A 144,179-nucleotide genomic window follows, 5' to 3' on the forward strand; every position below is an offset into this window, starting at 1 on the left:
CATACTCTAAAGAATGTTCCATCGTCAGTAGAAAAATTATATAGGATTACCTCTGACTCTTACTGAAAAGAACTGCTGTAGGCTCTGCTGAGTCACGGCCAAATTTCAGGTTAGTTCTCAGTTGTGCTAATGCTTCACCAAATTTTGAGGATTAATCACCAGTGGAGGAAAACAAGTAATTTGGCAAGAGTTTCTCCTCATCACCCACACACAAATATGAATAAACAATGACTTTATTGTTTCTTGGGAGTTTGTAATTAACAGTAAACATTTGGATTCAGTGTATGTATGGGTGGGGCACTTCTTACTATAAATCCCGAGGTACACTCCCACCCCCCACCCCCAGTCACTCCCAATGACCTCACTGCTCAATCCTCAACCATTGCCCTTAGAGGAACGCAGGTTTGCCTTGCCCAGCATACAAAGCCCGAGGTCAGAATTACTTCTATCATCAAAAACTGTGAGTAATCGAAGCTAGCTTAAGCACATCCTGACCACGTACAGCACAACTTCCTATTAGACAAAATACACTTAAAGGTTCAAGGTCTTACAAGGCAAGAAGAAAGTATAAGTAACTCCTCAAAAATAACAGTCAGTTGCTCAGATTATTGTAAAATTTACAAATATATTTTATCATTCTCCCACCACTTTGGCAATTAGCATTATTCCTCATGGAATGGTAGTTTGAAGCAAGTGCATATTTCAATTTTAAAAATTCTAATTGGAACTATGTTAAGAGTACAAGGCCCCTAGATTTATCTCCCCCTGCGATCTATCCTGAATTACACATCAAGAAGGTGCTGAAAAGAAAGAATTTTCAAAAAATGGCTTTGTTTTAATTTAGCTAAAATAAATGTGGCACACTCTCCCATCAGCAATGACAGGCTTTATTACATGGAAATCTTTCATCCTGGGCAATGCATTCTGCATGCAGAGTTTCTGGCTTTCTGTGAATCTCCCGTGGCCTAAAAGTCAAACCAAGAATAATAATGTTAACATTTGCTCTCTGTCTGAAAATGTTGTATAAACAAGTCAATATGTCACATTCTGTTTTGAAAGAATAAAGAGCTCCCAATGTCATCCAGGAAATATATTTCAGTAAGACTTAGGAACAATGAGAAAAATGAAAGTTCTTTAATATAATAAAACTAAAGCCAAAACTACTCAATAGTCTATTCGTAGTTTATTCTCGTGTTGGCGCATGACCAAGTGGTTAAGGCGTTGGTCTAGGGATCTGAAGGTCGCAAGTTCGAGCCTCAGCTGAGGCAGTGTGTTGTGTCCTTGAACAAGGCACTAAACCACACATTGCTCTGCGACGACACCGGTGCCAAGCTGTATCGGTCCTAGTGCCCTTCCCTTGGACAACATCGGTAGCGTGGAGAGGGGAGACTTGCAGCATGGGCAACTGCTGGTCTTCCATACAATCTTGCCCAGGCCTGCGCCCTGGAAACCTTCCAAGGTGCAAATCCATGATCTCATGAGACTAACTGATGCCTATATAATAAGTTTATTCTCAAAACACTAACATTAGAAATGTAAATCACCTCTTTTTCATGATATATTAGCAACAGCAGACATATATTAATTTTCATGAGTCTTATGAGCAATTGGTGGATTTTTCAAATCTGCTTCATCCTGACTCAGTTGTGTGATATGTAAAGGAACAATTGAACAAGGCCCTCAAGCCACTATAACAGGGTAAAAGTACCGAAGTGTGTTTGATATGGCGGAAACAACAGGAATTCTGCAGATGCTGGAAATTCAAGCATCGTCAGCTCCTGGGTACTCAGAGGCTCCATCTTCCTCTCACCCCAACCCTCCCCTCTCCACTGACACCCCCATGCTCTCCCCTCCCCCCTCTGATCCCAGCTCTCATCCGTGCCGAGTCTTTACCATCCTCTCCGACCTTCAACTGTCGGAGGCAGAACGCTCTGTCCTCAGTAAGGGCCTCACCTTTGTCCCCCTTCACCCACACCTCAACGAGTTCCGCGTTCGCCATGATGCGGAACTCTTCTTCCTCCGTCTCCAACTCCGAGCCTACTTCTTCGGCAAGGACTCTTCCACCCCCACCGATGACCCCTTCTCCCGTCTTCAACCCTCCTCTTCTTCATGGACACCCCGCTCTGGTCTTCTGTCTGCTCTGGATCTCTTTACTTTCTCTCTCTCCTTTTTCTCCCTCTGTCCCTCTGACTATACCCCTTACCCATCCTCTGGGTTCCCCCCCATCTTGTCTTTCTCCCTGGGCCGCCTGTCCCATGAATCTCTCATATCCCTTTTGCCAATCACCTGTCCAGCTCTTGGCTCCATCCCTCCCCCTCCTGTCTTCTCCTATCATTTTGGATCTCCCGCTTCCCCTCCCACTTTCAAATCTCTTACTAACTCTTCCTTCAGTTAGTCCTGACGAAGGGTCTCGGCCTGAAACGTCGACTGCACCTCTTCCTACAGATGCTGCCTGGCCTGCTGCGTTCATCAGCAACTTTGATGTGTGTTGCTTGATATGGCGGAGTCTATTTTAAAACCAACTAAAGGCCACATTGCCTGAGCATAAACTAGTCAAAGGCAAATGGCAATTTGTTTTATATTTTACTTTACATGGAAAGATGTAAAATAGGCTCTTCATTTGTTATCGCCCAATGGATACCAAGTTAAAACCTACCTGAAACAAAGGAAAAGTCATTTATCTGAAGACTTTGTCATTTTCCTCACAGTGGGCCTGTTTACAGTTCACACTGTGAAACTCTAAACTCAATGTACAACACCTTCTCATTGAGCATATTGCATCCTTTTGGGTTCAACGTCAATGTAACATGGACCAGTATTCATATATCATCAGTATTTCTAGCTTTTGTGTTCATATTTGCAGATTTCCTGCAATTTTTTCCTCCTTCAGTAGTTCTGGATAAATGTTCTGTTTCTTTCATTTACAACTCCCACTGACTGACATTTGTTAAGCACTAATTATCTGACTACCATATTTCAAATTATACTAGTTATGACACAGCAGTTGAATTGGACTCATGATCCACAGATCTAAGTTAAAATTCCACTACAGCCGCCATGGTCTTTGAAATAGGTTAATAATCTAGAATTGTACACCAAAACTAGCCATTACTAAAGGGATACCAGACTGTTGTAGACACCCATCAGCTTCACTAATAACATTAAAGAATATCATTAAGGAAGAAAACTGTATGATAATGACTCTTAAATTACTAAGTAAGCCATTATAACCTCTACATCAAAGGGAATAAAACTAAACAGACCACCCTGCATTAATTGATGTGCTGAATTCAAACACAACAAAGATGTCCATGCAACTTTGCAAAGATCTCCTCACAAACATCTGGTGTCTAATTGGGAGGGATAGTCCAAAGACAGATCATGCAACAGGCTGATATGGTTGTCTTTATAGAGGTCTAAAAGTTTTATTGAGATACAGCCCAGTGTAGGCCCTTCTGGCCCTTCAAGCCATGATGGCCAGCAATCCCCCAATTTAATGCTAGCCCAATCACAGGACAATTTACAATGACCAATTAACCCACCAATCTGTAGGTTTTTGGACTGTGGGAAGAAACCGGAGTACCCAAAGGAAACCCATGCGATCTGGGGGAGAATGTGCAAACTTCTTACAGACAGTAGGAGGAATTGAAACCAGGTCACCTGTACTGTAGAGCATTGTGCTCATTTAATGACTACGCTACCATGCTGGTAAGCAGTAACTCTGTAAATCCTCAACATTGACTCCAGACCACGTAAAGTCTGATGGGTAAGCAACGTCTGTCAGTTGGATGTATCAGTGATCCTCCACATGAAAGGAACACTTGGTAGCACCATCGCTGACTGAATCCTGTAGAATATAGTCACCGAATTGGGTCTGCAGCAGACAGTGAGTGAACCAACATGAAGGATAAATACATTTGTCCTCACCCTCACTAATGTACCTGTGGCACACACATTTGTCTATTGGTAAAACTGACCACCCCTCAGTCCTTGAGGAGACAAAGTCCCGTTTTCACCCTGAGAACAATCTCCATATTGTCATGTATACCATTAAGCAAAGTGAGAAAGACTCACAACAAATCTGGCAGCTTAAAGCTCGTCATTCACGAGGCGCCGTGGAGCAACAGCAGCAAAAGTGTATATCATTACAATCTGTAACCTCCTGGCATGGTATGTCTCTCACTCAACTGTAACAGAGAAGCTGGGGTGGGAGGGGGTGTGGAGGAAACGGGAGGCTACCCCGGTGAAATAAACACCATGGAAAGGCATGTTAGGAGCAAAGCCAAGCATGTAGAAAACAAGGTGCCAACGATGTGAAGCTTCAGCAGATGGTGGCATACTCGTCAGGCAGCTGAAACAGCATGCAACAAGTGATTCTACAACGCAAAGCTCTGCACACATCTAGTCGTTAAAGGGGGAGGACAATTAGACAGCTGAGGAGGAGGAGACTCCAAGAAAATCCCCGTCTTCATCAGTGTTGAAATCCAGTAAATGAGTGCGAAAGACAAGGCTGAAATATCCAGAAATCTATTCAGCAGACCTGCCGAATACACGATCCATCACGGATCGTTCTGAGGGCCCATCCATCATGGAAGCTACTCATTAGCCAATTAGATTCATTTTGCATGATACCAAGGGCATCATGGGATACAACTCAGCTATGGGAGCAGCAACATCTTGGCTGTAATACCAGCAGACAAGCTGTTCTAGTGCAGATACAACACTGGCATCCTTCTGACAATATGGAAATTTGCCCAGCTACATTTGGCTCACACAAAGTAGGACAAATTCAATTCAGTTGATTACTAATCAGTCTACTCTCAATCATCAGCAAAGTGATGCTGACAGTGCTATCAGCACCATCAAGCAACACTCGCTCACCAGCCTGCCCACTTTGGATTTTGCCAGACCCAGTTAGTTCCAGGGCTCATTGCAGCATTGGTATAAAGATTGAATTCTGGATGTGATGTGAGTGAGATTATTCTGAACATTATGCCAACTTTTAACAGGAGTCCTGTTAATACTGAAAACCCTCAACATCTGCAAGTCTGAGCTCCTCTAAAGATCTGCTGCATCATCTTGCCCTCTTTCATGCCAAGATTTAGGAAGAGTTGAACCACTTCTCAGAGAAGGCAGACATTGTGTCAGCACAACCTTTGGTCAATTGAGCAAGTGAGCTTTCCAAAATCCAGACCTCAGACAAAACTCATGAGCTATTGGAGAGCAGTGATACCTGTCCTCCTATACAACTCTAAGACCTGGACTACCTAGAACAGACATCTCAAGTTGCAACAAAATGTTCTATCATTGTCACCTCCACAAAATCCTCCAAGTTCAAAGGAAGGATAATCAAATCTATGTCATTGTTGTTGGATTAGGGTGTAGAATTGTTATTTTTCTAGTATTTTTCAAAGTAGTTTAACTTTCCTACGTTCCCTTATAATTTTTATATAATCACTTATATACGTTCAGTAAATTTTTTAGTAATTGTAGTATAACCGATTCAGTATTTTCCAGAAGCTTCTCATTCCTTTTGCAGCAGTTGTCTCACCATTTAAATTTGGCTAAGTTATAGGTTCATTGTTATCACCAGAATAATGTTACCTCTAGTCTGAGTATGAGATGACCAAAATTTCTTTTTCTTTTCTTTTAATTTTGTCCTTTCTCTGTTCTTGTAACAGTTAATAGAACAGCCATAATCGCCCAGGTTTATTCCACATTCTTGACTTTAGAAGAACCTCTGGGTCAATATCACCAGATCCAAAATTGTCCTCTCAATGTCCTCAGTAATGAAGACCTGGTTCCTTTGAAGTTGGTGATTCTGGGACAGGCCATGCTATTTGCATAGACCACACAATGGCCATCAGTAGACACTGCATTATGAGCTCTGCTATGGGACCAGATTGTCAGGTGGACAGAGCAAATGATTGAAGGATATGTTCAAAGCTTTCTTGAGGTAGTGCAATATCCCCACTGACACCTGGGAAGCTCTGGTCCACGACTGCTTAAAGTAGAGAAGGAACATTCAGGATTGTGTCGAGAACATCAAGGCCATGCATCAAGAGCACAAAGAAACCCCTGCACAAGCTACAGAAGAAATGTAGTACCCACAAACTACCCACTCTCTCACTCTATTACCAACCTCACAACCCAACTTTGGAATCATGTGCAATTCCCACATCTGCACCATCAGCTACCTCAGAACCCACAAAACTGGGATAGAAGCAAGAATAGTGAGAATCTAAACAACTAAATGATCATCATCACCTAATTGTGACAATGAATCTATCAGATAGAAAATCTAATTAAATGGAAGTCCATTCACATTCTGAAGCCATTGCCCTGTGAAGTCAATGGTACAGAGAGAATCTGGGAAAATGGGATTTGTCACAGGAGCCCCCTGCATATTAAGTTTTCATTAACAGCTGATTTGGATTGGCCACCTATTAGCCAAGTTCCCAGATTTTATTTTTCAGTCAAGACCCAAAAAGCTAGATTCTGGAAATCTGAAGTAAAAATAGAAAACCAACCAACAATGTTCCCATAAAACACTATTGCTCCAAATATCTGCAATAGGGGTTTGGGTTTGATAGGAAAATTGAAAAGTTGTGACCAAACCGCTATTGCAGATATTTGAGAGCAGTGTTTTATGGGGACATTGTGAAGGTGTGGAGATCAAATTGAAAATAAAACAGTGTAGATGTGGAAACACAAAACACATGCAGAAAATGCTGGGAAAAGCTCCGGGATCAGGTTTCCAAGTTAGTTGGCCAAGACTGCTGCTTGGCAAGCAGAAGCAAAAATAAATTGTATGAATATTAATTCAACATAAGTGTCAAGTATAATTAGCATCATTTTACCTGGTGGAAAGTGTTCCTAGTTTGATCCTGGTCAGAAATCACCAACAAAGGGATTCTCAACTCTTTTCTCAGCAGCTTGCATTTTCCTGGAATTAGAACATTGGTTTACATAGCAATATTTGTTGATCCATTAAGTGTAAAGTCATACGGCTGAGTTTGCATTTGTGTTGTGATATTAAAGTGTCCTGCATTATTCCTTGTATTCCTGCAATCTCCCCCAATCCATGCCATTTAGTTACCAATGTGGTAATTATTTCACAGAAGCTGCTTTTCGAACAGTTTTTATTGAAGGTGACAATAACCATTTCAAAGAAAGTGCACTCTTTTTTGGATGGATTATGATATGAACAATTACAGGATTGATGCAAATTCAAACTGATTACAATAAAATCTGAGATTGTTCATCGTAACCAACTTTCTGCCAAAGGAAACTTGCCGAGGATAATGGTATTCTTACCTACAGAGCAGCTAGGATCACAGAAACTGGGCGATAGATGTGACACATAAAAGACTGGGTGTGGATGAAATGAAAATTACAAACACGAGAAAGTCTGCACGGGCTGGAAATCCAAAGCAACACATATAAAATGCTGGAAGAACTCAGCAGGTCAGTCAGCATCTATGAAAAAAAGTAAGCAGTCAAAATTTCAGGCCGAGACCCTTTATCAGGATGGAGATAAAGCGTCTCAGCCTGAAACATCGACTGTTTAGTCTTTTCCATTTATGCTGACTGACCTGCTGAGTACCTCCAGCATTTTATGTGCGTTGCTTTAGATGAAAATTGTTTCCAAGGAACAGATGCTGATAATATAACAGGAGTTAGTCCTGGACTGCCTGCGGTTGTTTCCAAGGTGGTGACGTGAAATCCAGAGAACCAAATGGCTACTGTCACCAGTGCACTGGGGTCTTGGATGTGTATCCCAAGAAAGGAGAGGAATGCCAGCTATCATTAAAGACAGCAGTAGTATCACATGTTGAAACATGAATTGTAAGGGTAGTTCTGTCCTCTCCCCTATCACAACCAAAGCTCCAATCTGTGAAGGCAAGTATCAGCAGTAGTTCCCAACAAAGCTGTTTATGCTCAGCAGGTGCCTCACAAGAAGTAAAAGGCTTTCCTGATGTTGATGTAAATGAGATTTATATATTCCAGGATGTATATTGTATACATTTCTCAGACATTAAATGCACCTTTTGGATCAATTACAGGAAATGGCCTGAAACTGACTTCAAAATCTTACATGGCGTATTTCTCAGGGAGTAGGAATCCTTGGAATTGTCTGCCCAAGGTGGTAGTGGAAACTCAGCTACTGAGTTATTCAGGACAGAGATCAATAGATTTGTAGATATTAAAAGAAACACGTGGTGTTAGTGCAGGAAAGTGATGCTGAGGGAATAAGATCAGACATGATATTGAAAGGTGGAGCAGGCAGGAGAGATAGAATGGTATGTTTCTGATTCTCCTTCCCTACGACACTTCAAGTCAAGTCAAGTCACTTTTTATTGTCATTTCGACCATGACTGCTGGTACAGTACACAGTAAAAATGAGACAACGTTTTTCAGGACTACATGAACAATACAAAAACTACACTGAACTACGTGAAAAACAACACAAAACTACACTAGACTACAGACCTACCTGGGACCGCATAAAGTGCACAAACAGTGCAGGCATTACAATAAATAATAAACAAGACAATAGACACAGTAGAGGGCAGTAGGTTGGTGTCGGTCCAGGCTCTGGATATTGAGGAGTCTGATGGCTTGGGGGAAGAAACTGTTACATAGTCCGGTCACGAGAGCCCGAATACTTCGGTGCCTTTTGCCAGATGGCAGGAGGGAGAAGAGTTTATATGAGGGGTGCGTGGGGTCCTTCATAATGTTGTTTGCTTTACGGCTGCAGTGTGTGGTGTAAATGTCTCTAATGGCGGGAAGAGAGACCCCGATGATCTTCTCAGTTGACCTTACTATCCGCTGCAGGGTCTTGTGATCCGAGATGGTGCAATTTCTGAGCCGGGCAGTGATGCAGCTGCTCAGGATGCTCTCAATACAACATCTGTAGAATGTGGTGAGGATGGGTGCTGGGAGATGGACTTCCCTCAGCCTTCGCAGAAAGTAGAGACGCTGCTGGGCTTTCTTTGCTATGGAGCTGGTGTTGAGGGACCAGGTGTTCATGTGTTCAGTTACAAATCTTGTCACCCCATAGCGGTCGGGTCAATGGGCTCCAGAGCCTTCTCCTCATTCAATACTAACTTAGTTATTATGATTTAGGAAACCATTTGGCCTACAGATTCTGTCTGTACTTCTCGCTGCCTCAGTAAAGCAGCCAGCACAATCAAAGACCCCACCCAGCCCGGACATTTTCTCTTCTCCATTCTCCCATCAAGCAGAAGATTTTTAAAAAGCCTGAAAGTACATACTAGCAGGCTTCAGGAAAGCTTCCACCCCACTGTTGAATGGTTCCTTAGTACAATAACATGGACTCTTCAAGATTTAAGTTGATTTATCACATGTACATCAAAACATAGAGAAAAATGCATTGTTTGTACTAACGAACAACACACCCGAGAGAGCGCCGGAGGCAGCCTGCATGTGTTGCCACGCGTTCCAGTGCCACCTCAGCGTGCCCATTGGCAGAACACAACAAACATCAAAACAACAACTGACCTCACAACCTATCTCATGATCTTGCACCTCACTGTCTTCCTGCAATGCACTTTCTCTGGAGCTGTTACACTTTTTTCTGCATTCTGTTATTGCTTTACCTTGTACTGTACTTCCCCAACACACTGTGTAATGGTTTGATCTGTACGAACAGAAGGCAAAACGAGCTTTTCACTGTATCTCGGTACATGTGACAGTAATAAACCAATTTCAGTTCCACTGGATCCATGCTGAACTCAAACAGCATCTGTCCCTTTCACCTCTCTTTATTTCCCTGTACTACCACTGTGTAAATTCTTTCCTATATGTCAATCAACACCTCCTTGATTCCGCAAACACGAGGAATTCTGCAGATGCTGGAAATTCAAGCAACACACATCAAAGTTGCTGGTGAACGCAGCAAACCAGGCAGCATCTCTAGGAAGAGGTACAGTCGACGTTTCGGGCCAAGACCCTTCAGTTAGTCCTGACGAAGGGTTTTGGCCTGAAACGTCGACTGTACCTCTTCCTAGAGATGCTGCCTGGCCTCCTTGATTCCTTTGCATTTACCTACACCACAGGGTAGATGACAGTAGTTAATTACCTTAACAACATATATTTGGATTTGGGACAGTCTTCCTATTCCTGTGATTTTAAATGGTGAAACAATGAACTCCTTGAGCCAATTATCATTTCAGCTTCCTGCTGCTCCAGCTGAAGGCATAACAACAACAGAAAAGGCAGTAAACATTCTCCTACATATCATTCCATAATAAATTTGCATACAAGGGTCAATGACCTGAAAGGTTAATTCTGTTTTTCTTTCCATAAATACAGCCTAGCCGGTTGACTACTTTATTTCTGTCTCTGTTTCAGATTTCCAGCATCTGTAGTTTATTTCATTTTTCACCTGAAGGCAAACTACTCTTATCCAAATACACAGGTAATTACCAATTGCAATTTTCTGTATATTTCTAATAATTAAAAATGCAGTAGTTCAAGTAAATCTCTTTCCTTTCTAAACTAACCCATCCATGACTTATGCAAGATTATTGCATATATACAGTATTAAGAAGACACAATGCGTTGTGTAGTTAACATTAGACACACGCTATTTATAAATCTAAATGTTAATATCTTTAAGCTCTTAACGTTCATTAAAATGGTTGGCATATAGAAACTTCTGTTTAAAATAAGAAATATCAGCTGTCAGTTACTGATGCCTGCAATTAGCTCTCAATGTGCTAAAGAATTTAGTTACCATTATGAAGTTTTTATTTGGACCAGTTGACATTTGTTTACAGATCAACTAACAATGCATGGCTGAGGTGCTGAGTAATTGCAGTTTAGAATTCAACTCTGCAGTTCTTTATGTAATGAAAACCCTCTTCTTTCAGTCACAGACCATGTGACCATTTTCTATTGTCAAAAGCGGAGCACATAGTGCATAATATTCCTGGATTCAGAAATCACGACCCAAGTTTATCTGTTGCTACTGAGTGTGAATGAGAAATCAGACGTATTTTCCCACTAGCCCAATCTCCTATTATCGATGTTGCCACACTTATCTTTGCTCTTGAATATAAAAGGAAATAGACAGGAAGGAAGCAGGGTCCTACTTTAAATATGCAGATAGTATCCAATGCAGTAATTAAGGTGCAGAATGCAATTTCCAATGGATGCCTGAGAGGACTGCTATCTTACAAAAAAGGGGATGATTTCAGCTCTTTCCCCAGTAGACAAAATCTCTCGTAAGGTGGATCATAGGTCAGAAGCCCAAGGAATTAAATTTAAACGTATTTTTTTCTAGTCTCTATATGGAACAACAAAGGGACTGGTCTACTGTTTCTTATTGGGAAGTCTTAGACTTCCATTCTACCAACTTACCACCCCCCGCCCTAACACAAATGATGCAAGATAGGTCCCTGACCTCCTGCAGCCCCATAATAACCACATTTTCACCATTTCTGTCATGGTTGCCACCTTTAATTTATTTACATGTTCCCACTAGTCAGAGCAACTGCCAAACAGGAGTATACAGCAAGTTCTTTAAGAGGGCTAATGAGAGCTTTTATGACTTGGTTTTGAGTACTAAATAAGAAAGTCTTATTGTAGTTCTATATGGCTGGTGAGACCAAATCAGTACTGCTGTGCGCGATTTTGGTCTCCTCACTTGAGAAGGAATATGCTTGCAACTAAGGAAATACTGCAAAACCTCACAAGACTGATTTGGTAGGAATAGTGGTTTTGTTGCATGAAGATAAATTGATTAGGCCTGTATTATGTAGAGTTTAAAACTTACAAAATTCTTCCTTCTTCTACCAACCCTGGTTATTGCCTCTTTAATATATATTTTCAGGCATGTGCACAATTCAAATTCAGCGTTTTGTTATAAGATATGTTTCTCTATTGAAGAAATAATATTTTTAAAATGATTTTTCTCACGGTTAATTGCATCTACTAGGTGAAGTGAAGGCAGTGGAATATCCTTAACCCTGTTGACTGGGCACCTCAAAGCATACGTTGAAGCATATCTTCTTCATATCCTAGAATGTAACTTCACCTCTAGAAATATTTTGTAATTTCCAGTGAGTGCACAAGCCAAATCAAAAATTATTAGTCATCAATTTTAACTTAATGGTTATCTAAATATTCCCCCACATGCTTTCCTCAGGATGACATCTCAATAGATTTGAGCTAAAGGCAGGTAAACACGTTTATTAGACAGTAAATGGATAATGAACACCACAGAGTTACATCAAATTAAGCCTTAACCATAGCTCCTGAGAAGTTTCTAAAATATTAATATTGGCTGTGCAAATTACAAGTTGCACATTCATTAATCTTTACATGGAACCTAGCTGTTGACCCTAGTCCTTCTGAACTATGTCCATGATGGATTCAATTAGAACAAAAATATGTATTAATATTCATTTCTGTGGCCCCCTGATGACTAGCTGAGATTTGCTGTTTAGTACTACTCCTTGAAATGAATATAATTATAAACCAACCATTTTTATTTATTTTACTTTCTATCCTGTACCTGTCAATGATCATTAGGACAAGATTCTTGCATAGGCAGAGTATTTGGACTAATCTTCCAGAATACTGGGCAGGCAGTTTAAATTCCGCTGGTTTTTATCAGTTGCTAACATTAACAGCAAAATAAGAATGCTGATGTCTGTCAGCGTGAAACATAAATGATTGGCAGGTAATTCAGTTTAATCTGCAGGTAATCTGCTACATGCCTCTGGTGAAGAGTAAACCTGCAATGTCGAGGACAGCGAGGAAATGGACGGAAGAGGCTTATGAGGCACTCCAGGCAACACACATAAAAGTTGCTGGTGAACGCAGCAGGCCAGGCAGCATCTCCAGGAAGAGTGAACGTTTCGGGCCGAGACCCTTCGTCAGGACTAATTGAAGGAAGAGCTAGTAAGAGATTTGAAAGTGGGAGGGGGAGGGGGAGATCCAAAATGATAGGAAAAGACAGGAGGGGGAGGGATGGAGCCAAGAGTTGGACAGGTGATTGGCAAAAGGGATATGAGAGGGTCATGAGACAGGATGCCCAGGGAGAAGGAAAAGGGGGAGGGGGGAAAAAACCCAGAGGATGGGCAAGGGGTATAGTCAGAGGGGAGAAAAAGGAGAGAGAGAGAAAGAATGTGTGTATATAAATAAATAACGGATGGGGTACGAGGGGAAGGTGGGGCATTAGCGGAAGTTAGAGAAGTCAATGTTCATACCATCAGGTTGGAGGCTACCCAGATGGAATATAAGGTGTTGTTCCTCCAGCCTGAGTGTGGCTTCATCTTTACAGTAGAGGAGGCCGTGGATAGACATGTCAAAATGGGAATGGGATGTGGAATTAAAATATGTGGCCACTGGGAGATCCTGCTTTCTCTGGCGGACAGAGCGTAGGTGTTCAGCAAAACGATCTCCCAATCTGCGTCGGGTCTCGTCAATATATAGAAGGCCACATCGGGAGCACCGGACGCAGTATATCACCTCAGGGGACCCACAGGTTCAGGGCCCCAGACAAGCTCTGGAGGCACTCCAGGGTTGTTTTGAGGTGACAGACTGGCAGGCACTCTGTGAGCCACATGGAGAGGATACTAATGGGCTCACAGAGTGCATCACTGGTTACATCAACTTCTGTGTGGACTGCAATGTTCCAACAAGAACTGTCCTTTGTTATTCAAATAACAAGCCATGGGTAACAAAGGACATTAAGGAGGGCGTTTAGAGATGGAAATAGGGAGGAGCTGAGGGCAGTACAGAGGGACCTGAAAGCCAGGATCAGAGAGGCTAAAGACAGGTATAGGAGGAAGCTTGAGTGGAAACTCCTTTCTTTCTTTTTAAATCTTTTTATTAAATTAGCACACAAAAAGTAAACCATGTAGACACTGTTGCAATATAAATTTGCAAGAGATATTAATACACAAAAAAAAGTTAGTACAAACAGTGCAGTTTAGATATAAAATAATAAGGTAATATAATAGTATACTAATTTTCCATACATATCAGTAAAGAGAAGAAAAAACCCCCCAAAAAACCCACCGTGCAACTAATCTAAAAAGCAAAGCAAAGCAATGGGCTAACTAGGTAACAAGTAGACTTAAACAACTTAAAACAATCACGTCCTCAAACCCGACCTCCATTAAAAACAGTTAAAAAAGCAAGAAGGGAATGTAAATATGGGCAAAGAGGAAAAAAATTACATTAAATGAAAATGTTGAATAAAAGGTCTCCAGGTCTGTTCAAATTTAACTGAAGTATCATAAAGATGACTTCTAATTTTCTCTAAATTTAAACATAGTATCGTCTGAGAAAACCAAAAGAACGTAGTTGGGGTATTAATCTCCTTCCAATGTTGTAAAATACATCTTTTCGCTATTAAAGTAAGAAATGCAATCATTCTACGGGCTGAAGGGGAAAGATTACTGGAAATTTTAGGTAATCCAAAGATAGCGGTAATAGGATGGGGAGAAATATCTATATTCAATACCTTTGAAATAATATTAAAAATGTCTTTCCAAAAGGTTTCCAAAGTAGGACAGGACCAAAACATATGAGTTAAGGAGGCTATCTCCCCATGACATCTGTCACAAAGAGGGTTAATATGAGAATAAAAAGGAGCTAATTTATCTTTAGACATATGTGCTCTATGAAAAACTTTAAATTGAATTAGGGAATGTTTGGAACAGATAGAGGAAGTATTGACTAGTTGTAAAATATGTGCCCAGTCGTCCGCTGAAATAATAAAGCCCAATTCCTTTTCCCAATCTGACCTAATCTTATCGAATGGAGCTTTCCTAAGTTTCATGATAGTATTAGAGTGGAAACTCCAGCAGAACAACATGAGAGAGGTCTGGAGTGGGATGAGGACCATCACTGGGTTCCGGCAAACTAGCAACAGAGGAGCTGAAGGCAGTGTAGACAGGGCCAACGAACTTAACCTGTTCTTTAACAGATTTCACATTGTGGCCCCTGCCCATCCCCCACATGATTCATCTGTCATCGACCCCCAACCAACACATATTCCACTCTCCCCTCCTCACAGTCCCCCACCCTGCTCTCATGACTATACCCCTTCCCCACACAAAACCACCACAGTGGGTTTCACAGCTGAACAGGTGAGAAGACAGCTGAAACGTCTCAACCCAAGCAAGGCCACAGGACCGGATGGTGTCAGTACCAAGGTGCTCAAAGCCTGTGCCCCTCAGCTATGTGGAGTACTTTGCCATGTCTTCAACCTGAGCCTGAGCCTCCAGAAGGTTCCTGTACTGTAGAAGACGTCCTGCCTCGACCCTGTGCCGAAGACGCCGCGCCCCAGCGGCCTCAATGACTACAGACCAGTGGCATTGACCTCCCACATCATGAAGACCCTGGAGAGACTTGTTCTGGAGCTGCTCCGGCCTATGGTTAGGCTACACTTAGATCCCCTCCAGTTCGCCTACCAGCCCCGACTAGGAGTTGAGGATGCCATCGTCTACCTGCTGAACCGTGTCTACGCCCACCTGGACAAGCCAGCAAGCACTGTGAGGGTCATGTTTTTTGACTTCTCCAGTGCGTTCAACACCATCCGCCCTGCTCTGCTGGGGGAGAAGCTGACAGCGATGCAGGTGGATGCTTTCCTGGTGTCATGGATTCTTGATTACCTGACTGGCAGACCACAGTACGTGTGCTTGCAACCCTGTGTGTCCGACAGAGTGATCAGCAGCACTGGGGCTCCAAAGGGGACTGTCTTGTCTCCCTTTCTCTTCACCATTTACACCTCGGACTTCAACTACTGTACAGAGTCTTGTCATCTTCAGAAGTTTTAGGATGACTCTGCCATAGTTGGATGCATCAGCAAGGGAGATGAGGCTGAGTACAGGGCTACGGTAGGAAACTTTGTCACATGGTGTGAGCAGAATTATCTGCAGCTTAATGTGAAAAGACTAAGGAGCTGGTGGTGGACCTGAGGAGAGCTAAGGTAGCGGTGACCCCTGTTTCCATCCAGGGAGTCAGTGTGGACATGGTGGAGGATTACAAATACCTGGGGATACGAATTGACAATAAACTGGACTGGTCAAAGAACACTGAGGCTGCCTACAAGAAGGGTCAGAGCCGCCTCTATTTCCTGGGGAGACTGAGGTCCTTTAACATCTGCCAGACGATGCTGAGGATGTTCTACAAGTCTGTGGTGGCCAGTGCTATCATGTTTGCTGTTGTGTGCTGGGGCAGCAGGCTGAGGGTAGCAGACACCAACAGAATCAACAAACTCATTCGTAAGGCCAGTGATGTTGTGGGGATGGAACTGGACTCTCTCACGGTGGTGTCTGAAAAGAGGATGCTGTCCAAGTTGCATGCCATCTTGGACAATGTCTCCCATCCACTACATAATGTACTGGCTGGGCACAGGAGTACATTCAGCCAGAGACTCATTCCACCGAGATGCAACACTGAGCGTCATAGGAAGTCATTCCTGCCTGTGGCCTTCAAATTTTACAACTCCTCCCTTGGAGGGTCAGACAACCTGAGCCAATAGGCTGGTCCTGGACTTATTTCCATCCGGCATAATTTACATATTACTATTTAATTATTTATGGTTTCATATTGCTATATTTATACCCTATTCTTGGTTGGGGCAACTGTAACAGAAATCATTTTCCCTCGGGATCAATAAAGTATGACTATGACTATGACTATGACTATTCCTCAAGCCTACACATTTTGCTTTTAAATGAAAATTTCGACCTTTTTCTACTCTATGCACCTTCAGTTGCGTCATTGCCACACTTCATGGCCTAGTGAAAAGCCACCCTCCTCAGCATTTCCTATGAACCTCACCCAGGCAGTTCCCACTGAAAAGCAACATTCCCTTCAGCAGTCAGATAGGCATTTGGAGCAAGAAAGGGTGATTAAAGTGTCTGGTGCTCTTTGGAAGTTAAAGGAGGAAGAGTTAAATAAGGAGGAGCTGGAGGAGTGATTAATGTAGAATTGCTCTGTGGTTAATCATCTTAAACAAGTCCTGAGAATGCTTGTTACTTGTGTGGAATTCTAATGTCTGCAATTTCCTCATAGAAATATATTGTCATCTTATTGAACACATAAAAGGTGAACTATTAATCACCACCTCTTTATAAGAGTTTCTGCAGGTTTCAATCTGAGATATAAGTAAGAACAAGTCATGGGTGAGAAAAGAACACTTGCTTTGCCTGTCTAAAGTACTTAATTTCAGGCCAATTTCACTTCTAGCTGATTGGTCTCTGACGTGAATTACCAATAAACAAAATCACAGGAAAAGAGTCTGATTATTTTTTCTGTAAAGCTTCCTGTGAATGATTTCTCCCAGAAGTACAAAGTTTTGAATTATGTTCTTCTTTTATATTAGGGATTATTCTTGTTGCTCTCAAAGAACAGCCTCCAATTCATGGATATTCAATCTGAAAGCTGGGAACCAAAACTGAGCATGACTTGTCATCTGAGATGCACTTTAAAATGTCATTGTAATCTCTGTAGGTTTGGAGCATTTCATTATGCAATCTTGTCATGGTACTAATAATACCTGGTGAGCAAGTGCCGCAGAGATGACTCACTGCAATAAACATGCATAGTTCCTACGCAGACTGGGCGAGGCACTGTGTACGTACAGCGGGTATAGAAAATCCAGAAGACAGGTCGTTGATTGCAAGAAGCGCTGAAGTTTTTACCCAAACGCAGTTGTTAAATCTGCCATTTTCAGCCTCACATGGCTGAAGATTGACAACCTAGAGTGAAATGTGAGGACCATTGCCAAATCGTTTTGCATCACTCCAAAAATTCAAATTGGCAATTCCCAGAATGAGTCACCCTTGAGCATCTGACGTGGTTTTTGATTTAGCAGCATACACAATGACATAGTTTAAACCAGAATGCTGCAAATACTTAGCAGATCAGGCAGCATCTGTGGGAAAAGAAAGGTAGTTCACGTTTCAGATCAAAGAACCTTTATCAAAACTGGGAGGTAAACGAAAGAAGCTTCTTAAGCAGCAGGGGTAGTTGGAGAAGGGGATGTCTCTGATAGGATAAACTGACTGACAATAGGGGATATGCAGTAAGCAAGGTTGCCTGGCCAGTGAGTGAATAGGAACAGAAAAGAGAAAAAATAACAGACCAAAGAAGATAGACAAAAGAATGTGTTTATGAAATGCAGAGGAAGAAGACATGCCCCAACAAATCAGACTGAGATTGTCCTCCACTCCCAGAGGCAAAAAAAGAGTCAAAACCAGATACAACAGGCCAATATCACAGATGGAGAACAGATACAGATACAAATTAAGTTAACTTAAGTTGTAGTATTCAATATGAAGTTCAGAAGGCTGCAATGTGCCCAGGATTTGGATGAGGTTTTTTTTTCCCTCAGGCTCAAGTTGGACCTCTTTTCCCAAAGATCTGACCTGACTCTCTGAGCTTCTCCAGCACTTTCTGTTTTTTATTCTGGATCATTAGAAAGATGTAACATGGGATCAGAAGATGTTGAATCCATGTGGGTTGAGTTAAGAAACTGCAAGGGTAAAAGGACCCTGATGGCAGTTATATACAGGCCTTCCAACAGTAGCTGGGTTGAGGACAACAGATTGCAACAGGAAATAGAAAAGCCATGTCAAAAGAGCAATGTTATGATAGTCATGGGAGATTTTAACATGTAGGTAGATTGGGAAAATCAGGATGGAAATGAATTCCAAAAGAGTGAATTTGTTGAATGCCTATGAGATGTCTTTTTAGGGCAGTTTGTCATTGGGCCTACTAGGGGATCAGCTATACTGGATTGGGTGTTATGTAATGAACTAGGGCCAATTAGGGAGCTGAAGGTAAGGAAACACTTAAGAGGCAGTGATCACCATATGACTGAGTTCAGCTTGAAATTTGATAGGGAGAAAGTAAAGCCTTTGACAAGGTGCCACACATGAGGCTGCTTACCAGGTTAAGAGTCTGTGGTATTACAGGAAGTTACAAGCATGGTTAGAGCATTGGCTGATTGGTAGGAGGCAGCGAGTGGGAATAAAAGGATCCTTTTCTGGTTGGCTGCAAGTGACTAGTGGTGTTCTCCAGGGGTCAGTGTTGGGACTGCTTCTATTTATGCTGTATATCAGTGATTTAGATGATGCAATAGATGGCTTTGTTGCCAAGTTTGCAGACGATATGAAGATTGGTGGAGGGGCAGGTAGTGTTGTGGAAGCTAAAAGGCTGCAGAAAGATGTAGACAGATTAGGAGAATGGGCTAGAAAGTGGGAAATGAAATACAATGCTGTAAAATGTATGGTCTTGCACTTTGGTAGAAGAAATAAATGTGCAAACTATTTTTGAAATGGGGAGAAAATCCAAAAATCTGAGATGCAAAGAGACTTGGGAGTCCTTGTGCAGAACACCCTAAAGATTAAATTGTAGGTTGAGTTGGTGATGAGGAAGCATTCATTTCTAGAAATCTGGAATAAAAGAGCAGATGTGATGCTGAGGCTTTATAAGGCACTGGTGAGGAGTGTGTAGTGTGACCAGTTTTGGGCTCCTTATCTAAGAAAAAACGTGCTGGCATTGGAGAGGGTTCAGAGGAGTTTCACAAGCAGGATTCTGGGAATGAATGATTATGAGTCTGTACTCACTGGAATTTAGAAGGATGAGGGGGGAACTCATTGAATCCTTTTGAATATCGAAAGGCCTAAACAGAGTAGATGTGGAAAGGATGTTTCCCATGGCAGGGGAGTCTAGGACAATAGGGCACAGCCTCAGTATAGAGGGGTGTCCATTTAAAATAGAGATGCAGTGAAATTTCTTGAGCCAGTGGGTGGTAAATTTGTGGAATTTGTTACCACATGCAGCTGTGGAGGCCAGTATGCTGGATGTATTTAAGGCAGAGATTGATAGGTTCTTGATTGGCCACAGCATCAAAGGTTACAGGGAGAAGGCCAGGCAGTGGGGTTGAGGAGGTGGGTAAAGAAAGAATCAGCCATGATTGAATGGTGGAGCAGATGATGTGCCAAATGGCCTAGTTCTTGCTCCTATGTCGTATGGTCATATTTCCAACGTTTGCAGTTATTTTTGATTTTAATATGGAAATGAATGGTCCACATGAATGCTCTTTTATAGCTGTATTTATATCCTGGGATAAGTTATGATGCCTTTATTCTCAAATGCCTTTATTTTCTATCCCACCATTACATTTCTGAATGGATGATGTCCCATGTACACGAACTCACTATATATTTTTTCTCTTTTTTGTTCTTTTTGTGCACTATTTATTAATATAATTATATCTAGTATTGTAATTTATATTTAATATTATGTATTGCATTATACCTCTGCTGCAAAACAACACATTTCGTGACATATGCCAGTGATACTAAACCTGATTCTGATTCTGAAATATAATGTATAAAATGAACCAATCAGTAAACAGTATTTTTTTTTGAATTATTCATTTCCTTAACTTGAAAATGATGCAACTTTCACCATCTTTCTGAGGGGAAAAAAAAACAAATGCTTGAGATTTTCAGCAAGAATAGGATCTTCTCTGGAGAGAGAGAGAAACATTTGTCAATTCAGCTTGATGACTTTTCACTGGAACTGTCCAGCTCTTCTATAATCTGGAAAGGGTATTTATCTGAAATTGTTGAATTTATTGTTAAATCCTGAGGACTGTGATATGCCAAGTTAAAAGATGAGATGCTATCTCTCAAGCGTATCCCAAAGGCTTTGTTGGAATTGTGTATGAAGTAAAGGCAGAGAGATTAGAATGGAAGTAGAATGAGGAATTTTACTTGTAAAAGCTGGAAGCTGTGATCAAAGGGCATCAATCTAAAACATTAACCCTGTTTTTTTTTACAGTTGCAGTTAGATCAGTTAAATATTTCCAGCATTTACTGTTATTTCAGATCTCCAACATTCTGCTTCTTCAGCTTGTATCTCATACTTCATCTTTATTTTTACGTTCTCCTTTCTCTGTCCTGTCTCATTTGTCACCTATTTACAAATTCTTTCAGGTAGTTTCACAGCATTTAACAAGCCTTTGCCACTCTCGCTCAGTCAGCTCCTACACCATTATGTCATTCAGTATCTCTTGGTCTCCATCTTAACACAGATATTTTCTTTGTTCCCTTCAACTTTCCTCCTTCTCTGTAACTTAAAACACATTTAAGTTGTATTAAATATTTAACTGATCTGACTGCAACTGTAAAAAAGAGTTAATGTTTTAGTTTAATGCCTTTTGATCAGAGCCTCCAGTTGTTTATAACTATAATTCTTCATCCTACTTCCAGTCTGACCTTTCCTCCTTTTACTTCATACACATTTCCAATATAGCCCTCAGTAAGTTTGAGATATAGCATCTCATTTTTCTACTTGGCATATTACGTCTGGCAATTCTATGCTGATGTCCACTGAGTTTAGAATATCTATAGCTTGTCCTATTTGGTGTGCCTTCTCTGATTCCCCGTTCACCAAAACACTCTTATAGAAAGGGATTGACATCAGAAATTCAGTTATGGAATTTATGATAAGATTGTCAGCTGTAGCCCAAGATTCTGAAAGGCTACTGAAAATTAAATGACAACAGAGAAAAATAAATCCAGGAAAATCTTGCTTTTTAACATTATTTTTGATGGGATTTGTGCATTTCTGGCAAGACCAGTATCTATAGTTCATCCCTAGTTTCCCTTGAGAAAGTGCTGATAGTCCACTTTCTTGAACTGCTACGGTCCTTCTGATAAGGGTACAGTCAGGGAGGGAATTCCAGTATTTAGACCCTCTGATAATGAAGAAACAGTAAGATATTTCTAAGTCAGAATTGCATGAGACTTGGAGGGGAACCTGTTGGTGATGGTGTTCCCTTGCACCTGTTGTCCTTGCCCTTCTTGATGAATTTTAGCTAACACATACTGCAGTCAAAGCGTATGAATTGTATGTAACATTCTTCCCTGAACCTTGTAAGTTTTAACTGAACTACAACATAGCGGTGTCTCTAGAAATTGTAGATATTACAGTGATTAGAATTATAATAAAAATACATTGACCAAAATTATGTTTTTCTCTCTCCATAGGTGCTGCCTGACCTGTTGAGTATTTTCAATACTTTCAGTAGTTAAAATAAATTTCATCCTTAATATACAAACACCATTATGGAGCCCAAAATAACCTCACCACTCTCTGATTCCAGTTTTCCAAAGAAGTTTTTATGTTTATCTTAAGATCCATTACACCAAGTGTGTGAGGTACTCATTTATCAGGTATAAATTGGTTTAATAATACATAATGCTCATTTGATATCCAGCCTCTGAAAGTGGAAAAAATTGCACATTGTGAATTCTCTACTGCAGTCCAGCATTCAGTTGTTACCATGAACACAAAATAATCTGCAGATGCTGGGGTCAAAGCAACACTCACAACACGCTGGAGGAACTCAGCAGGTCGGGCAGCATCCGTGGAAAAGATTGGTTGACGTTTCGGGCCGGAACCCTTCGTCAGGACTGAAGGGGGAAGGGGCAGAGGCCCTATAAAGAAGGTGGGCGGAAGGTGGGAAGGAGAAGGCTGGTAGGTTCCAGGTGAAAAACCAGTAAGGGGAAAGATAAAGGGGTGGGGGAAGGGAGGCAGGGAGGTGATAGGCAGGAAAGGTGAGGAAAGAATAGGGGAAAACACAATGGGTAGTAGAAGGAGGCGGAACCAAGAGGGAGGAGGTAGGCAGATGGGGGAGGGGCAGAGTGAAATAGGGATAGGGGAAGGGAGGGGGAGGGAATTACCGGAAGTTGGAGAATTCTATGTTTATACCAAGGGGGTTGTTACCATGCATTGGGCATCCAACTTGGTCAAAAAAAATCCCAGTCTTCCAAAATCAGTGTTCCAAACATCTCCTGACCATTTAGGAGAGAGAAATGAAAGTACTTCTTACATGCACAGGAGATTCTGCAGATGCTGGAAATGCGGGCAACACACGCTAAATGCTGGAAGAGCTCAGCAGGTCAGACAATATCCGCGGAAGTGAATAAACAGTCGATGTTTCAGGCCTAGACCCTGGCTCAAAATATTGACTGTTTATTCATTTCCATGGATGCTGCCTGACCTGCTGAGTTCCTCCAGCATCTTGTGTGTGAAATTCCTATTATCTGTTTTTATTCCAACTAGCTTTTCCTCTTGGTCTAATTTCAAATGTTATTAATATTTCAGTCATGTTTCTTTACACTTCCTCCAGGAGAGTATGTTCCAGTGGACACTCTGGAGATTTGTTTGCTTTCCAGATTTAAGGTTCAGCCAGACCTTAATTACACTTCTGCCCCAAAGAGGGAGAAAACAAACTGAAAATAGCATTTGTAAGACCTTGGTTACAGTTTTAATGTACAAAGGGATAGAACTGTTCATTCTGGTCCACAAATGAACTTTGTACAGTCCAAAAGAAGATAATTTTTTTGCCTTTTAACAAAAAAAAGTGGTTATAAGAGTCTTCTGCACAACTGCTGTACGTGTTTTTTTTTCTCCCTCTCCCCTTTTGATCCACCTCTGGTCCCCCCATTTTGGTTCCTTTTTTATCCCTTTCCGTTCTTGGTTTAATCCACCTATTACCTGAACATTTTACCCACTACCCCCTTCCCCATCTGCCCTTATCACTCCTTTAGTGGTTCCCATTATTATCTCCAAAGTTCAAAGTAAATTTATTGTCGAAGTATGTATATGTCACTATATGTAGTACTTCGAGATTCATTTTCTGACAGATATTCACAGTAGAACGGATAGATACAACAGAATCAATGAAAAACTAAAGAGAAACAACGACTGGCAAACAACCAATATGCAAAAGTAGACAAACTGTGCAAATAAAAATATTAACAAGAGCATGAACTTTATCCAGACATCCCACCTCTCCGGGAAGTTCCGGGAGTCTCCCACATATTGATAGTGGCTCCCTGATGCCCGCAAATTATATACAATATCTTGGAAATCGATTTTTTTTTAGAGCGAGCGAGTGAGAGAGCGCAAGAGCACGAGAGAGAGAGAGAGAGCGCGCGCCATAGCAGAGTGTTCCAAAAAAAGAAAATATAAAACGTACCTCACCCCAGACTACACTAAAGTGTACCCCAACTTAATAGGGGTCAAAAATAATGACAGTGTTGCTCGCTGCACTGTTTGCAACAGTGACTTTTCTATTCCCCATGGTGGGTTAGGACTGTAAAAGACATGTTGAGGTGAGTTTAACAGGTGTCATTCGTTCATTAGCATAACTAACATTATTTAAACTAGCTGGCTAGCTGCTAAGGAGCTACTCTATTGCAGACATCCCACCTCTCCCGGAAGTTCTGGGAGTCTCCCGCAAATTGATGGTGCTACCTCCCTGAAGTGAGTTTTTGCAGGGTGGGATGTCTGTTTTAGAGCCTTTGAAGGTGAATCCATTGAAAATGATCTACCTGACTATTCAAACACCGGCACTGATAACCTTTGTATCCTTAATTATTACCCTCAGGTAGCTGGCTCTACCTATACATTCCCTTCCCTCACACCTGGTTGCATCTGTCCATCTTCCTTTACCACTACTTAGTCCACCTCTCACCTACTAGACCCTGTTTCACCTCCCCACTTTATAACAATTACTTTCCATCTCCACTCTCAATCCCAATACACAGTCTCAGCTTAAAACATTGACAATTCCTGCGACCGGGAGGGAGGAGAAGATGGCGGCGCGACGCAGCGCACGCGGCCACTTCGGTGATGATGTCTGTTATCTGTCAAGTAGGGGACCATGCACAATTCTGATTTGATGGGGACAGATGTGAGAGCACGGAGGAACATCTGGAAAACTTCTGAAATGCCCACTTCGCTGCCACTGCTAATGTGTGGTAACCGGAATCTCTGGAGCTGAAGGCCCCGAAATCCTCGGCTTTGCGTGTTTCAGCTGCTGGGGAGAGGTCGAAGGCACTCAGCAGAGGATGGCGCTCGGGAGGCTGTATCGGAGGGGCTGGTTGGAAGCTTGGAGTTTTCAGACGGATGGACTCAGTGTCGGCTGTAGTCGGCTGCTTCCAAGGCATCGGCAAGTTGACGGTGCCTGGAGGTTTATGTCAGGGAGTTTCTCCCTTTTGCTGCCTGCTATCAGGGACTTGGGAGTCGATCGACTCGGGGACTTTGAGACTTTTTTTTTACCGTGCCCATGATTTGTACTTCATCAAATTATGGTATTGTTTTGCACTGCTGTAACTATATGTTATAATTATGTGGTTCTGCCAGTGTTAGTCTTTGGTTTGTCCTGTTTTCTGTGATACCACTCCGGAGAAACATTGTATCATTTCTTAATGCATGTATGCATTTCTAAATGACAATAAAAAGAGGACTGAGTGTTCTCATAATCTAATCTAAACCATTCTCCTCAGATGCTGCTTGACATGCTGAGTTCCTCCAGCAGTTTGTTTTTTGTTGGATATTGTTTGTGTCTTTCACTCAGGATTTACTCCCACTTCCCAAATCAATTATCCTACCAGCCAATTCTGTGCAGAAGCTGAAGAACGTCCCATCATACAGAAGCAGTGAACCTTTCTCACTATCTAATTTCTGCATTGAGGAAAAATATACTGGAGAGAAATTCAGTGGCAGTGAAAAACACAGTGAATTATTAGGATGAAAAAAAGTGCTGTTCACCCCTTACAGAATAGTCAGTACCAAATCATGCTAATTTCACTATAAGTGCATTGAGAATGTTATTCTACCATTCTAAGAACAATTATAATTTGTTTCTTCCAATGTGGAAAATGCTTGGTTTTTAATTGAATGTACTAGTGGTTCCATTCTCCAAATCAAGTTGCAAATGATCTTGAAGTAGTTTAAAAGTTTGGGATAACATTGTGGGCCGAAGGGCCTATACTGTTTTGTATTGTTATATGTACTAACTACATTGTTTTCCTCAAATCATCTTCCAGGCTGACACTGTATATTTGACTAAGTCCCACTGTTTGTTGGCTCTATGCTGTAGATTGTTTCAGAGCAATCACTGAAAGGAAAAAAATACCGTAGACATCAGATTTTCTCGGGTCCACATGGAGTAAAACACCGACCCCCCCCCCCACCCCGTGGAAGTGATAATCATACTAGAAAGAAAATAATTCAGGGAGAAATAACTAGGAAGATTCTCAGAATATCCCGTGATGTCTTTCCCATATTTCTAATTAGCAAAACATTTAAATTTTCTATGCTTGAAATGAAGTTAATCTATAAAATCTCAGGGAGTTTATTTTCCATGTGGTCAGAAGCATTTTGAAAATCCCTTTAAAACTCCGAATCCCTCCGATGGTAAAAATGAAGTATGTAAATCACCATTATGCTATACGTTAAAGTGTTGATGAACAGTGCCATTATAATCCAGTTCACCAGAGGAAAATCCATTTACACCAAGTCCACTGTTACTCACCACTGATATAATGGAATGGAAAATTCTGATACATTGAGCTAAAGTCAGTGCATAGTCTGCTTTTCAATGAGTGCATTAGTTTAAAATGTCCTTAAGAGTTCCAAATGATGCACTGGATTACTTCCCGGAAATCTTTTATTTCTGGACATGATTTCAGATTTAGTGCAGATCGTCACTCTACGGTATGGATCTTGTAGAGTTTTGTAGCTACAGGCTGCAATATTAAAGAAGAATTTGCCAAGAGGTGAAATCCATCTCCCACCTTAAACTTGCACCAGCTTAGTATCATTAGTTGATATAATTTAACTAGGTAATTACATTGATATTATAAGCATGTATATTTATTTGTACCTTCCAACCCCTTCCCTTCCACTGGATAGCCAGTTGACGGGAGCTCAGGAAAATGGAGATCTCTCTTCCCTGTCTTTGTGGATTTTGGCTTTTTTTTTGTTCCATTAAGCTCTTGATCTGTTTGTACAGGTTGCTCACCGAGATCAGTGTCCTCATCCTGAGTCGGAAACAAGAAAAAGGCATGTTGTTTGTGGCGAGATCCACTATGAATTACAAATAACAAAAAACCCGATAATCTTTCACTATGCAGAAAAAAAACCTTACATTTAAAGTGTGATACAACTTAATGAAGATTTTTTTTAAGAAGGTGCAGATGCCAGGAATCTAAAACAAGAACAGAAAATGCCAGAAATAATTAGCAGGTCAGCCTCATCTGTGGGAACAGAATGTTCTCTTATAACTACAGATGACCCAATACTTGCCCTTTCATCTTTTACCTTCCCACCATCCAGAGATATAGTAGTCTTCCAGGTGAAGTCATGATTCACTTGCACTTCTTCCTATTGTATTCAGGATTCCCGATGTAACTGTCATGATCGAGGTGCAGTTCAGAGAGGAGTGTGAGTTGCTTTCTCGATGGAAGAGGACATGGAGAGATTGAAGCTACTTTTAAACATAATAGGGTAGCAATGGCGGGAGATCTTAACTTCTCTAATCTTGCCTGGGCCAACTATACCGTGAAAAACTTGGGCAGAGCGGAATTCGGGGCAACGCGTCCAAGAAAGCTTCTTTGATCAATGCACAGAGGACCCTGCTGGAAGAGTGTGCAACACTGGACCTCCTCATGGAAAATGAGGTCAGGCGTGTGGAAGAAGTGTCTGTTGGTAAGTACTTGGGATCCAGTGGCCATAATTCCATTAGCTTTAGTTTTTAAATAGTTTTGGAGAAGGATACGTTCAGTTCACAGTTTAGGGTCCTGAACGAGACAGAGCAAAATTTGGAGCAATTAGATAATTAGGTGAGATGTTGTTGTGGTTGATTGGGCAAGATTGTTTACAGCGAGAGAATTGCCTGCCAAGTGGAAGGCCTGTTAAAAACGTGATGTCAAAAGTTCAGGGCCTGCATGATCCTATTAAGATGGAGGTTAAGGCTAGCAGATTTAGGAACCTATGTTGATGAAAGATATTGAGGCTCTAGTTGAGAAAAGGAGGGAAGCATACACTCAGTAGCCACTTGATTAGGCACACCTGGTTGTTGATGCAAATATCTGATCAGTCAATTAGGTGCAGCAACTCAATAAAAGCATGCAGATATGGTCAAAGAGACTCAGTTGCAATGGGTGCAGAAAGCCAGACAAGTCAAAGCATTGATATGTTCAGATTCATCCTCAGTTCTAGCAAGTTTAAGGTCTTTCACACAAACAGTCGGCAAGATGTACTTTATGAAGTCCTTCAGTTACTTGCAAGAACTGCAAATCAGGGGGGGTCAGGTAAAATTTCTATGGGTTCCAGCGCATGTAGGGGTGAAGGGGACTGAAAGGTGGATGAGTTGGCAAAGAGGGCATTAAAGAAAGAAAATATAGAAATGCACATTAGTATCAGTAAAGCAGAGGGTAAGTGTGTAATCTGGGAAAAAGTCAACCAAATGTAGCAAGAAAGATGGGACAGGGAGGGGAAAAGGAGGCATTTATATCAAATACAAAAGAGTGTTGCAGTTACTAGGGTAGGTAATGGAAACAGAAGAGAGGAAATTGTGTGGACTAGGTTAAGGCTGGGACACTGTGCATTAAACAAAACATTGAAAATGATAGGGAAACACCAGACAGGATTGTGTGAGGAATGTCAGGAAGAGGAGTCAGTAGAACATGTAGTTCTGAGTTGCAGCAAGTATGGGATACAGAGAGAGATGATGAGAATTAAACTAAGGGAATTGGGGGTGCAGGAATTCACATTTAAAGGGTTGCTGGGCATGGGTGAGAGAGAGCACAGGTTAGGGTATTTTTAGCTTTCTTAAGGGGTACAGGGGTTTTTCATAGGATATGACGGATAAACAGGAATAGGGTACTAGGATGGCCAAAGATGGGAGGATAAAGTGTAGGTTAGGGTATGTGTGTGTGTGTGTCTGTGTCTGTGTGTGTGTGATTGGGTGAAGGGATTTAGAATGTACGTCTATTGCACACTCCGGAGCAGAAGGTGGCGGTAATGCACCACTAAGCTGGGTGCCAACTACCGTAAAACAAGACAGAGACAGACAGACAGACAAAGAGGCTCAGTTGTTCTTCATCAGAATGGGGGAAGAAATGTGGTCTTGCACTTCATTGTTTACCTGCAGTACACTCCCTCCATAGTTGTTAACTTGCTGCATTCTGGTATTCGTTACCCCAATGCTCTATGTAATGATCTGATCTGTATGAACAGTATGGGGTGTATGGGGTGTCAGGGAGGGGTAGCACCTCTGGTGGGGGGACATGTCGCATCCTTTTCAAGGCGGTTAGTCCACCTTTGGTCCCCACCTGGCACTCAGCTCTCACCTGTGGCTCCTCATAGCTGTTTGCATGCGACAGCGGCCACACCCCGGGCAACGGCTTCGACAAGCCGGCTAAACCAGGTGAGGGTAGCCGACGGGTCTCAAACCCTCGGTGAGATAGGAAGTTGTCTATCCCAGCATGTGAAGACAGACTCCGGCGGATTGAGCGGACGAGACCAATGGAAGTTCCAACAGTCAAGAAGGCGGTCTCTGCAAGCATCGTGGAACATGTAGAGCAGGACAAGACACAGAAGACGTCCTGGTCATCCACTGCGCCTAGTCCCATCTCCAGCTGTCTCGACTCTGTCTTGCCACTGGATCCAGATGGGAATTGGGAAGAGAGAGTGAGGCTGACGCTGCGCAACTCTCCCTCACTTAAACCCAAATCACGCGCTAGTCCCAACACCATCATTATGGTGTCGAGGTCCTCATCGACGTCAACGATGGACGAACAACCATGAATAGTATTCAAGATTAGTTTTTCCACAAGTGACAATAATAAACCTATTCCAATTATAATTCCAATTGATATAAATGATTCCATGCAAGAAATGGTTAGTAAGTTTGCAGGTGACACTAAAATAAGTGGCATTGTAGATAGCGCAGAAGGTAATGAAAAAATTGCAGAGGAGTGTCTTGATCAGCTAGGTGTGTGGGCTGAGGATTAACAATTGGATTTCAATCCAGGTATTGCATTTTGGGAGGTCAAACTTTTACAGTGAGTGGTAGGGCCTTGGGGAGTTTTATGGAACACTGGGACATAAGACTAAGTGGGCCTGAGTTACAAGAAGAGGTTGCATAGACATTATTCCCTGGAATGTAGGAGATTGAGCAGCGACCTGATAAAGTTTCCAAGATCATTAGGGGTATAGACAGGGTGAAATACATAATTTTTATCCCAGGGAAGGGATGCTAATGACAAGAGGGCTTGGGTTTCAGAAGCTGAGAGATTTGAAAGGAACGTCACGGGCAGCTTCTTCGTGCAGAGGGTGGTATGTACTTGGAATGAGCTGCCGGAAATAGTGTTTGAGACAGACTCATGAGCAACATTTAAAAGTCATCTAGATAAGTACATGGACATGTGGTTGAGAGCATCAGGCCAAATGCAGGCAGATGGGAGATCAGCTTGCTAGGCATCACAGTCGGCGTGGACAAGTTGGGTTGAAGGGCCATTTTCTATGCTGCATTGCTCTATAGGGCTGCCCCTGTATTGGAGATACCAGATACAGATTGTGTTCAGTTATCAGGGCTGATTCATTTACTTCAGTTCCCCATCCTATGTCACTCTGGTTTATGGTTTCCCTCACTGGCAAAGTGAGACCCAGCACAAAACCTGTGGAGCAGCACCTCATCTTTTGTCTGAACACATTGCACCCTTCTGGACTCAGCACTGAATAACACAACTTTGGGTAACATTGATTTTCCAGTCTGTATCAGTCATCCGTCAGTGTTATTAACTCAAATTCTTTTACCTGCCCTCCTTTTTTAAAAACCTCTGTAGGGTATGCCCGGCTGCCCCGCTGGACCCATCCTCCTGCTCTGCATTTTGCAATTCCAACATTCTTTAGTCTATGTTCTCACTGTTCACTCATTGACCAGATAACCTTGTCTACAGCTTGGCTTTAATCCATCAGAGATATGCCCTCCACCAGACTCCTTGCTGTTTTGCAAGCTTCCTTTTGTCTCCTATTTACATCTCTTTCTCTTCCCACAGCCGTGGCCTAAATGAAAGGAGTATTTCCAGTATTCTCTCTTATGGTTGTAATATGATAAAAGTTCCTTCCCCACCCCACCTCCAACGATAAGCCCCTTCTTCCACCTTCTTCCTGTTCCATGATTTTCATGACCAAAGCAGATGGTTCTTGACGAAGTCTCAGACCTGAAACATCAACTTTGTTTTCTCTTTCCACATATGCTAACCTGCTCAGTTTTTAGACCATAAGACATAGGAGCAGAATTAGGCCATCTGGCCCATCGAGTCTGCCCCACCATTCAATCACGGCTGATCCTTTTTTTCCTCCTCCTCAGCCCGAGTTCCTGGCCTTCTCCTCATAACCTTTGATGCCACGTCCAATCAAGAACCTATCAGTCTCTGCCTTAAATACACCCAACGACCTGGCCTCCACAGCTGCATGTGGCAACAAATCCCACAAATTCACCACCCTTTGGCTAAAGAAATTTCTCCGCATCTCTGTTTTGAAAGGGCACCCTTCTATCCTGAGGCTCTGCCCTTGTGTCCTAGACTCTCCCACCATGGGAAACATCCTTTCCACATCTACTCTGTCTAGGCCTTACAACATTCAAAAGGTTTCAATGAGATCCCCCCTCATCCTTCTAAATTCCAGCGAGTACAGACCCAGAGCCATTACATGTTCCTTGTATGATAACCCTTTCATTCCTGGAATCACCCTTTGGACCCTCTCCATTTCCAACATTTTCAGTTTATATGATAAAAGTTTTCCACAACCTGTGTTCGCTGACTAATACTATGCAGAAAATAACCACTAGAGGTAGATATTTTCTCATCCTCCCTCTAGGAGAACAGTGATCAGTTGAAGTTCAGTCACTTAGCAAGATGATTTTTAAGGGCATTGAGTGATGGAGTTATTGTTTGTGTAATATACCATGTGAGAGTGAGGGTGGGACAGAACCTGCTTCAATCTGAACACCTATTCAGTTTAAAATATGCTCACTTCCTGAAATAAGCAAGGTTGCCTTATGAGGAATGGGTTGACAGGTTAAGCTTGCAACCTCTGTAAATGGGAAGACTGAAATGGGACTTGATTGAAGTATATAAGATCCTGAGAGGTCTTAACAGGATTGATGTACTGAGAATGTTTCTTCCTGCAGTAAAATCTAGAACTAGGAGTCACTGATTACGTATTTAAGAAGTGAGGTGAAACTTCTTCTCTCATTTGTGAATTTTCGAAACTCACTTCTTCAAAGGGTAACAAAGAGGCCTTAGAGTATTTTTTGAAGGCAGAGGTGATAGGTTCCTGATAAGCAAGAGGGATAAAGGTAAGACTGGAATGCAGTGCTGAAGTTAGAATCAAATCAACCATGACCTTAGCGAATGGTGTAGCAGGCCTGTACGTATTAGCAGACTTGTCAATGATTGACTTGAACATAGAACATAGAATAGTACAGCACATTACAGGCCCTTCGGCCCACAATGTTGTGCCAACCCTCAAACCCTGCCTCCCATATAACCCCCCCACCTTAAATTCCTCCATATACCTGTCTAGTAGTCTCTTAAACTTCACTAGTGTATCTGCCTCGTGGAGAAAAGGTCAATGCGTTCTACAGGGCTGGACTTTGCTGCCAGGTCACCAGTCTGGCTCCAGTTTACAGAAGTGAAGGTTGCAGCATTTTTAGTTAAAGGGTGCTTTAAAATACTTCTGCCAGGGTTTCAGCACAAGTAGGGGAGGGCCCCAAGACAAGGCCTAGTTTAAAGAGGCTGAAAGAGAAGGACTTCAGTCAGGTGAATCCAGTTTTACAAGAACAATGTATCTTGAGGCAAAGATGATGAGAGCAAGTGGCCAAAAGTTCAAATTCCAAAGAAAGTTTATTATCAAAGTACGTATAAGTGGCGATATACAACCCAGAGACTCAGGTTCTTCTGGTCAATCACAGTAAACACAAAAAACACAATAGAATCAATGAAAGGACACACCCAACAGAATAGACAACAAGCAATGTGCAAATAAATACAACAGACTGTGCAAATACAAAAAGAAAGAGAAGAAAGTAATAATAATGCTAAGAGATTAGTCACCAGCTCAATACAGAGCTCCAGCCAGCCTGGAGTTTAATGTCACAGTGGTCATTGATATTTTCTCAATCTAAGTAGTAGATGATATTGTATATTTCGCAGCCCAAAGCTTCATTTGAGATGTAACAGGACTGTCTACTCAAAGAGAGGGGAATCTTGAGCAGAGAAATCCTAATAAATCAGCCCTCCATGTGTACCTCGATTACAAATTTCCTCAAGGTACAGGGAGAGATAGACTGTACATCCTGTGATGCTCTGAGCTATGACACTTTGCTGTTCAACTATTAACACAATCATCACCATGAACGTGCAGAAAGATTGTAACATGACCAGAAGTTGAGAATCTTGGATGATTCATTCATTTAGGACCGAGCTTAGCCCATTTTAACCACTACGTCAACTGAATAGCCTCTTGGAGCACAAGGGCTATTTACTTTATCTCTGTTTCTTAATTCCTGTTCAGTCCTCTGGACGTGTTGGAGAGCACAATTATAGTGTTCATAGTCACTGTTAATGTCCTGGAGACTGCAATTGGGGTTGTCAAAATGAGATTTCAATTGCTATACTCATGAGTGGTGGCCCAGAAAGTCTTTGCATACCATCCTTAAGGAGAAGCAGAAGAACAAAGGCCTTACTGAAGTCCATATAGACAACATCCACCGTTTTATCCTCGTCAACTTTCTTAGTAACCTCATCAAAAAATTCGATAAGATTTGTCAAACATGACCTTCCACGCACAAATCCATGTTGACTGTTCCTAATCAGACCCTGTCTATCCAGAAAATTATATATAACATCTCTAAGAATACTTTCCATCAATTTACCCACCACTGACGTCAAACTCCCAGGCCGATAATTGCCAGGTTTACTCTTAGAACCCTTTTTAAACAATGGAACCACATGATAAGGAACAGTCAACATGGATTTGTGCGTGGAAGGTCATGTTTGACAATCTTATTGAATTTTTTGATGAGGTCACTAAGAAAGTTGGCAAGGGTAAAATGGTGGATATTGTCTATATGGACTTCAGTAAGGCCTTTGACAAGGTTCCACACGGAAGGTTAATTAGGAAGGTTCAATCGTTAGGCATTAATATCGAAGTAGTAAAATGGATTCAGCAGTGGCTAGATGGGCGACGCCAGAGAGTAGTGGTGGATAACTGTGTGTCAGATTGGAGGATGGTGTGTAGCGGTGTGCCTCAGGGATCTGTACTGGGTCCAATGTTGTTTGTAATATATATTAATGATCTAGATGATGGGGTGGTAAATTGGATTAGTAAGTATGCAGATGATACTAAGATAGGTGGTGTTGTGGATGATGAGGTAGGTTTTCAAAACTTGCAGAGAGATTTAGGACAGTTAGAAGAGTGGGCTGAAAGATGGCAGATGGAGTTTAATGCTGAAAAATGTGAGGTGCTACATTTTGGTAGAACTAATCAAAATAGGACATACATGGTAAATGGTAGGGCATTAAAGAATGCTTTAGAACAGAGGGATCGAGGAATAATGGTGCATAGTTCCCTGAAGATGGAATCTCATGTGGATAGGGTGGTGAAGAAAGCTTTTGGTTTGCTGGCCTTTATTAATCAGAGCATTGAGTATAGGATGTAATGTTGAATTTGTATAAGGCATTGGTAAGGCCAAATCTGAAGTATTGTGTACAGTTCTGGTCACCGAATTATAGGAAGGATGTCAATAAAATTGAGAGAGTACAGAGGAGGTTCACTAAAATGTTGCCTGGGTTTCATCTCCTAAGTTACAGAGAAAGGTTGAACAAGTTAGGTCTTTATTCTTTGGAGCATAGAAGGTTGAGGGGTGACTTGATAGAAGTGTTTAAAATTATGAGGGGGATAGATAGAGTTGACATGGATAGGCTTTTTCCATTAAGAGTGGGGGAGATTCAAACAAGAGGACATGATTTAAGAGTTAAAGGGCAAAAGTTTAGGGGTATCATGAGGGGGAACTTCTTTACTCAGACAGTGGTAGCTGTGTGGAATGAGCTTCCAGCAGAAGTGGTTGAAGCAGGTTCTACGTTGTCATTTAAAGTTAAATTGGATAGATATATGGACAGGAAAGGAATGGAGGGTTATGGGCTGAGTGCAGGTCGTTGGGAATAGGATAGGATAAGAGTTCGGCACGGAATAGAAGGGCCGAGATGGCCTGTTTCTGTGCTGTAATTGTTATATTGTTATATGGTTAACAAAGAATAAGGCAGTCAAGAAGAAAAGAAGATGTCTCTGACATCCTGCCAAGGTATGCTTAATTGATTTGCAGTTCACATGGGAAGCCCCACTTCAGAGAATAAGGTCTCAGAAAAAAAGGAAATCCATGCTTCAAAGTATCAAGAGATTAGGAACATTATATTGTGCGAATGACCACCTCCAGTAAAAGAATACCCGATCATTTCTCCTTAGCATTCGGCAGCATTACTGCTGCCGACATCTCTAGCAAACTCCTAGGGATCATCACTAACCAGAATTAGACCTGCAACCCGTACGTAACTATCTGGCTGCAAGAAAACATCAGAGAGACATATTCTGTAGCAGGGAGTTCGAATTATAACTTTGCAATGAGTTACAACTATTTACAAGACATATCGGCATATCTGAAAAATGTACAGCATTCATTTTGAAGAGCACAGCTCTTAACTGATTCCACACGAAGCGTCCTGTTGTACAGTCATCCCCGTTAATCACTCTGAACATTCACTGTAGACTAGAACAATATTGATTCGATGCCTGTGGCATGAACTGTGCACAAATTAGAATTTGTCAACACATCCCGCACAGCATAAGTAATACCTCTTGATCTCTATCACATAGACAGACAAGGAAAACAATCTTTCGGAAATCTATTAGTCACCTCCAAGTCTGTGCAACTCTTGAAATAATTCTCCTTTATTGTGTGCTAATTCAAATAAACAGTGTGATTGGTACGAGTTATATTCACAAATCATTGCGTTAAATAGATGGCCAAAATACTTTTGGGACTGGCACATGTCCTCCGTGCAACATTCTAGCGCACAGTTCCCACTATGACAGATGTTTCTCCTAGGCTGCAGCTTAGCATACCTGTGTAATAAAACAGCTGGAAACAGAAACTCTGCCATGCTGAGATTCTTGATGCTAACGTGTCCAAGTAGCCTGCCATGTTCAGTCAATATAATCATGCTATCAACGTTTTGTGTTACACAAATAATGGATTGTGCATTTAAAATTAATTAGGTATTGAAGGTTGAGAGCCATAAATACCTCAGTGAGTAAATATAGCAAATGATGTGATATTGAAATACACAGCAAAAAGGTCCTAAGTTTGACCATGAAGTGATTTCACTGCACATTTGTAGGTTTACTTGTGAAATATAACTTGTCAGGGATGAATAATATTGATATTAAGGTACAGTCAGGAGACTATACCTGTAGTTTCCATTTATCTTCAGACTTCATCAGTAAAAATTCAGGTATCTTCTTTAGTTGTCAAATAAACTCTGAAATAAGAGCTGCACACACAAAATGCTGGAGCAACTCAGCAGATCAGGCAGCATCTATGGAACCGAATAAACAGTTGATGTTGCGGGCCACGACCCTTCTTCTCAAAAATTGAGTTTATTCATTTCCAGAGATGCTGCCTGACCTGCTGAGTTCTTCCAGCATTTTGTGTGTGTTGTTTTGGATTCCCAGCATCTGCAGAATCGCTTAAGGTTTTAAACTCTGAAATAATCTGGTTTATTGTATATGCTCATTGTAATTGCTTAAGCCAGTAACTAAAAATTAAATACAAATTTCTCTATTATTGGTAAATAATTAAAGTTGATTAATCATTGTATACATTCACATTTATGCTTTACTTGTTAGTCAACATTTATTGCTTCTGAGAAGGTGGCAGTACGTTATCTTAATCTGCCTTCTTGAACAACTGAAGTCCTTCTCATGAAGGACTTCTTCTATAATGTTCTTGGGCAGGGGGTTCCAGGAATTAGATCCTGCAATAAGGAAGAACCAGCAATACGTATCCACTTCGAAGTGAATCAACAGGTGGTTTTGTTTTCATACAGCTGTTGCCCTTGCTTATCTTGCTTGCTGAGATTTCAGGATTTGGCAAAGCTTAGGAGAGTAACTGCAGAATGTTTTGTATTATCCAAACAGCTACAAGGCTCCAATGGTGGAGTGACAATGTTCAAGATGATGGGTTGGGTACCAATCTAGCTGGATGTTGTGACTTGGGTTAACGGGACTTCCTTGAGAACTGGTGGAGCTCTATTTAGCCAAGGAACTGGCAATCATTCTATCATGCTCCTGATCTATCTTGACAATGTTGGCAAGGCTATTGGATGACAGGAGGTGAGCCACATGTTGCAGGATAACACTCTGTTCTTTTAGTCATACTTCCATGACTTGTCTATTTGAACCTCTGGTCTTTGGTGACTTCCAAGATGTTAATGTATTAACCATCCTACTTCAGGTGCACTGAAGTTCAACATTATAACCTCAAACATATTCATGTCAGAGGAGAGATGAAAATATTGCTATAGCGGCAACATTTAACTAACAGCAGAACAAGGGTCAATGAAAAAATCTTCGCAGTCAGTGCTGTGCACCATTCATATTTGCATTTTTTTTGCTGAAGCAGCTTGCTCTGACCATATTTTATTCAACATGCCAGATGGAAAAATAGTTCTTCGTGGTCATTCCATTCTACTTAATAAAAGCTCAGTCAAAGAAACTCCTTTTATTTAAAAGCAGTAGAGCTTGGAATAATAACTGGCAAGTTATTGCTGGGCTACACTAGTGCTTGGCAATAACTACCCTCCACCAACACAATTTCATCATTGCCTAATTACCAAAACACTCATTTAATTCCATATTTACTATAGTGACTCCACTTACAGTGGTGTAATGAATAATTAAAAGTTACAATATTAAGCGAATTTAACTGTAAATCTAAATTAAGCCAATAAATCTAAAAATGAATTTATCTATGACCCCCTTAATCACCTAAGTAGCAATTTGTGGCCATTGCCCTCGAATGCTATTTTAAGTCTTAACTGAACAAAATATGGCAATAACATCAAAGAGAGGAGACAAGCAGCCTACCCAGACTTTTTGCACAAAATAATGCAATGAGAGTCAGAACAAACAAAAACAAATGCAGTACGTTATTACTAATTATATACAGCAAAATATTTGGAAGCCTCTGGGGTTTATAGACTTCACTTTGAGTCATTGTCCCAAGTGAAAATTAAAGGTTGTTTTCCTGCTGCCAGTTTTAGCAAAATAAAGGTACATCTACATGTCACATTCAAATACTGTTCTATTTATTATTTGTATTATATTAGCTAAAGTGAAATATAGTTTATCTTCTTAAAAATGATTCCTTATGTTAAACAAAAACTACAGTTAAATGATGAATATACACAACATCTAATAACTTACTGGTGCTGGAAGTATTTCAGTCATCTGGTTGCCACAGGGGCTTGATTTTATCTTCACTTTCTCTTGCATCCTACAAAAGTTAAAAATTTATCTTCTCAACAAAAAAGCAATGTAACAATAGTCCCTGCATTAATGATCATCATGCACAGTACCTGGGAACCCATGGTAAAATGAATTAATGATATTTGATCAACTCTGAGAACTAAGTGTCTTTTGACCAGTCATTCAGATTCTCAGGAAGAACTAATTGAAGGCATCAACCCAGTTACAAAAGATACCGGATACTTCACACAAAACTGTTTATTATTTGTAAGATTGCCTGAATGTTTGCAAATGTCCTTACACAGTCATTTACAGCATTATAGGAAACAGAAACATGATGCTGATAGAAAAATTACTTCTCCCTGGTTGAAATAAATGTTATATATTTGGAGCAGAATAGACAGCACATTCATCTGGATCTAAATCTCTTTTGTACTATTGCTGATGCCTCAGATTAAAGTGATCGATCACTTCAGGGTAAAGGTGATCCATCTTCCTAAAATGACATTCCTCATTTAAGAATCTGATATTCAAACACGAGGAATTCTGCAGATGCTGGAAATTCAAGCAACACACATGAAAAATGCTGGTGAACGCAGCAGGCCAGGCAGCATCTACAGGAAGAGGTACAGTCGACGTTTCGGTCGACAGTCGACGGACAAGGAGTTATAGTGAGAAGGACAGAGGGAGAAAAAAAGAGAGAAAAATTTTTAAAATAATAAATAAATAAATAAATAAATAAATAAATAAATAAACAAACAAATAAATAAATAAATAAGGGATGGGGTACAAAGGGGAGGTGAGGCATTAACAGAAGTTAGAGAAGTCAATGTTCATGCCATCAGGTTGGAGGCTACCCAGACAGAATATAAGGTGCTGTTCCTCCAATCTGAGTGTGGCTTCATCTTTACCATAGAGGAGGTCAGTTGAAGCCACACTCGGGTTGGAGGAACAACACCTTATATTCTGTCTGGGTAGCCTCCAACCTGATGGCATGAACATTGACTTCTCTAACTTCTGTTAATGCCCCACCTCCCCTTCGTACCCCATCCCTTATTTATTTATATATTATTATTAATTTTATTTTTTTCTTTTCCCCTTTTTTCCCTCTCTTTTTTCTCCCTCTGTCCCTCTCACTATAACTCCTTGCCCATCCTCTGGGCTTCTGCCCCCACTTTCTTTCTCCCTAGGCCTCCCGTCCCATGATCCTCTCCCTTCTCCAGCCTTGTATCCCTATTGCCAATCACCTGTCCAGCTCTTGGCTCCATCCCTCCCCCTCCTGTCTTCTATCATTTTGAATCTCCCCCTCCCTCTCTCACTTTCAAATCTCTTACTAACTCTTCTTTCGGTTAGTCCTGACAAAGGGTTTCGGCCCAAAACGTCGACTGTACCTCTTTCTATAGATGCTGCCTGCCCTGCTGCATTCACCAGCATTTTTTGTGTGAAATTCAAATACTTGCTTTTTTTTTCCAAAGTCTGTTTTTAAAACAGGCACAATCAACAGACCAGCCTACACAAGAAGTAAATTTGATATATACCAAAACACTACGAACAGCTTTTTGCCAAAAGTGATGAGCAAGAGTGCGCAATATTTTAGTGTTAAATTGTTTTCAGAATCTGGAAACTGGAAGAATGACAAAGAAGCCAAGTGTGGTGTACTCCATCTGATCCTGTAAGTTAACATTTTATACGGTGTCTATAAAAGGTATTCATCCCCCCTTGCAAGATTTCATGTTTTGTTGTTTTACAACATTGAATCACAGTGGATTCAATTTGGCTTTTTTGACACTGATCATCAGAAAAGACTCTTTTGTGTCAAAGTGAAAACAAAGTTTTACAAATTGGTCTAAATTTATTACAATTATTAAACACAAAATGATTGATTGCATAATTACTCACCCCCTTCAAGTCAGTGTTTATTCGATACACCTTTCGCGGCAATTACAGCCTTGTGTCTGTGTGGATCAGTCTTTTCAGTGCTGCACATCTGGACACTACCATTTTTCCCCATTCTTCTTTACTAAACTGCCCAAGGTCTGTCAGATTGCATGGGGATCGAGAATGGACAGCCCTTTTCAAGTCCGGCCACAAATTCTCAACTGATTTGAGGTCTAGACTCTGACTTGGCCACTCCAGGACATTAACTTTGTTGTTTCTAAGCCATTCTTGTGTAGCTTTGGCTTTATGCTTGGAGTTATTGTCTTGATAGAAAACAAATCTTCTCCCAAGTCGCAGTTCTCTTGCAGACTGCATCAGGTTTTCCTCCAGGATTTCCCTGTATTTTGCTGCATTCATTTTACCCTCTATCATCACAAGCCTTCAGCCTTCCAGCCTGCTGCAGTGAATCATCCCCACAGTATGATGCAGCCACCACCATGCTTCACGGTAGGGATGGTGCATTTTTGATGATGTATGGTGTTTGGCTTACACCAAACATAGCATTTAGTCTGATGGCCAAAAAGCTCAATTTAGGTTTCATCAGACCATAGAACCTTCTTCCAGCTGACTTCAGAGTCTCCCACATGCCTTCTGGCAAATTCTAGCTGAGATTTCATGAGAGTTTTTTTTCAACAGTGGCTTTCTCTTTGCCACTCTCTCATAACGTTGCAACTGGTGAAGCACCTGGGCAACAGTTGTATGTGCAATCTCTCCCATCTCAGCCATGGAAGCTTGTAACTCATCTTGAGTTGTCATAGGTCTCTTGGTGGCCTCCCTCACCCGTCGCCTTCTTGCAAGGTGACTCACTTTTTGAGAACGGCCTGCTCTAGGCAGATTTACAGCTGTGCCATATTCTTTCCATTTCTTGATGATTGACTTAACTGTATGCCAAGCAATATTTAGTGACTTGGAAATGTTCTTATATCGGTATCCTGACTTGTGCTTTACAATAACCTTTTCACGGAGTTGCTTGGAGTGTTCTTTTGTCTTCGTGGTGTAGTTTTTGCCAGGATACTGACTCACCAGCCATTGGACCTTCCAGATACAGGTGTATTTTTACTACAAGCAATTGAAACACCTTGACTGCACACAGGTCTCCAAATCAGATCTCCATTTAACTAATTATGTGACTTCTAAAACCAATTGACTGCACCAGTGATAATTTGATGTGTTATATCAAAAGGTGGTGAATACTTATGCAATCAATTATTTTGTGTTTTATATTTGTAATTAATTTAGATCACTTTGTAGAGATCTGTTTTCACTTTGACACAATAGACTTTTTCTGTTGATCAGTGTCAAAAAAGCCAAATTAAATCCATTGTGATTCAATGTTGTAAAACAATAAAACATGAAAACTTCTGGGGGAGGGTGGGATTGAATATTTTTTATACGCATGGTACATGCTTTATAAGCCTTCAAATAAAAAGTAGTGAGAAAAGAATCTTTTGTAAGTTTTCAAATACACGAGATCTATGATATACTGAAATGATAGGATGACTTTTTCCCTTGTGTTCCACTTGCACAGTTCCTTCTCTTCCTGGATCCTCCGCCAGGACCATTGACAAAGAAAAGCAATTACACTGGATACATTGTAATTTTGGTTCTGCTCAGATGCTTCCCACCATGCACATATCAAGCAACAAATTAAACTACTGTAACCTGTAGATAAAGCCTGCAAATTAACAGCTAGATGCATTTTCAACAGAGCATTCATAAAATGTTTCTTAGTGGCAAAGCACAGGCTGACAAGAAAGTCTATTTATGGATTACTCACAATTATACTACAGAGTTTTGTGACATACTTTCCCGATAGCTACCTTGAGTTCAAAATTGATGTTTCATTGGTGTCATTATTGAGATTTTTGTTCGGAGACACAGAAGTGGTTATTCTGGCATGCGTGCCAATGGGAGGGATAGTTGTCACTGGTGTGTTGTTCACACCTTCCCCACCATTGTTCAGATCCTTCAGGGAAGTAACTGCTGGACTTGTGTTACTGCCATTAGTATACCTTCCGTCAGTTCCAGCCATGAGGCTTCCTTCTATTTCTTCAGTTCCTGCAGAAGGATTTCCCAGAGCGTCTTCCTGCGGCTTTGGAGAAGGTTTCCAAACAGCTGGATGATCTACTTGATCAGCCTTTGTTGCTTCTCCTTTCGAGCTAATACGTTTGTACTTCCTGCTTTTAGGCTCCTTATCCTTTATTGTGTCCTATATAAAGAGAAAAGTGTGTTTTGAATGATTAGCATGTGAAAAGTAAGTTAATTTTTTTTTAGATTATGAGGACACGCAGTCCTCTTTTATTGTCATTTAGTAATGCATGCATTAAGAAATGATACAATGTTTTTCCAGAATGATATCACAGAAACACATGACAAACCGACTTAAAAACTAACAAAAACCACGTAATTATAACATATAGTTACAACAGTGCAAAGCAATACCGTAATTTAGTAAGAACAGACCATGGCACAGTAAAAATCTCAAAGCCTCTCAGAAGTCCCATCATCTCATGCAGACAGTGAACCTCCAGCGCCGCCAACTTGCCAATGCAGCATACTGGAAGCATCTGACCACAGTCTGACTTACTTACTTTGTAAATAAGTTAATTTTTAAATTATTGTTACAGATAATTGTCCTTTTGGAACAATCTTGGTTTAATTTTGATCAAGCTCCCAAATAAGTCCACATCTATTTTTAACATTGGCCATCGTGTGTATATGTTTTAAGTTCATCCTAGTGCAACAAAAAAATAAAGTGAAACAGGTAAAAACAAGTTGTCAGTCAAATGTGGCAACTGATTTATCAAAGCGGTATATCATGGTAAATCATCCACCCCAGCATCAGAATCATAATGTAAACTATTTGATCCTGCCACCACTGCCACATTCGTGGTCTGAGTTCTGAAGTTGGAAAAGCTATTTTCCAACTTCACTCCTAAGTGATTTAGCATTGATTTTAAGTTATTTTAAGTTATGTTTTCAAAAAAAGATACGGGACAGGAACAGACGCTTTAGCCTACGCCAACCATTGCCATCCAATTACAGTAATTCTGTATCAATCCCTGTTTTCAATTTTCCCTACATTATCATAAATTGCACTCTCACTCGCCTAGATAAAGTAGATAAAAGAGCAAAAAAATTAGTCATTTATATTGTTAATATTGTATGCTAAGTGTGCATAACTGGTACTGCACACTGCAGTTTAAAGCCAGATCTATATCTCACTTCCAATAATTATCGCAATTCATCATGTAAGTTATATTTTAAACAAATTAAATGGAGTAAAATTAATAGCCTAACATATAACTTTGGTCAGTTACTGTATTGGATCTTGCTAATTCAGTCTGTCTAATAAACTTGAACGGAATATATTTGAATATCTTTAATATTAAATAACTCCAAATGTTCTACATTGGAAATTGGGACATATTATGAAGGAAAAATAATCACTTGTTAATTATTTAAATATCAATCTATTATTTAGAAAATGTGGCATTTTCCTTCAAAATTTCATGAGGTAATTTAATTTTGTCTATTAAGGAAACAAATAGCTGACACAACTGATGTGTTTCCAGATTAAATCATTAGGTTTGAAATATCACAGTTTTAGATAAATATATATAAAAATAATTTCTCATAAACATCAAAATAATGTTCCACCAACAAAACTACAAAAAAATACATATCGTGTGTGTTTCAAGTGAAGAAAACTTTAATCTCCAATTCAGTCATGATATCAAGGTTTCATTATTTATACCATCAGCAGAAAGTCACTGAACCATGCTGTTGCCATTGCCAGTTAGGCTGCTGTAGCTAATTCTCTGGATAATACTACCCTAACTGGGGGTAGAACTGTCAAAGGTGAAACAATGAGAACAAATTATTAACAGCTTTTAGTAGAATAAGCCTTGTAATATTGTGAAGATATGATATAGAAGATTCAAATTTTAGTTATCCCAGCCATCGGGTTATCCCAGTAACTGAATTCCTGAATTAGACAGACTGTTTTATTAACTAGATCAAGAGATCTCATAGTGGAGCTTTTAATGTTTCTCATTCTGCTTTTGCACATTGATACCTTTCAGACTAGGGAAGTCCAATCTAAATTGCTTTTAACAGGACAGCATGGCAGCGTACCACTTTACGGCATCAATGATCAGGGTTCAATTCCCAATGCTGTCTGTGAGAAGCTTGTACGTTCTCCCCATAACCATATGGTTTCTTCTGGGTGCTCTGATTTCCTTGCACATTCTAAAGGCGTACGAGTTAGTAAGTTGTGTGCACACCACATTGGTGTCGGAAGCGTGGCAATACCGCAGGCTGCCTCCAGCACATTCTTGGACTGTGTTGGTCAATGATGTAAACAACTCATTTCTCTGTACGTTTCAATGTATATGTGACAAATAATGCTAATCTTCTTATCCTCTTGTGTAGCCAGGGTGTGTGAATCTAGTTGTATAAACTTCAGAGCTACCTATTTCTCACTTCTTACATCGGATGTGTGCAAACAGAATGCAGACCTGTAGACAGAGAATCAATCTGTATCAGACAAGGCAAACTTAAGACAACTTTCTGGGCTTGATTTGGAGACGCTTAAGTACGGGGTGTGAAACTTCCAGGCGACAGGAAAAATATTACCACAACAGGCTGGCCAGTTTGGCAGATGTTGCATTTGTAAATCTTTTATTTTAACTGGAAGTAACATTAACACTATAAGGTTCTATGCACATTTTCCTAACCTTATTTCCCTTCTTATCGGTTGGTACTTGAAGCTGTTTCTTGTTAACACAACAGTTTCACAGCCTCATCTTACCCATGACCCACAATCCACTTCACCCCAGCTCAAGTACCCATGCAACATCTGCCAAACAAGTCATCCTATGCAACAGGAATTCTGCAGATGCTGGAAATTCAAGCAACACACACCAAAGTTGCTGGTGAACGCAGCAGGCCAGGCAGCATCTCTAGGAAGAGGTACAGTCGACGTTTCAGGCCGAGACTCTTCGTCAGGACTAACTGAGGGAAGCGTTAGTAAGAGATTTGAAAGTGGGAGGGGGAGGGGGAGATACAAAATGATAGGAGAAGACAGGAGGGGGAGGGATGGAGCCAAGAGCTGGACAGGTGATAGGCAAAAGGGGATATGAGTGGATCATGGGATAGGAGGTCCGGGGAGAAAGACAAGGGGGGGGGGAACCCAGAGGACGAACAAGGGGTATAGTGAGAGGGACAGACGGAGAAAAAGGAGAGTGAGAGAAAGAATGTGTGTATATAAATAACGGATGGAGTACGAGGGGGAGGTGGGGCATTAGTGGAAGTTAGAGAAGTCAATGTTCATGCCATCAGGTTGGAGGCTACCCAGACGGAATATAAGGTGTTGTTCCTCCAACCTGAGTGTGGCTTCATCTTTACAGTAGAGGAGGCCGTGGATAGACATGTCAGAATGGGAATGGGATGTGGAATTAAAATGTGTGGCCACTGGGAGATCCTGCTTTCTCTGGTGGACAGAGCGTAGGTGTTCAGCAAAGCGGTCTCCCAGTCTGCATTGGGTCTCGCCAATATATAGAAGGCCACATCGGGAACACCGGACGCAGTATATCACCCCAGCCGACTCACAGGTGAAGTGTCGCCTCACCTGGAAGGATTGTCTGGGACCCTGAATGGTGGTAAGGGAGGAAGTGTAAGGGCATGTGTAGCACTTGTTCCACTTACAAGGATAAGTGGCAGGAGGGAGATCAGTGGGGAGGGATGGGGGTGATGAATGGACAAGGGAGTCGCGTAGGGAGCGATCCCTGCGGAAAGCGGGGGGGGGGGGAAGGAAAGATGTGCTTAGTGGTGGGATCCCGTTGGAGGTGGTGGAAGTTACGGAGGATAATATGTTGGACCCGGAGGCTGGTGGGGTGGTAGGTGAGGACCAGGGGAACCCTATTCCTAGTGGGGTGGCGGGAGGATGGAGTGAGAGCAGATGTGCGTGAAATGGGGGAGATGCGTTTGAGAGCAGAGTTGATGGTGGAGGAAGGGAAGCCCCTTTCTTTAGAAAAGGAGGACATCTCCCTCGTGCTGGAATGAAAAGCCTCATCCTGAGAGCAGATGTGGCGGAGACGGAGGAATTGCGAGAAGGGGATGACATTTTTGCAAGAGACAGGGTGAGAAAAGGAATAGTCCAGATAGCTGTGAGAGTCAGTAGGCTTATAGTAGACATCAGTGGATAAGCTGTCTCCAGAGATAGAGACAGAAAGATCTAGAAAGGGGAGGGAGGTGTCGGTAATGGACCAGGTAAACTTGAGGGCAGGGTGAAAGTTGGAGGCAAAGTTAATAAAGCCAACGAGCTCAGCATGTGTGCAGGAAGCAGCACCAATGCAGTCGTCGATGTAGCGAAGGAAAAGTGGGGGACAGATACCAGAATAGGTACGGAAAATAGATTGTTCCACAAAGCCAACAAAAAGGCAGGCATAGCTAGGACCCATACGGGTGCCCATAGCTACACCTTCAGTGTGGAGGAAGTGGGAGGAGCCAAAGGAGAAATTATTAAGAGTGAGGACTAATTCCGCTAGACGGAGCAGAGTGATGGTAGAGGGGAACTGGTTAGGTCTGGAATCCAAAAAGAAGCGTAGAGCTTTGAGACCTTCCTGATGGGGGATGGAAGTATATAGGGACTGGACATCCATGGTGAAAATAAAGCGGTGGGGCCAGGGAACTTAAAATCATTGAAAAGTTTAAGAGCGTGAGAAGTGTAACGAACATAGGTCGGAAGGGATTGAACAAGGGGGGATAAAACCGTGTCGAGGTATGCAGAAATGAGTTCGGTGGGGCAGGAGCAAGCTGAGACAATAGGTCTGCCAGGACAGGCAGGTTTGTGGATCTTAGGTAGGAGGTAGAGACGGGAAGTGCGAGGTGTGGGAACTATAAGGTTGGTAGCAGTGGATGGGAGATCCCCTGAGCGGATAAAGTCGGTGATGGTGTGGGAGACAATGGCCTGGTGCTCTTTAGTGGGGTCACGATCGAGGGGTAAATAAGAGGAGGTATCCGCGAGTTGTCACTGTGCCTCGGCAAGGTAGAGGTCAGTACGCCAGACTACAACAGCACCCCCCTTATCGGAACGACACCTTATATTCCGTCTGGGTAGCCTCCAACCTGATGGCATGAACATTGACTTCTCTAACTTCCGCTAATGCCCCACCTCCCCCTCGTACCCCATCCATTATTTATTTATATACACAATTCTTTCTCTCTCTCTCTCCTTTTTCTCCCTCTGTCCTTCTCACTATGCCCCTTGCCCATCTTCTGGGTCCCCCTCCCCCCCGCCCGTCTTTCTTCCCGGACCTCCTGTCCCATGATCCTCTCATATTCTCTTTGCCTATCACCTGCCCAGCTCTTGGCTCCATCCCTCCCTCTCCTGTCTTCTCCTGTCATTTTGGATCTCCCCCTCCCCCTCCCACTTTCAAATCTTTTACTAACTCTTCCTTCAGTTAGTCCTGACGAAGGGTCTCGGCCCGAAACGTCGACTGTACCTCTTCCTAGAGATGCTGCCTGGCCTGCTGCGTTCACCAGCAACTTTGATGTGTGTTGCAAGTCATCCTATGAACTGGCTTGAATGTGAATTAAAGTTTAATTCTACTAACAGCAGTTTGGAGCTATTCTCTAGTTCATGTTGATCAGCAGAGGTCATCCAAAAATGTTTCAAGTTAGGTCCTTACAGCTAGTGGTAAAAAGGATTCCCCCACCCCCCACAGTAATGCAGGTTTGATTCTAACTCACATTCTAGCAACAAAATGTCATTCTCTAACTCCTGTCGCAGTCAGCAACTCTCTTTCGAAGATCACTGTCAATAAATGTTTACTCAAACAAGAGGTTTAGGATTGTAATGGAACAAAAGTAACTCACCTTTCCATGCTTTTTAGTGCTTTGTTTTACAGCTAGCAGTGCCTTTTCATATTCTGAAATTTCTTTGCTGATGTTTTTACGTTTTCTAATTAACAGCAGATTATCTTTCATATCCTTGAGGACTTGAGCTTGAATCTCTGGGATAAATCTGGAAATACAAGGATATCCTTTCTCAAGATACTGCCTTACATGTTGAGTGCTTCCAGTGTTTTCTGGTATCATTCGAAAATTCCAGCATTTTTAATATTAATTAATGAAAAAATCTAAGTTAACTTCTGCAAATAACATTTTCACTCTTCATTTTTAGTTTCATCACTAGCCTGGTTCATTGAAGCAACATTTCCCAACTAGTATGCCCTGTTATTCAAGTCTCCATTGGTTAGTCTGCTGGCTTTCTAAACATTTTCCAGTGCATTCCAGGACAATGTAAGATGTATCTTCATGGTAAAATATAATTATTATATGACAAGCATCTCAATTAACCTTTTCACAAAAATGTTCTTACTTTCAAATATCAAAGATTTGCAAGTTTCAACAGCTCATGGATATAATCCATCATTCCCTGTGTCATTATTTCCCATCTCTAGCTGCTAACTTTCTTTATTCTACAAGTTTCACACATTATCTGGAAATCATTGTCTCTTCTGATTCCGTCTGCAAACCCAATATTCAGTTCTCAAAAGAGATCTCAAGCTTCATTCCCTTCCACATGAATATCAACAAGTTTTGACCTCAACATGAGTTCTACCTATTCTCCAGCTGTGTCCACCTCTAGAGACATTTCTTTGACCATGGCCCTTCACTGGCATGTTGGACCCTTGCTCTGTTTTCAGAGCTGCACACTCCTCACTGGCCTTTTACCTCGTCATTGCAAACTGTAAGTGTGACAACAATTCCTATCTTATTACCACCTGAGGCTGCAGCACCCTAACCTGGATATAGATAGATTATAGATTATGAGGATACATAGTCCTCTTTTATTGTCATTTAGTAATGCATGCATTAAGAAATGATACAATATTCCTCCGGTGTGATATCACAAAAACAAAGACAATGATGCTGTTGTTTAGCAAACTGACTTCTGCCCTGCTGAGGCTCAATTACAACTTACTGGCGATTCCTAATATATCCCACTGGACCCCGTCACTGAATATCAGGCCTTTGTTTCTCTGGTGCCTTTACAACCTCAAGCTTCATTCTCCTAATCCACACAGCTTGTCTCAACCTCCACCCAAATTCACAAGCAAGTCTGCTGATATAACCATCATTTCACACTGCTTAGCATTACTCTGAATCCCAATATTACCTCCCTTTGTCCCCACCTATGTGTGCAATATATTTAATAACATCAGCTACTTAGTTTTACTTTCTTAATCCTAACTACATAATTTTCATGAAAGTTGTGCAATTTCTTTGCATTGCCATGCACCATCAGGATGACAATTTTAGGGTATAGATCAGCAACTCTATCAATCCTAGGATCAGCAGACCCATAGCTATATTGACCATGTCACTTCTCCTTAAGCTTTCTGTAATGACTCCATTTTATTCTCCGTTTCCGTACCTTTGAATTATTTTTTCTGCCGAGCCCCTTTCTACGTCAACCATTCTTTCCCCTCAACCAACGTTTCCCTACATTGAAGTTGATAGTACCCCATCCTTTGTATTACCTGACATTCTGCTTTCAACCCTTTGCCTCCCTTCTAGAAAACTGAAAAATTTCCCTTGCCCTTATCTTCCACACCACCGTTCTCCAATTCAATAGATTATCTATTGCCATTTCTGCCACTTCAAATGAGGTGTCATCAGAAAGCACATCATCCCCTTTCTGCCAAAGGTCTGAGTACACCAGTTTACCACCAACAATATTTTTGCACTTTTAGTCATAGTCATACTTTATTGGTCCCGGGGGAAATTGGTTTTCGTTACAGTTGCAACATAAATAATAAATAGTAATAAAACCATAAATAGTTAAATAGTAATATGTAAATTATGCCAGGAAATAAGTCTAGGACCAGCCTATTGGCTCAGGGTGTCTGACCCTCCAAGGGAGGAGTTGTAAAGTTTGATGGCCACAGGCAGTAATGACTTCCTATGACGCTCTGTGTTGCATCTCGGTGGAATGAGTCTCTGGCTGAATGTACTCCTGTGCCCAACCGATACATTATGTAGTGGATGGGAGACATTGTCCAAGATGGCATGCAACTTGGACAGCGTCCTCTTTTCAGACACCACCGTCAGAGAGTCCAGTTCCATCCCCACAACATCACTGGCCTTACAAATGAGTTTGTTGATTCTATTGGTGTTTGCTACCCTCAACCTGCTGCCCCAGCACACAACAGCAAACATGATAGTACTGGCCACCACAGACTTGTAGAACATCCTCAGCATCGTCCGACAGATGTTAAAAGACCTCAGTCTCCTCAGGAAATAGAGACAGCTCTGTCCCTTCTCGTAGACAACCTCAGTGTTCTTTGACCAGTCCAGTTTATTGTCAATTCGTATCCCCAGGTATTTGTAATCCTCCACCATGTCCACACTGCCCCCCTGGATGGAAACAGGGGTCACCGGTACCTTAGCTCTCCTCAGGTCTACCACCAGCTCCTTAGTCTTTTTCACATTAAGCTGCAGATAATTCTGCTCACACCATGTGACAAAGTTTCCTACCGTAGCTCTGTACTCAGCCTCATCTCCCTTGCTGATGCATCCAATTATGGCAGAGTCATCAGAAAACTTCTGAAGATGACAAGACTCTGTGCAGTAGTTGAAGACAACATTCCTCAAGAAAGGCAAACCTCCACTTTTATCTTTTCCCTTCCCATGATTGTTTTCAGTTTCTGCATTTAGCAAACCTAACCTTCATTTATTAATTCTCAAAACCACTGTAAAGCTCAGGTATGAGGAGAACAACCCAGCCCATACATTAACCTTCTTCCTAATCATCCCAACCCACTTCCCACAGCAAGCTACTCTCCTTCTCAAATATCCAGACGAAGGGGCTGATAGAGACATAAATACTAGTTTCCTCACTGCGCTTGCTTCATGACTTGCTGAGAACCAAGCAGAGAGAAAAGGGATCGAATATGATCATAATTTTAAAAAAAATGGATTCTGCAAATTGATGTTATTCTCTTATTACTGAGTAGATATTTCTTGAATCATTTAGAAAGAAATAAATAGTAATGTTCGAAATATCAATTAAAATAGTTTTCTTTCTCATGTAAAAGTCCTCACTTTTCTGAGAATCCATCTGCTGTGAAATATTCATGTTTTAGAAGCTCTGTGGATGAAGCTCTCTTGTCTGCATCCATCTGTAAGCATTTCTGTAAAAATATCATATTTCCAATCAATCATTACGTCCAAACAAAATTCTAACCATGGCTAACCAAAAGCTTTGATTTGAACAAATAAAGCACAAAAACAGGTAATTAGCCATGTTCCCAAAAGCTGCAGCTTTCTGTCCAGAATTCAGGGCCTTTATTCAGGGTTCATTAAATGAAACCATTTCAACTGGGTACTCTCCTGAAAGTGCCTCACTTTATGAAGGAAACTTAACTATGTATAAGATATAAAGGCACTTTATTCACATGGCTGTTCATTAGTTCTACTGTAGTTCAGTAAATCGCATGTTCCTCTCCAAGTCAGACATTGTGATTTCAAGTTCTACTCCAGAGGTTTGAGTACAAAACTCTAATCTTGCATTCTAGTGTAGTACCTAATTTGTACTGAATTATTGGAGTTGCTTTTGTTTAGATGAGGTCCTGTCCGCCTTTTGAAGTGGATGTCAAAGTTTCCATGGTACTATTTTGAAGACAAAGGGAATTATTTTCATTTCAAAGATTGAAAATATTTACTTCTCAATCAGCATTTAAAGAATACTGATTCTCTCGTCAATGTCTTATTGCTGTTTGTAGAATCTCAAAGTACTATTTCCTAAACTACAATTGTGACCAGAATTCAAAAGTTCTTAATTAGTTGTAAAATTCTTTGGGATGTCCTAAAGACAGCAATAAAACTATATTCTTTCTTTCCCATATGTCACCCAGAGACACCCAAACATAAATCAATATAAACTCTGGTGACTCTTGCTACTTAAATGAAAACAGTAGTAAATTTGCACATACCAACATCCCCAGAATTACAAGTTAAATAAAGTTATTCTGCTATTGGGAATGTTGGCGAACATGCTAACAATGGACAGATGTAAAGAATTCTCTGCTCCACAAATGGTACAACAGGGTCTTTCATAACCACTGACTGTATGATTGAGAGTAGTGTGTAAGACTGTCTCCAATAAAACTCTGCATGAGAACGTACAAGAATGTGACCGTGGGAATGTGAGAGCATACATTACTCTCAGTAGGTTTCTGAAAATGGACCAAATGTTAGAGACGCAAACACGAGGAATTCTGCGGATGCTGGAAATTCAAGCAACACACATCAAAGTTGCTGGTGAACACAGCAGGCCAGGCAGCATCTCTAGGAAGAGGTACAGTCGACGTTTCAGGCCAAGACCCTTCGTCAGGACTAATTGAAGAAAGAGCTAGTAAGCAGAACAAGTGCTACACATGCCCTTACACTTCCTCCCTCACTACCATTCAGGCCCCATTCAGGTACCATTCACTACCATTCCAGGTGAGGCGACACTTCACCTGTGAGTCGGCTGGGGTGATATACTGCGTCCGGTGCTCCCGATGTGGCCTTCTATATATTGGCGAGACCCGACGCAGACTGGGAGATTGTTTTGCTGAACACCTATGCTCTGTCCGCCAGAGAAAGCAGGATCTCCCAGTGGCCACACATTTTAATTCCACATCCCATTCCCATTCTGACATGTCTATCCACGGCCTCCTCTACTGTAAAGATGAAGCCACACTCAGGTTGGAGGAACAACACCTTATATTCCGTCTGGGTAGCCTCCAACCTGATGGCATGAACATTGACTTCTCTAACTTCCGCTAATGCCCCACCTCCCCCTCGTACCCCATCCGTTATTTATATACACACATTCTTTCTCTCACTCTCCTTTTTCTGCCTCTGTCCCTCTGACTATACCCGTTGCCCATCCTCTGGGTTTTCCCCCCCCCTCCCCCTTTTCCTTCTCCCCGGACCTCCTGTCCCATGATCCTCTCGTATCCTCTTTGCCAATCACCTGTCCAGCTCTTGACTCCATCCCTCCCCCTCCTGTCTTCTCCTATCATTTTGGATCTCCCCCTCCCCCTCCCACTTTTAAATCTCTTACTAGCTCTTTCTTCAATTAGCCCTGACGAAGGGTCTTGGCCTGAAACATCGACTGTACCTTTTCCTAGAGATGCTGCCTGGCCTGCTGCGTTCACCAGCAACTTTGACAAATGTTAGAGAGACAGCATGCGTGCATTTATGAATGGACGGGCATGAATGTCAATAATTTATAGGTCTTCAGATATCAGACATTTCAGACATTATCTTTGAAACGTGGAACTTTTGGATCCGTATTTGCATTTCTGTACTCTGTGCATGGTTTTAGAAGTTGAATCAGAAAGTCTGCTGTTCTCCAGTAGACACAGAATGGTCATTTAATTGCATGAAAGATATGCAGTGATCTGGAACAAATACACTCATCTAATCTGGAAATAATGCTGCGTTAGCAGGTGCATCTGCGCCATTGTTAATTTAGCTTCACCATGTTGTCAAGCTCCGTATCTCCTCCCAGATGGCGGTGCTGCAAATGCTAAGGTTGTGATGTCAGAATCACATTCACCAGAGACCCCTGAGTTGCAGCGGAAAGTTCAGCCATCTGAATACTGATGGCAGGCACCTGCAACACTTGGGGCACGTTTAGGCACCTGTTTAAAGGCAATGGGTTTTAAGTCTGGAGCCTGCTGCTTTCCATAATGAACACTTTGTCTCTGTTCCCCGAACCTATTGACAGCTGATTTCTCAGAATTATTAGGATTTTGAATATCCATATGATAAATATTACCACTGACTTTAAAGATCTAGGTTATGCATCAGTTTCAAACTCTTTGTCTGGACTCACACTAGCATTGCAGTAAGAAGTAGGATAAGGTTAAAGACAGTAGGTATAAACCCCCCTGTCAATCACCTCCCCCATTTTGTTCCCCTCCCCACACACCACACCTTTGTTTTCTTTCGCCATCATTTCACTGTTCCTGCAGTGAACATTTAAATGGAATTTCATGACACAATACAGGAGAAACTTCGATGGAGCTCATTGGTTTCCAAGTTCAGCCGTTTGTAATACGTAACAGTAGCTGAGTAAGAAACATGACTACATGACTAAGTACTGTACTTTCCTTTCAATCACTGGGTAGTATTTTGTGAACTAAAACCCTCCTTTCACGAAAACGTAATTGTCACAGAAGAGATCCTACTGATATTTGATGAATATTCGTCACCTCAAACATTTTTACCTTCACCAGCAGAGTCAACAAAGGATTACATTTTGCCAGCTTCTTTCCTGGTGATTCTGACCTCTGGACATCTGGTAGACATACGCCGGCAAATACAGGATTTTTGCTAAAAAGACTCTTGAGGTGCAGCGTTAAGTTTCCTGATCAAAATAAAGAATGCAGATTAAAATAAGGCAGCTCAGAAGTTAGCTCACATTAATAATTAAACTGTAAGTGTCCTCAAACAGATCATTATTAATCTGAATTAATACATAGCTATTTGACTATTATTCCACCTTTACCCTGAGCAGCAATTTTTCACTTGGTCCTTTATGGCTACATTTCACTGCAGAAATAATGATGACAATCAAGCATTCTAAAAGGAATTAGACAGAAATTCCTGGTAACTCCACTTCCCTAATTAAAAGCTGTATTCCAAAAGTTGCTGATTTTGCAGAGGAGGTTTATCAAAATGTTTCGAGAGAGTTATGGCTATGAAAAGATGCAACAGTTACTTTCTTTGTAACAATAGAGGAGAGAGTTCACTAACGTGTCCTAGGTTGCCGGAGGCCAAGAAAAGATTAATACAAATGACATTTTTCTCTTGGCAGTGAGGTCAATAATTAAGGGGCATTCTGTATATTTAAGTTCATTGGTAGAATAATCAGGAATTGTGGATTTTTAAAAATGTACTTTATGTGAGGGGTTGGAGGGAGGAGGAGGGGAGGGCAGAAAGGATGGTGATGCCTACAGTAGAAGGTCTGGACTCACTGCTTGAAAGGGTAGTGGAGGCAAAAGGTACTTGGATAGGAGCTTAAAGTCTACTGACAGGGATACAGGGAAAACTGAGATCTGGGAAGTGGGAGTAAACTAAATAATTTATTTTTTGTTTGATGTGGACTCTGTAGACTAATTGAGCTGTTTCTGTGCTGATTAAAATGATTCTAATGTTCATCCAATTACTTCCCGAAGGTGTACATCTGGCTCCCTATCAAATATATTCAACTGTGTAGAATTGCTCTATTCATCTCACAATTGAACTAATTACTGTAGGAGATTCATAAATTACCTAAACACTTCTATTTTAATTTTTATCCTGCATTCCCTTGCTACTATCCAATCTTTCTTCCTATCTTGTTCTCCGAACTGGACTATCATCCAGTAGCACTTACATCCATTGTGATGAAATGCTTTGAGAGGTTGGTGATGAAACATATCAACTCCTGCCTGAGAAGTGACATGGATCCACTCGAATTTGCCTACCATTACAACAGGTCAACAGCAGATGCCATCTCACTGGCTCTTCACTCAACCCTGGAACGTCTGGACAGCACAGATGCACACATCAGGATGCTCTTTAACGACTACAGCTCGGCATTCAATACTATCATCCCCTCAAAACTAATCAATAAACTTCAAGACCTTGGGCTCAATTCCTCCTTGTGCAACTGGATCTTCACTTTCTTCATGTGCAGCCCCAGTCAGTTCAGATTGGCAGCAATATCTCCTCCACAATCACTATCAGCACAGGTGCACCACAAGGCTGTGTGCTTAGCCCCCTGCTCTACTCACTTTACACTTATGACTGTGAGGCTAAGCACAGCTCCAATACCATATTTAAATGTGCTGACAACACCACTGTCATTGGCCGAATCAAAGGTGGTGATGAATTAGCACAAAGGAGGGAGGTTGGAAAGCTGGCTGAGTGCTGTCACAGAAACAACCTCTCACTCACTGTCAGCAAGACCAAGGGGTTGATTATTGACTTCAGGAGGAGGAAACTAGAGGTTCACGAACCAGTTCTCATTGGGAGATCAGAGGTGGAGAGGGTCAGAAACTTCATTTCAGCGGACCTGTCCTGGGCCTGGCACGTACAGTAAATACCATTATGAAGAAAGTATGGCAGTGCCTCTACTTTCTTAGGAGTTTGGAATAATTCAACATGTCATTTAAAATCGTGACAGATTTCTATAGATGTGGAGAGGAGTATATTGACTGTTTGGGTCACAGCCTGGTATGGAAACACCCTTGAACAGAAAATCCTACAAAAGTAGTGGATTCAGTCCAGTCTATCACGGGTAAAGCCCTCTCCACCGTTGAGCATATCTACATGAAGCGCTGTCGCAGGAAAGCAGCATCCATCATCAAGGTCCCTATCAATCTAGGCCATGCTGTCTTCTCACTGCTGCCATCAGGATTAGCTACAGGAGCCTTGGGACCCACACCACCAGGTTTAGGAACAGTTATTACCCCTCAACCATCAGGCTCTTGAACCAGAGGGGATAACTTCATTCACCCCATCACTGAACTGTTCTCACAACCTATGGACTCACTTTCAAGGACTCTTCATCTCATGTTTTCAATATTTATTGTTTATTTTCCTCAGCTCAAGCTAGTAAAACCCGAGTTATAGACATAGCTAAATAGCCCAACACACTCATTTCTCAATTGCTAGGAACTTTCAGACTATTTTAGTGGTGTTTAGCGTTGTTGCTTTCCGAAGATTTACATAAATATTGTTGTGTTGGCCTAATTGTTTAATCCTATTGTGTAGTGGCTTTGGGATGGTACCAGTTGTAGATATTAATATTGGGACAATGTGTACCCTGTTCATGTTCCAATGTCTTTCAATTTCCTCCTTTAATTCAGCATATTTCTGGTGTTTTTCACTTATTAGTTTCTGCATGTGTATTCGGAATGGCTATATCTATCAAGTAATATCCTGTAATATTTTATCTGGACAGTTATCATGGATTGTCCTATCCATAATAATGGATTGGTCATAATATAATTTGTATGACTCTGCCCTAAAGCTGGATTCGGCTTGTATTTATAGTATAAAATAGTGTCTTTTATGAGTTTGTATTTTAAATCAAGATTTTGGTAAACAATGTTTTCCACTTGATTGTGCCTGTGTAAGTGATTAGACTGAGTTAAACTGCTTCAGTATCCTGAATAGTGTTGGATTTCTCTTCTAGTTTCTCTTGACATTTTCTGCATTTATCATCTCGAATTTGTTGGTCTTTTATTATGTATTTTGATGATATCTTTGTGCTAACCACCTGGTCCTGTATTGCCACAAAGAAACCTTCTGTTTCTGGGAAGAGATCTCCAAATCTGAGTCAGGCATTTGGCATGTCCTTGTTGACATCTAGTCTGCTCAGATAGTGGGGATGTCTTCCGTGGAGGGTCATGCCCTTCCATTGGTTAACTTTTTCTCCTCATCATAATTTCTTCATTTTTCTGGGCTATGCTTTCATTTAAGTTTAGTGATGTGTACTTCTTATCAAAATTGTATGAGCTCGGGGGCAGTGCTGAATCCTGTTTTCATTGATGAAAATATACCCTTAGAAGGTTTATCTGACTGTTGTGTAATTTTTATGTATTTTACTCCTCTTCCTCTTTTTGTCCTACGTAGTGTTAATCTAAGTGTGTTTAAGTGTACACAGTGTTTTCTAAAAATTGTCGTTTCAGTTCTTATTTTTCTTTGTAAATTTTCCAGATTAGTCTTGGACCAAAATATTATGCCAAAAGATTACATTAATATGGGCATAGTGAATGTATTTATTGCCTTTGTTATATTTTTACTATTGAGCTCTGTTTGGCAGAATTTCTAAAACCGTGAAGCAATTTCTGCTGAAAGTTTTCCCTTTATTTCAATATGATCTATTTTCTTTGCTTGTCAGTATCCCAGATGTTTACATGTTTCATATTCATCCATCGGTTTTATTGTACCCTGCTGCTCTGTTTTGTATTCTACTAGCTCTATCGCACATTTCTTTATGTTTAATATTATGCACATATCTAGTGCAAAGTTTATGTTTATATCTTTAGAAAATACACTATTTGAATTTATTATTATTATTATTACTTCTTTTTATCTTTTTGCATTTGCACTATTTGTTGTCTTTTGCACATTGGTTGTTTGTCCTGTTGGGTGCGGTCTTTCGTTGATTCTATTGTAATTCTTGTATTTACTGTGAATGCCCACAAGGAACTGAATCTCAGGCTTGTATATTGTGACAAATATGTACTTTGACAATAAATTTACTTGGAACATTCATTTGATTTGAATTTAATATCCCTGATGATGGTTCCTAGTTACAATTTGACACTGAGTGATATATTACGTGGTATAGCCATGAGGACTGGTGGTCCTGGGGTTTAAATTGTTGTCGGTGCATACTCTAAAATTGGCATTCTAATGGAGAAAGTCCATGTGGAAAAAATAGCATGTATTTTATGAAAATTAAATAGTTCAGATTAGGGAAGTAGAAACAGCTGAAGTAGCTGCTGTTATTAGACGTATTACAAACATAGGTGCAGAGAGACAGGATAAGGTGAGGTAATATGGTCACATTGGGAAGAAATACAAGTCCAGCCAAGCGAAAGCAATATCACTGCAGCCGGCATGACAACTACCTCCATTTCCCAACAGGAGTGGACGGCTGGTAATGACAGCTTTGTACAAACTGTAAATTAGAATAATGCACCTTCTTTTGTGATTCAAAAAATGATCTTGTGAAGCAATAGTAGTTTATGTTCAGACTATGAATAATCAATTTAAAAGCAATTGATAATAGCCTTCCCTTTCATTTAAAGATATATCAAACAGAATATAGACTTCTATTTTTCAGGATCTCTTCAAAGAATATCTGAAATGATTGACTACAGTAAGGGATGAGCTTTATTGTAAATCCATCGGCTCAAGTCAAAAACAATTTCAGCTTCAAGAATTCACCTTTCTTAAAGCTTTATCTTGCCTTATATTGTCTAATGCTTTGGAGTTAACATCTGAAGTACTTAAGCAGGCTGAGGGTGGCAGACACCAACAGAATCAACAAACTCATTCGTAAGGCCAGTGATGTTGTGGGGATGGAACTGGACTCTCTCGCGGTGGTGTCTGAAAAGAGGATACTGTCCAAGTTACATGCCATCTTGGACAATGTCTCCCATCCACTACATAATGGACTGGGTGGGCACAGGAGTACATTCAGCCAGAGACTCATTCCACTGAGATGCAGCACAGAGCGTCATAGGAAGTCATTCCTGCCTGTGGCCATCAAACTTTACAACTCCTCCCTTGAAGGGTCAGCCATCCTGAGCCAATAGGCTGGTGCTGGACTTATTTCATAATTTACTGGCATAATTTACATATTACTATTTACCTATTTATGGTTCTATTACTATTTATTATTTATGGAGCAACTGTAACGAAAACCAGTTTGCTCCGGGATCAATGAAGTATGACTATGACTATGACTATAAATATTGAAATTAGAACATGTGTAAACGATATTTATGCATTCACAAATACATCCAAAAAATTTAGTGTTGTGCAGTCTAAATCAAGACATTAATTAAGTATTTAATTATTAGAGAAAATGCCAAATTTATTATCAAAGTTAAAAAATGCACCATCAGCTAATGTAAACAACTGTGTCATTGTGTGCGTGGCTAATATTTACTAATGCTATCATAGGCTCATTTTGTACAAATAAGACCGCCGTTGCACTGTAATGAATAATGCAGGAAAGTGGTCCCCCAGTGTTATGCTGGGTAAAAAATGCCATTAGGTATGTTACAGAAATATGGGACTGGAAATGCAGCAATTTAATATTCACATCAAAGTTGCTGGTGAACGCAGCAGGCCAGGCAGCATCTCTAGGAAGAGGTACAGTCGACGTTTCAGGCTGAGATCCTTCATCAGGATCTTACCTGAAAACTATAGAACTACAGAAATATACTCCAACATGAGTCATAATCAACAGCAAAGTAACAGAAAATAAGTAATCATAGGAGCATGGGGGGGGGGGGCGGAAACTGGAGCCACAAATGTATATCAATTTTCTCAATCTTGACATTGAAGTTTAAGTGCAATCTAACTGATTATGACCACTTCCAATAAAATTATATTAATATTCTGGTACAACTTAAAATATACTTAGGATTCAGTGTAAATTACATCCTGTGATTTAAAAAAAACGAGTTTGTTAAATTTTGCCCAAAGAGTGCGGTATCACTTACCTTACCCTTTCATTTATACTCACCCACTTGAGTCACTATCTTATGGATCTGGTCTAAGTCAGAGTTCCCAGGCAGAAAGGGACGTCCTGTCGCCATTTCAATGCTCATGCATCCAAATGCCCAAATGTCCACAGGTCTATAAAAATGTATTTTTAAAAAAATATTCATTACAATCAGTTACTCCTTACGTATTGTACCTTTTTGAACATAGGAACTGCTGGCTTTAATTACTGTATATGTTTGAGTTACGCTACAGTTTATAAAGCATCGGTGAAGCCACATTTGGAATATTGTGAGTAATTTTGGTGACCATAATAAAGACAGGACAGGATTACTCTGGAGAGGGTGCCGATGGGATTTCACTAGGATGGTGTCTGAGGTGTGGTGTTACACAGCTGTGAGGAGAGAGTAGACAGGTTGGATAGTGTAGAAGATGCTGATGGGGAACCTGATGGAAAATGCAGGTGCCTATGTAAAATTTGAGGAGCTTAGATCGGGTAAGGAGGAGGCACATTTTCCTATAGCAGATGTATGTACAACCAGAACACATAATTTTAAGAAGAGGTTTTAGAGGGGATCTAACAATTTTTTTCACCCAAAGTGTGGTTAAATGCACTGCCTGATGGAACGTATTCTCACAATGTTCAAACATATTGCGACTAGCACTTTGAATTGCCAAGGCATTGAAGACTATGGACTAAAGTCTGGCAAATGAGATAGTAAAATAAGTATTTGATGTTTAGCCAGTTGGCCAAAGGACATTTTTCTGTGCCTTATGACACTATAAGTGTAGTGGTTACCACAACGCTTTGTGGTGCCAGTGATTCGGGTTCATTTCCCACTGCTGTCTGTAAAGTGTTTGTACGTTCTCCCCTTGACCGCGTGGGTTTCCTCCCACAGTCCAAAGACGTACCAGTTAATAAGTTAATTGGTCGTTGTAAATTGTCCCATGAGTAGGCTGTGGTTCTAGGGTTATATCGGGGGAGGGGTGTGGTGGGGTGGGGGGTCGGGGGGCGTAGGGGGGTAGGGGGGTGCTGGGGGGGTGTGGCTCAAAGGGCCGGAAGGGCCTACTCCACACTGTATCTCAATAAAATTAAAAAACAAAAAAACAGCTGTTTCACAACCCTGTCCACTGCTTTTTGCGCAATGAATTGAAATTTGTAATGAAATTTTACATTTTTTTTCTGTTATAAATTCACAGCTCTACAGTAAAAATGTAAAATGAAGTGGCTACAATTTCCAACTCCTGGTTGCACTGCTGGAACATTTTTAGGATCCAATCAATTGCATTTCTCTAGTTCCCATATCATTATTTATTTGTTAACTAATATAATAAAATAAAATAAAGATTCTGCACAAACAGATAAGTAAAACATACGACTTTTAAATTAGAAACGAATTGCATCGGTATTGCCTGTCCCATTTGCTCTTCATATTCTAATCCTTGTTTTCACATCATTGGGATGCAGGCTTTCCAATTACACATGGCCTTGAATAGATACCATATGATTTTCTTTCGAAACAGTAGCTCCCATGTACGGTATTTATATTTGATGACATGCAGCAAGCATATAATAATTTTTTTTCATTGAGTGCTCAAGTAAGGGATCATAAAATAAAACCATTTGTAGGACCTACAAAATCAAAAACATCAGCATGCCTCTAAATTAAGCACAGAAGTTGAGTACTGTATTCAGGAACAAAAGTGATGTGTTCATTGCACCACATAACTAAGTGATCTGTATTTCAAATTTATCTGACTTATATTCAGAATGTCTAATATCCTTCTCCAACATTAACACATTTTGATTGGTTATGGGTTTTTTTTTTGCGTATCGCACCAGACAGTCAGCCACTCTTGTCTGGCGCGTGGTGTCAGGATTGGTCTCCTTTCGGATTAACCGGGTCACGATATGAACGTTCCTAACTCGACCTTTTTTTTTTACGAGGCCGAGTGGCTAGCTCGACGCTCAGCACAGCACGGATGGAAAGCGTGCTCGCTGGCTGGTCCGACTTGGATTCGAACTCGGGATCCTGCGCTCCGGAATCCGGCGCTGATGCCATTGCGCCACCAGCCGGCCATTTGTTAACCATTTGTTATGGTGCAATATATGAAAAAAACTAATTAAAATATTCCTTATAAAATATTGTGTACAATCTTTACTACTACCACCTATCTCCCATTATTCATGATTGTTTCATCACCTTAGTTTCTTGAGTCAGTACATATCTTACACTGATGGCAACACATATGGAAACAAAACTTACAACGATGCCTGTAAATAATCAAGTTATTATAATCTTCCAATTATAATGCAAAAAAACACCCCTCCGTGACAGACATACCCTTTATTACATAAGGAGACTGTAGGAGCTGCTACAGTGACCAAAACTGCATGCAGTACTTTAGATGTGGTCAAACCAAGGCCCTACTTAGAGATAGTTATTCAATCTAGTTCTTAAACTCAAAATCTTTTGCAGTGAAGACTGACGTTCAATTTGCCTTCTTAACTGCTTGCAGCTCCTGAATGTTTGTTTTCAGTGACGGGTGTAAAAGGACACTCAGATCCTTTTGCACATGAACATTTCCCAGTCTTTCACCATTTAAATAACTTATGGATTTTTGTTTGCATCCACGAAAATGGATAAGCTCACAGATGTCATGTGGCATGTGCCATAATTAATCAATTGATACTGAATCTTGTAACAAAAGTAGAGCATAAATCTTCCGTTTCCCTACACAAAGCTGCTTTCGAAGCAGAAATGCACAACAGCAGATACAGTTATTCAATTACTACCCCTGTAAGTGATCACTATCAATCGATAACTACCATGAATTTTTAAAAAAAGGGTTCTGGGTAACTAAGGAAAACTTAAGAAGGAGATTTGGGCAAGATCTGTGAAAGCCATTCTTTTGTGCATATTAAATGTCAGGACACTAACGCAGGAGCAAGGATTGGACAAAAGTCCTTTCTGGTCTCTGTAGTTCATAACCAAGTCATTTTGATGGGGTAGTTGTGTAATCTTCTACTCCAGTGAAATAAGAGAAAGTAAAGGACTATTTGCAATCTGTACCTACTTTCCATATTTGTTGTCACCGACTACTAACTCTGGGGCCCTATACCAGCGAGTGGCCACATACTCTGTGTAAGTCTCTCCTGGTGCAGCCAATGTACGGGCAAAGCCAAAATCACAGAGTTTAACGACACCAGACCCGGAGACCAAGACATTTTCAGGTTTGATATCACGATGAATTATCTGGAGACGAAGCAAGGTGAGAAAAACAGATTAAAACAGCTGACAGACATTTAAATTGTAAAGCAAAATCAATGAATTATACAAAATCAATTCAAGCGTCCATGTCATTAAAACTGAATACATTTAGTTGGCATATTGTGACAGTGTGTTTTAGCATCAATGTATTGGGCCATGGAAGAGGAGGATGTAACTTGATTTATACACCATTGTTGCTCATTCAATTTCCACAGCTCTTCCGCTAACATTATGAAATAATCAACCATAATATGAATCACAGCTAAGCTAGATAAATCAGCTTACATATATACCCTTCATCCTTTAATAGTAATTATTCAGATGCCACCAAGAAATGTATATAGATAGTTCACTGAAGGTGGATAGTTTAGTTATGTGGCACACTGTAATGTAACCAGCGTATAGTAAAGCTTTGCATTAACATAATATATCGCAGGTCTCGGCCGGAAACGTCGACTGTACCTCTTCCTAGAGATGCTGCCTGGCCTGCTGCGTTCACCAGCAACTTTTTTGTGTGTAGCTTAGAGTATGGCCAAGCACCAAGTATTACAATGTTTCACCATTTGCAATATCCATGACACAATAACATATAATATTCTTTCATTGTTGTTCCTCTCAGTGTCTTGTGTAGCATCAGGCGGTAACTTTGCAGATTTAGCAATTTTCCTAAACTTTCAGCATTTTTGTCTGTTTTTTACGAGGCCAAGGTACTAGCTCGACACTCAACCCATCAGGTAAGGAAAATGTGCAGGAACGGGCGGGATTCGAACCCAGGACAACTCGCCTCAAAGTCCAGTGCAGACGCCACTACCCCACCAGCCATCTTTAATTTTCCCTTAGCCTTTATATTATTTGAGCCCAGTTTGATTTCAACGACTCAGTTTTCATCAGTTGCTCCTTGGCGCTCCAAAGAAATTTGAAATATGTTATTAACATTCAAAAGAGGTTATATTCTAACTGCTGACGTTCTTGCAAATTCAAGTTCCAGGCCATTTCCTACGATTGGTTAATTGTGCTGTTAACCCTCTTCATTTCATGGTTTTCATTGTTCTTACTGTTCTTGATGGTATTAGATGGTTCTGCTTTCTGCTGATCTTGATCTACAACATTGCAAGTGAGGAACAAAAATCATGCAATGTCGAACACTCAACATTCCAAACAAAACGGATCAAAGTTTGATAAATAAAAGTGAACAGCATAAGCTGTTGCTAATATAACGTTGACTAAAACCCTCATTACTCACAATCAGCCATGTTGTGAAGGCCACTTCGTTTGGATGGCTGACACCAGACTCCAGAAGCATTTTACTCCATGCTCTGTTTTGGGAAAACATCAACAGTTCGACAGAGAAAAAGATTCAAGTATACGTTCACAGCTTCCTTATGGATTTACACTTACTCCTTGGAAAATCTGGGCCATGATCACTCATAGGGGGAAAGGGACATTTGGGGAGCCATTGAGAACTTAAGGTTATGCACTGGGATACACAGAAATCTTTCACAAGTGGCCAAAGGAATGTGGTAACTTACAAACTACTAGCCTACCCCACTTGCACCTCTTGACCTATCTGTGACTCTTAAATTGGCCTCATTAGACACTTTAGAATCCCTAAATCTGAAGTGAAAGAAAGTCTGAGAGGAAATGGAAGAAGTGGAAGAATATTTTTAAAAATTGTCTAAATCAGATAGATTATCGGAATTTATATTTAATAACATGCACATAAAATTTGCACACAATACTAAAAAACAGAACGATCAAATACCAGCAAGAAAGATAAACAGCACCACACAATGAAAACCATTAAATATTTCCAGTAAACACTAGGTTGCATTAAACAAATACTTTAAACTAAGGAAGCAAGATGAACCAGCAGAACAATGGTAGTTGTAAATTAATAAATTTTCCAATCAGTCTGCAATCAGTCAAGAAATTACAAAATTAATGAACAAAGATGGCACAATGGAATGAACTGAATAAAAAGTAGGCTGCAACAAATTAATTGACGACTGCAGCACTGGACAGAGCAAAATATAAGCAAATCATAATCATCAGAAATCTTCAATCATAAGCAAATGCTTTGAAAGGAGCCCCTACAATTCACCTACTGACATAACGGATCAACAGACGATGTCATAGCCACAGCTACAGCACTGCACACCGTCCTCACTCACCTGGGGGAGAGGGATGCTTACGTCAGAGTGCTGTTTTTGGATACAGTTCAGCATTCAATATCATCATTCCCCAGGCTCGACAAGAAGCTCAGAGAGCTCAGGCTGCACCCCACCTTGTGCAGCTGGATCCTGGACTTCCCGTCGGATCACCGGCAGGTGGTAAGGATGGGCTCCCTCACCTCTGCCCCTCTGCCCCTCAACACGAGAGCCCCTCCCCCAGGGCTGTGTCCTGAGCTCCCTCCTCTACTCCCTATACAACCACAACCGTGTTGCCGCGCACAGCTCCAATCTGCTGATCAAATTTTCAGATGACATGGCATTGATAGGCCTTATTTCCAACAATGATGAGACAGCCTGCAGAGGAGAAGTCAACACCCCTGACACAGTGGTGCCGAGAAAACAACCTCTCCCTCAATGTCAAAAAGGCGAAGGAGTTGATTGTGGATTACAGGAGGAACAGAGATGGGCTAGCCCCTATTGACATCAATGGGACTGTAGCTGAGCGGGTGAGTAGTTTCAAGTTCCTCGGTATACACATCACCGTGGATCTCACCTGGATTGTACACACCAGCTGTGTGATGGAAAAAGTACAACAGCGCCTCTTTCACCTCAAACAGTTGAAGTAGTTCAGCTGAGTCCCCAAATCCTAAAGACTTTGTACAGGGGCACAACTGAGAGCATCCTGACTGGCTGTGTCGCCCCCTGGTTGGGGAACTGTACTTCCCTCAATCTCAGAGCACTACAGAGAGTGGTGTGAACAGCCCAGCATATCTGTGGGTGTGAACTTCCCTCTATTCAGGAAATTTACAGCAGTAGGTGCGTGAAAAGGGCCTGGAAGTTCATCAGGAACTCCAGCCACCCCAACCACAAACTGCTTCAGGTACTACCGTCTGGTAAACGGTACCCCAGCATTAAGGCCTGGGCCAACAGGGTCCGGGACGGCTTCTTTCACCAGTCCATCAGATTTATCAATACACATTGATCTGATTGTGTATCTGACTGTACATTAATCTGATTGCATGTCTGACTGTACATTGATCTGATTGTGTATCTGACTGTACATTGATCTGGTTGTGTGACTGACTGTACATTGATCTGATTGTGTGTCTGACTGTACATTGATCTGATTGTGTATCTGACTGTACATTGATCTGGTTGTGTGACTGACTGTACATTGATCTGGTTGTGTGTCTGACTGTACATTGATCTGATTTTGTGTCTGACTGTAAATTGATCTGGTTGTGTGTCTGATTGTACATACACATATACAAGACAATTATGTATACAATTTTAGTGTTTGGCCAACATCCTCCCACAGTTCCGCTCTTTATTGCTTGAACATTGTGGCGGAGACACAACATAAAGATTTTTACTCTCTTGGATGTAAGAAATAAAATAAATACAAAAACATCAAGTACAGCATTAAACAGGTGAATTAATTAATTAATATGGCAGGAACTACCTGTGATTAAAAAAGTTGGCACAGCAACAAATGGATCATTAACCACATGAGATAATCACAATGGAAATAAATGCCAGTGAACCAGTGAATTAATTTAACAGCAAAAACACCAACAAATAAATTAATGGAGCATTGGTCACATGATGAATAAAGTGAACTCTCAAATTTAATCAATGGCAAACCAATTAAGTCAATATTTTAATACAACAGTGGAAAACAATGAATTATTAATTCATAGAGCTGCCATTACACTGATAAATCAATCAATTTGCAAAAATGCCAACAAACAAAATTAAAATACTAAATCTTAAACTAGTAAATCAAGATTCAGGATTCAAGATTGTTTATGCCATTTCCAGTAAACAAATGTAAAGTAGAACAAAATCATTCTTACTCCAGATCTGATGCAGCACAAAAAAAACACAATAAGATAAAGAACATAATAATAATAATAGTAATAATAATAATAAAAAGGCAATAAAAATAAGTAAGTAAGATAGCTTATATGCATAGATCGATTGTCTGACCATAAAGTGACACTAGGGACATTAGTGTCTGTACATAAGGTGACTGACAGAAAGAGATAAGGTAGTGGTGGGGCATGTGGAGGGGTGGGTTAGTGGCTGGAGGTGTTGATCAACCTTATTGCTTGGGAAAAGTAACTTTTTCCTGAGTCTGGTGGTCCTGGCATGCTACGAAGCCTCCTCCCTGATGGGAGTGGGACAAACAATCCAGGAGCGGAGTGGGTAGGATCCTTCATGATGTTACTGGCCGTCTTCCAGCACCTTTCTGTATATAAGCCCTCGAGGGTGGATAGGCTGGTGGCGATGATGTGTTGAGCAGTCTTGAGCACTTGTCAGCCGCAGAGCAACTTCCATACGATGCAGCGATGCAACTTGTTAGGATGCTGTCTACTGTGTGTCAGTAGAATGACGTGAGTATAGAGGTGCATAGTCTAAGTCTCTTCAGCCCCCTCACAAAGAAGAGGCATTGATGAGTTTCAAATCATAAACATGAGAAATTCTGCAGGTGCTGGAAATCCAAAGCGACCGCACAAAGTGCTGGAGGAGCTCAGCAGGTCAGGCAGCGTCCATATATGCAGACTGACCTGCTGAGTTCCTCCAGCGTTTTGTGTGTGTTGCTTTGGTGAGCTTTCCTGATAGTCTAGAACGTGTTCTGACAGTATGAGAGATGGTGTGCCAATGCCAAGACGTGCACAACCAGGAGTTTGAAACTGCTCACAGTTTCCACTGCTGTGCTGCCCATGTGAAGAGGTTTGTGAGAGGTGCGAGTTCTCTTGAAGTCAATAACCATCTCCTTTGTCTTGATGTCATTGATGAAGAGATTATTTGCCTGACACCAGGTCTAGAACCCTTGCAGCTCCTCTCTGTAAACCGTTTCGTCATTGTTGGTGATGAGCCCCACCACTGTCATGTCATTGGTGGACTTGACAGTGTGATCACGCAGATGTCTGGTCATACAGTCACGTGTGACCAGAGTGTACAGTGTTGTGTGTGTGGTTAACTAAAAGCTGTTTCTAGTTTTAATGATATTTTCATCATTTTATTTGTCAAAATACATTGAGTTATTTTTAGGATTTTTAATTGACTAAAGCTCTAAACAGCTCATGGATATATCATGTTTAATAAGTTCAAGAGCCCTGTCCATTTAATCATGGCTTAATAAAAAGTTCACAATCACACAAAATAAGTAGGATGCAAGAGGGTTTCCAAGCAGGAGTTTTATAGAACAAGTGATGAATGTGAGGCCTCTGAGCTGCCTCTAATAATTTGGAGTATCCATTTTCCTTGTAGCTTAAAAAGACACCACAGAGTATGCACCTCCTTCACACAAAACACTGTTATCACGGTCCATTATTCCATTTTTCTGTCATGATTTTCTCTTGGCTCAGTCTCCATCTTATTTGTCAAATCAAAATGGAAAATGCACAATCAATTTACAATAAAATGTTAACTGCCTTCAAATGCATTAACTCACGTTGTTCTTGTGAAGATACTCGGTGGCTCGTAACACCTGGATGAGGCACTTTCTGAGCTTTTTAGTTTCCAAACCATTTGGAAACCGTTCCAAATCATCCAAAACAGTGTGGTCAACAAATTCAAACACCAAGAATAAACGCTTCTTTTGCTTGAACACCTCAATAAGGTTTACTAGATTTTCATGTCTAAATTGCTGTGAAATATTGCAAACAGAAAGAAAATAATAGTTATTCAAAAATCAAATTTGTAATCATGTGAGTAACAGAAAGAAAAACACCTGCTGAGACATTTTGTACTCAAGGGAATGAAATGCCAGTAAACCTGTCTTCATGTTAGTTAGTCTTCAAGCCAAACTAATGAGATATCCACATTGGAACTCCTCCTGGTTGTAGTAAAAAGAGAACACGCAGCTTTGGAGAGTCTTTGACCTGAAACAACTGCTTCTAACTGTTTCTCATCCACATAAACTGCCCATTCTGTTGCTTGTTTCTAGCATTTTCTCTTTCTTACAGCATCTGCAGTTTACTTTCTGATTTTCAACATATGCTATTTGCTTACTATGAAGTGCCTATGTATATGTATTTCCATTACCTAATTCCAGAACAGTTAGACACAAGAATGAGATCATATAGTGCATATAGATTAAATTGAACTAACTAGAACTGCACATCTTACAGGATAGAATATTAATAAGTCCCTATTTGCTTCCAAGCAGGAACTCACTGTCACATTTTTGCATTTTTCCATAGCATATTCCCTTGTAAACAGAATCCCAACACCCTGGGTCACAGGATATCATGGTGGTTAGCACAGTGCTTTACAGTATGGGGACCCGCTGTCTGTAAGAAGCTTGTACATTCACCCTGTGACCGCGTGGGTTTCCTCCGGGTGCTTCAGTTTCCTCCCACAGTCCAAAGACGTACTGGTTGGTAGGTGAATTGGTCGTTGTAAATGGTCCTGTGATCAGGCTACCGTTAAATTAGGGGATTGGCGGGCAGCATGGCATAAAGGACCAGGAGGGCCCACTCCGCGCTGTACCTCAATAAATAAATCAATAAACCTAGTGATATCAACCCTTAAAGATGCTATTAAAGCCTGCTCAATTATCAAGTGTTCTGCAGTTTTGAAATTCGGAGGATTTAAATTCTGACACCAGTTAATGACTTGAAATGTTAACCCATTTTTTGTTCTTTCCACCAAACTACTTGATGTGTTGAGTCCTTTCATGACTTTTGTTTATATTTCAAATCACTGCTTTCACGGAATTTTAGGCCTAAGCTTCGAGATTAGTTGAGTTAACTGAATTATAACCATTAATCAGTATTAGGTGCAACTCTATTCCAAAGAGATTCTCCGCAGTGAAGGATGGGCAACTGTGACAATTAGACAATAGACAAGCAAAGTTGTTAACTCTTGCTAGTCCGACAGACTTATCAGAAATTCCTCACAAATATCATAATGCATGCTGACCTACAGAAGGCAGAAAACCTAAATATTTGCAAAAAAACTGACACCACCCAAGAACAATGGCTCACTATATAGGACCTACACTGCAAGACAGCCTAAAGTACATTCTATTGATTATATTTCCCCTGTGATCAAAGTCCATTGACCTCAATTGACACAACATATGAAAAATAATCAAATGGAATGCTGTGGACGTGGAGCGTGTGCTTCCATTAGTGGGAGAGTCTAAGACCAGAGGGCACAGCTTCAGAATAGAAGGATGACACTTTAGAACAGAGATGAGGAGGAATTTTTTTAGCCAGAGGGTGGTGAAGATGTAGAATTCATTGTTGTAGTTGCTGTGGAGGCCAGGTTATTGAGTATATTTAAAGCAGAGCACGGTTGCTGCTACTGTGCGTCAGTGGTAGAGTGAATGGTTGTGGAAGTGGTGTCTACTAAGTGGGCCCTATTTCCCCTATGGTGTTGGGCCTCTAGAGGGTTGTTGAAGCTGCACATGTCCAGGTAAGCAGAGAATACTTCACTATGCTCCGGACTAGTGCCTTGTCGATAGTAGGCATACTTTTGGGGGGTTAGGGGGTGAGTTACTTGCCGCAGGATTCTTAGCCTCGGGCCTGCTCTTGTCACCACATTGTGTATATGGCTACTCCCGTACGGTCTCTGCTCATCAATAACCCCAGAATATTGACAGCGCAGGATTCTCTAATGGTGATGCCACTGAATGTCAGTATGATACACATCCATTGAAAGTCAATATGGCAGCCAAACTGCCTAACAATTTGCCATTGTTAGTCAAACTGATTAACTTGCTGCCAAAACCCAATGGTCCAAACCAGTAGTACTTGTCACCAACTGCTTAATTCAGTCCTTGTGTTGAGAAGCTTGGCAAAGTCAAATCCCATTTATGAGGCTCAGTCGGAGGCCAGTGTACAAAAACCATATGTTAGGATTCTAAGACATCTAAAACTATCACCCACAATTCCTAGCCCAGAGGAACTATGGGGCATGTAAGCTTTCATTATTAACATTAAGTAATATTGATTTTAAGATGAATGTAGGCTCTTCTATTTTATATGACTCAGTACCAAATCTTATGGTGTATTTACCTAGTGTCAAGGAAATACTCATTCAAAATTAATTAATTGTTCATGACACTTGAAATTAAGTCTTTCAAATTAATAATAATTCATGCTCCTACCTTCAGAAATCGTACTTCCCTCACAGCAATTTTCTTGACCAATCTGTCATCTTCTCGATCTTGAAATCTTTTGATGGCGACTATTTGTCCTGTCTCTTTGTGTCGGCATTTCATCACTGATCCGTAAGTACCCTCTCCCACGAGACCTAGATTCTCGTACATCTCCATTTGTAGGCTGGATGGTTTCACCCTGTATCAGAATGTGGCGCGTATTGCTATTAGGAATTATAGACTATACTCAGCTAAAGGGAATTTTGATCTAATATCATCATGTTATGGGTTTGATGAAATCAAACAATAAAGAGAGAAGAGCTATTCCAAAATGGTACAGTGTCACTATGCAATGTTAAAAGTTTCAAGAGAGCTTCCCATATAATGCCTGTCACGTTCTAAATTGCTGACTACAACTTCATTGGGTCAGGCAGCATCTGTGGAGGGGAGTGACACAGTCAGCGTTCCGGGTCACATGGCATAGAGAGCCAATAATAGGGACTGCTGGGGAGAGGATTCATGGTGAAGAGGATGGTCATTGGGGAGATGAATGAGTAGAATGGAGAAGGTTTCACAGAGGTCTGTTGATTTGCAGGGTAGCAGTACGTCCTATGAATAACCAGTAAATAATTAATGTAAAAGGGTCTATGTCACCAGAGACAGGTTCCTAGATGATGGTGGGATGCAATCTAATGAGGGAGGTATTCTTTCTACTGAGATGCTACGGAGACAGCAGGGCTATTATAGCCTGGCTGCCTGGGTGTGGCCAATGACAAGCAATGGGTGGGGATCTCATTGAAACCTACTGAATGTCAGAAGGACAAGATAGGGTGGATGTGGAGAGGATGCTTCCTGTGGCGGGAGTATCCAGAGCTAAAGGGCACAGCCACAAAATTGTGGGGTGACCTTTTAGATCAGAGGTAAGGGGGAGTTGTTTTAGCCGGAGAGTAGTGCATCTGTGGAATGCTCTGCCACAGACTGTGGTGGAGGCCAGGTATTATTAAGACGGAAGTTGATCGTTTCCTGATCGGTCGGGGATTTAAGGGATATGGCGAGAAGGCAGGTGTGTGGGGCTGAGTGGGATCCAGGATCAGCCATGATGGAATGGTGGAGCAGACTCGATGGGCTGAATGGCTTAATTCTGCTGCTCTGTCTTATGGTCATTCTGCAGAATAACGTGACTCCCTCTTTTCCCAGACATGTACAAAAAAAACGTTGTGTAAAAATGACATCAGTCTAGGAGTGTCTGACATGGAAATCATGCCAACAATGCCAACATAATCTGTGACCTGCGGCACCCAATGAAATTTCAGAGTGTCTGGAAACACAAGTCGATGCAGTGCATAGTGAGACTGTAAGGAAGAACAGGCAGGTGATAAGGCAAAATTGCAGTTAGTGGGATGAGCTAAAGTGTAATATAGGAGCAGAAATGAAAAGGCTGATGAAAACAGGACTGAAGGTGTTATATTTGAATACACACAGTACACAGAATAAAGTAGATGATCTTGTAGTGCAGGTAGAGATTGGCAGGTATGACATTGTGGACATCACTGAGTCATATCTGAAAGAAGATCAGAGTTGGGGGCTTAATACCCAAGGACACATATTGTATTGAAAGGACAGGCAGGTAAGCAGAGGGGGTGGGTTGGCTCTGCTGGTAAAAAAATGAAATCAAGTCATGGGTGACATGGGATCAGAAGATGCAGAATCCCTGTGGGTAGAGTTAAGGAACTGCATGGATAAAAAGCCTCTGAATAGTAACTAGGATATGGGGTATAAATTACAATGGGAGATAGAAAAAGGCACGTAAAAAGGGCAATCCTATAATAGTCATGGGAGATTTCAGTATGCAAGTAGATTGTGAAAATCAGATTTGTCCTGGATCCCAGGAGAGGTAATTTGTAGAATGCCTATGAAATGGATTTGAGCAGCTTATGGTCGAGCTCATTAGGGAAAAGGTAATTCTGGTATGGGTACTGCGTAATTAACCAGATTTGATTAGGGAGCTTAAGGTAAAGGAACCCTTAAGAAGCGGTGATCATAATATGGTAAAATTCACCCTGCAGTTTGAGAAGAAGAAGATAAAGTGAGATGTATCAGTATTACAGTGGAGTAAAGGGAACTACAGAGGCATGAGAGAGGAGCTGGCCAAAGTTGACTGGAAGGGGACACTATTAGCAATAACGTCAGAACAGCGATGGCTGAAGTTTCTGGGAGAAATTTGAAAGATTCAGTATAGATACATCCCAAAGACAAGAAGTATTCTAAAGGGAGGATGACACAGCCATGGCTGACAAGGAAAGTCAAAGACAGCACAGAAAGGAAAAGACAGGGGCATATAATATAGCAAGAATTATTGGAAATTAGAGGATTGGGAAGCTTTTATAAACAAACATGACTAAAAATTCGTTAGGAGTGAAAAGATGAAATATGAAGATAAAATAGCCAATAATATAAAAGAAGATACAAAAAGGTTCTCAGATATATAAAGAGTAAAAGAGAGGTGAGAGTGGATGTCAGACCACTGGAAAATGACAATGGTGAGGTAGTACTGGGGGTGGGGGCCCGGTCAAAGAAATAGCAGACAAACTTAATAAGCATTTTCCATCAGTCTTCACTATGGAAGACACTAGCAATATGCTAGAAATAGGAAAATTTCAGAAGGCAGAAGTGACTGTAGTTGCTGTTACTAAGGAGAAGGTGCTTGGGAAGCTGAAAAGTCTGAAGGTAGATAAGCCACGTGGACCAGATGGTCTACACTGCAGGATTCTGAAAGAGGTGCCTGAAGAGATCATGGAGGCATTAGCAATGATCTTTTCAAGAAACAATAGAAACTGGAATGGTTCTGAAGGACTGAAAAATTGCAAATGTCACTCTACTCTTGAAGCAGTGAGAAGAGAAGAAGAAAAAGAATTGTTGGACAGTTAGCCTGACTTCAGTGGTTGGGAAGGTATTGGAGTCTATTACTAAGGATGAGGTTTTAGGGTACTTGGAGACACATGATAAAATAGGCCAAAGTCAGTATGGTTTCCTTAAGGGGAAATCTTTCCTGCCAAATCTGTTAGAATTCATTGAAAAAATAACGAGCATATAGGCAAAGGAGAATCAGTGAACGTTGTTTACTTGAAATAAAAATGGCCTATTCTGGTTGGCTGCTAGTAACCAGAGGTGTTCCGCAAGGATCAGTGTTGGGAATACTTCTTCATGTTATATGTCAACAATTTGGATGAAGGAATTGATGGCTTTGGGGCCACGTTTGTGGACAATACGAAGATAGGTGGAGGGGCAGGTAGTGCTGAGGAAGCAGGGAATCTGCAGAAGGATTTAGACAGAGTAGGAGAATGGGCAAAGAAGTAGCAGATGGAATGTAGTGTAGGGAAGTGAAAGGTCATGCAATTGGCTAGAAGTAATAAAGACATAGACTATTCTCTTAGCAGGGAGAAAATTCAGAAATCAGAAGTGCAAAGGGACTTGGGTTTTTGTGCAGGATTCCCTAAACGTTAACTTGCAGTTTGAGTTTGTGATAAGGAAGGCAAATTTAAGGTTAGCATTCATCTTGTAACCGCTAGAATACAATAGCAAGGATGTAATGCTGAGGCTTTGGTCTGGCCACACTTGAAAAGATGTGCTGGCATTGGAGAGGGTCCAGAGGAGGTTCACAAGAATGATTCTGGGAATGAAAGGGTTGATGTTTGAGAAGCGTTTGAAACCTCTAAGCTTGTACTCACCGAAGTTTTTAAAAATGAGGAGAAATCTCATTGAAACCTATTGAATGTTGGAATGCCGAGATAAAGTGGATGTGCAGAGGATGTTTCCTACAGTGGGGAAGTCCAGGACCAGAGGTCACAGCTTCAGAATTGAGTCAGGTCCACTTAAGACAGAGGTGAGGGGGAAATTTCTTTATTCAGAGGGTGGTGGATCTGAGGCATTCATTGCCGCAGATGGCTGTGGAGGTCAAGTCACTGTGTGTACTTAAAGTGGAGGTTGATAGGTTCTTGATTAGTCAAGGCATTAAAAGTTACAGGTAGAAAGCAGGAGAATAGAGTTGAGAGGGTTAATAAATCAGCCTTGATGGAATGGTGGAGCAGACTCGATGGGCAAACGGCTTAATTCTGCTCCTGTGTCTTATGGTCTTATGGTAACAATCATTGTCTGAAAATAATCATTTTCATTTGCATTATCCTGAGAGAATGCAGTGCTATCCAACTGAATTTCTCTCCCATTCTAACCTCCAGTTCCAGTTCAGCGTACTTTCATTTCAGGAAGTAAAGCTGGATGCCTTTCTCTGCAGTACAAATACAGCTGTGAATTTTCCTGTAGCCTCTAATAATTTATGAAATTACCATTATATTCCAATATTTCTGAATTGCAATATTAACCTATTTCCATAATAATGATTAATTAAACCTGATTGCAATTATGTAAAACTTTGGTTACAACTATAACAAATACCGCAGCTGGAGAACTGTGTGCCACACTGTATGAAGGAAGTGATTGCAATGGAGAGAGTACAGAGGAGATTCAGAAGGATGTTGTGTGGTATGCATCGTCTGGGTTATGAAGAAAAGTTGAACTTGTTTGGAAACAGAAAAGCTGAGAGTATAAGACTATAAGAAATAAGAGCAGAAAGCCAGTCGGTGGTGGAGTGACATCCGCATTGGACTTTGAGGCAACTAGTCCGGAGTTCAAATCCGGCTGGCTCTTTGCACGTTTTCCATCCGTGCTGGGTTGAGCATCAAGCTGGCAATTCAACCTTGTAAAAAAAACAGACAGAAGTGCTAAAGAAATGCCAAAGTTGCACACCACAAGGCGTGGAAAGGAACAACAGTAACATAGGAGCAGAATTAGGCCATTCAGCCCTTTAAGTCAGCTCCACCACTCAGTCATGGCCAATTTATTATCCCTCTCAATCCATTCTCCTGCCTTCTCCCCATAACCTTTAACTAATCAAAAACCTATCAACCTCTGCTTTAAATACACCCAATGACTTGGCCTCCACAGCTGTCTGTGCAATGAAGTCCACAAATTCACCACCCTCTGGCTAAAGAAATTACCCCTCATCTCTGTTTTAAATGGACCTCCTCATATTCTGTTCTCTGGTTCTAAGCTCCCCCAATATAGGAAACATCCTCTCCACGTCTATTTCATCTAGGCATTTCAATATTGAATAGGTTTCAGTAAACCCCCCTGCCCCCAATTCTTCTGAACTCCAGAGAGTACAGGGCCATCAAATGCTCCTCATACATTAACCCTTTCATTCCTGGAATCATTCTTGTTCATCTGGACCCCTCCAGTGTCAGTACATCTTTTTTTAAATATCAGGCCCCAAAACGGCTCACAATCCTCCAAGAGAGGTCTGACCAGTGCCTTATAAAGCCTCAGCATTACATCCTTGCTCTTATATTCCATCCCTCTCAAAATGAATACTAACATTGCATTTTTCTTCCTTACCACAACCTCAACCTGCAAGTTAATCTTTAAGAAATCCTGCACAAGGACTACCAAGTTCCTTTGCATCTCTGATTTCTGAATTTTCTCCTCATTTTAAAAATAGTCTATGCCCTTATTCTTTCTATTAAAGTGCATGACCACACACTTGCCAACACTATATTCCATCTGCCACTTCTTTGCCCATTCTTCTAATCTGTCTAAGTCCTTCTGCAGACTCCCTGCTTCCTCAACACTATCTGTCCCTCCTCCTATCTTCATATCGTCCACAAACCTGGCCACAAGGCCATAAATTTTGTCATCCAAATCATTTACAAAAAAAAACATGAAAATAAGCGGTCCCAACACCTGCCCCTGAGGAACACCAGCAGCCAACCAGAAACTAACATGGAAGACACAGAGCGTGGTGGGTGCGTGGAATGCACAGCCAATGACAGAGGCTGATACAATAGGGTCTTTTAAGAGGCTCTTAGATAGGTACATGGAGCTTTGAAAAAAAAGGAGCTAGGCAGTAGGGAAATTCTAGGCAGCTTCTAGAGGAGGTTACATGGTCAGCACAGCGTTGTGGGCTGAAGGGCCTGTAATGTGCTGTAAATTTCCTGTGTTCTATGTTCTAAACCTGACTAGCCATGCAAATGCAATGACTGTATAAGCAGGGGAGAAGTTGGCGATCCAATGCCAACCTACCTCCTGGCTTTGCAGAATTATTTTACAGAGGGAACTTCATTGCGCATTTGCAAAATTAGGAGGAACATGCAACATGCCTGTTTGTATGTTCTCCCTGTGACTGTGTGGGTTTCCTCCAGGTACTCCAATTTCCTCCCACACTCCAAAGATTTACTTATTTATTGACACCGAACAGGTTGATAGAACATGGGCGTAACTGGTGAACAGCAAGAAACCTAATGGCCTAATGGACAGAGAGCAGAGGTTTAAGCTGAGGAGAGGAAATTTAGAAGGCTTTTGAGGAATGCCAGGTGTTCCATACAAAAGGTGGTACTATACGGATGAGAAAAGTTAAGGAATTTGGGCCAAGTGGAGGCAGATGGGACTATCTCAGGAGAACATCTTGGTGAATATGGACTATGGACATTGGACAGAAGGTTCTGTGTCTGCGACATCGAACTTGCATGGTGAAGACCACCATAAAGGTATAGCAGTTGGATATCCTGTGTTTTAGAAACCTTGCTCGAGGTTTAAATACTGACTAGCACAAAAGTGACCTAGCTTGACCACTGGATCAGCTTTACTGTACTGGAAACGTTTGTTTTGACCTGGAGTCCCCAGTAATCTACAGGTCCTGAATCTTTGGAGGAATCAAACCAGTGTGTGCTGCATTAACATGCTGAATGTCACTCCTGTACTCCCGTCAGACTGGAGGCGCAGCGGTAATTTATGTGGAAGGGTAAAGTTCAGGCAAGTGCAGAATTTCTGGATGCATTCGATGGAAAAACAGATCCTACATGTAATAAGACCAAGAGCCTCAAACGTCAAAACTGGTTTTGTTTTTTTTTGTGAATTTTTTACATAGCCTACCCTTACAAGAGTGAGTCCGATTACTGAAAACCCAAAATGAGTGTTGCGCCGTGCTCAGTTGCATCCATGTGTCCAAATACTTCTTTCAAATGGTCTTCGGAAAATCCGGCTGACAGCCGAAACCTAGGTGCAATATTTGTCCTCCTTTCAAAGTGAGAGGTCAATCCAACATCTCAAGAGACAGAAGTTGGTTGTACAGCGATCATGCTGTTGTGAATGGTTTTAACCTCATTTTTCTGCGCTAACAGTGTAATAATTTCGCGTTCGCCCGCACCCATAGCAACACATACAAAACAATGGAATGTGGAATCCGTAGAACCTGGCACAGAACGCCAAATTGTAAAGGAAGCGACGCAAGATAGGCAACGATGTATTTAAAATTACAGTATCTTTCCTATGGCTCAGCTTTTAAGACTGCAGCGGCGGAAAAGACTCGTATTTGCGCCTGCGAGTTTTTCGAATCGATTCTGCGGAACTGCACTTCAAGAGTTAATGAAATGTTTATGGACTTGCAGGTACACAATTAGAGAGAAAAATACACTCGGTCCATCAATGTTGCTCCTCATTTATGCCACTCCGAGCATTTTGCCAACTGTGGAGTAGAATATATTTAATAAGGGGAGAATAAACTTTAAATTAAAATAATCTCCAACTGCATGGCATGCATGGGAATAGTCATAGTCATACTTTATTGATCCCGGGGGAAATTGGTTTTCGTTACAGTTGCACCATAATTAATTAAATAGTAATAAAACCATAGTTAAATGGTAATATGTAAATTATGCCAGTAAATTATGAAATAAATCCAGCACCAGCCTATTGGCTCAGGGTGTCTGACCCTCCAAGGGAGGAGTTGTAAAGTTTGATGGCCACAGGCAGGAATGACTTCCTATGACGCTCTGTGTTGCATCTCGGTGGAATGAGTCTCTGGCTGAAGGTACTCCTGTGCCCACCCAGTACATTATGTATTGGATGAGAGACATTGTCCAAGATGGCATGCAACTTGGACAGCATCCTCTTTTCAGACACCACCGTCAGAGAGTCCAGTTCCATCCCCACACCATCACTGGACTTGCAAATGAGTTTGTTGATCCTGTTGGTGTCTGCTACCCTCAGCCTGCTGCCCCAGCGCACAACAGCAAACATGATCGCACTGGCCACCACAGACTCGTAGAACATCCTCAGCGTCATCCAACAGCTGTTAAAGGACCTCAGTCTCCTCAGGAAATAGAGATGGCTCTAACCCTTCTGGTATTCAGCCTCAGTGTTCTTTGACCAGTCCAGTTTATTGTCAATTCGTATCCCCAGGTATTTGTAATTCTCCACCATGTCCACACTGACCCCCTGGATGGAAACAGGGGTCACTGGTACCTTAGCTCTCCTCAGGTCTACCACCAGCTTCTTAGTCTTTTTCACATTAAGCTGCAGATAATTCTGCTCACACCATGTAACAAAGTTTCCTACTGTAGCCCTGTACTCAGCCTCATCTCCCTTGCCGATGCATCCAACTATGGCAGAGTCATCAGAAAACTTCTGAAGATGACAAGACTCTGTGCAGTAGTTGAAGTCCGAGGTGTAAATGGTGAAGAGAAAGGGAGACAAGACAGTCCCCTGTGGAGCCCCAGTGCTGCTGATCACTCTGTCGGACACACAGTGTTGCAAGCACACGTACTGTGGTCTGCCAGTCAGATGTCATTATTTTCTCGGAATCATTTCTGTCTTGGGTTGAAGTGAATGCGAATTAGTGGATAGTGAGAATCCAATCTCGCCCACTCATTCATACAGCAGGAGATGGTCAACACTAGGGCTGCCAATTTTCTCACTCCCAAATAAGGGGCAAAAGCAGCAGTCGAAGGCGGGACAGTTGTGTTGACCCCTGGAAAGACTACCATGACCATGAAGCCTTGCGCGGGCACCTGTGTGCACATGCGTGACGTGCCGATTATTTTTCCCTACAAATCGGTTTTGGCTAAATCTTCCCGATTCTGTTAAGTGAAACTACACTGTACATACATTATTTCTACTTTATATAGGCTGTGTATTTATCATATCATTCCTGCTTCTACTATATTTTAGTGTTATTTTAGATTTTATTTGGTATGATTTGGTAGGTTATTTCAAGATCAACAGTGCGTGACAGGGAATGAGGAAAGGTGCAACTGACTCATATCGTTTCATATCGCCAAATCATATCGTTTCCTAGCGGCTGGGTAGCGCATGCCTTGCGGCCTGGTACTGGTCCGCAGCCCGGTGGTTGGGGACCACTGCGGTAACCCTTTCATTCCTGGAATCATTCTCATGAATCTTCTCTGAACTCTCTCCAATGTCAGTACCTGTATATCCTTTCTAAAAATAAGGACCCCAAAACTGCACACTGTGTAAAACTCTGCACACTGCCAAGAATTTCCATGTTGGCAAAGTCCGCCGTCGCACTAGGCAAATTTTCTAAGCCCAATCTACGAGCACGTGCAGAGACCATTGAGCCAGTTGTGGAAATGTGGAGCTCGACCACATGCTTTGTGACTGTGGTGGTGAATGTGGGTTTGTGAGGTTTGGGAATTGGCCCAGCAGACGAGTAAATTCACATGTTGGTGGGGTATGGCTTAGGCACAGTCCCCTGCACCCCCAGGGGAACTTACTGTAAGTACAGTGTAACGACCCAAAGTCCTTTGCGTCCACAAGCAGGCATTTCTTTAGATATACTAACAGTCTTTGGCACACAAGCAATCTGTGCCGAGTAGAATTCTAGCAACTGTAGGCAGGACGAAGTCCCATGTGCAGTGTTATCCACTGAGGCAGAGCGCCCGGCGTCGTGTCCCAAACGTCCAGATCCTCCTGCCATTGGAGTCCTCCAGTGGGGGTCCGTCACTCTCTAAACTTATAATCTGCCTGAAATTCTTTGGTCTGATTGTTTCTTCGTAAAATTTGACAATGGGTTCCCCTGGTTGGACCTTCACATCCAGTCATTGTGACCCCGCGTCAGTAACAGGAACCGACCCTGCTCCGGCTCCGGGCTCAGGTCAGCATTGCTGGGAGTGACCGTACTGGCACTGGAGAGGGCCCAGTCCATGTGGTCAATTCTGGCTAATGGCAGCTGGGGCTCCACCCTGACACCGAGTCATTTTATGTGATTAGCAAAAGCTGCAGCCCATTAATGGCTTCATTCGTGAGGGCTGTGCAAAATTCATCAGGCGTTTATTGGCTAAAGAGGTGTTTAAAAATAAAATGAGGATGGTGGTTACCCAGGGGAGGTAAAATGTGGTCCATATTTTCTTAAGGCTTAGCTTCATCCAGTCTGATCAAGGAGAGTAACTGTTTGGTGTGCTCAAACTCAGACAGTCCAAAACTCTGACAGTGAATTTTCAAAGGGAAATACTGTACTTATCAGGTGCAGGTGGGTCTTCTAGTCGACTCATCCCTCTGACTGCAGTGGAACGACTTAGCGATGCTACGACAGAGTAAAATTTGGTACAGGTATTGCCCGTGGTGATTTATCACAGCAGGAATGGAGTTTCCACTTGTGAAAACCACATGGTAGCATGCTGCCCCCTAATCCCTGGCAGCTTCAGAGCGACTGCGTTGGTCGACAGGTCATTGAGTAACTCAAGAATTGTCCTAGAGTGTCAGGGTCATCAATGTAGGGTTTTGTGAAAGTTGTTTTATGTGCTAAACAAAAACCGTAGCCCTTTATTTCCATTACGAAGAAAGCCTTATACTGATACCACTCCATCAGGACTGAGGAGAAAATTATTCACACAACAGACACTCAGACAGGTGCATGAATAAAACGGTTTCAAGGTATACGGGACAAATGCAGGCAGATGGGACTGGCTCAGAATGGGATCTCACCAACACCACTTCCCCATTTCCCCTGCTCTCTCCCGTCCATTACCCTGCTCCTTCCAGGTTATCCAAACAAGCTGACGCAATTTGCTCAAAGATAACGTTGTCATCAACATCAAAATGAAGTCTCCTGATTGGCCTGGGGAGATGGACATCATCAACTGATCCTTCCAGACTGGTCTCTTGAACGGCTCCAGGACAATGACAACACTAACAACCAAGCCCTTGGCTGTGATTTGTTCCACCAATGCCCCTATTGGCTACTGGCCTTTCTCCATGGTGATCGACTCCTCTTCCGCTCTCACCAATCGGTGTTTCTCCAGCAACAACATCGTCTATCAATTGACAAGCCAACATCAACTCTGATTGGCTGAGATAGAGCTGAAATTAGTCATCAAGCCAATCAGCTGACCAAACAGCTCAGATCTACCCGAGCTGATTTTTTTGTTCCACGATCATTGGCTAATCAATCCAAGAACACCTCACAGTAGCTCCACTAGTGACACCATATTTTTGGCCCCCAGCCTCACCCTACCCTTCCACCTCACCTCTCCCTTCCCTCCCTCAGATTCACCCTGTCCCATGTCTTGGTTGTCCTCACTATGACTGCCAGGTTCCCCCAGTGAGGGAGCACCTCCCTCCTCCTCCCCAACCCCTACCCCATCCTCCCTTTCATTCCTCCCCCACACATCTCCTCTCCCTCTCTCCCCTCTACTTTTCCTTCCACCTCCATCCCCCACCTCTCCTCTTCCCTCTCCTAGACACATACCCTGCCCACCCCCCCCTACACACTTCCCCATCTACCTCCCCACCTTCCCCAACTAGGACCTTGTCAGGGAGCCTTCCCTTCATCCTCCTCCTGCCCATTCCTCCACACTCCCCTTCCCTCTACCCCTCCCTGAAGCTCTCCCCCTCCCTCCCCATCCCCTCCTCTAACACTTTCCTCCCTCCTCCTCCCCTTCACCTCCACTCCTCCACTCCCTCCCAATTCCTCCCCCTTCCCATTTCCCACCACTTCACCTACCCTCCCTCACTCTCCCCTTCCCCTCCCATCCTCCTCCTTCCTCTCCCTCTCTCTCCATCCCTCCTGCATCTGCTCATCCCTCACCTCAATTCCCTCTGCTCAACCTCTCACCTTCGCTCCATCCCCTCAACTGGATGTGTTCTTGTGTTTTGTGTGTGTGAGAGACCTACCCTCCCCGTTTCCACCTCCTCCCTCCATCTCTACCGCGTTCCACACGTACACCACTCCCCCCAGACACAGAGTAAACCCCCCACACTCCACAATCCACACACACACCACTCACCCCAGACACAGTGTAATCCCCAGACACTCCGCGATCCACATACACACCACTCCCCGCAGAGACTCCGCAATCCACACACACACCACTCCCCCCAGACAGAGTAATCCCCCCAGACAGAGCAATCCACACACACACCACTCCCCCCAGACACAGTGTGATCCCCCCAGACAGAGCAATCCACACACACACCACTCCCCCCAGACACAGTGTGATCCCCCCAGACAGAGCAATCCACACACACACCACTCCCCCCAGACTCTGTGTAATCCCCACAAACTCCGAAATCCACACACACACCACTCCCTCCAGACACAGTGTAATCCCCCCAGACAATCCGCAATCCAGACACACACCACTCCCCCCAGACAAAGTGTAATTCCCCCAAACACAGTGTGATCCCCCCAAACAAAGCAATCCACACACACACCACTCCCCGCAGACACAGTGTAATCCCCCAGACACTCCGCAATCCACACACACACCACTCCCCCCAGCCACAGTGTAATCCCCCCAGACACAGTGTAATCACCCAGACAGAGCAATCCACACACACCACTCCCCCCAGACACAGTGTAATCCCCCCAGACAGAGCAATCCACACACACACCACTCCTCCGAGACACAGTGTAATCCCCAGACACTCCGCAATCCACACACACACCACTCCCCCCAGACACAGTGTAATCCCCACAAACTCGGCAATGCACAAACACACCACTCCCCCAGACACAGTGTAATCCCCCCAGACAATCCGCAATCCAGACACACACCACTCCCCCCAGACAAAGTGTAATTCCCCCAAACACAGTGTGATCCCCCCAAACAAAGCAATCCACACACACACCACTCCCCGCAGACACAGTGTAATCCCCCAGACACTCCGCAATCCACACACACACCACTCCCCCAGACACAGTGTAATCCCCACACACTCCGCAATCGACACACACACCACTCCCCGAGACACAGTGTAATCCCCACAGACTCCGCAATACACACACACACCACTCCCCCAGACACAGTGTAATCCCCTCAGACACTCAAAAATACATACACACCACTCCCCCAGACACAGTGTAATCCCCCCAGACACTCCGCAATCCACATACACCACTCCCCCAGACACAGTGTAATCCCCACAAACTCCGCAATCCACACACACACACCACTCCCCCCAGACACAGTGTAATCCACCCAGACAGAGCAATCCACACACACACCACTCCCCCGAGACACCGTGTAATCCCCAGACACTCCGCAATCCACACACACACCACTCCCCCCAGCCACAGTGTAATCCCCCCAGACACAGTGTAATCACCCAGACAGAGCAATCCACACACACCACTCCCCCCAGACACAGTGTAATCCCCCCAGACAGAGCAATCCACACACACACCACTCCTCCGAGACACAGTGTAATCCCCAGACACTCCGCAATCCACACACACACCACTCCCCCCAGACACAGTGTAATCCCCACAAACTCGGCAATGCACAAACACACCACTCCCCCAGACACAGTGTAATCCCCACACACTCCGCAATCCACATACACGCCACTCCCCCCACACACTCCGCAATCCACACACACACCACTCCCCCCAGACACAGTGTAATCCCCAGACACTCCGCAATCCACACACACACCACTCCCCCCAGACACAGTGTAATCCCCACACACTCCGCAATCCATACACACCATTCCCCCCAGACACAGTGTAATCCCCACACACACTGCGCAATCCACACACACACCACTCCCCCCAGACACAGTGTAATCCCCACACAGTGTGATCCCCCCAGACAGAGCAATCCATACACACACCACTCGCCCCAGACACAGTGTAATCCCCCCAGACACTCCACAATACACATACACACCAGTCCCCCCAGACACAGTGTAATCCCCCAGACACTCCACAATACACATACACACCAATCCCCCAGACACAATGTAATCCACACACACTCCTCAATCCACACACACACCACTCCCCCAGTCACAGTGTAATTCCCCCAGACACTGTGTAATCCCCCCAGACACTCCGCAATCCACACACACACACCACTTCCCGCAGACACAGTGAAATCCCCCCAGACACAGTGTGATCCCCCCAGACAGAGCAATCCACACACACCACTCCCCCCAGACATAGTGTAATCCCCACAAACTCCCCAATCCACACACACACCACTCCCCCCAGACACTCCGCATTCCACACACACACCACTCCCCCCAGACACTCCGCAATACACACACACACACCACTCCCCCCAGACACTCGGCAATACACACACACACACTCCCCCTAGACACAGTGTAATCCCCCCAGACACAGTGTAATCACCCAGACAGAGCAATCCACACACACCACTCCCCCCAGACACAGTGTAATCCCCACAAACTCCGCATTCCATACACACACCACTCCCCCCAGACACAGTGTAATCCCCCCAGACACAGTGTGATCCCCCCAGACAGAGCAATCCACACACACACCACTCTCCCCAGACTCAGTGTAATCCCTACAAACTCGGCAATCCACACATACACCACTCCCACAGACATTCCGCAATCCTCACACACACAACTCCCCCCACTCACAGTGTAATGCCCACAAACTCCACAATCCACACACACACCACTCCCCCAGACACAGGGTAATCCCCCCAGACACTCCGCAATAAACACACACACCACTCCAAGAGACACAGTGTAATCCCCTCGACACTCCGCAATCCACACACACACCACTCCCCCAGACACAGTATAATCCCCCCACACACTCTGCAAACCACACACACAGCACTCCCCGCAGACACAGTGTAATCCCCACACTCTCCGCAATCCACACACACACACCACTCCCCCAGACACTCCGCAATCCACACACACACCACTCCCCCGAGACAGTGTAATCCCCCCAGACATTCCGCAATACAGACACACACCACTCCCCCCAGACACAGTGTAATCCCCCCAGACACTCCGCAATCCACACACACACCACACCTCCCAGACACAGTGTAATCCCCACACACTCCGCAATCGACACACACACCACTCCCCGAGACACAGTGTAATCCCCACAGACTCCGCAATACACACACACACCACTCCCCCAGACACAGTGTAATCCCCTCAGACACTCAAAAATACATACACACCACTCCCCCAGACACAGTGTAATCCCCCCAGACACTCTGCAATCCACATACACCACTCCCCCAGACACAGTGTAATCCCCCCACACACTCCTCAATCCACACACACACCACTCCCCCCAGACACAGTGTAATCCCCCCAGACAGAGCAATCCACACACACACCACTCCCCCGAGACACCGTGTAATCCCCAGACACTCCGCAATCCACACACACACCACTCCCCCCAGCCACAGTGTAATCCCCCCAGACACAGTGTAATCACCCAGACAGAGCAATCCACACACACCACTCCCCCCAGACACAGTGTAATCCCCCCAGACAGAGCAATCCACACACACACCACTCCCCCGAGACACAGTGTAATCCCCAGACACTCCGCAATCCACACACACACCACTCCCCCCAGACACAGTGTAATCCCCACAAACTCGGCAATGCACAAACACACCACTCCCCCAGACACAGTGTAATCCCCACACACTCCGCAATCCACATACACGCCACTCCCCCCACACACTCCGCAATCCACACACACACCACGCCCCCCAGACACAGTGTAATCCCCAGACACTCCGCAATCCACACACACACCACTCCCCCCAGACACAGTGTAATCCCCACACACTCCGCAATCCATACACACCATTCCCCCAGACACAGTGTAATCCCCACACACACTGCGCAATCCACACACACACCACTCCCCCCAGACACAGTGTAATCCCCACACAGTGTGATCCCCCCAGACAGAGCAATCCATACACACACCACTCCCCCCAGACACAGTGTAATCCCCCCAGACACTCCACAATACACATACACACCAGTCCCCCCAGACACAGTGTAATCCCCCAGACACTCCACAATACACATACACACCAATCCCCCAGACACAATGTAATCCACACACACTCCTCAATCCACACACACACCACTCCCCCAGTCACAGTGTAATTCCCCCAGACACTGTGTAATCCCCCCAGACACTCCGCAATCCACACACACACACCACTTCCCGCAGACACAGTGAAATCCCCCCAGACACAGTGTGATCCCCCCAGACAGAGCAATCCACACACACCACTCCCCCCAGACATAGTGTAATCCCCACAAACTCCCCAATCCACACACACACCACTCCCCCCAGACACTCCGCATTCCACACACACACCACTCCCCACCACACACTCCCCCAAGACACAGTGTAATCCCCCCAGACACAGTGTAATCACCCAGACAGAGCAATCCACACACACCACTCCCCCCAGACACAGTGTAATCCCCACAAACTCCGCATTCCATACACACACCACTCCCCCCAGACACAGTGTAATCCCCCCAGACACAGTGTGATCCCCCCAGACAGAGCAATCCACACACACACCACTCTCCCCAGACTCAGTGTAATCCCTACAAACTCGGCAATCCACACATACACCACTCCCACAGACATTCCGCAATCCTCACACACACAACTCCCCCCACTCACAGTGTAATGTCCACAAACTCCACAATCCACACACACACCACTCCCCCAGACACAGGGTAATCCCCCCAGACACTCCGCAATAAACACACACACCACTCCAAGAGACACAGTGTAATCCCCTCGACACTCCGCAATCCACACACACACCACTCCCCCAGACACAGTATAATCCCCCCACACACTCTGCAAACCACACACACAGCACTCCCCGCAGACACAGTGTAATCCCCACACTCTCCGCAATCCACACACACACACCACTCCCCCCAGACACAGTGTAATCCCCACACAGTGTGATCCCCCCAGACAGAGCAATCCATACACACACCACTCCCCCCAGACACAGTGTAATCCCCCCAGACACTCCACAATACACATACACACCAATCCCCCAGACACAATGTAATCCACACACACTCCTCAATCCACACACACACCACTCCCCCAGTCACAGTGTAATTCCCCCAGACACTGTGTAATCCCCCCAGACACTCCGCAATCCACACACACACACCACTTCCCGCAGACACAGTGAAATCCCCCCAGACACAGTGTGATCCCCCCAGACAGAGCAATCCACACACACCACTCCCCCCAGACATAGTGTAATCCCCACAAACTCCCCAATCCACACACACACCACTCCCCCCAGACACTCCGCATTCCACACACACACCACTCCCCGCAGACACTCCGCAATACACACACACACACCACTCCCCCCAGACACTCGGCAATACACACACACACACTCCCCCAAGACACAGTGTAATCCCCCCAGACACAGTGTAATCACCCAGACAGAGCAATCCACACACACCACTCCCCCCAGACACAGTGTAATCCCCACAAACTCCGCATTCCATACACACACCACTCCCCCCAGACACAGTGTAATCCCCCCAGACACAGTGTGATCCCCCCAGACAGAGCAATCCACACACACACCACTCTCCCCAGACTCAGTGTAATCCCTACAAACTCGGCAATCCACACATACACCACTCCCACAGACATTCCGCAATCCTCACACACACAACTCCCCCCACTCACAGTGTAATGTCCACAAACTCCACAATCCACACACACACCACTCCCCCAGACACAGGGTAATCCCCCCAGACACTCCGCAATAAACACACACACCACTCCAAGAGACACAGTGTAATCCCCTCGACACTCCGCAATCCACACACACACCACTCCCCCAGACACAGTATAATCCCCCCACACACTCTGCAAACCACACACACAGCACTCCCCGCAGACACAGTGTAATCCCCACACTCTCCGCAATCCACACACACACACCACTCCCCCCAGACACAGTGTAATCCCCACACAGTGTGATCCCCCCAGACAGAGCAATCCATACACACACCACTCCCCCCAGACACAGTGTAATCCCCCCAGACACTCCACAATACACATACACACCAGTCCCCCCAGACACAGTGTAATCCCCCAGACACTCCACAATACACATACACACCAATCCCCCAGACACAATGTAATCCACACACACTCCTCAATCCACACACACACCACTCCCCCAGTCACAGTGTAATTCCCCCAGACACTGTGTAATCCCCCCAGACACTCCGCAATCCACACACACACACCACTTCCCGCAGACACAGTGAAATCCCCCCAGACACAGTGTGATCCCCCCAGACAGAGCAATCCACACACACCACTCCCCCCAGACATAGTGTAATCCCCACAAACTCCCCAATCCACACACACACCACTCCCCCCAGACACTCCGCATTCCACACACACACCACTCCCCCCAGACACTCCGCAATACACACACACACACCACTCCCCCCAGACACTCGGCAATACACACACACACACTCCCCCTAGACACAGTGTAATCCCCCCAGACACAGTGTAATCACCCAGACAGAGCAATCCACACACACCACTCCCCCCAGACACAGTGTAATCCCCACAAACTCCGCATTCCATACACACACCACTCCCCCCAGACACAGTGTAATCCCCCCAGACACAGTGTGATCCCCCCAGACAGAGCAATCCACACACACACCACTCTCCCCAGACTCAGTGTAATCCCTACAAACTCGGCAATCCACACATACACCACTCCCACAGACATTCCGCAATCCTCACACACACAACTCCCCCCACTCACAGTGTAATGCCCACAAACTCCACAATCCACACACACACCACTCCCCCAGACACAGGGTAATCCCCCCAGACACTCCGCAATAAACACACACACCACTCCAAGAGACACAGTGTAATCCCCTCGACACTCCGCAATCCACACACACACCACTCCCCCAGACACAGTATAATCCCCCCACACACTCTGCAAACCACACACACAGCACTCCCCGCAGACACAGTGTAATCCCCACACTCTCCGCAATCCACACACACACACCACTCCCCCAGACACTCCGCAATCCACACACACACCACTCCCCCGAGACAGTGTAATCCCCCCAGACATTCCGCAATACAGACACACACCACTCCCCCCAGACACAGTGTAATCCCCCCAGACACTCCGCAATCCACACACACACCACACCTCCCAGACACAGTGTAATCCCCACACACTCCGCAATCGACACACACACCACTCCCCGAGACACAGTGTAATCCCCACAGACTCCGCAATACACACACACACCACTCCCCCAGACACAGTGTAATCCCCTCAGACACTCAAAAATACATACACACCACTCCCCCAGACACAGTGTAATCCCCCCAGACACTCTGCAATCCACATACACCACTCCCCCAGACACAGTGTAATCCCCCCACACACTCCTCAATCCACACACACACCACTCCCCCCAGACACAGTGTAATCCCCCCAGACAGAGCAATCCACACACACACCACTCCCCCGAGACACCGTGTAATCCCCAGACACTCCGCAATCCACACACACACCACGCCCCCCAGCCACAGTGTAATCCCCCCAGACACAGTGTAATCACCCAGACAGAGCAATCCACACACACCACTCCCCCCAGACACAGTGTAATCCCCCCAGACAGAGCAATCCACACACACACCACTCCCCCGAGACACAGTGTAATCCCCAGACACTCCGCAATCCACACACACACCACTCCCCCCAGACACAGTGTAATCCCCACAAACTCCGCAATCCACACACACACACCACTCCCCCAGACACTCCGCAATCCACACACACACCACTCCCCCGAGACAGTGTAATCCCCCCAGACATTCCGCAATACAGACACACACCACTCCCCCCAGACACAGTGTAATCCCCCCAGACACTCCGCAATCCACACACACACCACACCTCCCAGACACAGTGTAATCCCCACACACTCCACAATCCACACACACACCACTCCCCCCAGGGACAGTGTGATCCCCCCAGACAGAGCAATCCACAGACACACCACTCCCACCAGACACAGTGTAATCCCCAGACACTCCGCAATCCACACACACACCACTCCCACCAGACACAGTGTAATCCCCACACACTCCACAATCCACACACACACCACTCCCCCAGGAACACCGCAATCCACACACACACCACTCCCCCGAGACACAGTGTAATCCCCCCAGACATTCCGCAATACACACACCCACCACCTCCCCCAGACACAGTGTAATCCCCCCAGACACAGTGTGATCCACCCAGACAGAGCAATCCACACACACACCACTCCCCCAGACACAGTGTAATCCCCCCAGACAGAGTAATCGAAACAAACACTACTTCCCCCAGACACAGTGTAATCCCCACAAACTCCCCAATCCACACACACACCACTCCCCCCAGACACTCCGCATTCCACACACACACCACTCCCCCCAGACACTCCGCAATACACACACACACACCACTCCCCCCAGACACTTGGCAATACACACACACACACTCCCCCTAGACACAGTGTAATCCCCCCAGACACAGTGTAATCACCCAGACAGAGCAATCCACACACACCACTCCCCCCAGACACAGTGTAATCCCCACAAACTCCGCATTCCATACACACACCACTCCCCCCAGACACAGTGTAATCCCCCCAGACACAGTGTGATCCCCCCAGACAGAGCAATCCACACACACACCACTCTCCCCAGACTCAGTGTAATCCCTACAAACTCGGCAATCCACACATACACCACTCCCACAGACATTCCGCAATCCTCACACACACAACTCCCCCCACTCACAGTGTAATGCCCACAAACTCCACAATCCACACACACACCACTCCCCCAGACACAGGGTAATCCCCCCAGACACTCCGCAATAAACACACACACCACTCCAAGAGACACAGTGTAATCCCCTCGACACTCCGCAATCCACACACACACCACTCCCCCAGACACAGTATAATCCCCCCACACACTCTGCAAACCACACACACAGCACTCCCCGCAGACACAGTGTAATCCCCACACTCTCCGCAATCCACACACACACACCACTCCCCCAGACACTCCGCAATCCACACACACACCACTCCCCCGAGACAGTGTAATCCCCCCAGACATTCCGCAATACAGACACACACCACTCCCCCCAGACACAGTGTAATCCCCCCAGACACTCCGCAATCCACACACACACCACACCTCCCAGACACAGTGTAATCCCCACACACTCCGCAATCGACACACACACCACTCCCCGAGACACAGTGTAATCCCCACAGACTCCGCAATACACACACACACCACTCCCCCAGACACAGTGTAATCCCCTCAGACACTCAAAAATACATACACACCACTCCCCCAGACACAGTGTAATCCCCCCAGACAGAGCAATACACACACACACCACTCCCCCCAGACACAGTGTAATCCCCCCAGAGCAATCCACACAGACACCACTCCCTCCAGACACAGTGTAATCCCCACACACTCCACAATCCACACACACACCACTCGCCGAGACACAGTGTAATCCCCAGACACTCCGCAATCCAAACACACACCACTCCCCGAGACACAGTGTAATACCCACATACTCTGCAATACACACACACCACTCCCCGCAGACACAGTGTAATCCCCCCACACACTCCGCAATCCACACACACACCACTCCCCCCAGACACAGTGTAATCCCCTCACACACCGCAATACACACACACACCACTCCCCCAGTCACAGTGTAATCCCCCCAGACACTCCGGAATCCACACACACACCACTCCCCCAGACCAAATGTAATCCCCACACACTCCTCAATCCACACACACACCACTCCCCCCGGACACAGTGTGATCCCCCCGGACAGAGCAATCCACACACACACCACTCCCCCAAGACTCAGTGTAATCCCCGTAAACTCCGCAATCCACACACACACCACTCCCCCCAAACACAGTGTAATTCCCCCAGACAGTCCGCAATCCACACACACACCACTCCCCCCAGACACAGTGTAATCTCCCCGGACACTCCGCAATCCACACACACACCAGTCCCCCCCAGACACAGTGTAATCCCCACAGACACAGTGTAATCCCCCAGACAGAGCAATACACACACACACACCACTCCCCCGAGACACAGTGTAATCCCCAGACACTCCACAATCCACACACACACCACTCCCCCAGACACAGTGTAATCCCCCCAGACAGAGCAATACACACACACACCACTCCCCCCAGACACAGTGTAATCCCCACACACTCCGCAATCCACACACACACCACTCCCCCCAAACACAGTGTAATACCCTCACACTCCACAATCCACACACACACCACTCCCCCCAGACACAGTGTAATCCCCCAGACAGAGCAATCCACACACACACACCACTCCCCCGAGACACAGTGTAATCCCCAGACACTCCGCAATCCAAACACACACCACTCCCCGAGACACAGTGTAATACCCACATACTCCGCAATACACACACACCACTCCCCGCAGACACAGTGTAATCCCCCCACACACTCCGCAATCCACACATACACCACTCCCCCCAGACACAGTGTAATCCCCTCACACACCGCAATACACACACACACCACTCCCCCAGTCACAGTGTAATCCCCCCAGACACTCCGTAATCCGCACACACACCACTCCCCCAGACCAAATGTTATCCCCACACACTCCTCAATCCACACACACACCACTCCCCCCAGACACAGAGTAATTAGCCCAGACACAGTGTGATCCCCCCAGACAGAGCAATCCACACACACACCACTCCCCCAAGACTCAGTGTAATCCCCGTAAACTCCGCAATCCACACACACACCACTCCCCCCAGACACAGTGTAATCTCCCCGGACACTCCACAATCCACACACACACCACTCCCCCCAGACACAGTGTAATCTCCCCGGACACTCCGCAATACACACACACACCACTCCACCCAGAAACCATGTAATCCCCCCAGACACTCCGCAATACACACACACACCACTCCGCCCGAACACAGTGTAATCCCCACAGACACAGTGTGATCCCCCCAGACAGAGCAATCCACACACACACTACTCCCACCAGACACAATGTAATCCCCACGAACTCCACAATCCACACACACACCAGTCCCCCCAGACACAGTGTAATCCCCACACACTCCGCAATCCACACACACACCACTCCCTCCAGACACAGTGTAATCCCCACACACTCCGCAATCCACACACACCACTCCCCCCAGACACAGTGTAATACCCCCAGACACTCCGCAATCCACACACACACCACTCCGCCCGAACACAGTGTAATCCCCACAGCCATAGGGTAATCCCCACAGACACTCCGCAATCCACACACACCACTCCCCCAGACACAGTGTAATCCCGCCACACACACCACTCCCCCCAGACATAGGGTAATCCCCACAGACACTCCGCAATCCACACACACCACTCCCCCAGACACAGTGTAATCCCCCCACACACACCACTCCCCCCAGACACAGTGTAATCCCCCCAGAGAGAGCAATACGCACACACACCACTCCCCCCAGACACACTGTAATCCTCCCAAACACTCCGGAAACCACACACACACCACTCTCCCCAGACACAGTGTAATCCCCTCACACTCCGCAATACAAACACACACCACTCCCCCAAGACACACCGCATTTCACACACACACCACACCCCCAGACACAGTGTAATCCCCCCAGACACTCGGCAATCCACACACATACCACTCCACGCAGACACAGTGTAATCCCCACACACTCCGCAATCCACACACACACCACTCCCCGAGACACTCCGCAATCCACACACACACCACTCCCCGAGACACTCCGCAATCCACACACACACACAACTCCCCCCAGCCACAGTGTAATCCCCCCAGACACAGTGTGATCCACCCAGACAGAGCAATCCACACACACACCACTCCCCCGAGACACAGTGTAATCCCCCCAGACACTCCACAATCCACACACACACCACTCCCCCGACACAGTGTAATCCCCCCAGACGCGCCGCAATACACACACACACCACTCCCCCCAGACACAGTGTAATCCCCACACAGTGTGATCCCCCCAAACAGAGCAATCCACACACACACGACTCCACCCAGACTCAGTGTAATCCCACACACTCCGCAATCCACACACACACCAATCCTCCCAGACACAGTGTAATCCCCCCAGACACGCCGAAATCCACATACACACCACTCCCCCAGACACAGTGTAATCCCCACACACTCCGCAATCCACACACACACCAATCCTCCCAGACACAGTGTAATCCCCCCAGACACTCCGCAATCCACACACACACCACTCCCCCAAGACACTCCGCAATACACACACACACCACTCCCCCCAGACACAGTGTAATCCCCTCAAACACTCCGCAATCCACACACACACCACTCCCCCCAGACACCGTGTAATCCCCCCAGACAGAGCAATACACACACACACCACTCCCCCGAGACACAGTGTAATCCCCAAACACAGTCTGATCCCCCCAGACAGAGCAATCCAGACACACACCACTCCCCCAGACACAGTGTAATCCCCACAGACATTCCGCAATACACACACACACACCACTCCACCCAGACACAGTGTAATCCCCCCAGACTGAGCAATACACACACACACACCACTCCCCCCAGACACTGTGTAATCCCCCCACACACTCCGCAATCCACACACACAGCACTCCCCCAGACACTCCGCAATCCACACACACACCACCCCCGGAGACACAGTGTGATCCCCCCAGACAGAGCAATCCACACACACAGCCCTCCTCCCAGACACAGTGTAAACCCCACACACTCCGCATTCCACACACACACCACTCCCCACAGACACAGTGTAATCCCCACAGACACAGTGTGATCCACCCAGACAGAGCAATACACACACACACCACTCCCCCCAAACACAGTGTAAACCCTGGACACTCCACAATCCACACACACACCACTCCCCCAGACACAGTGTAATCCCCCCAGACAGAGCAATACACACACACACACCACTCCCCCAGACACAGTGTAATCCCCCCAGAGCAATCCACACAGACACCACTCCCTCCAGACACAGTGTAATCCCCACACACTCCGCAATCCACACACACCACTCCCCCTAAACACAGTGTAATACCCTCACACTCCACAATCCACACACACACCACTCCCCCCAGACACAGTGTAATGCCCCCAGACAGAGCAATCCACACACACACCACTCCCCCCAGACACAGTGTAATCCCCCCACACACTCCGCAATCCACACACACACACCACTCCCCCCAAACACAGTGTAATCCCCTCACACACCGCAATACACACACACACCACTCCCGCAGTCACAGTGTAATCCCCCCAGACACTCCGTAATCCACACAGACACCACTCCCCCAGACCAAATGTAATCCCCACACACACCACTCCCCCCGGAAACAGAGTAATTAGCCCAGACACAGTGTGATCCCCCCAGACAGAGCAATCCACACACACACCACTCCCCCCAAACACAGTGTAATCTCCTCACACTCTGCAATACACACACACACTACTCTACCCAGAAACAATGTAATCTGTAATCCTCCCAGACACTCCGCAATCCACACACACACCACTCCGCCCGAACACAGTGTAATCCCCACAGACACAGTGTGATCCCCCCAGACAAAGCAATCCACACATACAGCACTCCCACCAGACACAGTGTAATCCCCACACACTCCGCAATCCACACACACACCACTCCCCCCAGACACAGTGTAATACCCACACACTCTGCAATCCACACACACACCACTCCCCCCAGACACAGTGTAATACCCCCAGACACGCCGCAATACACACACACCACTCCCCAAGACACAGTGTAATCCCCCCAGACACAGTGTGATCCCCACACACTCCGCAATCCACACACACACCACTCCCCCCAGACGGTGTGATCCCCTCACATACCGCAATACACACACACACAACTCCCCCCAGACACAGTGTAATCCCCACAGACACAGTGTGATCCCCCCAGACAGAGCAATCCACACACACACCACTCCCCCCAGACACAGTGTAATCCCCCCCAGACTGAGCAATACTCACACACACCACTCCCCCCAGAAACAGTGCAATCCCCCCACACACTCCGCAATCCACACAGATACCACTCCCCCCAAACACAGTGTAATCCCCTCACACACCGCAATCCACACACACACCACTCCCTCCAGACACAGTGTAATCCCCATAAACTCCACAACCCACACACACACCACTCCCCCGAAACACAGTGTAATCCCCCCAGACACTCCGCAATCCACACACACACCACTCCCCCCAGACACAGTGTAATCCCCACAGACACAGTATGATCCCCCCAGACAGAGCAATCCACACACACATCACTCCCCCCAGACACACTGTAATCCCCCCAGACAGAGCAATCCACACACGCACCACTCCCCCCAGACTCAGTGTAATCCCCACAGACTCCGCAATACACACACACTCCACTCTCCCCAGAAACAGTGTAATCCCCACAGACTCCGCAATACACACACACACTACTCTCCCCAGAAATAGTGTAATCCCCCCAGACACTCCGCAATCCATACACACACCACTCCCCCAGACACACTGTAATCCCCACACACACCGCAATCCACACACACACCACTCCGCCCGGATACAGTGTAATCCCCCCAGACACAGTGTGATCCCCCCAGACAGAGCAATCCACACACACACTACTCCCACCAGACACAATGTAATCCCCACAAACTCCACAATCCACACACACACCAGTCCCCCCAGACACAGTGTAATCCCCACACACTCCGCAATCCACACACACACCACTCCCCCAGACACAGTGTAATCCCCCCAGACACTCCGCAATCCACACACTCACCATCCCCCCAGATTCAGTGTAATCCCCATAAACTCCGCAATCCACACACACACTACTCCCCCCAGACACTCCGCAATCCACACACACACCACTCCCCCCAGACACAGTGTAATCCCCTCACACACCGCAATACACACACACACCACTCCCCCAGACACAGTGTAATCCCCACACCCTCCGCAATCCACACACACACCACTCCCCCCAGACTCAGTGTAATCCCCATAAACTCCGCAATCCACACACACACTACTCCCCCCAGACACAGTGTAATCCCCCCAGACAATCCGCAATCCACACACACACCACTCCCCCCGGACATAGTGTAATCCCCCCAGACACTCCGCAATCCACAAACACACTACTCCCCGAGACATAGTGTAATCCCCCCAGACACGCCGCAATACACACACACACCACTCCCCCCAGACACAGTGTAATACCCACAGACACAGTGTGATCACCCCAGCCAGAGCAATCCACACACACACCACTCCCCCCAGACACAGTGTAATCCCCCCAGACAGAGCAATCCACACACACTCCACTCCCCCCAGACACAGTGTAATCTCCTCACACTCCGCAATACACACACACACCACTCCCCCCAGAAACAGTGTAATCCCCCCAGACACACCGCAATCCATACACACACCACTCCCCCAGACACAGTGTAATCCCCACACACACACCACTCCCCCAGACACAGTGTAATCCCCACACACTCCGCAATCCACACACACAGCACTCCCCTCAGACACAGTGTAATCCCCACACACTCCGCAATCCACACACACACCACTCCCCGCAAACACAGTGTAATCCCCCCAGACAATCCACAATCCACACACACAACTCTCCCCCAGGCACTCCGCAATCCACACGCACACCACTCCCCCCAGACACAGTGTAATCCCCCCAGAGCAATCCACACAGACACCACTCCCTCCAGACACAGTGTAATCCCCACACACTCCGCAATCCACACACACCACTCCCCCCAAACACAGTGTAATACCCTCACACTCCACAATCCACACACACACCACTCCTCCCAGACACAGTGTAATGCCCCCAGACAGAGCAATCCACACACACACCACTCCCCCGAGACACAGTGTAATCCCCACACACTCCGCAATCCACACAAACCACTCCCCACAGACACAGTATAATCCCCACACACACTGCGCAATCCACACACACACCACTCCCCCAGACACAGTGTAATCCCCCCAGACATTCCGCAATACACACACACACCACTCCCCCCAGACACAGTGTAATCCCCCCACACACTCCGCAATCCACACACACACACCACTCCCCCCAAACACAGTGTAATCCCCTCACACACCGCAATACACACACACACCACTCCCGCAGTCACAGTGTAATCCCCCCAGACACTCCGTAATCCACACAGACACCACTCCCCCAGACCAAATGTAATCCCCACACACACCACTCCCCCCGGAAACAGAGTAATTAGCCCAGACACAGTGTGATCCCCCCAGACAGAGCAATCAACACACACCACTCCCCCCAAACACAGTGTAATCTCCTCACACTCTGCAATACACACACACACTACTCCACCCAGAAACAATGTAATCTGTAATCCCCCCAGACACTCCGCAATCCACACACACACCACTCCGCCCGAACACAGTGTAATCCCCACAGACACAGTGTGATCCCCCCAGACAAAGCAATCCACACATACAGCACTCCCACCAGACACAGTGTAATCCCCACACACTCTGCAATCCACACACACACCACTCCCCCCAGATACAGTGTAATACCCCCAGACACCCCGCAATAGACACACACCACTCCCCAAGACACAGTGTAATCCCCCCAGACACAGTGTGATCCCCACACACTCCGCAATCCACACACACACCACTCCCCCCAGACAGTGTGATCCCCTCAAACACCGCAATACACACACACAACTCCCCCCAGACACAGTGTAATCCCCACAGACACAGTGTGATCCCCCCAGACACAGCAATCCACACACACACCACTCCCCCCAGACACAGTGTAATCCCCCCAGACTGAGCAATACACACACACACCACTCCCCCCAGACACAGTGTAATCCCCACACACTCCGCAATCCACACACACACCACTCCCCCAAGACACAGTGTAATCCCCCCAGACACTCCGCAATCCATACACACACCACGCCCCCCAGAAACAGTCTAATCCCCCCACACACTCCGCAATCCACACAGATACCACTCCCCCCAAACACAGTGTAATCCCCTCACACACCGCAATACACACACACACCACTCCCCCAGACACAGTGTAATCCCCACACCCTCCGCAATCCACACACACACCACTCCCCCCAGACTCAGTGTAATCCCCATAAACTCCGCAATCCACACACACACTACTCCCCCCAGACACAGTGTGATCCCCCCAGACAGAGCAATCCACACACACACCACTCCCCCCAGACACAGTGTAATCCCCACACACTCCGCAATCCACACACACAGCACTCCCCTCAGACACAGTGTAATCCCCACACACTCCGCAATCCACACACACACCACTCCCCGCAAACACAGTGTAATCCCCCCAGACAATCCGCAATCCACACACACAACTCTCCCCCAGGCACTCCGCAATCCACACACACACCACTCCCCCCAGACACAGTGTAATCCCCACACACTCCGCAATGCACACACACACCACTCCCCCCAGACACAGTGTAATACCCCCAGGCACACCGCAATCCACACACACACCACTCCCCCCAGACACAGTGTAATCCCCACACACACTCCGCAATCTAGACACACACCACTCCCCCAGACACAGTGTAATCCCCTCACACACCGCAACACACACACACACACACACACACACAACTCCCCCCAGACACAGTGTAATCCCCACAGACACGGTGTGATCCCCCCAGACATTCCGCATTCCACACACACACCACTCCCCCCAGACACTCCGCAATACACACACACACCACTGCCCCCAGACACAGTGTAATCCCCCCAGACATTCCGCAATACACACACACACCACTCCCCCCAGACACAGTGTAATCCCCCCAGACTGAGCAATACACACACACACCACTCCCCCCAGACACAGTGTAATCCCCACACACTCCGCAATCCACACACACACCACTCCCCCCAGACACAGTGTAATCCCCCCAGACATTCCGCAATACACACACACACCACTCCCCCCAGACACAGTGTAATCCCCACAGACTCCGCAATCCACACACACACCACTCCCCCCAGACACAGTGTAATCCCCCCAGACATTCCGCAATACACACACACACCACTCCCCCCAGAAACAGTGTAATCCCCCCACACACTCCGCAATCCACACAGACACCACTCCCCCAAAACACAGTGTAATCCCCTCACACACCGCAATACACACACACACCACTCCCCCAGACACAGTGTAATCCCCCCAGACACACCGTAATCCACACACACCACTCCCCCAGACACAGTGTAATCCCCACAGACTCCGCAATCCACACACTCACCACTCCCCCCAGACTCAGTGTAATCCCCATAAACTCCGCAATCCACACACACACCACTCCCCCCAAACACAGTGTAATCCCCCCAGACACTCCGCAATCCACACACACTCCACTCCCCCAGACATAGTGTACTCCCCCCAGACATGCCGCAATACACACACACTCCACTCCCCCCAGACACAGTGTAATCCCCACAGACACAGTATGATCCCCCCAGACAGAGCAATCCACACACGCACTACTCCCCCCAGACTCAGTGTAATCCCCAGAGACTCCGCAATCCACACACTCCACTCCCGCCAGACACAGTGTAATCTCCGCACACTCCGCAATACACACACACACCACTCCCCCCAGACACAGTGTAATCAACCCAGCCAGAGCAATCCACACACACACCACTCCCCCCAGACACAGTGTAATCCCCCCAGACAGAGCAATCCACACACACTCCACTCCCCCCAGACACAGTGTAATCCCCACACACTCCGCAATACACACACACACCACTCTCCCCAGAAATAGTGTAATCCCCCCAGACACTCCGCAATACACACACACACCACTCCCCCAGACACAATGTAATCCCCACACACTCCGCAATTCACACACACACCACTCCCCCCAGACACAGTGTAATCCCCACAGACACTCCGCAATACACACACACACCACTCCCCCAGACACAATGTAATCCCCAGACACTCCGCAATACACACACACCCCACTCCCCGAGACACAGTGTAATCCCCACACACACTCCGCAATACACACACACCACTCCCCCAGACAGTGTAGTCCCCACACACTCCGCAATACACACACACCACTCCCCCAGACAGTGTAATCCCCCCAGACACTCTGCAATCCACACACACACACCACTCCCCCCAGGCACATTGCAATCCCCCAGACACAGTGTAATCCCCCCACACACTCCGCAATACACACACACCACTCCCCCAGACAGTGTAGTCCCCACACACTCCGCAATCCACACACACACCACTCCCCCCAGACACTCCGCAATCCAGACACACACCACTCCCCCAGACACAGTGTAATCCCCCCAGACACTCCGCAATCCACACACACACCACTCCCCCAGACACAGTGTAATCCCCCCAGACACTCCGCAATCCACACACACACCACTCCCCCCAGACACAGTGTAATCCCCCCAGACACTCCGCAATCCACACACACAACTCTCCTCCAGGCACAGTATAATACCCCCACACACTCCGCAATCCAGACACACACCACTCCCCCAGACAATGTAATCCCCACACACTCCGCAATCCACATGCCCAATCTGCAACCCTCTCTCACACGCCAGTCCCCACACACGCTGCACTCTCCTACGTACAGCACAACCCTGGTGTGCACTTCAGTCGCCACACTGCACTCCCCCGTGTTCACCAAAACCCCCACACATATCACAACCCTCACCCCTCACACCAACTGAACACACCTTCCCCATTGTCCCCCGCCTGCTCCCCTTCCCTCTGTCCAACTCTAACTCCTCCTTGCATCTCCCTCCTAACCATCCCTCACCTGCCCCTCCCCGCTGTCACCTTTTCCCTACACTCCTCTTCTTTCCCTCTCCCCTCTAACACCCTCCCCTCTCCACCTCTCCACACTGCCACCACAACCCACTCCTTCTCCCTTCCACCATCTCCCCACCCCTCTGTTCCTTCCCATTCCCTCCAGCCTTATCTGCACCCTCCCCTCTCTTTCACACACCTGCAAACACACATACAGTTGGGGTGATGGATGGAGGGGGTGGGGCAGAGGTGGAGTGAGGAGGAGAGGGACGGAGGAGAAAGGGAAGGAGATGGTTCAGTGGGAGGGAGGAGGGGGGAGGGAATGGGAGAAGGAGGGAGCAGGGAGGGAGTGGGAGGGGGAGTGAAGACAGATGGAAGTGGAGGGGATGGGGAGGGTTTAGAGGAAAGGAGGGAGAAGGACCTGGAGGGGTTAGGGTAGGGGTGTGAGTAGGAGGAGACAATGATGGGGAAGCGGAAGAGGAGGTTGAGGCTGAGGAAGGGGAGGAGTGTGGGGAAGGAGCAGGAGGGTGGAGGTAGAGGGGCACTGAAGAGGAGGAAGGAAGGGAGTGAAAGCTAAAGTTGAGGGGAGGGGGAGGGAATGTGGTGGAGGGCTGAAGAGAAGGGAAAGGCAGAGAGATGGGAAGCAGAGGGAGCAGGATGGGATGGGAGGGGAAGGGGTAGGTTGAGGGTGATGGGTGGGTGAAGCAACAAGAGGGGAAAGGGTAGGTTGAGGGGGAGGGGTGGGTGAGGAAACAGGAGGGGAAGGAGTAGGTTGAGGGAGAGGGGTGGGTGAAGCAACAAGAGGGGAAAGGGTAGGTTGAGGGGTTGGGTGGGTGAAGCAACAGGAGGGGAAGGCAAGTGGGACTGGGTAGGAGGGTGGTAGGAGTGGGAGGGGGAAGAAGAGGGTTGGGGAGAGTTTGTGGTAAAGAGCAGGAGGAAGAGCGTTTCCGTGGAGGTGGAGTGAGGAGGAAGAAGGAAAGAGAGAGGGGAAGTGGAGGGTTGAGAGGAGATAGAGGGGAAGGTTGTGAGAGGGAACGGAGGGGCGTGGGGAGGGAGGCAGAAGGGAAGGAGGAAGGGGCGGAGGGGATGAACGAGGAATGGGAAGGGGAGGGTTGAGGCTAAGGGAGGGGCAGGGGAAGGAAAGGGGACGGATGGAAGAGGGGAGGGTGAGGGGGATTGGGTGGGTGGGTGTGGAGGGGGGAGGGGAGGGGAGAGGGAGGGGTAGTGAGGAGGAGCGGGAGGGAGGAAGCTGGAGGGAGGGTTCCCCCACGTGGTCCCAGACCAACCCCCCCCCACGATACCCCACACCATCCTCCTCTGGAATCGGCCCCATTCCCTGCCCAGGGCTGGGGTGACCGTTGAGCTGCTGAACCTGCAAGAAAATGGATTGTCTGATAGAATATGTTTAATGTTCTTGGAAAATAAATTTACTTTGAAATTCAACTTTGACATCTGTTGTTTGTAAAACATGTACTGAAGGTATAAAGGGTAAAATCAAGAGGTATAAAAGGCAAAATCAAGGCAGAGTGGACATTAGAGTACTGGAAATGACACTGGAGAGGTAGTAATGGGAAAAAGGGAATGGTGAACAAACTGAATAAGAATTTTGCCAGCGAGGGGGAGAAATGAGTGGAATCACTGTTGACAATGAGAAGCTGAAATGTCGAAGGTAGATAAGTCATCTAGACCAGTTGGACTACACCCCAGTGAGCTGAACGAGGTATCTGAAAAGATTGGGGAGGCCTCTAGTCATCTTTCAAAAATTAGTAGATTCTGGAATGGTTCTGAAGGACTGGAATACTGTCACTTTACTCTTCAGAAGGAAAGGAGGTAAAGGAAAGGAAATTATCGGTCATTTAGCATTCTTCAGTGGTTGACAGTACGTTAGAGTCCACCATTAAGGATGAGCTTTCAGGGTACCTGCTGGCACGCAATAAAATCGGCCGCAGTCAGCACCGCTTACTGAAGGGGAAACCTTACCCTGGCAAATCTGTTGGAAATTTTTGAGAAAATGACAGAATCAACAAAAAAGATGTTGTTCACTTGGATTTTAATAAGGCCTTTGACAAGATGCCACACATGAGGATACTAAAGAAGATAAGAGCTACAATACTGCAGGAAATATACAAGCATGGACAGAAGATTGACAGACTGACTAGAGTGGGAATTTAGGAGACCTTTTCCAGTTGGTGTGCAGTGATTTGGGGATTCAGCAGGGGTTCGTGTGGCATCTGCTGATTTTTACACAGTATGGTAACAACCTGATTGATGGAATTAATGGCTTTGTGGCCAATTTGTAGATGATACATAGATGGGTGGAGGGGCAGGTGGTGTTTAGGAAGCATGGAGGCTGCAGGAGAATGGCCAAGGAAGTGCCAGATGGAATACAGTGTCAGCAGGTCATGCACTTTGGTAGACAGAATAAAAGGTGTAGCGGCTACTCGAACAAACCAACACCACTTACAGACAAAGCAGGGGGAGGAGGGAGCTGATCTTGTGTGATACTGTCTCCAGTCCAATAACAACATTCTAGAGTCTAAGAATACCTTCGGTCTTTTATTTGAAAAGTAGCAAAAGAATAAATAAATCTAATGAACTAAAACCAACATTAAAACAAAATAAACAATCAGCATATTAAATATATATAAGCCAAGCGTTCTTAAATGTATTCAAGAAGATTCCAGGATAGTTATAGAAAAGTATAGGGCAAAATCTGGCTCTTTGGCCCATCTAGTACATGCTAAAGCATTTAAGCTGTCTACTCCCATCGACCTGCACAGGGACCATTGGCCTCCATACCCCTGCAATTTATGTACCTGTGCAAGAATGTCTTAAAAGTTGAAATGAATCTCACATGCACCAGTTGCATTGGCAGCCCAGTCCACATTCTCCTGACCCTCAGGGGAAGATGTTTCCGCTCATGTTCCCCTTAAACATCTGACCTTTCACCCTTAACACATGACCTTTGGTTGTGGTCCCTGGTTGAACACTCTCTGGTTGTTTCGGCACTCTGGTTCCCACCACCCTGCAGCACCAGTTTAAATCGCCCAGGAAGCACGAGCAAACCTTCCCACTAGGATATCAGTCCCCTTCCAGTTCACTTGCAAACCAGTTTTTCTCTACAGGTTGCACGCTCCCTGGAAGAGAGCCCAATGATTCAGAAATTCTAATGCCATCCCTCCCACACCAACTCCTTGACCATGTGTTAAACTGTGTGATCTTCCTGTTTCTGGCCTCACCAGCATGTGGAAAAGGTGTCAATCCTGAGATCACAAACCTAGATATCCTGCCCTTTAACATCACACCTAACTCCACGAATTCACTTTGCAGAACCTCATCACTTGGTACCTCCATGAATCACGACCTCTGGCTGCTCACCCTCCCTCTTGAGAAGGCTAAGGACTTGATCTGAGGTGTACTGGACCCTGGCACCTGGGAGGGAACACACCATCCGGGGATCTTGTACTCACCCACAGAACTTCCTGTCTGTTAACCGAACGAACGACCCCCAATCACCACAACTTGCCTCTTCAACCTCCTTCCCTTCCGAGTCTCAGAGACAGGCTCAGTGCCAGAGACCTGACCACTGTGATTTTTCTCTGCTTGCTCATGCCCCAAACAGTAACCAAAGATGTTGTTGAGGGGGGAGTGACGAAAGGTTTAGTCTGTACTGGCTGCTTAACTCCTGTCCCCTTCCTGACTGTTACCATGCTCCTGTGTTCTGAGCCTGGGACAGACCCGGACAGACATTACCCACCCCCACGCTGACCCATCCCCAGTGAGAGAAGGACAAACCCAGGCAGACATTTCCCACCCTGACACATCCCCAGACAGAGCGAGACAAACCCATTCAGCCATTCCCAACCCTGACCCTTCTCCGTGAGAGTGGGACAGACCCAGGCAAACAATCCCCACCCCCACACTGCCCATCCCCAGTCAGTGTAGGACAGACTCAGGCAGACATTTCCAATGCAGACCTGACTCCAGTGAGAAGGGGATTCCATGGCAGACATTCTCCATCCCGACCCTTCCCCAGTGAGAATGGAACAGAACCAGGCAGACATTTCCCACACCCAAACTAACCATTGCCCGTGAGAGTGGGAACGACTTAGGTAGACATGACTGACACCCCACCCTAACCATTCCCAGGCAGAAAGGGATTGACGCAGGGAGACCCTTTTCCCCCTCCCTTCCCTCTGTCCCCATCCCACACATTAACAGGGCAGAACTGTGCTCTGCTTACTGACGGGGTTGGAGATAGTGCAGCAGAACAATGAGGGGATGAAGGTGTCCATAGCTTTGATTGAGACAAGGAGGTGCTGTCACCGTTGATGTTGTGTAGCTGGTTGAAGTTCAGCTGAGAGAATGGGTGTGAGTGAGGGTCCTCACCATCCAGGGAAGGAGATGTGGATCTGCAGGGTGTTGGCAGGAGGAAGGAGGGTGTGCAGGGTCTCAACAGGGGAACGAAGATTTATAAGGAAGCATTAGTAATGATCTATAACTGAGGAGAAAGTGCTTGGAAAGCTGAAGTCTGATGGTAGATAAGTCACCTGGACCAGATGAATGACAATCCACGGATCTGATATCAGTAGATGAGGACCTTGTGCAGGCATTAGTCATGATCCTTCAAGAATCATGAGATTCTGGAATATTTTTGGAGGAATGGAAAATTTAAAGGTCACTCCACTTTGATGAAAGGAGGGAGGCAAAAGGCAAGAAATTATAAGCCAGTAAACCTGACTTCAGTGGTTGGTAAGATGCTGGAATTCATTATTAAGGATGAGGTTTCACAGTAGTTGGAGACACTTGGAGTATTGTCAGCTGTTTTGGGCCCCTTATCTAAGAAAATAAATGATCTGTTAATACTGGAAAAGGTCCAGAGGAAGTTCACAAGAATGATCCCAGGAATGACTCACTTTCAAGAACTTTTTACAATTCATGTTCTCAGTATTATTTCTTGCAAAGTTTGTCTTTTGCACTTTAGTTGTTTGTCAGTCTTTATAGGAAGTTTTTCATAAATTCTGTTGCATTTCTGCATCTTCCTGTAAATGCCTGTAAGAAAATGAATCTTAAGGTCAAATACAATGCCTTGAAATAGTATTCAGTCCCCACAAATACAGTATTTTCATGTTTTACTCTGTCATTTTCTAAATATTTTGAAGTAGAATTTATTGAGGTATTCTACAAAACATAATGCATCCTATCAAATCAAAAGAAAAATTCCAAAATTTATCGACAATTTACTAACAATTAAAACCAAAATTGTGAGTCTGAACAAGTATTCATCCCTTCCTTTGTAATGACCACATTCACATTCCTCAGGTGCCATTTGTGATCTCACCAACTCACCTAATTTGTCAACGCAGAACATTGTAGGATCAGTGAATTCATAAGAATAAAAACCCCTCACTCTGTAAGGTCCAACTGTATGATAGACTTACAACAGACCAAACCAAAATGACAACAAAGGAGCATTCAAGAAAAGTCAGGGAAATGAGAAAAGGGAAGCACGAATCTGGTGAATGGTACATGACAATCTCGAAAGCACTAAGCATACCTTTTGGAGCTCAGTGCAGTCGATCATGAAAAAATGGAAAAAGTATGAAACCACAAACTTTTTCCACTGCCTAGGTCAGGCACTCCTCCACACTTAGTCGCTGGAGAAGAATGGCACTTGTAAGAAAGATTACTGCGATGCCAACAGTCACACTGAGTGAGCAGCAACTGGAGATGAACGAGAGCAACATGCAGTGGTTTCAAACATAGTCACCCCTCCCCCACCCCCTGGCATCCCTCCTCCTTTCCTTTCTCCCATGAAATGGCTGACAGGCTGGAGGCAGTGAGTGGGAATAAAAGGGGCATTTTCTGGTTGGCTGCTGGTGACTGGTGCTGTTCTACAGGGGTCAGTATTGGGACCACTACTTTTCACATTGTTTGTCAGTGACTTGGATAATGGAATTGATGGCTTTGTGACAAAATTTGTGGATGATTTGAAGATAAGTGGAGGGGTAGGTAGTGCTGAGGAAGCAATGCGATTGCAGCAGGACTTAGACGAGTTGGAAGAATGTCAAAAAAAGTGGCAGATGGAATACAGCGTTGGGAAATGTAAAAGAAACAATAGGGCGGACTATTACTTAATTTTTTTTATTATAGATTAGACTATGAGGACACGCAGTCCTCTTTTATTGTCATTTAGTAATGCATGTGTTAAGAAATGATACAATATTTCTCTGGTGTGATATCACAGAAACACAGGACAGACCAAGACTGAAAAACTAACAAAAAAACCACATAATTATAACATATAGTTACAACATTGCAACAATACCATAACTTGATGCAGAACAGTCCATGGCACAGTAAAAAAGTTCAAATTCCTCGAAAGTCCCACATCTCACGCCGACGGGAGAGGGAAGAAAACTCTCCCTGCCATGCCCGACCACAGTCCGACTCTGAGTCGTCTGAAAACTTCGAGCTCTGATCAGCCCTCCGACTCAGAGTACCAAGCACCATCTCTGCCAAATGCTTCGACCTCAACCTCGGTCGCCAGCAGCAGGCAAAGCCGGGGATTTTGGGGCCTTCCCTCCAGAGATTCTCGATCGCACAGTAGCAGCGGCAGCGGACCAGGCATTTCAGAAGTTTCTCCAGATGTTCCTCTGCTTCTCACGTCTGTCTCCATCAAATCAGAATTGTGCACGGCATCCTACTTACAAATATGATATCATTTCACCGGAGAGCTGCGTGCGCTGCGTCGCGCCGCCATCTTCTCCTCCCGCCTTGATGGGGAGGAGAAGATGGCAGAAGATGGGGAGAAGATTCAAACATCAGGTGACAGAAGTATGTGTAGGCGAACATTTTGGGTCCAGTGACCATAATATCATTAGTTTCAAGTTAATTATGGATAAGGATAGGTCTGGTCCTCAAGTTGAGGTTCTGAATTGGAGAAGGGCCAATTTTGTGGAAATGAGAAAGGATCTAGGAAGAGTGGATTGGGATAAGTTGTTTTCTGGCAAGGATGTGTTCAGTAAGTCAAAGGCCTTCAAAGGCAAAGTTTTGAGAGTGCAGAGTTTGCATGTTCTTGCCAGGATTAAAGGCAAAGTTAACAGGCATAAGGAAACTAGGTTTTCAAGGGATATTGGCCTTCTAGTTAGTAAAAAGAGAGAAGGTGTATCGCAGGTACTGTGTAGGCAACAAAGAACAAATACAGGGAGGGGAGGAGGGGAAGTGGGGAAGATGTGGTGGGGGGGCAATATGTGGTGACGGACAGTTACAAGCAGTATCACAGGAAATGCAGAATCAAAGCAAGGTTGCTATGAATGATAGTATGTAGGATAAATAAAATCAACTGCCTCAATTGAAATGAAGAACTAGAATCTACAGAACGTGAACCTACACACGAAGCGCAATAAAGATGATAAAGACTGCTGAAATACATCGGATCCAAAAGAGGGCAGGGAGCATTTATGATTTCTGGGGATTTTACAGTTAAGAGGACTGGCTTCAGCGTCAAAAGGCTAGAAGGAGAGTCACACGTAGGATGTTCAGCAACGGCAATTGGAAGGGACACATTTAGAGCTGCTTGAGAGGATATAGTAGAGGGAGCCCATTGGTGGAGGAGCATGTTAGGATCAACAATATAGGAGAAAGAAAACAAGGGTGCCTAATGTAAAATACCACAGCTGCTGGAAATCTGAGGCAAAAATATTGGAAATATTCAACAAGTCAGGCTGCATCTCTGCAGAGAGAGAGAAAAAACAAATTCAATATTTCAGATTGGTGGCCATTCAACAGAATATGCATAATGTCCCAATTAATGCAGCTTCAGAAGTTAGGAGCTAATTTACAGAATAAAATCTCAAGTGTTGTAATCAATACATTGTTACTTAAATAATGACCATATCAGATTGTGATACAATGGTTAGAGGTCTTAACATGTAGGTTAAAGATAAATCTGCAGATGCTGGAAATCCAAGCAACACACATAAAATGCTGGAGGAATTCTGCAGGGCAGGCAGCATCTATGGAAAAGAGTAAACAGTCGACGTTTTGGGCTGAGACCCTTCATCAGGACTAAAAAATCAATCATACAGAAAGAGGATTTCTAAATCATGAGACTAGGAAGAAACTGTATTGTGGGGATGTGTTCCACTCCACATTCAATACCTCAGTGCAAAGGTAAAATATGACAGTCAAAAGGATTTAAAACTAATATGACAGGGTAATATAAATAATAATCTAAAGTAAATGAAGAGAAGAAAAGGCAAAACAGTCAGGTGAAACGTGTAGAGGGAAGCTCAAAACTTTAAAATAATTACACTAAAAGCAATAAGTATCTGAGTAACTCTCCAAATGGACACCAGAGGGAAGGAAAGGCGTCGTCTAGTTCAGGAGGAGGTGAGAGCAGTAGTGGAGGAGATGAGAGCCTGCAAGGCGGTGGGAATGAAGCAGCAGGAAGCTTGGACAAGATGGGAGAATGCGGTTGAGAGGAAAGTGACCTGGGCTGATCTTTGGAAAGCCAAACCACACCGCATCCAATTTCTCATCCAGTCAGTGTACAATGTGCTTCCAAGCCCATCAAACCTGCACACATGGGGCAAGGCAGAGTCACCTGCGTGCCCACTGTGCTCCAAGCGAGGAACCCTGGAGCACATCCTCAGTGGCTGTGCAAGGACACTTGGTGAGGGACGGTACAGGTGGAGGCATGATCAGGTCCTGAAGACCATCGCTGAAGCCGTCAGCGCAGGAGTTGAGTGGGCGAAGCGGTCCCGACCCTCCAAGCAGACCATTGCCTTTGTCAGAGCTGGGGAGCAGCCAATACCTGCCAAAAGAACATCTGCAGGCATTCTGACCTCTGCAAGGGACTGGCAGCTGTTGGTGGACCTCGAAGGGCAGCTGATGTTCCCCAACCATATCGCAGCCACCATCCTGCGACCTGACATTGTCCTAGTGTCTGAGTCTACTAAGCAAGTGGTGCTGCTGGAGCTGACAGTCCCATGGGAAGATAGCTTGGAAGAGGCCTTTGAAAGGAAGCTCTCCAAGTACGCAGGACTGGTCAGCAACTGTCAGCAGGCTGGATGGAGAGCGAGGTGGCTCCCAGTGGAGGTTGGTTGTAGGGGATTCGTAGCCCATTCTTTAGTTAGAGCCTTCAGCATTTTGGGCATCGAGGGAGAGAGGAAGAGGAGAGCCATCCACAGTACCACAGATGTGGCAGAGAGGGCCTCAAGATGGCTGTGGCTCAAAAGAGGGGAGCCATGGAGTCACAAGTAGCTAGCCATCTGGACACAAGCTGGGATCTGATCAGCCCCGGCTGGGTCACCTGGAGGAGGTTGTATGATGTTGAAAGACCCGAAACACCCAATGATTCCAGGAACATCACTGAAGATGTGTACAGAAGCATCAATAGATGTATGTACATAACAGTAAAAAATTTAAATCTGAAGAATAAGTTGGGTGTGTGGCCCACATTTATAGTTTTTTGATACATAGAAATACATAGAAGACAAAGAAAAATTAAATGAATTTCAGGCAAAAGAATAGCTTAAGGATAGAAACATGATATCCATTACTGAAATATAGTTATAAAATGGGTCAGTATTGATAAATAAATATATTGCATTATAATTAATGAAAAATATCAGGGAAAATATATAAAAGGGCAAGAAGCTTTAATGATTTGTGATATTATAATTTCAGTCAGTATTTGCTGCAAAGAATGAAGACAGCATGCAAGACAACCAAAAGAAAACAAATGCTACAAGGAAAAGAGATCCTGAATTAAAATAATTTAAGCAGTTATGGCTTTAATGATCGATAACTCCCCTGTTAGCACCAGATTATATCCATTTCAATGGGAAGCTTAACTTTTGAAAATTCTCTGGATTCAGAAACCATTCTACACGATTAAAAAACTGGACACATGACTTTGCTATTTAAGAGGTGGAAAAACTAGAAACCAGTTAGTCTAATACTTGTTGTTTGTAATAATCCAAATGTCAAATTCTGCAGAGCATGGAAGTCTGAAATAAAACCAGAAAATAATGTAAACATTCGGGTTAGGGAGGCTTTGTGGAGAAAGAAACGTAGTGTCAACATTAAAGTTGATCATCTCTTTTCAGAACTGAGAAGTGGAAAAAGCTAACTCTAGTTTTAAGGTGCAGATAAAAATAGTAGGGGAGGGAGAAGAGACCAAAAAAGTCTTCATTAAAGTGGAAACAGATGGCTTTGAATGACACAAATGTGTCACAAATTTTATCTGCAAAGAGTGTTTGGGATGATCTGTTAGGAAGGGACTAGCAAGGAAGGTGGTTGCATGAAGAGTTGCTATGAGAAAGGTGGATATAGAAGAAATAACCAGAACATATCAGGGCATATAATAATCCCAAGGTGATCAGTATCAACACTTGGGGCATTGTATCTCGCTGTAAGAATGTCTCCTAATCTGGTAAACACTTCCATTCACTGTTCTTTTTGTCAGCAAATTACAAATAATAATCCAACTAAGCACCTTAAATTTTTTGAGCATAGGAGAAAGTTAGCATGGATTAGTGAAATGTTAGTTCTTTGTTTTCTTTTAGTAAGTGACTACTGTACTAGATAAAGAATGATGTATAAATGTTTCTTTGTGTCTGGGTTTCCAGAAGGTGTCTGAGAATCATAGGATTACAGAGTTATACTGCATACAAACAGGCTTTCGGCCCAGTTCAGGTAATCTGCAAGGATCTGAGTTGGAAAGTCAACTATTCAATGTATTTTACAGGTTTGCTTGAAGATAGGTTAAAAAAAAAAGCCACATATGCATTTTATGGTGGTGCAGATAGATGGCAAAGTATGGAAGAAAGGATAAATAAGACTTATCAAGAGGTTAAATAAATGTTCAACTGTGGCAAATGTAAGATCCTCTTCTTTGGACTTAGGAAAGGATGACAACAGAGGACTTGCTAATGTAGAAATTGTGGGGATCCAAAGCAACTCAGGATCGATCACTCAGCGTTGACTTGTGTTCTGGATTCTGGCACGATAATAGCTCAGCCTCTGCTTGCATGCACAAGATTTGTGGGAAGTGTCACTTGCATTAGACAAGTATTGATAATCACCTACTCTAAAATTCATCCTACAACCATTCAAGGGTTTGCTAATCACCAGAAAATTGATCACTGAAAGTGGACCAATTGCGTGGGTGCTCTGGCTTCAAGGTCGGAGTCTAAGCATTCTGTTATAAATGATGTACCTCTTGACTTCCACAAAGCTTTCAAGCAGTCAAAACCACATCAAGATTGTAAAAGAATATTCACCACTTGGCAGCTTAGTGCATCTCTAATGTCACAACTGAGGCTCAATGTTATTCAGATCAAAAGCAAAAACTATAAATGCTGGAAATGTGAAATATAAAACAGAAATGCTGGAAACACTCAAAAGATTCAGCTGTGCCAAGAGAAACAGTTCATGTTTCAGGTTGATGACCTCAGAGGTAGAATTAATGAAAGGCATCAGTTTGCAGTGTTAAACCTGACCTGCTGAGAATTCTTCAGTGGGTGAAGTGTGTGTGTGTAGCAGATGGATGTTACAGGAGAGGATAAAATGGGTACAGAATGCTGGAGGGGTAGTGTCAATAAAGGGGGCATAAATGAGTGGACCAGGAATGCAGGAATGAATCGGGGAGGGGGGGGAAGGAAGGAGGGAGTGAGAGAGGGAGGGGGAGAAAACACATATTGGATGTGGAGGTTATGGAGGCTCTTATTGGGGGTGGGGATTCCATGGTGAGAACAGAAGTCCAAGAAATGGTGGATGTACAAAAGCAGGCTCTGTCAACCACAGTAAAAGATAAACCACATTTTCTACAAAAGTAGGAAATTTCCATTGTGTTGGAACAGAAAGCCTGAGGCTTAAATTTCAGATCAATAACCTTTTAACTGGTTGTAACATATTAAGTTCATTATCTTTCATGATGATTGGAAGCAGATTTATATAATTAGTCAGATTGGATTTATTCTGCTTTATCCGAACAGGACAGAACAGGCCAATTTTCCATATTGCAAGTGTTGTAACTGTACTGAACAGCATAGCTCATGGTACAGCTCGTTTTGGAATTCAAGTCTTCGATATTGCAGCTGGAATAATGTTTGGCTGCATAAACTTCCCTGAATCGCTTGCTTTCAAACGTTTCTTGATAAAGTATGGAGCTAATTGAGAAAAAGGAAGCAGAGACGTTCAGCCTTTCTGGTTAAGCATAGTTGGGAATGTTTCAAATGGTCGATGTAGTGAAAAAGATGGTCAAGAACGGTCAATAAAATACTATCCCGTTGAATGAAAATCTTGAATTAACTGCAACACTCACGACACGCTGGAGGAACTCAACAGGTCGGGCAGCATCCGTGGAAACGATCAGTCAATGTTTCGGGCTGGAACCCTTCATCAGGACTGAAGGGAGAAGGGGCAGAGGCCCTATAAAGAAGGTGGGGGGAGGGTGGGAAGGAGAAGGCTGGTAGGTTCCAGGTGAAAAACCAGTAAGGGGAAAGATAAAGGGGTGGGTGGAGGGGAAGCAGGGAGGTGATAGGCAGGAAAGGTGAAGAAGGAATAGGGGAAAACACAATGGGTAGTAGAAGGAGGCGGAACCATGAGAGAGGTAATAGGCAGCTGGGGGAGGGGGCAGAGTGAAATAGGGATAGAGGAAGGGAGGGGGAGGGAATTACTGGAAATTGGAGAATTCAATGTTCATGCCAAGGGGCTGGAGACTACCCAGATGGTATATGAGGTGTTGCTCCTCCAACCTGAGTTTAGCCTCATCATGGCAGTAGAGGAGGCCATGTATGGACATATCTGAATGGGAATGGAAGCAGAGTTGAAGTGGGTGGCAACCGGGAGATCCTGTCTGTTGCGGGGGACGGAGCGGTCCCCCAATCTGCGTCGGGTCTCACCGATGTAGAGGAGGCCGCACCGGGAGCTGAATTAACTGCAGTAATTTAACGTAAATTGCAGCGATTCTAATTCAACACCACCCTCTCAATCGAGGGCATCTAAAGATGAACAATGAATGGTTTAGCAATAGATAAAAAGGCCAGCAGTGCGTTGTAATGTTTTTATTGTCTATGAATGCAACTTAATTTCCTTAATTCCCAGGTTCGAAAAGGCTACTGCTGTGTCCATCAGGCATCTGAAACGCTGCAAAATGATTAATGGGAGAGTGTTCAGCATAGCGCCCCGGGCGCCGGTGCACAAAACAGCGACTTGGCTTCTCAGCGCTCCGCGCAATAGTGCCCAAATATTCTCCACCCGCAGCAGCCACAAGCCCTCCGTCCTGCGGAGATCACGCCTTCTCCGGTTACCAGGCAACGCGCTGACGTTCTGCCATTACGTAAACAGTCGTAGCGCCAGGTTTGGTGACGCATCGGGTTTATCCACAGAAAGAAAGGGGGTGCAATGGTTCGTGCAAAGTATATATTAAACCAGTAAACAGCAAAAAGAAAATTTCTCTGTAAAAGTTGTAGTAAAACTATTCTGAACAGTTGTTAAAAATTGTTCAAGAATGTAGTAAAATGAGATTATAGTGAAAATCTAATGTCTGAAATGAAGGAAATCTCCACATCTGAAAATGGAATAAGTCATAAACTCCTTTCCGGTTTGTTTTTGTTCCAATTGCTGATTGGTCGATGAGCGAAGTAGAAGGCTATGATTGGAGCACCAGCTCCGACACGGGATTGGTTCGAATCTCCTCGGTCTCTGTAAGGTGATTGGGTAGATTAATATAGCTGCGGCGGCGGATTGGCCTGTCGCGACAGAACGGAACCGTCCTGACTGGGAGTCGGAGTCGGAGGCTGCTGTTTACTGCGAGTCGGCGGGGTGGGGATCGCTGCTGGCTGAAGCCGGAAAGACCGGACGGGATCTTTTGTTGCTGTGGATCTGGGAGATTTCAATAATTAAGTGACTTGCGGAAATCCGATAATGTCCACTCCGGCGAGACGGCGTCTGATGAGGGACTTTAAAAGGTGAAAAGGGATTGTGCTGCGTTAGTGTCTCTGGGGCCTCGGCTCGGTGGGATCCCGCTCAGTGGACGTAGGCTAAACCGGTGATGTAAGAGTCCCGTGTTGTTCAGCTCCAGCGCGGCATGCCTGTTATTGTCGGTGAAACTTGAGAGTGTAGCCGGCCTCTGGTGATTAGGTTTGGTGTGACCTGTAGTGTTGATATGGAGCAACGCCTGCTTATGTATGAGGCGCACTGTGCAGTAAATAAAGCAAATGATGTGGTGATTTTTGCCTCGATTATGTATTTTTCTGCTGCAAAATATTGTCGACTGCTAGGTTAGGTTTCTGCTGGGAAGTGTGGGTCGGCTGGTTCCTTTGTTCGGTGTAATTTAATGACCTAAGACTGATCACATATTCATTAAAATTGGGCAAATGATGCTACTTATTTCTTTTTATATTATAAAGATGTTCCAATATTTTGCAGGACATTTTTCTTTCTTCGTTTACCCTGCCACCCCCGCCCCCCTTGCCGAACCACCAGGATGTGTGGTTTCACAGATGTCAGCAGCCCTCTTGTTCCCTTGGCAATCCTCTTATTAACCTGAATCGTAGATGTTATTAAAGTTCTGTCATGTGCTTCCCGGCAGGAATCACGAATAAAGTGGCGCTGTAGTGTTGGACTTGCCAATTCAGGCATGTTGGAGCCACCTATCCACAAATGTGCATGTCAAAAATGTGTTCATCATTTGAGCAGTGTGCCAGGCTTTGACCATATGATAGTGTTTAAAAATCAAGTGAACAGCTCAGTAGCTGTGATCTTTACCCTTTATACTTATAAGTGCCTGCATCCAAAGTATTGGAGAGGAATCACTACTTCACCTTGCCTCTGCAAAAGTGAAACCACACTAGTGTCTTATCCCAAGCTAACATCCCCGGCGTTGCTGCCCTAATTATCTCGCTGCTTTAGTTGCTCACAGACCCAACACCAAACTCTCAAAACAGACATACTGCTCCAAGCTTAATACCCACTAATTCATAAATGCTCAAAATGCAGGAGGTGCATTGCGGTTCATGTTGTGAGCACATAGCTCCTGTGTAAATAGTGGCAGGAACATGCAATCTCTTAGAATTTTGGAGCGTTAAGATGCTGAATCAGAAGTGAAGATCTAATTGGTGGAGGAATGCAGTCTCTGCCTGAAACATCAACTGTCCATTCCCTGCTACAGATGCTGCCTGACTCTTCGAGTTCTCTAAGCAGATTTTTTTGGCTCTCAAAGTACTGACCCATTTGCCATCTTTGTGGCAGAATCTGTGGATTCCATTTCGACTTTGTATCAGCCACCCCAGATATCACGCCGTCCTTTATCCTGAGAGACTATCTAGGGAGAAGATAGTCATGATGAAGGGTCTCTGCCTGAAATGTCGACTGTTCACTTTTTTCCATAGATGCTGCCGGGCCTGCTGAGTTCCTCCTGCATTTATTTTGTGTCTGCTGCTTTGGATTTCCAGCATCTACAGAGTGTCTCATGCTTGAGCAAATATTAGCAATTATGTCAACTTCATTACTTCAAGGCACGAGCAGAGTCACTAGTAATCAATAACAATTCACTCTGGTCTTGTGAAGTACAAAATGTCAGATGTACTGGTCATATTTGAAAATAAGATATTCCAATTGAACTGAGAATTTTCAGTTTAAATGGTCCAAGTGCAAACGTCTCCATTAAGAAGCAACACTAAACATATTATTTGTAAAAACTGTAATCTGTGGAAAATGAGATAACTGATTCGATGTCTAGAATTCTGTGCTTGTATGTAGAAGTGGTTTTTATTGGGGGAGAACTAAATAGTACTTACAGTGTGCCTGTGGTTGCTCATTTAATTTCACTCTTGCTGCTGAGTCTAGGGTTTTGTATTCAAGTCCAGCCCAGAGGCTGGAACAAAGAAGTCTGTATTGACAAAATCAATGGTATAATGAGGGTGTGCTTTTTTTTTTATCAAACATACTAATTTTTTTGAATGAGACTGTCTTGAACTGGGGCTCTCAGATGGATGTAAAAGATCCAAAGTCATTTTCACGAGCAAGATTTGGAGGGTTATCCCTGAAAACTCAATATTTATCCCTCAATAAATATCAATAAAATTGAGTTTTACCATGTTGGTGTTTGTGGGAGTTTGCCAGGAACTAATGTGGTGCCATATATCCAATAAACACAAAGGTGGCAACACTTCACTCCGACTTCATCAATTGTAAAATCTCTTGGCATATTTCACAAATACAAATACAACAGTTGTGCGGTAAACCGTTGTCAACTAATGGATTGCAGATAGCCGTTTTCAATTTCCTTTTTTTTCATTTAATAGCCCATGGTGAAGTTTGATCAAATATGAATGGTCTCTGTTGTTAAGGGAATATTTGAATGCAAAAGCTCTCAGAAAGCATTTGAACTTTTTTCTTTTTAATAAGAAAAATAGCTTGGGATTTTTATAAACACAAAGAAATATTTAAAATGTCGCTGTCTACAGGTGAGGTGCCGGAGGATTGGAGAGTGGCTCATGTTGTTCTGTTGTTTAAAAAAGGATCGAAAAGTAATCTGGGAAATTATAGGCCAGTAAATTTAACATCGGTAGTAGGTAAGTTATTGGAGGGAGTACTAAGAGACCGAATCTACAAGCATTTGAATAGACAGGGACTTATTAGGGAGAGTCAACATGGCTTTGTGCGTGGTAGATCATGTTTGACCAATCTATTGGAGTTTTTCGAGGAGGTTACCAGGAAAGTGGATGAAGGGAAGGCAGTGGATATTGTCTACATGGACTCCAGTAAGGCCTTTGACAAGGTCCCGCATGGGAGGTTAGTTAGGAAAATTCAGTCGCTAGGTATACATGGAGAGGTGGTAAATTGGATTAGACATTGGCTTAATGGAAGTGGTAGTAGAGAATTGCTTCTCCGAATGGAGGCCTGTGACTAGTGGTGTGCCACAGGGATCAGTGCTGGGTCCATTATTATTTGCCATCTATATCAATGATCTGGATGATAATGTGGTAAATTGGATCAGCAAATTTGCTGGTGATACAAAGATTGGAGGTGTAGTAGACAGTGAGGAAGGTTTTCAGAGCCTGCAGAGGGACTTGGACCAGCTGGAAAAATGGGCTGAAAAATGGCAGATGGAGTTTAATACAGACAAGTGTGAGGTATTGCACGTTGGAAGGACAAACCAAGGTAGAACATACAGGGTTAATGGTAAGGCACTGAGGAGTGCAGTGGAACAGAGGGATATGGGAATACAGATACAAAGTTCCCTAAAAGTGGCGTCACAGGTAGATAGGGTCGTAAAGAGAGCTTTTGGTACATTGGCCTTTATTAATCAAGTATTGAGTATAAGAGCTGGAATGTTATGATGAGGTTGTATAAGGCATTGGTGAGGCCGAATCTGGAGTATTGTGTTCAGTTTTGGTCACCAAGTTACAGAAAGGATATAAATAAGGTTGAAAGAGTGCAGAGAAGGTTTACAAGGATGTTGCCGGGACTTGAGAAACTCAGTTACAGAGAAAGGTTGAATAGGTTAGGACTTTATTCCCTGGAGCATAGAAGAATGAGGGGAGATTTGACAGAGGTATATAAAATTATGATGGGTATAGATAGAGCGAATGCAAGCAGGCTTTTTCCACTGAGGCAAGGGGAGAAAAAAACCAGAGGACATGGGTTAAGGGTGAGGGGGGGAAAAGTTTAAAGGGAACATTAGGGGGGGCTTCTTCACACAGAGAGTGGTGCGAGTATGGAATGAGCTGCCAGATGAGGTGGTAAATGTGGGTTCTTTTTTAACATTTAAGAATAAATTAGATAGATACATGGATGGGAGGTGTATGGAGGGATATGGTCCGTGTGCAGGTCAGTGGGACTAGGCAGAAAATGGTTTGGCACAGTCAAGAAGGGCCAAAAGGCATGTTTCTGTGCTGTAGTTTCTATGGTGCAGATGTTGGAAAAACAGTAAGACACACAAAATGCTGGAGGAATTCAGCAGGTCAAGCAGTCTCTAGGAAAGAAATAAAAAAAAAAAGTCTTATGTTTTGGGCCAAGACCCTTCATCAGAGCTTCATCCTGATGAAGGGTCTTGGCCAGAAATCTCAAAAATTTCTTTCTCTCCATAGATGCTGCCCGACCTGCTGACGTCCTCCTGTATTTTGTATGTTTTACTCTGTATTTTTCTAATTCTCTTAGTTTTTTTACCAAACTCTTCAAGGTCAGTCAGTTGCATTTTACATGTACTCAGTGTTTAAGTGGCGCTGTTAGTTTGCTGTCTGGTCTTGTTCTCTAATTAAGCAATGAAGAAATGTTGCATTGCTTTTGATTTGTATTTGCTCCCTCACACCTTGAATATATTAATTCAGAGCTCAGGTGCAGCCTGGCAATTCTTGTATTTAACACCATCCCCAATAGACACAAGGGTGGTGCTAGAGTTTAATGGATTAACTAAGCAGTTTACCACGGCTTGTCAGGTTACACTTGTATTGAGTGACCACCTGCTATCAAGGTAATCATGTGCTGCACGTTATATATGCTGCTCAATCACTTTTGACATTGATTCTTACTCGTATTAGTGTAGTTTTTGTCTTGCAGCCACCTTTTCTAAATACACTTTTCTTTGGTGAGGAAAACCTTTTCTAAATATATTTCTTTGGTGAGGAAAAGGCAGGAACAGTTAATAGGACAGCCTAAATGAGATGGAGAAATCACTTAAGGAACTCCACCTGTGGGGCAGAAACAGATGCTTAATCTTTTAGGGCAGATTAGATGACAAGTATTTTGAAAAGGCTTTCATTTGCGTCTTTGAAAAAATTTGAACTGGAGAAACAAATAAGATGAGCCAAGATATCTCAAAAGTCAGACACAAATAGTAAAACAGACCAGAGAGATGAAAATAGACCAGGGATGGAGCATGAAGTAAAGTAAAATAGGAGTTTCATGTGGAGATGAGGTGAGGGCAGTTTGAAAAGGAATTTCTACAAAAAGGTGATTTTAAATTAAGACATTTTGTTCCCCTTCCCAGCAAAAAATTAAGCTTCAAGTCTTTGCTCTGCATCTCGCTGGCTGTTTAAGCACTGGTGTCAAAGGGATAGACACAATCTATTTTTACAGTTACTGGTTGTCACAGGGGTACCAGGAGTATAAATGTTCCACTTTATCCTTTTTCAGTGCATTTATTTGAGAAGGTTGCAAGTTTCAGCATTGTCTTTGATTTAAGCCCTGTATTCCAAAGCACCCTATTGTTTCAGGAGCCATCTTATAAATGCATTTTATTTTTTTTTCAGACACTTTTCCCTTTTAAATATCCTTTTTCCAAGTTCTCTTCTTCCTTGAGAGTACATGTTTTTTTCCTGTCAAGATTAATCTATTCAAGCAGTGAATGTTTCTGTGTGACCTGTGTAATGAGTGGCTATAAACAGTATGCTAAAAGATAATTTGCTGTTGTGATCCTTCTGCTCGGCATCCACACAAGTAGATTTTATAAATGAATAAAGTTTTCCTTTAGTCATACCAAACCTCTACTGTCATGACAACATATCTTTCTTTTTCAAAGGAGCCATTTAATGGTCTTATAATAGGGGGAATAGTTTGCAAATTCATTTTTGAATGATTTGACCTTGTGTATTATCACTATACAGAATATTAAAATACGGTATCGTGTTCATATAGCTAGTTGCCATTCTGATGTTCATTGTGACATAAGGAGGTAATGGTCCCTAAACAGCATTTGAAGTGTTTATATTTTAGACGCTGTCGTTTTTGAATTCTCCATGAGGAGGTTATAGAATGTTGAATGGTACAGGAACAGCCCCTTTGCTCCATGATGTCTGTGTCACCATCATGCCAATCTAAATTAATCCCATCTGCCTGCATTCCCTGCCTATTCATGTGTGTTTAAATACCACTTAAGTGTTGCCGTTGTATCTGCTTCCACTGCTTTTGCCTGCAGAACATTCCATGCATTTACCACTCTTTTTTGGAAAAGTTATCTCAAAAATCTCTAGCCTTGGAGCAACATCCTCTGGAATTAGACATTTCCACACTGAAAAGCAAACTCTGACCATGTACCCTATCCATGTCTCTCATTAGTGTATTAACCTCTAACAGATCACCCCTCAGTCTCTTCCACTGCAGCAAAACCTGTCCCAAGTTTGATCAGCCTCTCTTTATAGCTAATCCACTTCAACATGCTGGTTAATCTCTTCTGCACCCTCTCCAACGTGTCCATATCACCCCAGTATTGCAGTGATCAGAACCGGACAATGTACTCCAAATGTGGCCCAAACAAAGTTCTATAGCACTGCAACATGACTGCCCAAGTTTAACACTCAGTGTGTGAAGGCAAGCACGCCGTTTGCCATCTTTAGCACCTCTGGTGCCGTTATGGACCTGCAGATCCAATGGGAGAGTGTGGAACTGAGTTAATGTTGTGGATACCGAAAATCAAATATTGAAAGCAGATACTGGAAATACTCACATCAAAGTTGCTGGTGAACGCAGCAGGCCAGGAAGAGGCCTCTCCAGGAAGAGGTACAGCCGACGTTTCGAGCCGAGACCCTTCGTCAGCAACTTTTATGTGTGTTGCTTGAATTTCCGGCATCTGCAGATTTCCTCGTGTTCACGACTGGAAATACTCTGGAGTTTGGTACATTTATGGACATAGAAATAATTAATAGTACAAGTCAATGACTTGCTCTTCATTGAAAGAAAATAACTTGGGAGATGTATCAGTTTTTAAGTATAGTGATGGAGTAGTGAGGGGAAGTCAGCACAAAATAGACTTTGGGCAGAGAGAACAAGGGATACAGAGCTAATGGCTCCTCTTGCCTTCAGAGTTGATGCTGGTTGTGGAGTAACTGACTGGGAAGTCTCTTTGTAAATGGAGCCTTATAATACAATTAACCTACCCTATTCATTTTCTGAAGTGAAGAATGCAGAGGAAGATTTAACTACCAAAAATAATTTTGCCAAAAAGGTACTTATTATTCTTATGTGTGGCCTTTAGTGAGTTTTGTCCGTACTGTTGCTACCACTCTATACCAAGTATATTTGGAATTTGAGTGAAAGAGATTACTAAATGTGATGGATGCCGTGCTGAATATTGATGCCCTGGTTCATATTTAAATAAAAGAATCTCCATCTAAGTTATTTTTATAATCCCATGAGTATTTAGCTTCTTTCTCTATTTATACTGACCAATTTCTAAAAATAACCTGTTTTACAATCTATTTTGAGAACTATTATGAATGTGGATGATGCTGCAGTAATTGCTTTAGTGTCATCGGTAGACGTTGTTTCTTTCAAAGTTTGAGAGGAGTGTATTGAAAGTTATTTGTAAGAGGTAATGTAGCTCATGCGATGAATTGTTTTTAATTAAGTATTGACATTTTCATCTGCTATACCCATGTAAAATAATTGTGAATGGCAAAATGTGATGTGACGTGAGCAGCCGCAAGCAGCACTGGCTGATGACAGAATCCAGCAGCATTTGGAAGAACTTGTTCTTGTAGAGTGAAGGCTTTGAATGGCATCCACAGAAGTGACTTGTCTTGAGACCAGTGCATGGACATCTGGGAACAAGTGTCTTATTTATTTTATTTAAAAGTTCAGTGCAGGTCAGGCCTTTTTGGCTTTTCCAGCCATTCTGCTAGCACCCCTCCGATTTAACCCTAGCCTAATTGGGAAATTTTACAATGACCAGTTAACCTACTAACCAGTACGTTTTTGGACTATGGGAGGAAACCGGAGCACCCGGAGAAAATTTGCACTTTCCATGGGAAGGATGTACAAACTTCTTACAGAAGATGCCGAGATTGACCTCTGAACTTTGCCCTGAGCCGAAACAGCATCACAGCGCTACCTTCGCACCCTAAATCTCTGATTTGCACTGAGAAGATGAACTAGTCTCGGCATTTAAAAAAAGAATTGTGTTAAGTAATATCTTATAATTAAAGTTTCGTAGGGCTGGGTGATTTGAAAATATTCAAGTTGGTGTAACTAATCAAGTATAATGAAATGCATGCTCCTTCAACCTGTTTGTTATGGCTTGTACAATGCAAAAGCACTCACCGAGTAGAATAAATTTCACTTTATTATTCCATTTAAGTCTTTGTATATTAATGAATCAGAGGTCTTAAATTTGCATTGTAAAATATGTTGTGTTTAACCAGGCTGCAAGAGGATCCTCCAGCTGGTGTTAGTGGTGCACCTTCAGACAATAATATAATGTCCTGGAATGCAGTTATATTTGGGTGAGTAAAGAATGCAGTGACAACTGTAATTTGCTTTTATTCTTAACCAAAGGAACATTCAAACAAAAGTCAACAATTTATTGGGGAAAATGCTAGTTATAAATAGAAGAAAAGAAGCGAGTTTTATTAAATATTGCAGAAAACCCTGGTTCTGCTCAACTGATTACTTTTGGCCGCACAATATGTCCCCCAGAGTAGATGCTGTCACTTGGAGCAGGCTATTTTGTTGGGTCTCTGATTTTTGAATAGGGTTAGTGGAGTAAGCCAACAGCTAAAAGATTTAAAGGTACTCCATATGGTTGCACAAGGGACTACAGTATGGATTTACAAGTATTCTGCAAAATTTAACTGAAGTGAATATTTGACTAGACAGGCATTCTTTGAAACAAGCATCTGAGTGAAGATTTAACTGAGTTGCATAGAGTTATTAAAATAAAAGAAGTTGAAAACAAAGGATGTAGATTTAAACTAATTTTTAAAAGAAATAGGAAGAATTTTGAGGAGCAATACTTTCACCAATGAAGAGTACTGGAATTGACCACATGGAAATTAAAGCCAAAACCCTCACATTGCATTTAAAAGTTAACTGACTTAATCCATAACAGCACGGACAAAGAAGAGCTATAAAACTCTCTTATCTGTGCAACATACTGCTTGCAGAAGTTGAGTTACTACTTGATAAATGTTGTTATAAATTTACCAATGGTGTATCAAACTTCAAAAAAACACTTTGGTTATATGGAGTGGCAAGCTGTGTATTGCTCCGGCGAATGCATTATTTGGAAACCAAAAAGAGCTGGAGTAGGTTTGGTTTAAAAGTTCCACAGATCTTGTATGAATTGACTTTCACCAAGACTAAAGTGAAACCAAAACAGGATCACCTGTGTAGACTTTGGGCCCATATTTGATCCCTGTATTGAGATACAGTTGTTGGGAATTGTTTTCCCAGTGTAAGATACTACTTTTGAGAATGAGCTTTTGACCCTAGTAGGAGGAGTTCAGTTATGCTGGATAAGGGCAGGATGAGGCTTCCCATTGGGAGTCGGTCAGTTATCATTGTCCATGCGCACCTGTGAAAATGTATGTCGGGTAAGGTAGTTCAAACGTGCTTTGAATCAGATGGGTCTGATGCAAAGCACGTTTATTATCAAATAATGTGTAAATTATTCACCTTGAAATTTGTCTGCTTACAGACAGCCACAACCGGCCTGATTCAATCATTTCAGGAAAGTAGGCAAAAAATTGGCAAAACTGAAGTTGCTGTACAATTTTTGTGTGACCATTTTTTTTTAAAGTAATGACAATTATTTAATTGCTCAAGTTAATTTTGTAAGTGTAGTTATTCCATTAACTTTAAAATTTTCAAGATTCCATATTAACTTTATGGAATCTATAAACTTTAAAACTAAGACTAATCTTGGTGATAGACATTTACAATAACACAATTAACATTAGCGAAGCTTCATCTATAATAATTTATGGGGGCTACAGTTTGGATCTATTTCAGAATAATCATGAGAAATGGATTTTTGTTGCCAAAACAATCTTGGATTACTCAGTTGCTCACGTGCACTGGCAGAGCAACCTTAAATTGCAAAAAAATTACAATATATTGTCACAGATTAATTTGGTTCTCCTTGGGCTGTACACATCAGATGTTGGTACCTGCTTTTCCTAATAGTTCTAATACTTCTTTTGTTTCTGAAATTACTTCTAGACCTGAAGGAACACCTTTTGAAGATGGTAAGTGACCAAAATATTTTTTTTTAATTTGAGAAGGTAATGGGAAGAGAGGAGGAAAATTTCTCTGATCTTGGAAATGTCATTCTCCATGCCGTGGCATACGTAGTTGAAGTGTTGCCTGAGGCGAAATGTCTTTTTGGTGTGTTTGCACCAAACGTGTTGAAACACTTTTTGAATGGGTGCTTGGCTGCTTAAATCATACACTAGGTTACAGCACTCATTTTGCTCGAGTGCCTAATGATTATGCATGAAAAAATGGTATGTCTATTGATATTGTTACCTTAGAAGCAGCAATAAAGTCAATTATAAGTACCTTTTCTTGAGATATAAAGGCACCTGTTCTTTAGATGTAAATAAGTACATTGTACACAATACAAGTACCTGTTGTTTTGATAGATATTTGTCTTTATAACTGATCAGCCCTTGATACAACAATAAATTTTCCACTGAACATAGACATGAAACTGGCATCAGGGGTGACTTTCAGACTGACATGCTAATAATGTTTGCATTACAGTCCAACAAAGGAAAATTCCACAATTGCTTCTACTCTGCAGAAGTACATTCTTCAGCATGTCTGTATAATTGTTAGCTTTTTGTTGTGCTTTGATTTACTTTGAGTATTGCTATTCTGGCAATTGAATGAATGATTAATAAACAGCCAATGTTCATAGAAACATAGAAACATAGAAAATAGGTGCAGGAGTAGGCCATTCGGCCCTTCGAGCCTGCACCGCCATTTATTATGATCATGGCTGATCATCCAACTCAGAACCCAGCCTTCCCTCCATACCCCCTGACCCCTGTAGCCACAAGGGCCATATCTAACTTCCTTTTAAACATAGCTAATGAACTGGCCTCAACAGTTTGCTGTGGCAGAGAATTCCACAGATTCACCACTCTCTGTGTGAAGAAGTTTTTCCTAACCTCGGTCCTAAAAGGCTTCCCCTCTATCCTCAAACTGTGACCCCTCGTTCTAGACCTCCCCAACATCGGGAACAATCTTCCCGCATCTAGCCTGTCCAATCCCTTTAGGATCTTATACGTTTCAATCAGATCCCCCTTCAATCTTCTAAATTCCAACGAGTACAAGCCCAGTTCATCCAGTCTTTCTTCATATGAAAGACCTGCCATCCCAGGAATCAATCTGGTGAACCTTCTTGGTACTCCCTCTATGGCAAAGATGTCTTTCCTCAGATTAGGGGACCAAAACTGCACACAATACTCCAGGTGTGGTCTCACCAAGGCCTTGTACAACTGCAGTAGTACCTCCCTGCTCCTGTGCTCGAATCCTCTCGCTATAAATGCCAGCATACCGTTCGCCTTTTTCACCGCCTGCTGTACCTGCATGCCCACTTTCAATGACTGGTGTATAATGACACCCAGGTCTCGTTGCACCTCCCCTTTTCCTAATCGGCCACCATTCAGATAATAATCTGTTTTCCTATGACAGAATATCTGTTCTTTTCATTGATATTATGTAATAATTTTTGTTTCCAGGTACTTTCAAATTGGTTATAGAATTTACAGAAGAGTACCCTAATAAGCCTCCAACTGTTAGATTTGTGTCAAAAATGTTCCATCCAAATGGTAAGTGTTGTAAATCCTTCAGTACAGCCCTATCACTTTTGTTTTTGCCACACTCTTGGCTATTACTGGGATATAATACAATGGTGGCTTCCTTTTTTTTCCTCTACCCAGTTTCCTGTCCTTCATGAGTGAAGTCAAAATGCTGTGGATTGAACTATAATACTGAAAGTCATTGGAATAGAATTTGGAAGGTCTAACACTTGAATTGACTTTATTTCTTACGTCCTTCACATGCACGAGTAAAATTCTTTACATTATGTCTGCATGTGAAAACAATGTGCAAATTATAGTAATTTGTCATAAATAGTTTGTATTTATTATAAGAGAACAGTCAATATGGCTTAGAAATGCAATTGTGTCAGCATCAGTTAATCAGTCTGATGCCCTGGTGGAAGAAGCTGTCCCGGAGCCTGTTGGTCCTGGCTTTAGGCTACTGTACCGTTTCCTGGGTGGTAGCAGCTGAAACAGTTTGTGGTTAGGGTGACTCAGGTCCCCAAATGATCCTTCAGGCCTTTTTCACGCACCTGTCGCTGGAAGTGTCCTGAATAGTGGGAAGTTCACATCCACGGATGCGCTGGGCTGTCCGCACCACTCTCTGCAGAGTCCTGCGATTGAGAGAAGTACACTTAATGACAGTAAAGGAACAGTGATATATTTCCAAGTTGAAATGATGAGTAATTGCAGTGTATTTATAGATGGTGCACACTGCTGTCATGGTGCACCAGTATGTAGAGAGTGAATGCTTAGGATTATGGATCTAATAGCAGTCAAGCACACTGGTGTGGTTTGAACCACAATCATCCAGACAAGTGTAGTTTTTCTTCACACTCCAGAAATGAATCTTGTAGATTTTGGAGAGTCAGAGATGAGTTATTCAGTTTGGATTAGTCAGTGTGTGACTTCCTTTTGTAGTCGCCTTATAAGTGGCTAGCCCATTCAGGTTGCTGGTTAATAGGGGCTTTCAACTCCACATGCTGAGGACTCAATAATGGCAATACCATTAAATGTCAAAGGTTAAACTCTCTTGTTGGAGGTGGTTGTTACTGACAATTTTGTAAGATTGTTATATCACAATTAAGGATTAGCTTTATTTATTTTGTTTGTACATTTAGAGAGAGGAGCGCATAATGGAGCCTCCCAGCTCTTATGCCTTGCTGCCCAGCAACCCCAACAACCCCAGTTTAACCCTAACCTAATCACGGGACAGTTTACAATAACTAATTAACCTACCTGGTACATCTTTGGACTGTAGGAGGAAACCAGAGCACCCTGAGAAAACCCATGCATTCCACGGGGAGGATGTACAGGGGACGCTGGGATTGAACTCCAAACTTCCAATGCCCCGAGCTGTAAAAGTGTTGGGCTAACCGCTATGCTACTGTGGCACCCACAATTTATTTGTCACATGTACATTGGAACATACAATGAGATACATAATTTGCATCAACAACCAACACAGTCCCAAAGTGCTGAGGGCATCCATCAAGGGTTGTTGTACTTCCAATGCCAATATAGCACGTCCACAACTAACTAACCCTTACTGATTTGTACCATCTTTGGAATGGGAGATCGAACTGGAGCATGTTGTTTAGATCTTGCTGTATACAAACATAGACATATCTTCTGCGAAATTGCAAATGGAATTGAGCATTGTGTAATCGATACTGAACCTGACGGAACAAATGAGACTGGATTACAGCTGTACATAATTCCCGCTTGGATGCTTGGCCCTCAATAGTCATAACCAGTGGCAGGCTTTCACTATTGCCATCTATTTCCACTGAGTTCATTCTTTGATGTCACGTTTGGTTAAATGTTGTTTTGATAACAAGCAGAAAATTTTGTGATTTCTCTGGAATTTCGTTCCTTTGTCCATCCAGTGAATAGTGTGACGTCAATTGTAAAATGTCAGATTAGATTTGTCCAGCTTTTTGTTGACAGTATATAGTAGGACATTTTCTACTGTGTTGGGTGGATGCCAGTGTTGTAAATTGGATTGGAACAATTTTGCTGGAAGTACAGTTCTAGAGCACAGGTTGTCAGCGCTATAGCCAGAATGTTGCCTGGTCCCATAGCCTTTGATTTAACCAGTATTCTACTGTTTCTTGTAATAATGTAGAATTAATCTGTTTAGTTGAATACTGGCTTTTTTGGCAGAAATTGAGGAGATTGTCACCCATCTCCATTCCCTGAGGTTGGCAGAGGATTGATTTTTAGCCAATACATTGTCGAATTTGCCATTTATTATGGATGGGGATGACCTTGAATTGGCACCTCCTATTTGCTGTTAATTATCGCACTCCATTCATGATCAGATGTGACAGGACAGCAGAGTTTTGATCTGGTCTACTGGCCCTAGAATCACTTTATAGTCGCTTGCTACTGCTCTGGTGTTGCAGCTTTGCCCACAGTTGTTCCAGGAGAATGGTTCCACACTCTCTGTTGAGCTCTGGTTGCTCTGCTGACTTCCGTGGCATGACAGATGTGCTGAGCATATCAAGATGGAACAAAGGACTACAAGTGTGCTCAGTTTCCAAAGTCAGTGTGCAATGTACATTGCCAAGGGATCAATGGATCAGATCAAAACTCAAAGGGAAAACACTCCAGTGGCTGGAGTCGATGGTGTCTGTGATTCTGAGCCTCCTCACTGACAATTAACACAGCCATAGCTCAAGGATATGTGGTTTGCCCACTACTCTATTCTCTGTACACTCATGACTGTGTGGCTAGGCACAGCTCAAATGCCATCTGTAGGTTTGCCAATGACACCACTGTTTCATGGCAGATGACAATGAGGAGGTGTACAAGAGTGACATTGACTGGTTGGCTGGTGTCCCAACAACAATCTTGCACTCAGTGCTAACAAGAACAAGGAATTGATTGTGGACTGCAGGAGGGGGAGGTTGTGAGAACACACATCAATCCTTACTTATTGAGGGGTCAGGAGTGGAAAGGGTGAGCTGCTTCAAGTTCTTGGGCAGCAACATCTCAGAGTATATCCTCGCCCCAACACAGTCACAAAGAGGGCATGCTAATGGCTATACTTCATTAGTTCTTTGAGGAGATTTGGTATGTCACCAAGAACTCTAGCAAAATTCTACAGATGTACCATGGAGAGAATTCTAACTCATTGTATGATTGCCTGGTATGGAGGTTCCAATGCACTGGATCAAAAGAGGTTGAAGAGGGTTGTAGACTTAACCAGTTCCATCAAAGGCACAGCCCACCCCGGCATCGAGGACATTCTACAAAAGCCGGTGCCTGAAAAAGGTGGTATCTGTTATTAAAGACCTTCCACACCTAGGCCAGGCTGTCTTATAACTACCCTCAGGGAGGAGGTGCAGGAGCCTGAAGAACCACACTTAATGGTTCAGAAAAGGCTTCTTCCCTTCTGCCATCAGGTGTTTGAATGAAGCCATGAATACTACCTTGCTATTCCTCTTTCACATTATTACAAATACCAGCCTTGCAGATTATATTAGCTTATCAAAAATAAATATTTTGAAGGATATTTCCTAAATATTGCATTCAAAAGAGGTGAGATATTTAGTAAAGGTTATATGGAATGAAAGAAAATCTTGCTAATTTTTAAGCTTATTGTATGCATTTTAAACCCGAGATCATTTATGCTGGAATTGCTGTATGGGTAATTTTTTTGAGAGACTGGGGTTGGAATAGAATTTTATGCTTTAGAACACAAGTACTTTGGGACAAGCATGTTCTTGATTTTTTTTTCCCTATATTGTTAATTTTGCATAACCAAAGAGGTGTGGTGAAATGCTAATCATGATCATATCCACATTTTGCCATAAAACTTTCAAGCTGCTTACTGGCTAAGTTTCTTTCGGGTACAGCTTGTTCACAGTACCTGGCCATCATGCATGTTTGTATGGCTACCTGTCCAACTACAGCTCATTATTATTATATTTTTAAGTTGGATACAGGCTTGTTAATTTCCAAGATTTAAAATTCAGATTTTAAGTACAGTCCGAGTACTTTGTTTTTTTTTGTAGATAGAAGTTAGGACAGTTAGCTTATCAGGATGGGCTGAATGTATTCATATTGGAATTAGCCTGCTTTATTAATTCCATTGTTTTGCGAGGGTATTAGCTTCAACTATATGGCACACACAACTTGCTGATAACCACCTCACCATTATAAATACATATTTGACTGCTTATCACTTTTGGTGTCCATTATTGCTTCTGCCCAATCAGTGGTTTGATCATTTTGCTTGTGTCTTATATGCTAAAAGCAAAGGAACAAATCTACTGCAGATTTTGCATGAAACTTTCAGTCATGCTGTGAGAAACAGTTTTTTCCAGTGTTCTGTGTTGATAGTTTATGCAGATGGAAGTATATGCTTAGACATTCTTCAGAATCGTTGGAGTCCAACCTACGACGTTTCTTCAATTTTAACATCTATTCAGGTAAAATTTCAATTTTTAAGTATTATCTCTTGGTCAGCCAATCCATTCTACTTCCCTGAAATCACATGGTCTGCTTCATAGATGTTATTCTGCACTCTTTGCCACCTGCAATTGATGCCTATAATCAACTCATCTTAAACTTGTCACATTTATTTATATATATATATATTTAGAATAGTGATCCCAGCGCTATTTTGTGACATTCCATTGTTTTCAGCTCTACACCTTTGCCAATGAGTAATCTAATGGCCATCTAATTTCTGTACTTCAACTTCCACTGTCATATTTTACTTTGTAACATTCCTTATCCTCTGAGGAAAATTTCCTTTTTCTCCCATAATTTACCCTACTCCTTAAAGCCATCTTTTGCTGTGAACTTGTTTCCTCACTGTTTTTCATAGCCATTGAATCTTTTGTGCTTTAGTATTTTCTATGTCCTGCTTGCTCTCATTTGTAGGAACTTGCGGAGTAGAAGCAATGGTGGGCTATTTGAACCTTGTACCGGTGCAGATCCAAAATTTCCAGAGCTGCAGGAACTCTCCCCTTGCATGCCAATGATTTCCATCAACTCCCACATACTACAACTGCACCACCTATGCACCTGTCTCAAATTTAGTTATTAAATATTTTAATTTTGTTTAGTACCACTTTGTTTTCTTCTAAGTACAGAGTAATTTTCACACTTGTTGGATCTATTTGAGAAAAGATAAGGATGGTAAGGAAACTTTTTCACCCAGAGAGTGGTGGATATATGGAATGCTCTGCCCCCAGAAGGCTGTGGAGGCCAAGTCTCTGGATGCTTTCAAAAAAGAGATGGATAGAGCTCTTAAAGATAGCAGAATCAAAGGTTATGGGGATAAGGCAGGAACTGGATACTGGTGGTGGATGATCAGCCATGATCACAGTGAATGGCGGTGCTGGCTCGAAGGGCTGAATGGCCTACTCCTGCACCTATTGTCTATTGAACCAATTGATGCAGTTTATTTATACTTTCAGGAGCTTTGATAAGGTGCCTTGCAAAGATTTAATAAAATTTGACTGTATTTCATTGGGCGGGGGGTGGGGTGTTAATAATCTAGATTATCAGGAATCTTGCATCAACTTGTTCCTAGCTTAAAATCTCAGAACAATACACAATGCATTCCTTTATGCAAAGGACTGAACAGTTCAGAGAAATGGTCACTGAGCTGTCACTGGTTTAAATGTTATTCAGTGTTAAACTTTGTTATTAAATTGAGTGTTTCTAGAAGTAACTTTCCAAAATCTAACACATTGTCTCTTCTGCTTACCTAGTCGCTACTTGATGAGCCAAATCCAAATAGTCCAGCAAATAGCCAAGCTGCACAGCTTTATCAAGAAAACAAACGGGAATATGAGAAGAGGGTATCTGCTATTGTGGAGCAGAGTTGGAGTGACTGCTAACCTACAGCAACAGCGATTCTCTGCCGTCTGCTCAGTGCATTATTTTATTTGAATAATTGCAAAATATGGTGTCATGAGACTGGCAGAAGAGTCAGCATAAGTTTTTTGCTGACATTCTTCAGAAATTTAACCCTTTTGACGTTTGTGCTGTTGAAGGGTTCTTCTGTTGCATGATGTGAATTTGTAAGCAGTATTTGATTAATCTGTACACTTTTTTTCCTTGTTTAGGCATCATCACTGACCCATTCTTGCATCAACCAGTGTAATAGCTCCTCACTGATACAAGTGAGCTTGACTTGTTGAATTGCTAGCAGCAGCAGTGTCTGATTTGCATTGCAATAAATTCCGATTCTGGAATCCATTATATTAAACTTATAGTTCATTATTAAATGCTGATGTCCTGATCACCAGCTGAAACTTGAAGTATGTCTGAAGAGCAATTACAATGCAATTTGCTCGGCAACCACGAACAGCCTGTTGTGACATTGGCTTACTGGAAACCTACTTTTTAGGATCTTGGTGTGTGTTGGTAGTAAGCAGGCTTATTCTTTTCATGTAGCTTGCAATGAAACTGAGTTAAATTGATGGGAGGACACATGCCCGCACTATTGGATTTAGGAGTGCTAGGGAAAGTACATGTTCATTGAATAGAAAAGCTGTACCAGCTGTCAAATCTGATTAGTTCAATGTGTTTACAGCCAGCAATTGGTCATGTAGGTTCATGAGAAAAGGTTTGAATCTGTAAAATAGCAAAAAGCAGGTGCTTCTATTATTCATGTGTACTCAGAACAATTATCTGTAGCATTGCCTTTATTATCGGTGACTAATGACTTACTACATTTTGATTACTCACTTGTGGATGCTGTTTACAAAGCACAATTACATTTAGAGATGTATTGGGGAAAATCAGCAGTCTGCTTCATTTGGTGCATGTGTCAGTTTCCTGAGTCAGTTATGTTTGGGAGAGATCTCCAAATATGTAATCAAACTGTTCCAGCAAAAAAGAGAACTTGCTCTTCCAAAATATTCAATTTCCCCCTCGAGGTACATATTTATGTGGGAGATTAAATCCCTTTGGTACTGACGTTACTGAGTTTGGATAAGCAATGAGTGCTGTTAGATAGACAAAAAAACATAACAGCCAAATCTGGTACCATTTCCTGATGCCCATCCAAGAGTTGCTTTTAATTTAAATGCAACCTAATATTTTTCTGTTCAGTTGATAATGGTGTCTTGTATTCCAGAGAGCAAAACATCAGATTTGCTTCTTTTTAAAAGCAATATCTAAAAGTTTTATGAAATATCTCTTTTCATTTTGATGACTCGTCCCCATTTATAGTTGCCACTAAAGGGGCAAAATTGAATGCTCTTGCACTGAAGATAATTCATTCTTGGGGATGCTCTGTGCATTAGGTTACAAACAAGGCTGGTGGTTTCCTTCAATGACACCTTAGTTCAGCTGTGCAAAATTACTTACACTGACAAAACTTTGAAATAATGGTAAAAATCAAGTATGACATGTAGAATATTCCCAGATTATCTTGTTTTCCAAATTAGCCTGTTAATGTCTTCGCAAGTAAAGATTCTTATCTCTAGTCCCACCAACAACCACTTTTCTGACAAGCGGCCAAACTTGAAATGAGACATTTTAAAGAAAAAAGCAATGTACTGAGCCACTTTTACAGCTGAAACATGAATTGCAGCTATCACTATCAAAATGTGCTTAGTAAGAACCACAGTTCTGTTTATTTTCTGGAAAAAAATTTTCACAGGCCTTACCATGATGGAGATTGTCACCATGGTGAGCTGAGTAATTCGGGTGACCATCTTATCCCTTTTGAGGAGCTTTGGAGATTGGTTTAGTGATGTGTATGTATGTGTGTGTGAGAATACTTCTAATTTGTTTTCTGCTTTTGCTATAATGTACTCTTGTAATTTTTTTTTCCAAAGGTTACATTTTCTGCTATTTTGTGAGAATTACTGTTTATGCTGTATAAAGAACTTTTATTCTTATTTTGTAAAGATGTTACGTTTAAATCTTAGCCCCTTTTAAGGTGCATCAAACATTTTTGTACTTTACAATGCTTTTTATAAGGAAGTGAGTAAAGGAAATGTATTTATGATTCCATTCAAGCAATTCAATAGTAGTAATTGGTCACCATCTATTTCACTGAAGAAAACAAATCATTTAGTCACTTAACAGGTTTTATACAGGAGGTGATTAATGATATTTGTAATGTTTGTCGTGATAGTGTGTTTTTGTTTCTACTCTTGTCTTTCTTGGAGACTTGAAAAGCAATTGATGGGCTTGTGTTCCATTTTTATAAGGCGACACTGCGAGGATGTTTCCAGACCTCTGGGCTCTGCGATTTCATGATGCTTATGTTGTACAATATGTATTGATGCAAAAACAGTTTCAGATTTTTTAAAATAAAATCTTTGTGAATATCCTTTGAAATTAATAGTGATCAACCTATCTCTTCTTGTAACTGCCCTCTTTTAATGAATGTGAAAAGGCAACAGATAACTTGAACTGAGGAAGGTTCTTTGAGCCATCCATGGTAACTGCTTGTTTTAAATTTTGGTCTCCACTTCTGCTTCTGCAATTTATTGTCAATACTTTTTTCAGCCATCTGACTTCCAGATTTTAAAGAAAAGTTCCTTTCAGTTCAAGGTAAATTTATTGTCAAAGTACATGTATGTCATCATATACAACCCTGAGATTCATTTTCTTGTGGGCATACTCAATAAATCCATAACAGAATAACCTTAATAGAATCAATGAAAGACAATTTGTCTTTTGTTCAACCAGTGTGCAGAAGACAGCATACTGTGCCAATACAAAAAGAAAATAATATTTATTGCTTATTTATGTATTTATTATTAAGAACATGAGATGAAGACTCCTTGAAAGTGAGTACATAGGTTGTGGAAACATTTCAATGATGGGGCAATTGATGTTGAGTGAGGTTACCCCCTAGTTGGTTTAGGGGCACCTGGTGATGAGGCTCCTGTGCCACCTTCCTGATGGCAGCAGTGAAAAGAGAGCGTGTCCTCAGTGCTGGGTGTCCCTAATGATAGATGCTACTTTCCTGCTATTTTTGCTTTTCAGCTTTGTTTATTGTGACCAGAGAGACGAGCAATTTTACAGTTGATCACTGCCAAAACAGATACTAAATTACATCTTGTTCTTAATGATTTAGATGTGTTAATATTTAGTAAATATTCATTCCAAACAACTTTGTTTCAAACCACTATTGGCAGAGGAGCTGTTTGTCCCAAAACTATTCTTGTATAGTACAAAGATCACTTCCAATGATAACCTTTTGCATGAGCCCCTTGTCAATCGATTCCTGCAAGGTGAAGGGGAATGATCCTGTAAGTATTCTGAAGCAAAGTATTGGGATTAAAATCAAATCACCCATTATCTTATAAAAAAGCAGTGCAGGCTGGAGGGACCAATTCCTGTTCCAAATGTATGTAAAGCACTGTGGGGAAAACGACAGTTAAAATATTTTTTGTAGTTTTTCAGGCTGAACTCCAAATTGGATAAACCTACATTTTAGAACTAATATGTAAAATAAAGCAACAGCTGGAGAACAATTTGCTGTGTAAACTTTGCTGTTGCTTTGAACCATTTATCTAACAAATGTTAGATGTTTTAACTATTTTAATGTGACTCATTAATGATAGGGGGGGAAACTGACAAGGCTTTGTGAAGAATGTAAGAGACTGTGACTAGCTGGATTGCCTTCGCATTGATTTGACATGCACATGATGGGCCAAGTGGCCTCATTTCCTCCCTTAACCTGAGATTCTGGAGCACATTTGCTGTTCTGTTGTTTCCAATTATGGTAAGTTACCAGAAAATGGGGACTGCTGGAATTGTTTAATTTCGAGATCAGTCGTTTGTGCAACAGTGACTCCTTTTCGAAGAAAACTTGCATATTTTCACGAGTAGTATGTATCAAAATTATTTCTAATAATATTTTACATGATACAGGAAAGCTTTTCCTGTTTCATCACATGAAATCTTTCATTCACTCGTACATTGGAGCAGCATCTGTTTTGTCCGGCAGGAGCTCCTTGGTTTTGGTCAGATTTATTTAAAAGGCAAGTGCAAGTATTTCATTGTGCAGACATTCAGTGGCAGGAGACTCTCATCAAGCAACTCAGCCAACTTACTATGATTCTGGTGTCAACACTGGACAAGGACCGCACTGAGGTGTTGACACGACAATGCAGCCTAGCTGTAACAAATATACAAATCGTCCCATGCATACTGTATCATAATTTAGATAAAGATTAACTTTTTGTCACAGGTATATTGAAACATAAGTAAAATATGATGTTTGTGTCAAATTAAATCGGGGAGAATTGTGCTGGGCAGTCTGCAAGCGTTGCCACACTTCTCTTGCCAACAATAGAGCAATGATCAATAATTACTTGCATAGGAAAACTGAACATTTTCAGTAATGACTTTGCATATCACTAATGCAGGGGCTTACTGGCACCTTCAAAGCAGTTGCTTTGGGCAGACGGGACTCATCAGTTGTGGTTAGCAGCTCACCTGGGAGAAGGAAAACTCTGCTCCCAGACCTATGCTGCCGTGTAGCTATACCCACTCATGGGGAAGGCTTCTGGAGTAAACTCTTCAGGGACAATCGGGAGCTGGAGTCCCTAAGGCAGACTTGTGTGGAGTTCAGTGCTGACTGGAAACTACCGCTTCACCGCTGGTGTCAAACTATATCGGCCTCGGCCTCTGCCTCTCCTTTAGATCCATAGGCTGTGCGGAGAGAGGGAGCCTGCTACATGGGCAACAGCTTCCTCTCCAACTCGTACTTGCGTAGCATGTAGGCAGCGGGGATGCAACATGTAGAGTTGACCCTGACCAACGGAGGACCTCAAGATGAGGTACCTCAGAACTGACATCAACTGTTTCCCCACCTCATAAACATCTGTTGTTTTACAGCCAGCCATATCATTTTCTATTTACACTTGCCCTAATTTCATTTCATTTTTGCATTGGCCCAACACTACCCATAACTAAACTAATGGAATGTATACAGTGTCCTGGAATTAATAAATACTATCAAACATCACTAGCATGAAAAATGTTTTACACTAAGTCTCCCATTCATTTTTAAAGCAAGCTTTCCATATGTCAGATCACTTGCAATGTGGAAACCCAGTATTCTCTATTTGCTCTATCTGAGTATCAGAGGCCAAGACTCTTATCAGAACCCTTGATTAAAATCTTACAAGAAGCTTCCATCTGTTTCACAGGTGTAACACTTATAAATGAATGGAAGACCTTTCTTTTATCACCCCCAGCATATTTTCCACAACTAAAATAATACCAACCAAGCAGTCAGTCAGGCTTTCTAGAAATAATTGACTTGGAATAATATCAACCTTTGCCCTATAATATTGTAAAGAATATATTTCATTAGGAGTGTGAGGAGATTTTGTATGTCACTAAAAATACTCTCGAATTTCTACAGAAGTACTGTGGAGAGCATTCTAACTGGCTGCATCACCGTCTGGTATGGGGGGCGGGGGGCTACTGCACTGAATCAAAGTAAGCTGTAGAATTGTAAAATTAGTCAGTTCCATCATGGGTTCTAGCCTCTAGCCTCCATAGTATCCAGGACATCTACAAGGAGCGGTGCCTCAGAAATGCGGTATCCATCATTAAGGACCCCCACCACCCAGGACAAGCCCTCTTCTCATTGCTACCATCAGGAAGGAGGTACAGAAGCCTGAAGGCACACCATCTGATGATTCAGGAACAGCCTCTTCCACTCTGGCATTTGATTTCTGAATGGACATTGAGCCCTTAAACACTACCTTACTACTTTTTTATTTCCTTTTTTTGCAGAAATTTAACATATATGTGTGTGTGTATGTGTGTGTATATATATATATATATATATATAGTGACGACAAACCAAGTTATCAGAAGATTGATACTGATGAGAGAGATAAGGGAGACAATGGAGAAGCATTCAAGATGTTAATGAGAGAGGAGAGAGATAATGGAAAAGAAACACAATTAAGAGTTTTGACAGATCGGTTGCTTTGAACCTGAACTGTTTGAAGTTTGATGGACAGGTGATATCCCGGCAGGGGAATAAAAAGAAGAGGTTCGCTAAGGCACGACACACCACGAGATCACGAGATAACGAGAACCTGGAAGAGCGGTGTGCCCCCACAAGTTGGTGAGAGTTTGGAGGTCTGGTTGTGGGAACCGACCATAGGCGCACAGGGTGAAAAGATACGATCGGTGGGAACCTGGTGGGTGTGTCCGCCCTTGCCTGGGTGCCGAGTTCACTGCGGAAGAACGGTCGTATCCGGAATGGAGGGGTCACAGTCGGTGACCCCAGAAGACATTAAAAAAAGGGTCCGCCCGAAAGCCAACTGCGAAGAACATCAAAGGTCTGCTGAATCAGATTTGCATATCTGTATCTCTCTCTCTTTCTCTCTCCAACAGCACAACAGCGATTACTGTGAACTGTACTAAGCTGAACTAAACTCTGCGTCACTTAAGACTGATCATTTTACCCCTAGACTGCGATAGAGCTTGGTTGATTCCTATTACCCTAGTTCTGTGTACATGTGTGTTTTATCATTGCTAACCTATTGCATTTATATCCTTACGATTAGAGTACTGTGTTACTTATTTCTTTAATAAAACTTTATTAGCTTCTGTTAAACCAGACTCCAACTAAGTGGTCCATTTCTGCTGGTTTGGCAACCCAGTTACAGGGTACGTAACAATATATATTTACTGTAACCCATTTTTCTTTTTTCTCACTCATCATATATTGCATTGTACTGCCGCAAAGATAACAAATTTCACGACATATGCCAGTGATATTAAACTTGATTCTGATTCTGAAAGTACCTTAAAAGCAGACATGTACTTATTTAGGATAACCTGTATGAAACCCAGTGGTTGACTGACTATAGGTTGATGATAATGGAACTTCACCTCTAGTACTGATGCATGAACTTCAAAGTTGTATTTTACCTTTTTTTGGAAGACGCTAACTCCTTTCACTCAAGGTTGTACAGCCTCGAAGCAAGCCCTCTGGCCAACCTTCATGTTTATTCCTGAAATAAGAACTAATTATTCATAAAATAGTACTGGATAGCTACTTTTGTTAATTGTTCACTTCAGAGAGTTGTGGCTATGAATAGACCTCTGGAACATGGGAAGTTGAATGAGCACTAAACTTGTGAAGTGTTGGTCTGCTTCTAAGCTACCCCAAATTTAGTTTTAATGCCAATGCTGACTTTGTAGGTATAAATATCATGTGATGTAATACTAAGCCAAACAGCCAGTTCTTATCCAGGCCGAATTTTAAGGTCTACAATTTGCATGGCCCTTTAGACTAACTGAAAATCAATCATCTTATTTTAATCTGGTGACCTATGCTGAAAACCAGCGACATGAATACTGGGAAGAGAAAGGACAGCTCAGCTGTGATGTCCACCACACTCAAACAGCTTGTTGATATTCAGTGATGTTGACACAAAAGAGCCTGTTTGTGACATGGTGCCAAATCATACCAGTGTATTGTACGTAAAATTTAAAAAGCAGGCCGGGTGGAAGCAGTATCATTTCCAAATCTTAAGAGTATCTTGAAGAAAAAAATGAAAAATGTTTAAATTCAGAATATGGACAAAACGTGAGGTAAAATACTTCACATTTCCCATCTTCACTAAAGATCTTATGACATTCAAATGTCTACAACTGATAAATGATTTGAGCAGTGCATTTACTGTTACAGTGCCGAAAATAAAGTGCTAAGCAGTAGGATCCAAAAGAGTGACGAGTGATAAATGGCTTACTTCTGTTTCTGATGGGTTTCTAATTATGCTTCACCTCACATGATGTGTCTACGTTTTCAGCAACTGGATGTTGCGGGCAAGGCCGGCACATTCTCCATTCCTAATTGCTTGTGGGAGAGTGATAGAGCGCATCAGCCTTAAACTATGTTGTCAAGCTTCTTGTATTATTGAAAACACACACATCCAGTCAAGTCTATGGTATGTCATCATCCTACCATAAGACCTAGGAGCAGAATTAGGGCTTTCAGTCCATCGAGTCTTCTCTGCCATTCCATCATGGCTGATTCTGAATCCCACTCAACCCCATACACCTGCCTTCTTGCCATATCCTCTGATGCCCTGACCGATCGG

General features: G+C 43.5%; 2 protein-coding genes across 2 annotated transcripts; one reads left to right on the forward strand and one right to left on the reverse strand.

Annotated features, from left to right (window-relative positions):
* Window positions 1-427: 427 nt before the first annotated feature.
* On the reverse strand, window positions 428-72,431 carry LOC134348887 (cyclin-dependent kinase-like 2). The gene is given in 13 exon segments (XM_063052682.1): window positions 428-965; window positions 6,861-6,946; window positions 26,747-26,903; window positions 36,897-36,965; window positions 38,416-38,485; window positions 42,216-42,604; window positions 48,277-48,424; window positions 51,511-51,599; window positions 54,690-54,829; window positions 60,719-60,831; window positions 63,775-63,953; window positions 69,600-69,794; window positions 72,264-72,431. Coding segments are annotated over 13 exon segments (1,863 nt in total). The 3' UTR covers window positions 428-905.
* A 45,903-nt stretch (window positions 72,432-118,334) lies between these two features.
* LOC134349245 (ubiquitin-conjugating enzyme E2 A-like) lies at window positions 118,335-138,738 on the forward strand. Its single transcript, XM_063053277.1, has 6 exons — window positions 118,335-118,533; window positions 126,706-126,786; window positions 128,504-128,529; window positions 130,030-130,119; window positions 134,461-134,549; window positions 135,843-138,738. Exons 1-6 carry the CDS (start codon window positions 118,490-118,492, stop codon window positions 135,969-135,971), a joined length of 459 nt encoding a protein of 152 aa, XP_062909347.1. The 5' UTR covers window positions 118,335-118,489; the 3' UTR covers window positions 135,972-138,738.
* The last annotated feature ends 5,441 nt before the right edge of the window (window positions 138,739-144,179 follow it).

The sequence above is a fragment of the Mobula hypostoma genome, chromosome 7, assembly GCF_963921235.1.
Source record: "Mobula hypostoma chromosome 7, sMobHyp1.1, whole genome shotgun sequence".
NCBI classification, from domain to species: domain Eukaryota; kingdom Metazoa; phylum Chordata; class Chondrichthyes; order Myliobatiformes; family Myliobatidae; genus Mobula; species Mobula hypostoma.

What these genes read in the sequence shown, in the direction of transcription:
- LOC134349245 (XM_063053277.1), top strand. Translation starts at nt 118,490, where the DNA reads ATGTCCACTCCGGCGAGACGGCGTCTGATGAGGGACTTTAAAAG. An exon ending in TGGAATGCAGTTATATTTGG is followed by an intron (nt 126,787 to 128,503) that starts GTGAGTAAAGAA and finishes AATTACTTCTAG; the next exon opens with ACCTGAAGGAACACCTTTTG. An exon ending in CAATTTTAACATCTATTCAG is followed by an intron (nt 134,550 to 135,842) that starts GTAAAATTTCAA and finishes CTGCTTACCTAG; the next exon opens with TCGCTACTTGATGAGCCAAA.